The 106254-nt window shown below is 49.6% G+C and overlaps 10 protein-coding genes and 1 pseudogene across 18 annotated transcripts; 4 read left to right on the plus strand and 7 right to left on the minus strand.

The window, feature by feature from the left end:
- Nucleotides 1-18590: 18590 nt before the first annotated feature.
- Nucleotides 18591-37812, minus strand: VPS52 (VPS52 subunit of GARP complex; the record flags this gene model as incomplete). Of its 4 annotated transcripts, none has more annotated exons than XM_079713158.1 (20): nucleotides 18591-19299; nucleotides 19506-19624; nucleotides 19840-19951; nucleotides 31301-31366; nucleotides 31594-31701; nucleotides 31812-31907; nucleotides 32199-32322; nucleotides 32600-32718; nucleotides 33177-33332; nucleotides 33776-33909; nucleotides 34267-34324; nucleotides 34471-34603; nucleotides 34715-34815; nucleotides 35109-35259; nucleotides 35643-35818; nucleotides 36087-36154; nucleotides 36346-36421; nucleotides 36602-36654; nucleotides 36812-36896; nucleotides 37723-37812. In XM_079713158.1, the coding sequence occupies 20 exons, from the start codon at nucleotides 37810-37812 to the stop codon at nucleotides 19153-19155; spliced, it is 2172 nt and encodes a 723-aa protein (XP_079569284.1). In that variant the 3' UTR covers nucleotides 18591-19152. The 4 variants fall into 4 exon arrangements, with proteins under 4 accessions (XP_079569284.1, XP_079569285.1, XP_079569286.1 ...); XM_079713159.1 differs by having other exon boundaries at nucleotides 32184-32322; XM_079713160.1 differs by lacking the exons at nucleotides 36602-36654; nucleotides 37723-37812 and having other exon boundaries at nucleotides 36812-36838.
- A 366-nt stretch (nucleotides 37813-38178) lies between these two features.
- Nucleotides 38179-42697, plus strand: RPS18 (ribosomal protein S18). The gene is made up of 6 exons (XM_079713093.1): nucleotides 38179-38232; nucleotides 38701-38799; nucleotides 41983-42069; nucleotides 42154-42255; nucleotides 42363-42454; nucleotides 42582-42697. The coding sequence occupies exons 1-6, from the start codon at nucleotides 38230-38232 to the stop codon at nucleotides 42655-42657; spliced, it is 459 nt and encodes a 152-aa protein (XP_079569219.1). The 5' UTR covers nucleotides 38179-38229; the 3' UTR covers nucleotides 42658-42697.
- Nucleotides 42698-43649: 952 nt separating this feature from the next.
- On the plus strand, nucleotides 43650-45034 carry B3GALT4 (beta-1,3-galactosyltransferase 4; the record flags this gene model as incomplete). Its single annotated transcript, XM_079712883.1, has 1 exon — nucleotides 43650-45034. One exon carries the CDS (start codon nucleotides 43650-43652, stop codon nucleotides 44784-44786), a length of 1137 nt encoding a protein of 378 aa, XP_079569009.1. The 3' UTR covers nucleotides 44787-45034.
- A 319-nt stretch (nucleotides 45035-45353) lies between these two features.
- Nucleotides 45354-52323, minus strand: WDR46 (WD repeat domain 46; the record flags this gene model as incomplete). 2 transcript variants are annotated; one of them, XM_079713145.1, is made up of 15 exons in its annotated part: nucleotides 45354-45635; nucleotides 45749-45862; nucleotides 45991-46086; nucleotides 46226-46320; nucleotides 46466-46779; nucleotides 49820-49919; nucleotides 50235-50370; nucleotides 50500-50650; nucleotides 50756-50860; nucleotides 51082-51143; nucleotides 51271-51358; nucleotides 51483-51595; nucleotides 51739-51819; nucleotides 51928-52140; nucleotides 52240-52323. In XM_079713145.1, 15 exons carry the CDS (start codon nucleotides 52306-52308, stop codon nucleotides 45537-45539), a joined length of 1836 nt encoding a protein of 611 aa, XP_079569271.1. In that variant the 3' UTR covers nucleotides 45354-45536. The 2 variants fall into 2 exon arrangements, with proteins under 2 accessions (XP_079569271.1, XP_079569272.1); XM_079713146.1 differs by having other exon boundaries at nucleotides 51928-51975; nucleotides 52240-52308.
- Nucleotides 52324-52734: 411 nt separating this feature from the next.
- PFDN6 (prefoldin subunit 6) lies at nucleotides 52735-54291 on the plus strand. Its single transcript, XM_079713147.1, has 5 exons — nucleotides 52735-52753; nucleotides 52967-53045; nucleotides 53314-53384; nucleotides 53464-53588; nucleotides 54067-54291. The coding sequence occupies exons 2-5, from the start codon at nucleotides 52982-52984 to the stop codon at nucleotides 54194-54196; spliced, it is 390 nt and encodes a 129-aa protein (XP_079569273.1). The 5' UTR covers nucleotides 52735-52753; nucleotides 52967-52981; the 3' UTR covers nucleotides 54197-54291.
- Nucleotides 54292-54546: 255 nt separating this feature from the next.
- RGL2 (ral guanine nucleotide dissociation stimulator like 2) lies at nucleotides 54547-61796 on the minus strand (the record flags this gene model as incomplete). 3 transcript variants are annotated; one of them, XM_079712519.1, is made up of 17 exons in its annotated part: nucleotides 54547-55756; nucleotides 55865-55979; nucleotides 56399-56689; nucleotides 56798-56909; nucleotides 56992-57087; nucleotides 57184-57269; nucleotides 57426-57458; nucleotides 57997-58071; nucleotides 58239-58307; nucleotides 58393-58477; nucleotides 58571-58674; nucleotides 58757-59008; nucleotides 59279-59576; nucleotides 59666-59716; nucleotides 59847-60025; nucleotides 60281-60364; nucleotides 61635-61796. In XM_079712519.1, the coding sequence occupies 17 exons, from the start codon at nucleotides 61794-61796 to the stop codon at nucleotides 55545-55547; spliced, it is 2304 nt and encodes a 767-aa protein (XP_079568645.1). In that variant the 3' UTR covers nucleotides 54547-55544. The 3 variants fall into 3 exon arrangements, with proteins under 3 accessions (XP_079568645.1, XP_079568644.1, XP_079568643.1); XM_079712518.1 differs by having other exon boundaries at nucleotides 57184-57302; XM_079712517.1 differs by having other exon boundaries at nucleotides 57184-57305.
- Nucleotides 61797-65076: 3280 nt separating this feature from the next.
- On the minus strand, nucleotides 65077-73183 carry TAPBP (TAP binding protein; the record flags this gene model as incomplete). Its single annotated transcript, XM_079712336.1, has 6 exons — nucleotides 65077-65201; nucleotides 65291-65632; nucleotides 66035-66433; nucleotides 72348-72608; nucleotides 72842-73012; nucleotides 73147-73183. 6 exons carry the CDS (start codon nucleotides 73181-73183, stop codon nucleotides 65077-65079), a joined length of 1335 nt encoding a protein of 444 aa, XP_079568462.1.
- Nucleotides 73184-73560: 377 nt separating this feature from the next.
- On the minus strand, nucleotides 73561-76085 carry ZBTB22 (zinc finger and BTB domain containing 22). Its single transcript, XM_079712567.1, has one exon. It carries the CDS (start codon nucleotides 76068-76070, stop codon nucleotides 74163-74165), a length of 1908 nt encoding a protein of 635 aa, XP_079568693.1. The 5' UTR covers nucleotides 76071-76085; the 3' UTR covers nucleotides 73561-74162.
- Nucleotides 76086-77518: 1433 nt separating this feature from the next.
- On the minus strand, nucleotides 77519-82129 carry DAXX (death domain associated protein; the record flags this gene model as incomplete). 2 transcript variants are annotated; one of them, XM_079713645.1, is made up of 8 exons in its annotated part: nucleotides 77519-77761; nucleotides 78200-78422; nucleotides 78583-79057; nucleotides 79220-79439; nucleotides 79599-79813; nucleotides 79939-80770; nucleotides 80926-81115; nucleotides 82077-82129. In XM_079713645.1, the coding sequence occupies 8 exons, from the start codon at nucleotides 82127-82129 to the stop codon at nucleotides 77702-77704; spliced, it is 2268 nt and encodes a 755-aa protein (XP_079569771.1). In that variant the 3' UTR covers nucleotides 77519-77701. The 2 variants fall into 2 exon arrangements, with proteins under 2 accessions (XP_079569771.1, XP_079569772.1); XM_079713646.1 differs by lacking the exon at nucleotides 82077-82129 and having other exon boundaries at nucleotides 78200-78404; nucleotides 80926-81132.
- Nucleotides 82130-83118: 989 nt separating this feature from the next.
- On the minus strand, nucleotides 83119-84924 carry SMIM40 (small integral membrane protein 40; the record flags this gene model as incomplete). Its single annotated transcript, XM_079712192.1, has 2 exons — nucleotides 83119-83171; nucleotides 84643-84924. The coding sequence occupies one exon, from the start codon at nucleotides 84922-84924 to the stop codon at nucleotides 84682-84684; it is 243 nt and encodes an 80-aa protein (XP_079568318.1). The 3' UTR covers nucleotides 83119-83171; nucleotides 84643-84681.
- Nucleotides 84925-100776: 15852 nt separating this feature from the next.
- LOC307058793 (heat shock factor protein 1-like) lies at nucleotides 100777-102333 on the plus strand (annotated as a pseudogene). The gene has a single exon. The product of its transcript is annotated as a heat shock factor protein 1-like (transcript).
- Nucleotides 102334-106254: the final 3921 nt, after the last annotated feature.

Raw genomic sequence — 106254 nt, forward strand, 5'->3', positions numbered from 1 at the left:
TGCCTGCACATATCCCGCCCCCGGGTAGCCTCCCGAAGAAGATGGGCAGGGCCTGGGACTACAGTTCCCAGGAGCGAGCGAGCCGGTCGGTGCCCGCCGAGCCGCGGGGCCGAGCGGAGGGAGGGCTGCCCGGGAGTTGTAGTTCTGTGCCGGTCCCGGCGGCAGCGGAGAGCCCAGGTGGGGCATCCAGTAAAGCGCTCCCTGCTCCGCAACCCCCACGCCTCGAGTTCCGCGGGCGGGGCCCGGGGTCAGGGGCCCACGTAGCGCGCCGCGCCCCTGCGAGGTGGAGAGGATCGCCTCCCCAGGAGGGACTGACGCTGCCTCCCGCCACCCCCTTTGGCCTCTCTGCCCCTCACTTCCTGTTTCCGTTGCCCTTCGCGCCCCCACCCCGCTCCGCCCCAAATTCCCGTGGCTCGCTCAGTCTCGGCCCTCCCGGCTGAGGAGTCAGCCTCGGCGTCAGACTCGCCGGCCCGAGGGCACCTCACTCCACGCTTGGCGTTTCTCGTTTGCTGCCCCTCGTCCCTTTCACCCTCAATACGACGGACGCAGGGGGTACCCTCCAGCCCCGGTGACCGGGCGCCCACCCCCGAGACCTCTCGCCCTGTAGAAATAGACAACACCCACTTCACTCTCGTAGAAGCCCCTTTCTACCCCCGCCTCCCTGGAGCCCCGATCCTGGCTCCCCTTTTCTCCCACCCCAGGCATCCAGGGGGGCGACGCTCCCGGGACGTGAGGGCGGGAGGAAGGTGGGCGTCGCTCCCGGAGTTTCAAGGGAGAGAAACCGATGGGGAGGAGTCGCGGGAGGTACCGAGGTGGAAGCCGAAGAGTCTGGAATGAGCCCGCTTCTCTTCTGGTTCCAGGGGCTGCCCGGAGCGACACTTCCTCGCTCTCCTCGTTCTCGCCAGCCCTACCCGACCCGGCGGCCCTTCTGCCTGTTCCGCCGCCCTCTGGCTTCACTCTGGAGCCGCCTGCGGGCCTTGGTCCCCGGTCTCTCTCCTAGGGCCCCAGTCCACACCATGGCCCACACTCTCCGCCGTTCCGCTTCTCACGCTCCTCCTCGGACCCCTCTCTGCTGCCAGTGCTTTGTCGCCCTCCTCTGCCCCCGAGACGCTGAACTTCGCAGGCTGCCTGTTTCTTTAGATGGCACCGTGTGAGTGACATACAGAACTGTTGCTCCAGGTCCATCTCCCCTGCCCACAGCAAAGAAAAAATGACTACCTGACCTGACCAGGCGTTCCCCATCCCCAATGCTGGCAGAATGGGGGGTGGGTTTGCTCCAATTTTGTTCCACCCCCACTCCCTGGGATAGCTCCCCAAGTCTTTGAGCCTCTGTCAGTGAAGCCTGCACCTATGGGTGAGGCAAAGTGAGAGACACAAAGTATACAAAAGGGAACCTGATTATTTTGTTGAGAGACAAGATACAGAGGATAAAAGGAGAGTAACTACCCAGAGGAGCAAGGTGGAGAAAGAAAGACATTAGATTCAGCCTGACTGGGGTCCAAATCTCCACCTCGGCACTTACAAACCACACGACCTCGCATAGGAAAGGGACTTGCGAGGTGGGGCCCGCAGTTGTGTATTAACAAGCCCTCCATGTGAATCTGATGTGCTCAGGGCCCAGAACCCCTGCAGTAGATGCTCTGGTCCTTACAGTGTGAAGGACAAGTGTCCCCTGGAGGGATGCCAGGCCTTAGGGCAGGGACATCACTGGGAGCCGCAGGGTGGTCAGGAAGAGCTTCTCAGAGGAGGTGCCACCAGGCTGGATGGACAGGAGGGGAAGAAGGAAGTAGGTGGGGGGCCTGGGGGGAGGGGAGCCTCTCTCTCTGTTAGTCTCCCCCTCATTTTATCTCTTTCAGGCTTCTTGGTCCCCTAACCGTAGCAGATTATGTGTCTAAGTGCAGAAGCTGAGCCCCAGAGCCCAGAGCCTCAGGAGACCCCTGCCCAGGTGAGGCCTAACCCTGAGGGCTTGGTTGTCACCCTGCTGCCCTCAAAACCCTGGCAAACTGCTCACGGGAAAGTTGTGCCCTGGGTTCCTCAGGGCGGGGCTCAGCCTGCCTGTGCCACCTTGGTCTCTCTGCCTCCCCCTCCTCCTGGCTGCTCTCACCTTCATCCCCCTCCCCTACAGGCTGGGAGCCAAGGCAGAGGAGGAGGAGAAGGCAGGACAGACCTCCAGCTCCCCATCTACCCCTTGACCCCTCTGCTGTCACAGCTGACCCTGTCCCACATCCCTCCCAGCAGCCCCTGCCCCCACCCCAAAGCCCTTTTCTGGCCTGGACAGTGGAGCCTCCTTTTGTCATGCTCCCACCCCTCCCAGCACCGCCTGGTCCATTTGAGTGAGAGGCGCTTTCCCTGCCCCCAGTGTGGGAAGTGTTGCAGCCACGGGGCCACCTGCCCCTGCCCCTGCACTCCCACACAGGTGACAGGCCCTATGGCTCTGGCCTCCATGGTTGTGGCTTCACTCAGAGCCCCCTTCTGCTTTGACAACTGTCCACACCCAGTGGGAAGGACAAGGATGAACAGAGCGGGGAGGGAGGGGGGTTGAAGCAAAGTCAGGGCCCCTGTGGCAGTGCCACCCGCCAACCCCGCAGCACTCCAGGAGGGCAGCCCTGGGGACAGACTCCCTCCACAGTCAGAGTGACTGCCTCTTCTGTGGGAGGCATAATGGGGCACAGCTCCCTGCCCCACCCCATCCCGGCGAGAGCCACCACATTAGGTGATCAGAGTGTCTCACCGGGACCTACTCAGAGCTGGAATGGCCAGGTCCACCTCACTTCTAGTCCACAATCTAGTGCCCCAGGAAAAGAGCTTTTCCTGTTTCTTAGAAAGGAATCGGTACTTCCAGTCGCCTGTCCTCCATCTGAGAAGTTTAACCATGTGCCTGAGACCTACTGCCATCACGGACGGATCAGATTTCCTGGGATTTTCTTGAAAGGATTTTTTAAAGAGATAACTGAACCCCCAGAGATCTCCATGACAACCCCCACCATCAAATTCTAGTTGCCCACAAATCCCACCCAACCCCATCACTTCCCCCAGAGGCCGCTGGGTGCTTCTTGCCTCCGGTGCTAAAGCTACACCCAGCACCCCATCGGATGAGGCCATCTCCCTGTGCCCACTCCTGGACCCTGTTTCAGGGCTTTCTGTGACCTTCACTGCGTTTCATGCTAAGAATAAAGCCCAGACGGAGGCTGCTCTTTCCAGCAGCACCGTGGGCCTCTTATTGAAAGGTGAAAATAGGCAGAGACATGTATCCAAGGGGAAGGCAGGGAAATGGAGGAGATGGAGACCAGCGAAAGAAGACAAGGGAGGTTGGAGGAGAAAGTGGGAGGTTCTGGGTGTGGAAAAAGTAGAACAGGGCTGTGTGGGAGAAAACAGACAAGAAACACCTGGCCAGTACAAGCACTTCCTGGCATTTGCACTTCTTCCGCAAGATTCCTCATTTACTGTCTTCTTCATGGGCTGGGAAACTGGTTTTGAACAAGAGTCAGCAGGGAGTCCCATGGAGCATCCCCTCTAGATTGGCCCCCTGGGGCCCAGCGTGGCCCCGAGGATGGCACCATCATCATTCACTCTTGTAGGAGGTTCTGCTGGGGGAGTTTCCCCCTTGGGCGGCACCTGCAGTAAATTTATTGTTACCGTTCATGTTCAAGGATAAGGTAGACCTTAGTTCTTGTATTAACTTCCCCCAAAGAAAACTCTTTAGAACTTGGCAGATTTCTCCCAATGATGTATCAGAGAGGCTGATTATTGCCACATGCAGGAAGGGATGAAAGAACTTCAAAGGTAAATGGATCACTTGGGAGACCGCTGGTCAGTTTCACCCTTTCAGAAACTATGTATTGAGTCCACCATGTGTCAGGACCGTTCTAGGACCTGGGTACCACAAACAGGTGTGTGATGTGGCCCCTGCCTTTGAAGAATGTGATCTCAGGTGTTCGTGGTGAGCATCTCAATATTGAATCCAGCATCTAGTCCTAACAAGTGTATCCACTATAATATCTCTCAAGTCTGTCCACTTTTCTCCATCCCTCCACCTCCCTGGGCCAGCCACCACTTGGATTGTCTGGCTCTTCTCTGAATCACTGAGGTCTCTGGAGAGGCTGGAAAGGCCTTCTCTGAAACAAGCGGCATGCCTGAGTAAGAGAGACCTTTCTGAAATGCAAATCGGATGGTTTCAGGCACCCTGCTGAAACACAGTCAATGGTTTCCCACCGACCTTAAGTTAAAGACCCAAGTCCTTAACCTGGACTCTAAGGCCCCTTGGGGTGTGGCCCCACGGCCTCTCCAGCCTCGCCTCCCACTACTCACCCCTGTCACTCCCTACCGCTCTACACCACCGCAGCGTGCTTCCTCCCGCAGGCTGGGCCCTCCACCCGAAAGGCTTCTTCTTCCATTTCTCTCTTTTTTTTTTTCTTTTTTTTCTTTGCGGTACACGGGTCTCTCACTGTTGTGGCCTCTCCCGTTGTGGAGCACAGGCTCCGGACACACAGGCTCAGCGGCCATGGCTCACGGGCCCAGCCGCTCCGCGGCATGTGGGATCTTCCCAGACTGGGGCACGAACCCGCGTCCCCTGCATCGGCAGGCGGACTCTCAACCACTGCGCCACCAGGGAAGCCCCATTTCTCTTTTGAGTTAGCTCCTGTGCATTCTTCATATCTCAGCTCCTTTACCACATCCTCAGGGAAGGTACTCAGACCTTCCTTTCGGGTCAAATTCCCCTCCTCTGAGCTCCCACACCAAGGCGCACTGTTTCCCCGAGGTACTGTGTGTGGTCGCAGATCTACGTTTTTTGGGGATTACTCGATTGGTGTCTGGCTCCCCATTGAATGTAAGCTCCCTGAGGGCAGGAGCCAGGACTGCAGATGCTCACTCTTGCCATTCCCTGGACCTGGAACTGGACACTCTATGAATATGGAGTTGAAATATTGGTTGAAAGGATGCATGCATGCCTGGATCTGGGGCAGGGGATGCATATTTCAGGATCTCAGGATGGATTGAGGCCACGATTCTCCCTCCAACAGCTGCAGCCCAGGAGTCCCATATGTCATTTCCTTAACACCATTCCTTCCTCCATGCTTCCTGGCATTGTCCATCCACGGTCGAGCCTCTCTCCCAGACTCCTCCACCTTGCCCATGAGACCCCTTCTCCCTTTGACTTCCTAATGCCCCTTCCTGGTTTTGCCTCCTTGGCTTCAGAAGGCAGCATGGAATAATATGGCAACAGCGGATGATTCAGAACCAGAAATCTGGGTTCAATAACTAGGTAAAAGTATTAGCGGTGTGACCTTCAGCTGGTTTTTAAACCACTCTGAACCCTAGCCTTCTTATCTGTAAAATGGGAACAACTTCAGAATCAAGATGGAGGATGTGGAAAATCTAAAAGCACCATCACCTAGAAATACTGATAAAAAGGAAAAAAATTAAACATATAACTGAGTTCTCAAAAGGAAAGTAAAATCCCAGGTGCTAGCAACAAAGAGGAAACTGAAAGCCAGAGGGTGAGCTCACTGTGGCTACGGTTACTAGGAGGGGCCTGGGAAGGAACAGGTTCTGTCAACCTGTTCTGTTTCACCAGCCACCCAGAGACAGATGAGGTCTCAGTCCTGAACAGGTGGGGAAATTAGATGAAAGACAGCCAAAGCTGACTCAAGAAGAAATAGAAAGCCCGACAGCTCTATAAATTCTAATAAATTGAATGAGAAATTTAAAGTACACACACACACACACACACACACACACACACACACACACTACCCAAATGGCTTTATAGGTATATTATTCTGCTAACTCTTCAAGGAACTGTTTATTTATTTATACAGACTGCCCCAGACAATGGAAAAAGAGGACCAATTGAACTTATAAGATTGAAAATCCTAAATGAAATATTAGCAAACTGAATCCAATGGAGTTTGTGCAAGTGCATGTATATATGCACGTGTGTATGTGTGACCAAGCAGAGTTTATTCCAGGAATACAAGGATGGTCTACTTTAAAAAATCTATTAATGATATTTACAGCATTGACATATTAAAAGGAAAAAATATGATTGTCCCAATAGGTAGATATGCACCTGGATAAAATTTAACATTAATGATTTAAAAAACAAATCTAGCTAACTAGGAATAGAAAATAACTTCCAACATTAATACAAAGATACTAGTTTTTACTGTTTCTATTCAACTTGTGCTGGGGGTGGTGGTGGTCTGAACTAGCACAATAAGAAAAAGTAGAAGTAAAGCCATAATTATACATAGATGATTGATTATTTACAAAGAAAATTTATGAGAACCTACAAACAATTAAAACTAACACCCTTTTGGGGGGCAAGATGAATATTCAAACATCAATATGGCTATACAACAGCAATAAACAAATTTTGTTTTAAGAAAATACCATTTGTAATTGCAACAAAAACTATAAGATACTTAGGAATCAATATAGCAAAATATGTGCATGAGCTTTATGGAGAAGATTATAAAACTCTATTGGAGAACATGAAGAGAAGACAAAAAAGAATGGAGAGATATTCCATGCTCATGAAGAGGAAAATTCAATATACAGCAGATTAGTTTTTCTCAAATCTATACATTTAGTACAATTCTAATCAAAATCTATACATTTAGCACAATTCTAATCAAAAGTACTAGAATTTAGTACAATTCTAATCTAAATTCTATTTAACAAGCTGCTCTTAAAATTCTTGTGGAAGAGTAAATGGCCAAAAAACGTCAAAACAAGTTTGAAGTGGAAGAATACCAGAGTGTTTGCCTCACCGTATATCACAGCTTTAAAGCTGGAGTGATTAAAGCAGTGTAGGTCTGACACATGGACAAATAGATAGACCACGGGTCCAGAATCAGACCCGCAGAGATATGAGAACTTTGTATATGACAAAAGGAACATAAGTCAGTGGAAAAGGATGGACTATTTCTTAACTTGTCTGGGGTTAACTGGCTATCCAAATGAAAAACAAAATGGATCCGTGCATTATAACAGATCCAAAAATAAATTTCAGATACCTTAAATATGTGAAAAAGAAAACTTTAAATTCTTCAAAGAAAATACAAGAGAATACATTGATGATATCAGAATAGGGAAGGATTTCTTAAACAAGATACAAAAACACAGGCAATAAAAGATTGACACATACAACTACATTAAAAAAATTTTTTAACTTCTATGAGACAAGAAACAACAAAACAAAAAGACAAGCCACAGACTTTGAGACTGTTTACAACCTATGTGACCAATGAAGGATGGGTATTCAGGATTTATAAAAACTCTTGCAGATCAATTTTAAAAAAAGGACGAGGCAGGGGGAAATGAGCAAAACCTCTGAACAGGTGAGTCATCAAAGAGGAAGCCAAATAGCTAATAAACATAGGAAAAGATGCTCAACTTCCCTAATAATGCAGAAATGCAAACTCAAACCATGCGATATTACTTTACTAAATCAGCAAAATTAAAATAACTCTGATAACACCAAGTGTTGACAAAAATGTGGGATATTAGGAACTCATCCATTTTGGCTTGAAGTGTGAACAGCTATAACAAATTTGAAGGGAAATTTGGCAACACTTAATGCTGAAAATACACATACCCTAAAACCCAGCGCTCCGGCTTCTAGATGTATTCCTTAGAAAAACATTTCTAGGGGCTCCCCTGGTGGTGCAGTGGTTAGGAATCCGCCTGCCAATGCAGGGGACACGGGTTCGAGCCCTGGTCCAGGAAGATCCCACATGCCATGGAGCAGCTAGGCCCGTGCACCACAACTACTGAGCCTGCACTCTAGAGCCCACGAGCCACAACTACTGAAGCCCGCACGCCTAGAGCCCTTGCTCTGCAACAAGAGAAGCCACCACAGTGAGAAGCCCACGCACCACAACGAAGAGTAGCCCCTGCTCGCCACAACTAGAGAAAGCCCATGCGCAGCAACAAAGACCCAACATAGCCAAAAATAAATAAAATAAATAAATAAACCCTGATCATGCATAACTCTTAAAAAAAACATTTCTACCTATGTACAAGGAGGCAAGGATAAGAATGGGCATTGCAGTATCATGTGATTGTTAAGAAAACGTGGAAACATCCTAATCTGTCCTTAAGATAAAGGAACGGATAAATAAAGTATGGTTTATTCTTACAGTGGACTGCTACACAACAGTTAAAATAAATGACTTATTTACCAACATATAAGTAAAAGAAAGTTGCAAAAGTGGATGTTGTATGATATTTACGTGTTTTAAAATACACAAACAATGATACATGTTTTTAAAAAAAACCTATTTGTTGGGACTTCCCTGGTGGCGCAGTGGTTAAGAATTTGCCTGCCAATGCAGGGGACAAGGGTTTGATCCCTGGTCCGGGAAGCTCCCACATGCCGTGGAGCAACTAAGCCCATGTGTCACAACTACTGAGCCCGCGCTCTAGAGCCAGCGAGCCACAACTACTGAGCCTGCATGCTGCAACTATTGAAGCCCACGCGCCTAGAGCCCTTGCTCCGCAACAAAAGAAGCCACCACAATGAGAAGCCAGCGCACCGCAATGAAGAGTAGCCCCCGCTCGCTGCAACTAGAGAAAGCCCGCACACAGCCATAAAGACCCAATGCAGCCAAAAATAAATAAATACACTTATATTTTAAAAAGCCTGTTTGTTAAAGTAGAAAATATGCATGGGAATAATTCCCAGTGACTTCAGAATGATAATTACCACCTAGAAAGGAGAGGAATGAGATGAGCTTTAGCTATAACTGTAATGCTTTTTTAAATTACTATTTTTAAAGAAAAAGATACAAAGCAACAGAGGCGATGCAGCCATGAAGATTTGCTCATTTGGGTTGTTGTGATGAGCTTCTACTGCTTAACTTCTCCCCACCCCCCCAAAAGTGTGTGCTTTGGAATCTGGCAGAGACACAACTTCAAACTTTCTCAGGATTCGGTTGTAGTCATCTTTTGCTCCCAGGATATAGGGTAAGAGACTGCAGAAGCATTTCCCTGGGGCCAGAAGGATGTTAATTATGAGAGCAGACGTTCAGGGTTTCAGATTGTGCTGTGCCAGATCCCAAGTGACAAAGGTGCCCAGGTGTGGTTTCATAAATGTTGCACATGATAGGTGAGGTCCCCTAAAGTCTGTGGTCCAGAGCAGGGCCCCTGTGGTCCAGATCTAAGCATGACACTGTTTGTGATCATATTCATATTCACTTTGAATTCACTTTTACATATTCACTTTTGAATATGCTAAGTCTGTGGTACCTTTGAGACATCCAAGTAGGGATGCCAGGTAGGCAGTCAGATCCACAAGTCTGGAGATCAGAGGAAAGACATAAATTTGCGAGTGATCAGCTGATAGCAACTGAAGCCGTAGGTTAGGAGTGATGGATCTCCTGGAGGCAGAGTGTAGCATGAGAAGAGGAGGGGTCTAGGGCTCAGGACCCTTGAGGATCTCCAATACGACCAAAGAGAGCAGGATGAGCCAACAAAGGAGCAGGGAGCAGCTAGAGTGAGAGGGGAAAACCCAGGAGAGTGCTCAGTCCTGGAAGCCAAATAAAGACTGTGTTTCAATGAAGAATTGGTCAACGGCTTCCCTGGTGGTGCAGTGGTTAAGAATCCGCCTGCCAGGTGGACAAAATGATGCTCTCTTGATGTCTGTAAGCCAATGTCCCCAGCCACCCTAGTGCTTTCTCAATGGACCCATGTGCAAAGTGGCCATGTGGCTGAAATTGAGGATGTGCATGGGCTCAGCAATATTATCTGCTCACCAAGGCTGACCTTGTAGCCTTGTTACATTGTCACTGCTGAGTGCCTAACTAATCAACAGCACAGACAAACACTGGGTCTTTTATTTGACACCCTTCATTGGAAGGACAAACCAGCTACCTGCTGATTGGTTAATTATATTGGACTACTTCCCTCATGGAAGATGACAGAGATCTTTTCACTGGAATATATATATATATATATATATATATATAATATAGATTTGCCCTCCCTGCCTATAATGCTTCTGCTGGCACCACCGTCCATGGACTCACAAAATGCCTTATTCATTTTCATTCTATCCTGTACAACACTGCTTCTGATTAAGGGCCTGGCCGGATAGAACACTGGAGTGGATTACTCAAGATTCAGTCAGTTTAAAGACAACATCCAGAAAGAATGTGGTTTCACATCTTACATCATCCACATCTTACATCTTAAAATGCAATATATGCTTTGAATCAGAGCCCAGTGTGTGGTGTTGTCTCTCCCATAGCCAGACTAAACACAGGAATAAAAAGATGAAAGTGGGAGTGGCTCTTCTCACTATTATTTGTAAAAACCTGATTGCAAAATTTTTGCTTTCCATCCTCCTAACATCAAACTACTGATCTGGAGATCTTGATTTCTGGGTTAAGAATGCTTCCAAAAAGGGCCACAATATGGTTCTTCTACTGGATTGGAAGATGAAACTGCCAGTTGGGCATTTAGTGCTCCTCATGCTACTGAGCCAGCAGATCAGCTTTTTTTGGATGGAGAGATTGATCTTGATTACAAAGGGAAAACTGGGTATCTGGTATACTGTGAGGGTAGGAAGGAGGACATGTCTTCAACCCAGAATATTCTTGAGAGCACCTCTTAGTAGTTCAATGTCCAAAAGTAAAAGTTAATGCAAATTTCAGCAACCAAATCAAGGCAGGACCACTGAACATTTAGGAATGAAATTTTGGGTCATCTTTTCAATCTAAATTCATCCTCAAATTCTTACAGATCCACAATCCTTTGTCCACAATTCTGTAATCTAAAAGCACTGAAAATTGAAAGCATTTTCACATTTTGCCTGATTTGTAATAATTTAGCAGTAAAACCTGAGTAGAACTGAAAAAAAAAAAAAAAAAAAAAGAATCCTCTTGCCAATGCAGGCGACATGGTTTCGAGCCCTGGTCCGGGAAGATCCCACATGCCGCAGAGCAACTAAGCCCGCGTGCCAGAACTACTGAAGCCCACGCACCTAGATCCTGTGCTCCGCAACAAGAGAAGCCACCGCAATGAGAAGCCCGTGCACCGCAACGAAGAGTAGCCCGGCTTGCTGCAGTTAGAGAAAGCCCGCGCGCAGCAACGAAGACCCAACGCAGCCAAAAATAAATAAATAAATAAAAGAATTGGTCAAAAGCATTGAATACTGGAGGGAGGTCAAGCAGAAGAAAACTAAATAATGGATTTAATGAAATGAGGGTCATAAAAATAGCACCTGTGTGGCCTGGGAGAGGTGGACACCAGCCCAAGAGGGTTGAGGAGTGAGTGGAAGTGAGTTACTAGAGAGAGAATTTTCCCCCAACTTTTTTTTTTTTTTTTTTTTTTTTTTTTTTTTTTTGCGGTACGCGGGCCTCTCACTGCTGTGGCCTCTCCCGTTGCGGAGCACAGGCTCCGGACACGCAGGCTCAGGCTCAGCGGCCATGGCTCACGGGCCCAGCCGTTCCGCGGCATGTGGAATCTTCCCGGACTGGGGCATGAACCCGTGTCCCCTGCATTGGCAGGCGGACTCTCAACCACTGCGCCACCAGGGAAGCCCTCCCCCAACTTTTTATTGTGAAAAGTTTCAAACATACAGAAAAGTTGAAACTATAGTATAATGATCACTTGTACATCCACCACTTAATTTAAAATCGTTATCATTTATACATACATACAAATATTTACATATTTAGATATAGTCCTTGAACCATGTGAAAATTTAGGAGATCGTGATGCTTCACACTTGAACACTTCAGCACACATTGCCTCAAAAAAGGACTTCCTCCAGCTAAGGAAATAACAATCAGCCCCTAATACCACCTGATATACAGAACATACTCAGATGAACCCCCAAATGTCTTTCATACATGTCTTTTCAAATTAGGATCCCATCAATGTACACGTGCTGGGTGTGAGAGAGTGAGGCTGGATGAGGGGATGGAGAGGTACAGGGAGTGGTCAGAGGAGGAGGTGAGGTGGAGGTGGGGGTTGGCTTTTCGTGTTTTATTTTGAGAGGGAGAGGCTGAAGATTCAGGAGGGGAAAAGGGGGCGGGTAATCGAGGACGTGGGATGCGGTCACAGGTAGTGAGACTGGCTTTGGGCAGGAGGAGGGCAGTGCCTCTGCTCCAGTGGTTCTCAAAGTGGGGTCCCCAGCCAGCAGCATCAAGCATCACCTGGAAACTAGTTACAACTGAAAATTCTAGCCCCCCACGCACCCACCCGCTGAATAGGAAACGTGTTGTAACACGCCCTCCAGGCAATTCTGATGCGCCAAGTTGGAAAACCATTGCTCTTTTCTGAAGGAACAGGGAGAGATGGGCACAGGTGCTATGTGGATTTGGTAACAGGTGGCTGAAGGAGTCCACCTCTAATGGCTTCAGTTTTCTCTGTGATGTAAGAGCAAGATCATCAACTGAATGTGAGGTGGAGACAGAGAGGCATCTCACAGGCTCCAGGATCAGGGAGTTTAATGTAGCCAATGACCAGCCTGATGTGACTGGTTAACAAAGCGATGCCTCTTAGGGACCACGAATGAGGAGTGGTGACCATTTCCTGGCTCGAGACTTCCTCCAACACTTCTTAGCTTGAAGAATAAACTCCTGAAGAAAAGAGATCATTAGGCTCACCAGGGTTGAGGTTCTGCCTGAGAGATACGAAGGATGGAAATATAGCGGGGCAAGGCAGTTCAGGATACTGTCGAGAGAGTTGATGAAATGAAGGACCACACAGGTGTAGCCACATAAGGTGGGGCTGATGGGCTGGAGGAAGGGAGGCATCACTGACCCGGAGGTCCCGGGAGACTGAGAAATGGTTGCGAGAGGAGCAGACTGAAGGGGGGAAGCTTAGGAGATGGGGGTTGAGTGATTCTGGAGGAGCCGCTGCAGATGACAAGGTCCAGGATGTGACAGTGAGGAAGGGTGGCCAAGTCGGAGTGGAGAAGGTCCAGGACATGAAGTCACCAAGGTGTTCAGATGTCAGGTGGGCAACAGGTCCCCTCCGTGGGCAATGAGACGGGAAGAGACAGACAGTTTGCCGAGTGCCAGAGTCCCCCTGAGCGAGGTGGAGAGGTCTGGGAGGGGACAGACAGTAGCAAAAAGGAAGACAGCAATTTAGCCCAATGGAGGCAGAGGGTTATTTTAAAGCAGAAACTGGGGGTGGGGGTGGGGGGTGGAGGAGGAGGGTCTGGAGGCAGCAATCTGGAGCAAGGAAAGCACCCTCACCTATAAGAAAATAAACAGCTGTCATTTCAGAAGCCTGCAGAGGAGGTAGTACCCTCCAGGGAGAGTTCAATTTCGATTAAAGCCAGGAAGTGGAGGAAGCACTCCAAGGAGAAGTGAAGGGTAGGAGGAGACTCCCAGCTTATTAGAGGGCACGAGGGTGGGTTCAGGAGGGGGCACGTGGGTCAGAGCCAGAAAGCACAGAGTGTGGTGGAGACAACAACGCGGTAGAGTAGGTGGGCCAGGGAGTTTACATTTTCACTCTTAAATATAAAAACAGGGATGGGAGGCAGGCTGGATATCATCTCATTAGTCTCTGGGAAGCTATAAGAAGTGATGGCTCAGGATGTGGCCTCTAGAGAAGACCTGCTGGATTCAAATCCCAGCGTTGTCATGCACGACCTTGGGCAAGGTCTCTGGGCCCCCATTTCCTCTTCTGTAAAATGGGGATAACAATAGTTCTGACCTCACAGGGTTGTTGTGCTGAGCCAGTGACTTTGTGTGTTAAATGTTGAGAACAGTGTCTGGACAGTCATTTCAGATAACTCGGTGGTGGCTCCCAAGCCCAGGGGAGCAGGCTCTTGGCTCACCTGGCCCCTGCCCTGTGCTAGGTAGGAAAGCCAAGTAGCCACCCCTTGGATGGGAATGAGGAGTTTGATGAGCAGCTGCAAATGCAAGAATGACTCCAAGATCAGAGGCACCCAAGAAGATCCTGGTAGAAAAATGGACTCTTTGTGGGCAGCAGCGTGGGGACACTGCCTACCTCTGGGAGGGAGGCTTGGTTCCCCAAGATCACAGAAGGTTTCATTGCTACATATCAGGCCAATTATGGCTTCTCTAATGATAGCATGTCTAGCTCTATCGCAAAAATACAAGACGTCAATGCTAGGGATGCAGAGGAACTTCTGCAAGAAAAACCTCAAACCCACTGATCCCAAAAAGAGGGGAGAGAAGAGGAAGAAGCAAGATGGTCTCATGTCCACAAAGATAGAAATGCAAATGTATTATATATCTAATTTGCCTCTAGACATTACAGTAGGTGAATTTACACAGCTGACATCCAAATTTTGTGTTATTATGAGAGACCGTCAGAAGAATTTAAGGTCAAGTTTTACAAAGATAATCAAAGAAATCTTAAAGGAGATGGGCTTTGCTGTTATTTGAAGTGGAAATCTTTGGATCTTGCATTACAGCTCTTCGATGAAGATGAAATTGGAAGCTATAGGGAGGAATGGACAGGGAGTTTGGGGTTAGTAGGTGCAAACTATTACATATAGAGCGGATAACAACAAGGTCCTACTCTATAGCACAGGGAGCTATATTCAATATCCTGAGATAAACCATGATGGAAAAGAATATTAAAAAAACTATATATGTATAACTGAATCACTTTGCTGTACAGCAGAAATTAACACAACATTAAGAAGCTACACATTACAGGTCAAAGTGGCAAAGTTTCAGCTGAAGGAGTGATATGATGCCTCAAAAAAGAATAAGTATAAAATCTACAAGAAGAAGCTGTCTCTGCAACAGAAGCAATTGGACTGGAGACCTGAGAGGCAAGATGGGCCAACCAGAATGTACCATGAGTGAGTTGTCATCATCAAAAACATATTTCATCCAGTGGATTCAAAGGATGATCCATTGGTTCCAAAGGAGATCAGAGAACACCTCTGAGTAGAGTGTTCCAAGCCTGGACAAATTAAGAAACCCCTTTTCTTTGATAGGCACGCAGCTGGTGTGGACTCCGTGTCCTTGAGGAATGCAGAGGAAGCTGGTTATTATATTCAAACCCTTGATGGAAGGTGGTTTGATGGCCATCAAATCATTGCCCACGCAGGGGATGGGATTACAGACTATCGGGTTGAGGAGGCCTCAGGAGAGAGGGAGAGTTGAGGGTAAAGGGGAATCTCCAAAGGCTAAGTGTGTGTATGTGAACTGAAAATAGTTAATTCTCCTGTGTGCGGTGATATACCAAGAGAGGTGGAGTGGGAGGGCGCTGCACCACAGGCAGCAGTGTTTTGTCACTATCATTGTAGAATTGCTGGTGCATGGTAACAATAAAAAGTCGATTTCAGTATTATTTTAAAATTCTCTACAGACACCTGAAGAAATACTGAATTTCACTTTGAGGCTAGTGAAAATAAAATGTACTTTTCCCCATCCTTATTCACAGATCCTTTGAGATGCTGATTAAGAGCCTTGCCTTAGAGCCAGCGATGTCTCAGAGTGGAAAGGCAGCCAGGTCAGGAGAACACATTGCTCCCCACCCACCAGTCTTCTGACCCTTGGTCCCTAAATCCTGGAATTGTCCTGGCTTCTGTCCTTTCTAAATCCTGCCTGTCCAGCTTTTCCCTCAGTTCTGTAAAGATCCTTCTAATAATTTACTCTTACTTCTCAGAGTTAATTTGTTATTTCTTTGCAGACAGCTGCTTCCTCAGCTCCATGACTCCCAGCCTGGAGTCATGGAACAGGTGAATTTGGGGCACAGAAGTTTCGAACCACTGAACGGCTGTGTGGTGTTGGGCTCATTACTTACTCCAGCGCATGAACCAGGAAGAACACCTCCAAGGACAGGTGTGTGAATTCGGTGAGATGACATATCTGCTCTGTGATTTCAGGGACCCTGATTTATTCTCTGCTGAATCTACAGTGCTTGTCACAGAACACAGAGAAGAGGATCAATACATATGGCTTGGTTTAATGAACTCTGTATCTGAAAACACTCTATATAAACTCAAATGCAACATGAATTGCTACATCCATTTTCCCCAGGATGGAGAGAGCTGATTCTATTCCTCCCTTCAAAGTTGTCTTGGTCTTGCTTTCTCCTTCTTTCCTTGAATCTTTACCCTAAATCTATGTTGGAACCCAGCCAATTTGCCTGCTTCCCCTCATGCCTGATTTCCTAAAATCTGAAAAGCCACCCTTCTTAAATGGAGGGTGGGTGGGTCCATATTGATAGGATGGGAAGAAAGGAGGAATCTCATTTCTTTTGTCCTCAGGGTACATGTCCACATTCAATAGCTCTGAAATTGACGCTGAGATGGGCACACCCATTTTACGCAGAAACAGAGCTGTTGAACACAGAGTAGATATTTCCCAGAGAGTCCAGTTAAGAAATAACTCAGGACAAGCTGCGGGCACAGAGGTGTAAAAATAGAGGGAAATGATATTTCTTTAAAGGACAGAGATCCCTTAGCATTGGGGCGCTATTACAATCCATAAGGACACCTCCAAGTCCTTCCTATATGACACTAGGTAAAGACAGGGACCGAGGTACCAGATACAGACACGAGTCTTACAGGTTAGCAAAGGGAAGGAGGATATTGACACAGTCCCGTCCTAAGGAGTGATCCCTGATGCTTCTGGGTCTGTGAGGCCAGCGTGTCTGTCATCAGCAAAAGGGAAAAAGTGAAGGAGAAGTTTGAGGGGCGGTGATGTTAGCCAGAAGTTATGAGTTTCAGTCTGGGGATCACAAGGACCCATCTCAGCCACAGGACTGAATGTTGTTAGACTGAAGGAAAAGTCCCTCAGTTGCTTCAGCTTGAAGGGAGCATGAAGGGGCGCTTCAGCAGTCTGCCAAGTTTGAGCGGATGAAGAACTCCATCCCCTGGTCGATGCTGCCCCCTGGAGGTCTATATAGGGATCGCGGCTCCCTTTCACGCGATTCTGTCGCCTTTTCATGCCCTCCTGAGACCGTTGGGTCAGAGGGCTCCTGTGGATTCCCGGAGTAGTTCAATGTCCCCGAAAACTGTGTGCTCCAATGTAACTTTGATGCCTCCAGGTTCCAGAATATGAGCCTCCTCATATTCCAGCAATGCTCCTCAGTGAGGCCTGCAAGAAACCGTGCTTATCAGTCCAGCGTATATACTTGGGTTCAGGGATGGACAGGAGAAGGGAAGGGCAGAACTTCGAAAACCAAGGTGCCAGCATGCACAGCCCTTCTCTTGACCTTCGATGAAGACACCTGTCTCGGGAATCTCCCTCGTGGGATATCCAGAGACCCCCTTCTCTGAGAAACCGCTCTGTCAAAGCAGCCTATGTCTCCCTAGTCCCAAGTCCCATATCCTGGGCCCTTCTGTGCTCCTCGAGCTGGGGCAGGAATCAGGTCAAATGTGAGAATATCTGGATCCCCCTGGTGGTGGTGGGATTGGGGGGTAGTAACGGGACAGGAAGGTGGAGGCGCCCGGCGGTGAGCTCGCGGTCCCCCAGAGCCCAGCACACCACCGCCCAGCACTGAGCAGGCCTCAGGGAATGTCTGGGGCGAAGAGTCAGGCAGGGTAAACCTGGAAGAACGCCGAGTGGAGGGGGAAAGTGGTGGTGACACCGGGTGAGGTCAGTTAAGGACACTATCCTGGTTCCGCCCCTGAGGCGTCTGAGCCAGTCAGGAGCCGCCCTCACTCCCCAACATCTCTGCACCCTCCCCGGCTCTTCAGTCCTTGAGACTGAAGCTCAGAGATATGGGTCCCAAAGCCAATCAGAGAGCTGCTCTCAGAGATGGGGCGGAACCCAAAAACGGCGGGAGCCGGAGAAAGCGACCCTGCCACGCCCCCTCCAGCGGCAGCCAATCGGCAGGGCCCGCCGGCAGAAACCGGTCCAGCTCTGCCTCGCTATGCGCGGTCCTCGCTTTCAGCCACCCGCGCTTGGGCCACACGCGGGACCCCTTTGTACTCTTATTCTCTCTGCCTCCGCGGGCGGGCTGGGCCTGCATCCAGAGTGCCCAAGCGGGGGCTGGGAAGGAATGATTAGGCCATAGGGGCGGAGGAAGCGTCGCCAAATTACCATTTTCCCCTGCCTGCCCAGGCCTTCCCCCTTAGGACTTAAGGCGCCCCCATGTCTCCCGAGTCTAGAGTCTGAGTTCAAACGAGCTGTACAGGCAGCGGCAGCAGGCAGGCGCCGAGTCGTAGAAATGGATGAGATGGTCACATTGCAAACCTGGCCTACTAATGCCCCAGTGGTGTGGGTACCGCAGCCCTCTAGCAAGTGGCTGTGACAACCACACCAGAGGAGCTAGGGAGCTGACACTGAAGGAGAGGAGGCAGGAGGCAAAGAGAGCTGGTGTCGGTGTCAGGGAGCCAAGGCACACCTTGGACAGTGCCCAAGGTGGCACAGCCCTTGATGCATCTGCTGTCTTAACCAGGGCCATTTCCTCCACCAGGCTGACAGTCTCCACCCTAAAAGCACTACAGCCACTCTTTTGGCCTGTGGTAGCTAGAGGTGAGAGGTAACCTTGTGCCCCTACTTTCTGGACACCCACCAGAAGGGATGTAGGCCCAGGAGGTAGTCAGAGAGCAAAGGTGACCCTGGAGCAGAGATGGGGCTACTTGAAGGCCCCAGGAGGAAGGAGAAAAGAAATGGGAAAACAGTGTTATGTCATGTTAAATATTTATTGTTTTCTGCAGACTGACCTTGGTGTAACTCTCAAGCCAGGAGGGGACTGGTTAGTGTTAAAGTTGCTGAGATCTTAAGTCAAAAAGCTACAGAAAAGAACTCACTTTGAGGGAAAAGAAAAAAAAATATCAACCATTATGAGGCAGTCTCCCCTTGCCACACCAATTCGAAAAGTCGAGGGTTCACACCTCATAACATGGTGACAAGAGCTCAGTGAACCAGAAGGTTTTACTGGAAGAAGAAAAAAAGCCCTGGGGGTGGGGCAGTGGAGGGAAAGAGAGGAATGACAAAACTGGAAAAATAATAAAGGTCATTTTGGAAGCCCAGGAGGAAGTGGTCCTGGGAAACCTGAAGACATGGGAGATTCTGAAAGCAAAAGGGATTCAGCTTATCCTGATGAGGCAGGGTCCTGGGAATGAAGGAAGGGTGAGGCATGTCAAGGACCTGGGAGGCAAGGGAAGAACTGGAAGGGGGCCCCCAGGTGAAGAAGGGTATGGGATGGGGCACAGAAGTCTATGGAGAGGGCTGGCGGCTCCCAGGGTCCGGCGCATCAGAAGTTGGGCTTGTGCTTCTTGAGCTCCACCATGAGGTGGTGGATGTTGATGAGCTCGGCCCGGGCAGGCAGGGCTCGGAGCTGCGGCTGAGACAGCACCCGGTGGAAGCGATGATAGAGCTGGATCAGTTGGGTCAGCGCTCCCTGCTCAGAGAAAGTCACAGAGGGATGAGAGGTGGGGTGGTGCTAAGGATGATGATTAGGAGTCAGGTTAGGGCTCATCCAGAAGTTTGGGCACAGCTGGTAGTTGAAGATCAAGGGTCATTTGTATGAATCTGAGCCCAGAGAAAAGAGGGGGGGAAATCAGTGATGGGGTGGGGTGGGAGTGGGGACTGGGAACTGCAGGTCACCTGGATGATACTGGTTCCATTTTTGAAGTTGGTGAAACTCCGCATTACATCCTGACTCAGAGACTCCACCGACGATTTCCAGGAACTACCAAAGCCACGGATTAGCTGAGTAACCCGGGCTGAGAGTAGGAGGAAAGAGATCATGGCTAAGTGATATTTGATCCCTCTAAGTCCTCCCCAAGGCATAGCCATCCTCACCATGCAAGCCCGCTTTCCTAGTGTTCTCCCAACACACTCTCCTGCTCGACACCCTCCCCATGTAATCTGCATCCTTGAATTTTTCTTTTTCGTTCACCTTTCCACTGACCCCATCACAACCACCCCATCCTCAGACCTTCTTCCCCTCGAAGTCGTTCAGCTTGTCCACGCTCAATCAAAGCCTCAGCTTCCTTCACAAATGCCACCAGACCCCCAAAGGGGGGAGACAGCAATTCTTCAATGAATTCCTGTAGAAACATACACACATACAGAGTTGAGTTTACTGGTGTCGGCAGATTTTCCCCAATTCTGGCATCATGCCCAACTTGGTCCTTAGAAAACTCCCATAACAGAACAGCTAAACTCTGCAAAGGTCATATACTTTAAGACACTGCCAGTCTCACAAGAAGTAGGGGAAATCTCCAAGGATTACCCTCCTCAAAAAAAATTTTTTTAATTACATTTGAAAAAAATTGAGCTGGGAGCAGAGGGCTGGAACCAGAGAAGTGGACAACTGGGAGAGGCAGGGCTACCAGAAGGCAAGTGGCCATGGCAACCCTGCTATCAGGAAGCTGAGCCTGATGCTAGCCTTGAGTGAGGATGCTGAGCCTGGTCTCTCACAAGAGCCTCAAAGAGGTGCCAATGTAGACCCAGGTGGACAGCATCTTTCAGCTATTGCAAAAGGAGAGGCAAATCTTCTCTGAAATCCCCTCGATCCCAATTTAGGCCCCTATGGCTGCTTAAGACCAAGAAAAAAACTCAAAGATCACCAGTCACAGAAGAAAGCAAGCTACCACGAGAGTCAGCACAGACAATAAGCAATGGACTTAGACCTCCAAAGACTGCCAATGTTATAACTGTCAGATACAGAGCAGCTGTACATTCTGTAAAAACTGTTCAAAGAAGTTAAAGGTACAGACACAAACATGAGCAATTAACAAGATTAGGAATGGAAAGACTTGAAGCAAAATGGAATTTTAAAGAAATGATTTTAAAAATTTTTTAGAGTCAACTGGCTAAATCACAGATTAGAAATATCTGGAAGCATGATAGAGCAAATTGGAATTTATAATTAAAGAACTGACTCAGAATGCAGCACAGACAGATAAGGAGATGGAAATTTTTGAGACACTGATAAGTATAGAAATCTAATGGTCTAGGCAGTGATCATTGATGCTACTGGCAAAAAGAGAGCCAAGAAGACATTATGTGCCCCTGATAGAAGTACACACCACTACCTCTCAAATAGCCTTGTAAAAAACATCTAAATGGAACCTGATCAAGCCTTTCCATCGAATTACACATTTATGGGAAAAGAGGAACAGTTTAGGCATGCCACAGAATGCAGTCAGCAAAATCCAGACTGTACATCATTCTACATGACAAATGACTCAATTTCTTCCACAAATAAATTGCAGAGTGGGGCAGGGGGGTAAGATGGAAGGGAAATCTGTAGATTAAAAAGAGACATGTGAAAAAAAAAAAAAGAGAGACATGTATGGACGCATATGGATCTTGACTTGAACCACTTTTATGAGATAACTGGGGATACCTGAATACTGGCTATTTTGAGAGTGGTTTTTTTCTTTTTTTGGCCGCACCACACGGCTGATCTCAGTTCCTCGACCAGGGATTGACCCTGGGCCACTGTAGTGAAAGCACCAAATCCTAACCACTAGACCGCCAGGGAACTCCCTGAAGTGATCATTTTTTTTAAGTGTGATAAAGTATTGTGGTCTTTAAAACACATCCTGATATAGATGAAGTGATAGGGATGTACAGAATTTAATTCAGGGACTTCCCTGGTAGCACAGTGGTTAAGAATCTGCCTGCCAATGCAGGGGACATGGGTTCGATCCCTGGTCTGGGAAGATTCCACATGCCGTGAAGCAACTAAGCGCGTGCGCCACAACTACTGAGCCTGAGCGCCACAACTACTGAAGCCCGTGTGCCTAGAGCCCATGCTCAGCAACGAGAAGCCATCACAATGAGAAGTCCACGCACCACAATGAAAAGTACCCCCGCTCGCCACAATTAGAGAAAGCCCATGCACAGCAACAAAGACCCAATGCAGACAAAAAAAAAAAAAAAAACTTTTAAAATTCAAAATCACTATGGGTGGGGGGGAAGGGTGGGAGGAGGATGAACAGTGAGTGTTGATACAGATGAAACAAAACTCTCTGTGAGTTGTTATTGGTTGAAGATCTGTGATGGCCCCTGGGAGTTCACCATGCTATCCTCTACATAGCATGTACATTTGAAATTTCCCAAAACACAGAGTTAAAATGAAAAAGCAAACAAACAAGTAAAAAACAATGGAAGGGAGGAATTAAAATACGAAAAGGAAAAAGAAAAAACACAAAAATAAAAAACCCAACCCAAATAGTAAAATCTGGTAAGGTGAAAATGAAACTTTTATTCCATTTAAAAATAAACTACTTCCACTTGAAAATAAAATCTTTTGTGGAATCTAATATGGCACAAATGAACCTGTCTACAAAACAGAAATAGAGTAGAAGCAAGAAGAACTACAATCCTGCAGCAGGAGGAACAAAAACCACATTCACAGAAAGATAGACAAGATGAAAAGGCACAGGGCTATGTACCAGATGAAACAACAAGATAAAACCCCAGGAAAACAACTAAATGAAATGGAGATAGGCAACCTTCCAGAAAAAGAATTCAGAATAATGACAGTGAAGATGATCCAGGACCTCGGAAAAGAATGGAGGCAAAGATCGAGAAGATGCAAGAAATGTTTAACAAAGACATAGAAGAATTAAAGAACAAACAAACAGAGATGAACAATACAGTAACTGAAACGAAAAATACACTAGAAGGAATCAATACCAGAATAACTGAGGCAGAAGAACGGATAAGTGACCTGGAAGACAGAAAGGTGGAATTCACTGCTGTGGAACAGAATAAAGAAAAAAGAATGAAAAGAAATGAAGACAGCCTAAGAGACCTCTGGGACAACATTAAACGCAACAACATTCACATTACAGGGGTCCCAGAAAGAGAAGAGAGACAGACAGGACCAGAGAAAATATTTGAAGAGATTATAATCAAAAAGTTCCCTAACATGGGAAAGGAAATAGCCACCCAAGTCCAGGAAGTGCAGAGAGTCCCATACAGGATAAACCCAAGGAGAAACATGCCAATACACATAGTAATCAAATTGGTAAAAATTAAAGACAAAGAAAAATTATTGAAAGCAGCAAGGGAAAAATGACAAATAACATATAATGGAACTCCCATAAGGTTAACAGCTGATTTCTCAGCAGAGACTCTACAAGCCAGAAGGGAGTGGCATGACATACTTAAAATGATGAAAGGGAAGAACCTACAAGCAAGATTACTCCACCCAGCAAGGATTTCATTCAGATTCGATGGAGAAATCAAAAGTTTTACAGACAAGCAAAAGCTAAGAGAATTCAGCACCACCAAACCAGCTCTACAACAAATGCTAAAGGAACTTCTCTAAATGGGAAACACAAAAAAAGAAAAGGATCTACAAAAACAAACCCAAAACAATTAAGAAAATGGTCATAGGAACATACATATCGATAATTACCTTAAACATGAATGGATTAAATGCTCCAACCAAAAGATATAGGCTTGCTGAATGGATACAAAAACAAGATCCATATATATGCTGTCTACAAGAGACCCACTTCAGACCTAGGGAAACATACAGACTGAAAGTGAGGGGATGGAAAAAGATATTCCATGCCAATGGAAATCAAAAGAAAGCTGGAGTAGCAATACTCATATCAGATAAAATAGACTTTAAATTAAAGATTGTTACAAGAGACAAGGAAGGACACTACATAATGATCAAGGGATCAATCCAAGAAGAAGATGTAACAATTATAAATATATATGCACACAACATAGGAGCACCTCAATACATAAGGCAACTAACTGCTAACAGCTATAAAAAAGGAAATCGACGGTAACACAACAATAGTGGGGGACTTTAACACCTCACTTACACCAATGGACAGATCATCCAAACAGAAAATTAATAAGGAAACACAAGCTTTAAATGACACAACAGACCAGATAGATTTAATTGATATTTATAGGACATTCCATCCAAAAACAGAGGATTACATTTTCTTTTCAAGTGCGCACAGAACATTCTCCAGGATAGATCACATCTTGGGTCACAAATCAAGACTCAGTAAATTTAAGAAAATTGAAATCATATCAAGCATCTTTTCTGACCACAACGCTGAGATTAGAAATCAATTACAGGGGAAAAAAACGTAAAAAACACAAACACATGGAGGCTAAACAATACGTTACAAAATAACCAAGAGATCATTGAAGAAATCAAAGAGGAAATCAAAAAATACCTAGAGACAAATGACAATGAAAACACGATGATCCAAAACCTATGGGATGCAGCAAAAGCAGCTCTAAGAGGGAAGTTTATAGCAATACAATCCTACCTCAAGAAACAACAAACATCTCAAGTAAACAATCTAACCTTACACCTAAAGGAACTAGAGAAAGAAGAACAAACAAAACCCAAAGATAGTAGAAGGAAAGAAATCATAAAGATCAGAGCAGAAATAAATGAAATAGAAACAAAGAAAATAATAGCAAAGATCAATAAAACTAAAAGCTGGTTCTTTGAGAAGATAAACAAAATTGATAAACCATTAGCCAGACTCATCAAAAAAATGAGGGAGAGGACTCAAATCAATAAAATTAGAAATGAAAAAGGAGAAGTTACAACAGACACCACAGAAATACAAAGCATCCTAAGAGACTACTACAAGCATCTCTATGCCAGTAAAATGGACAACGTGGAAGAAATGGACAAATTCTTAGAAAGGTATAACCTTCCACAACTGAACCAGGAAGAAATAGAAAACATGAACAGACCAATCACAAGTAATGACATTGAAACTGTGATTAAAAACCTTCCAACAAACAAAAGTCCAGGACCAGGTGCCTTCACAGGTGAATTCTATCAAACATTTAGAGAAGAGCTAACACCCATCTTTCTCAAACTCCTCCAAAAAATTGCAGAGGAAGGAAAACTCCCAAACTCATTCTATGAGGCCACCATCACCCTGATACCAAAACCAGACAAAGATACTACAAAAAAAGAAAATTACAGACCAATATCACTCATGAATATAGATGCAAAAACCGTCAACAAAATACTAGCAAACAGAATCCAACAACACATTAAAAGGATCATACACCATGATCAAATGGGATTTATCCCAGGGATGCAAGGATTCTTCAATATACGCAAATCAATCAATGTGATATACCATATTAAAAAACTGAAGAAAAACCATATGATCATCTCAATAGATGCAGAAAAAGCTTTTGACAAAATTCAACACCAATTTATGATAAAAACTCTCCAGAAAGTGGGCATAGAGGGAACCTACCTCAACATAATAAAGGCCATTTATGACAAACCCACAGCAAACATCATTCTCAATGGTGAAAAACTGAAAGCATTTCCTCTAAGATCAGGAACAAGACAAGGATGTCCACTCTCACCACTATTATTCAACGTAGTTTTGGAAGTCCTAGCCACGGTAATCAGAGAAGAAAAAGAAATAAAAGGAATACAAACTGGAAAAGAAGAAGTAAAACTGTCACTGTTTGCAGATGACATGATACTATACATAGAGAATCCTAAAGATGCCACCAGAAAACTACTAGAGCTAATCAATGAATTTGGTAAAGTTGCAGGAGGCAAAATTAATGCACAGAAATTTTTTGCATTCCTGTACACTAATGATGAAAAATCTGAAAGAGAAATTAAGGAAACACTCCCATTTACCATTGTAACAAAAAGAATAAAATATCTAGGAATAGGGCTTCCCTGGTGGCGCAGTGGTTGAGAGTCCGCCTGCCGATGCAGGGGACACGGGTTCGTGCCCCGGTCTGGGAAGATCCCACATGCCGCGGAGCGGCTGGGCCCGTGAGCCATGGCTGCTGGGCCTGCGCGTCTGGAGCCTGTGCTCCGCAACGGGAGAGGCCACAGCAGTGAGAAGCCCACGTAATGCAAAAAAAAAAAAAAAAAAAAAAAAAAAAAGATAAATTAAAAAACTACTTTTGGAAATTTTAAAACATTCCTCTAAAAAATCTCATGGATTGAAGAAGAAATGATTGAAATATAAAAATTCTTAGAACTGAATAATAAAAATGCTACATATTCAAATCTACAGAACTCAATAAAAGGAGTACTTAGTGGGAATTTCATAGTTGTTTTTTTTTTAAATGGCAGTGCCACAATTTTTTTTTAATTAATTAATTTATTTATTTATTTTTGGCTGCGTTGGGTCTTCATTGCTGTGCGCGGGCTTTCTCTAGTTGCGGCGAGCGGGGGCTGCTCTTCGTTGCGGTGCGCGGGCTTCTAATTGCGGTGGCTTCTCTTGTTGCGGGGCACAGGCTCTAGGACACGCACGGGCTTCAGGAGTTGTGGCGCGGGGGCTTAGTTGCTCCGCGGCATGTGGGATCTTCCCGGACCAGGGCTCGAACCCATGTCCCCTGCATTGGCAGGCGGACTCTTAACCACTGCGCCACCAGGGAAGCCCAGGAATTTCATAGTTTTAAATCTTCCTGGATGTTTGTGCTGGCAAGTTCTAAGATACTTCCAAGGAAGAGATCATTTCAATCTCAAACTCTTTCAGAATAAAAAGAATGAAGAAATACTTCCTTCCCACCTTCTTCTACAAATCCAGTATGACTTTGGTACCGACACCACACAAGTACAGTATAAGAAAAGAATATCACAGGCCAATCTCACTTCTGCACAGAGAAGCAAAAATTCCACATGAATTAGACCAAATCCAGAATGGTTTAACATTCTAAAATCTACAAATGGAATATACCACACAGTAGATTTTTTTTAATTGAAGTATAGTTGATTTACAACATTGTGATACTTTCAGGTGTATAGCAAAGTGATTCAGATATAGATATATATACAGATAGATATATACATTCTTTTTCAGATTCTTGTCCATTATAGGTTATTACAAGATATCGAATATAGTTCCCTGTTCTATACAGTAGGCCCTTGCTGTTTATTTTATATATAGTTGTGTGTATCTTAATCCCAAAATCCTAATTTATCCCACCCATGATATAATAGATTTTTTAAAACTTAAATATACGATTATCTCAATATATGCAGAAAAAGCACACATTCTTGATTAAAAATTCAATACCCATTCATGATTTTTTAAAAATTAATAACTTTTGGCATACTAGAGATTGAAAGGAATTTTCTTCACCTGATAAAGGATATCTATAAAAAACCTACAACAACAGTACTCTTAATGCGGAAATGATGAAAGCACTCCTTTTAAAATTAGGAAGAGATAAGCGTTCTCACTATCACCACTTCTATTCAACCATTCAGCTTTGTACTGGAGGTACTAGCCAATGCAGTAAGAGAATAAAGACATAGAGAAATTAAATACATAGGGATCAGAAAAGAAAAAATAAAACTGTCACAATTCAGAGATGATGAACGCCTACAAAGAAACACACACACACCTCCAAAAATATTATTATAAATAAATTAGGGGACTTTCCTGCTGGCGAAGTGGTTAAGAATCCGCCTGCCAATGTAGGGGACACGGGTTCGATCCCTCGTCCAGTAAGATCCCGCATGCCGCAGAGCAACTAAGCCCATGAGCCACAACTATGGAGCCCGAGTGCCACAACTACTGAAGCCCGCGCGACTAGAGACCGTGCTCCACAACAAGAGAAGCCACCGCAGTGAGAAGCCCGCGCACCGCAATAAAGAGTAGCCCCTGCTCGCCGCAACCAGAGAAAGACCGCAAAAGCCTCCACGCAGTGATGAAGACCCGGCACAGCCAAATATAAATAAATAAGTTTAAAAAAATAAAAATAAAGTTAAAATGATACTTAAAAAAAAGAAAGAATTTAGGAAAGTGGCTGGCTATATAATCCATGTACAAAAATCAACAGCATTTCTACACACCACTTCAAACAAGTAAATTTCTTTTTTAAAAGACAATATTTAAGGAACAACAGTTTATTTAAAGGACAAATCCTAAAAGAATAAAGTCCAAACAGTTAGAGAGAAAAAAAATGTAGTTATTATTTCTAGTAATTCCTAGTATTATTCTTAGTAATTATCCCTAAATAAATGTAGATTTATTTCTAGTAGGAAAAACTATGATAAAAACTCTTAGCGCAAGAGTGATTAAAAGGAATTTTCTTAACCTGAAAAAGGGCATCTACAAAAAAACCTACATCTACGTTACTCTTAATGAGAAAATGATAAAAGCATTTCTTTTAAACTCAGGAACAGGATATTATTCAACTATTAAACTGTCATAGAGGTCCTGGCCAGAAGAGTAAAAGATCAAAGACGTGAGAAATTAAAGGTAAAGAATTGGGAAGGATTTATGTATTCCTAGTAGGACTAAAGCTACATATTACACCTACCTAGGAGCAATTGTAACAAAAGATTTGCAATATCTTTGTGCTGAAAATTATAAAAGGTTATCAAAAGACATTAAAGAATATATTTTAAAATGTAGAGAGGGGGCTTCCCTGGTGGCGCAGTGGTTGAGAGTCCGCCTGCCGATGCAGGGGACACGGGTTCGTGCCCCGATCCGGGAAGATCCCACATGCCGCGGAGCGGCTGGGCCCGTGAGCCATGGCCGCTGAGCTTGCGCGTCCAGAGCCTGTGCTCCGCAACGGGAGAGGCCACAACAGTGAGAGGCCAGCGTACCGCAAAAAAAAAAAAAAAAAAAAAAAATGTAGAGAGGGGCCATGATCCTGGATGGGAAGTTTCAATATCAAAAAGTATCAATTCTTGTAAACTGATCAATGCAACTACATTCAAAATCATTAATGAGCTTTTTTGAAAATTTATAAGCTGATCATAAAATTTACATGAAAAATCAAAAGGCCAATAATACTCAAGATAATGATGAAAAAGAAGGTAGGAGAGGGAATTCCCTGGCAGTCCAGTGGTTACGACTCTGCACTTCCATTGCAGGGACATGGGTTCAATCCCTGGTTGCGGAACTAAGATCCCACAAGCTGCATGGCGCCACCAGAAACAAAACAAAACAAACAAAAAAGAAGGTAGGAGAATTTGTCCTAAAAGCATAATAATTAAAACTGTTTTGCAGGGTAGACAAATTGATCAATGGAATAGACTAGAGGCAAGAGGCACATGTTTGTGGAGTTTTCCTGTGTGACAGAGACAGGACTACAGATCAAATGGGGAAAGAAAGGGACTTCCTATAAATGGTTCTAGGCCAATCATTTTCCAAATAGAAAATAATTAGTTTCCTACCTCACATCATACACAAAAATCAATTCTAGATAAATTTAGGGCTTAAAAGTAAAAAGCAAAATTCTACAATATTAAGAAGAAAATGCAGTATAATTTTTTTCTGACTTTGGGGTAATTAGGGATTCCTTAAACAAGACACAAAAATAAGGATGATTAAATTCATCAAGTTACAATTAGAAATTTCTGTTCATCATAAGACAACATAGAAAAAGTAAAAAGGGGAATTCCCTGGCAGTCCAGAGGTTAGGACTCTGCACTTTCACTGCCGAGGGCCTGGGTCTGATCCCTGGTCAGGGAACTAAGATCCCACAAGCCTCGCAGAGCAGGCAAAAAAATTTCTTTAAATAAAATTAAATTTAAAAAAAAGTTAAAAGATAAAACACCTCCTGAAAGGTATCTGCAACCTATACAATCAACAAAAGATTAGTAGGTAAATGTATTAAAAACTCTTATAAATCAATAAGAAAAACACAAACAGCCCAAGTTTTAAAAGGTCAAATGCTATAACAGACATTTTACAGAAAAGAAAAGTTTGTATGGTTACTTAACATTTGAAATGATGCTCAAACTCATTAGTAATCAGGAAAATGCAAATCAAGCTCCCAGTGAGACACCTACCAGAAGGGCAAAGATAGTCTGATCTATTGTATGTTGGAGAAAATATGACTCATTGAAAATTCTTATACATTTCAGGTAAGGAATAAACTGGTCCCATCACTTAGGAAAACAATTTGGCATTGTCTCATAAAGTTGAATACTAGCATTCTCTAGATGCAGCAAGGCTACTCCTACTTCCAAGAGAGATTCTTGTTTTTTTTTTTTTTCTTTTTTGCAATACGCGGGCCTCTCACTGTTGTGGCCTTTCCCGTTGCGGAGCACAGGCTCTGGACGCACAGGCTCAGCAGCCATGGCTCACGGGCCCAGCCGCTCCGCGGCATGTGGGATCTTCCCGGACTGGGGCACGAACCCGTGTCCCCTGCATCGGCAGGCAGACTCTCAACCACTGCGCCACCAGGGAAGCCCCAAGAGAGATTCTTGATAAAATTTTTGATATATCTATGTGTGCTAAAAGACATAATTGTTCATAAAACAATGCTCACAGGAGCAAGAAACTGGAAATAATCCAAATGTCCTCTGTTATATTCACACAATGTAACATTATATTGCAGTGAAAAAGAATGAGCTACAGCCATATGTCATAACAGGACGATACTAGAAAAATTATGCATGAAATAATCCTGTGATTCTCGCTTTTATGGCACTCAAACCCAAAACCAAATAGTTACTGTTTTGGCATGCCTATAGCTCTATTTTTTTTTTGGCCACACCATGCGGTATGTGGAATCTTAGTTCCCCAACCAGGGATCAAACTCGTGCCCCCTGCAGTGGAAGCGCAGAGTCCTAACCACTGGACCACCAGGGAAGTCCCTATGGCTGTATTTTTTATTTTTTTTTTATTTTTTTTTTTATTTTTTTTTATTTTATTTATTTTTTTTTTGCGGTATGCGGGCCTCTCACGGTTGTGGCCTCTCCCGTTGCGGACCACAGGCTCCGGACACGCAGGCTCAGCGGCCATGGCTCACGGGCCCAGCCGCTCTGCAGCATGTGGGATCTTCCCGGACCGGGGCACGAACCCGTGTCCCCTGCATCGGCAGGCGGACTCTCAACCACTGCGCCACCAGGGAAGCCCTATGGCTGTATTTTTAAAAGCCAGGTCATGATAAAGACAACATTTAGGTCAAGAGGTGCCTCTATGTGAGACGCAGGGTGATGGGGTGGGGTTTATTGCCAAGGTGTGTGGTAGGTTCATGGATGTCTATATCATTAAAAAAATACAAAAGAAGGGCTTCCCTGGTAGCGCAGTGGTTGAGAGTCCGCCTGCCGACGCAGGGGACACGGGTTTGTGACCCGAACCGGGAAGATCCCACATGCCGCGGAGCGGCTGCGCCCGTGAGCCATGGCCGCTGAGCCTGCGCGTCCAGAGCCTGTGCTCCGCAACGGGAGAGGCCACAACAGTGAGAGGCCCGTGTACCGCAAAAAAAAAAAAAAAATACAAAAGAAAATAAAATAGACCAATAATGACAGCATGCTGTGAACCAAGAGTTATAACAATTCCAATTCTGTGTATCTGGAGTCTGCTAACGGCCTCTACACACACACACACACACACACACACACACACACTCTCTCTCTCTCTCTCTCTCTCTCTCTCTCTCTCTGAACTAAACAGCACATGGGACTACCCCTTTCCTCTTCCCCACACCCCTACCTGTGTCCGAGCATTGAGCAGCTGTTGGAAACTTTCAACCTCCTTGCTGTCATCCGCAGCCCGCTCCTAAGGGAAGACGAAGGGAAATCTCAAGTTTGGGGAGAAGCTGCCCTTCACGTCAGAATACCCCTTCTCCCCACATTTACTGTACGTAGCCAGACGCTGTGCCAGTCTGCAAGAATAAAACACCAAACAGAGCCAGCATAATCTTTGCCCTCGTGGAGGTAATGGAGCAGTGGGGGGGGAACCCGAATTCTCTGGGGAGGGAGACAAGGAGAAAGGGCTTCAGGTACCATCAGCACCCCCAGCATCATGTCGTAGTTGTTGATCAGAAACACAAGCTGCTCCTTCCTTGAGGAGAACTCGGCTGCCACTCGGAGGACAAAATTCTCCACCTCCACCTGAAAAAATGAGACGAGGAGGTGACAGGAGCAGGCAAGGGCCCCCACCTCACACTCCAGCCCCCTGCAGCAGCCCTGTGGCTCAGAAACCTCTCCCAGCCGCCCCTCACCTGTAGCTGGCCTAGCAGCTGCATCGTCCGTTCATTGGGAATCGTCTGATTGATGCTGACAAGAGCCGAGGAGAACTCTGCATAGCGGCGTGTGATCTGGGAGAAAGAAGGTAGGAAGAAAAATCAAGCCAACCCCCTGGCCCAACCCATGAAACCCCCAACTCCCTTGAAGCTGGCCAGCCGGTCTCCGGGTGACTCCCACCTCCAATCCCTCCCACCACATTGCCCAAACCCACCCTGAGTCTGACCACACTCCCAGACTGCCCCTCACACAGCGTGGCTAGCTGTCCAGCCAGGCCCATGGACACAACCGTGAACCTGGGTGACCCCTGCAGCGAGGCTTCGAGCCCTGCGTTTCAACAGCCCATTACCCCTGCCCGCCCTCACATAGTGAGGCCGAGTGTCCAGCCCCCCGAGGCGCTGAGGGTCAGTGCTGCGGACACTCTGGACGTTCATCTCCAGGATCCGTTCAAACCGTGGCCACAGCAAGGCAAGCACTTGTTCCCAGTACCTGTGGGCTTGATCAGAATCAGAGATCCGGCAAGGAATGCCAGGGGTGGGGGCCAGGGGGAGGGTGTGTGTGTGGGAACCCTGATCGACAGGTGATAGCTGGTGGAGGCTGGAGTGGGTGTGAAAGGTGAGTCTGGAAGCAGCAGTACTGCCTCTAGACAGACAAATGGGAACAGGGTCAATGGTTCAGGTCAGGAGGAGCCCACGGGTCAGGGCAGGCTGGTGCAAGACCAAAGATTTCAAGGCCAGTGGGACATCAAGGACCAGAACTCAGCGACCTGTCCAGGGCAGGAACATCCCTCTTGGCTGCAATGTTGCGGAATCGGAGGACAATATGGATACAGAGAAAAACAGCAATGGCATCGTAGCAGTCAGTGAGGTAAGACTCCAGGTGTTTCTGTGATTTAGGAACAGGCAGGGGATTGGAAGAGAGTATCTGTTACTTTGCTTTTCCCAGTGGCCATGGACAGATGCCTGTGCTCCCCTGGGGACGTGGCACTGGGGAGGGGATCTAAATGGGAAATGCTCCCTCCTTCCCTGCCCACTGGCCACTCGGGTGGTCCTGCAGCCTTGCTCCCCAGATCTAAGATCACAAGCCCATCATAGCAGAATTCAGGGCTGAGCACCAAGGTTTAGGGGCCCCTGAGTTTTCAGGTGCTGTCACCTGTGTGTCCCCAGGAGCCTCCGGGACCCCAAGCTTTGATGGTTTCATGGGGAATCACACAGCAAGGACGTGGCTCATGCATTTTAAAACGAAGGGATCCTGGTTTCAGTAACCCCAGGGCTGTGACCTCACTGTGGTGCTGATGAGAACTAGGGACAGAGGTCTAAGAGCCCGGGAGCGAGGGAGCCTACCAGGGTCATGCTGAGCGTGCGGCCCATGACTGCGTGGAAGAGGTCATGTGCAGCCGAGCCAGACACCACAAAGAATTCACAGATGAAAAGGTATTCACGGCAAGAGTTGTCGAGGAGGGCATAGTGCTGGCTGCGGAAGAGGGCCTCGAAAGGATACTAGGATGGAAGGGGTAAGAAAAAAGAGAAGGGATGGACCCCAGTACCAGCAGTCCATGGACACAGCTGGGAAATCAGCAAACCTGGGTAACGGGAACCCAGGAGACCCTCCCCATCTACCCCTAGTCCAGGCTGCGAAAGAGCATCCTGAACTGGTACTGAAGAGGTAGGGGGAGGGGGGGCATGAGAAGAGGCCGCCCCCACCTGCTGTTGCTGCTCCCATATCCTCCTCCACACCTGCCTCATGACATATCACCCACCTCTCCCCTCTGTACACCCTAAGTCAATGGTCCCAACCCTCTTATCACAGAACACTGGGGTGACTGGAGAAGGGGACTCCCACGGGGGCCTGCAGTGGGGGAAGCTTTGCCCTGAGGTCTGTACTCGGAGTTCTCCCGCCCCCCACCCCCACCCCATCGGCTAAGGCTTGCTCCGCCTCCTACCCTCTGTTCTCCCCGCTGGGCGGTGTGGGGCACAAGGATGGGGGCTTCCAGTTCAGTGGGGGAGATGACGGAGCCCCGGGTCCCCAGGGTGAAGATGGTGTTCCTGCTGCGGAGGGATGGCTTTGAGAAGAATCGTGGAGAGTCAGAGTCAAGGAAAACAGTCACATCACAACTGTGATGGAAGGTCAAAGACTCAGGACCTCCAGGGGCTCCCAGCAGCCAGACACAGCCCCAGGGTCCCTCTTTCCCAGTTCTGGGGCCCCACATCGGTGAATGGGCCCTAAGGAGCCTCGGCACCCCCTGACATCATATGCAAAACTCTGTGTCAAGATGATTTGTGCATTTTTCTGGGAAGGGAGGACACAGCCTTGATCACATTCTCAAAGGTTCTGGTCCCACAGAAAAAGGTAAGCAGCAGTGCCTTGGAGGCTGGAGCCAGAAGCCCCCTCACTCTCCAGACCAAGCATGAGGGCCCCTCAGCTCCAGGATATCTTTCTTGGCTGTATCTTCCACGCCCATTAGATCATCCTTCTCAGCGACTTCCTCATACTAGAGAAAAGAGCAGAGAGGACTGGGAACCATTGCTTCCCAAAGTGCAACAAAAAAATGTCTTTTTATACTGTCCCCCATTGCCCCGTAGCTGCCCCTCCCCCCAGCCCAGGGGCCCAGGACTGCCTCTCCCCCCATGGCCTCACCTGCACCTTCATGAGCCGCCCCAGGTAAGAGCGGTAGTAGGACAGGTAGATCTTGCTCAGTGTCTCCACGTACTCGTCCCTGATCTCCTTTGCGGTGGCCCGTTCGTTGCCCAGCAGGAACTGATAGAAAAACCTGGAGGGGCCAGGGACCAGTCAGTCTCCCTGACGGCCCAAGATGCCCAGCATCATGCTGGGCTGCTCAAGAGCTCCGAGGCCACCCCCAGCCCTTCCTTTGGGCGACAACCTGTACTTCAGCAGGGCCGTCTGGGGGATCTGATAATTGGTCATTGGTTTTCTGAAGGAATAGATCTTCTGAAGGATGAACTCTCGGATCTTCGTCACCGCCTAGACATGGGGGACCAAACACAGGGCATGAAGCTGCAACCTCCTCACTGTTTGGGAATTACTGAGGGAAGGAACAAATGTTGGATATGGGAGGAGGAAGAGTAGAGAATACCTCTTTGATATTTCTTAAGACTTTCAGGGGAATCGAGAGATGTGAGAATGAGCTCTGCCAGGTAAAGGCAAGGTGAAGTTCTTGGGCACAGGCTACAATGAGCTTTGCCAGGGCAATTCAGGGTGGGCTTCTCAGGGAGGCAGGTTTGAGTAGTCTCTAGGGTATCCACCCCCCTCCCCACCTTGATCCGGAGCCGGTCGAGCACGCCTCGGACGTCTGCACAGGCTGCTGTGCCCCTAGCCTCCTGCTCTCGGACTGCAGCTGCCTTGGCATCCAGCTCCTGCAGCTGCTCCAGGAACCGGGGCTCTGTGACTGGTGCCTCCAGAATTGCCCTGGGGAGCAAGGAGGGGTGGGATGGGTGAAGAGGGAGACCCAGACACCCCTAGACTCTAAACCATACCCCTGGCATCCAGCCTCTGTCTCTTCTCCCTTCTTACACTGCATCATAGAGTCAGGACACACGTACAAAGCTTTCTGTTCCTAGACACACACACCTCCACCACCCACATAAGCCTTGGACCCCCTTCTCTATGCCCGACCCTGGATGATTCCTAATCTTTGATGCCTAAAGCCTGCATCAAGGTTAGGAAGAGCTGTCAACCCACTCATCAGTTTCTGGAAGTGACGTGGTGGAGACCCATGTGGTAAGTAGGGTAGGTCGCTCCAGCCCATCTACTTGGTACAGACATTATGCCCCTTCCAACTGATGACTCACGTGACCAGAGCAGAGGGCACCACCAGACCATCGACAAGCTCCCCGAGTTTCCCCCGGACAGCCTGGCGGTTTCGAAGCCGAATGTTCATGGCTCCTGACTGTTCCTGCAGTGTCCGGATCTCAGAGCTGATGGAGCTGAGATCACTCTGAAAAGCTCCCAACATCTGCTCCATGCGCTGGGGGAAGGTGGAAGTGTTACTGAATGGCCATCGGGTTGGTAGGGGACGAGTGGGCCACCCAAGTTTCTTGGTAAAATCTCCAGCATCTATCAGTCCGAGGATACTGAAAGGTCACTGGCAAATAACATTAGTCATAGCGGCAACAACAAAAAAGGCTGCTGAGGTCATCCTGAAAGTGACTCTAACTGTCCCCGCCTGAGGCTGATGATGTAAAGAAAGGTCCCAGAGACCATGATCTGGGCTCAGGATTATGAGGGTTACTAACCTCAAGGACAGCATCACAGGCTGTGATCTGGTTGTGCAGAGATGCTATGTTCTCACTCTCTTGGATATCTGACTCACAAAAAGTCAAGGGGCCTCACTGTGGAGATGGAGATCCTGAGACCCGCAGGACCCCTCCAATTTCTCCCTGAGGTGACATAAACCTCAGAGAGAAGATGGCAGCCCCAGCTGGGCTGTCAGCACCATGCCCCCCCAAAATGCCCATTTTAATAACACCACCCTTTTTCTCTGCTGGAGGATACAATCCCGAATGGATTTCTGCTCAATCTGCTGTAGCTCCAGCTCAACCTGCTTTGAATAGTGACGGAGATCCACACCCTGGGAGGACAGAAACGTGACAGGTCAGGAGGGAGTCAGTGAAGGGATGCTGGAACAGAGTCAATGAAGGACTAGAGAGTAAGACACCAAGGTGGTATTAGAAGAGCAAGAGATTGTTTTCTTCTTTTCTCTGAGGGGAGGGTAAGTGGAGGGACAGATTAGTAGAGTGGAAAACCTCACCGTTTTAAGAGCTTCCTTTACTAACTCATCCTCCAGATTCGCCTGAATGTGAACTGCAAATAGAAGTTCATCGTAAGGGTCCATCCAGCTCCTCCACAGCTCCATCCCCACACTGAACATCCACACACTAACCCCTGCCCTAGTACTTCCAGCCCCCATGCCTCTCAGGTTATAGGAACTGCATCCCCCCGCCCCCGTGCCATCACTTACCATCCACTTCATCCAGGATGAATTCATCAGAGGTGATGTCCAACTCTCCAAGCTGCAATGGCTCCTGAAGACCCGGACCACCCTCCTGGAGAGGGACAGGTTAATGGGAAAGCAAGGGGGAGAACAAAATACAATGGGATAATCACCAACCCTTCAAGTGGGGGAGAAGGACTTTTACTGGTGAGCCATAGGTAAATACTGAGTCCAAAAATTCCAAAAGTCTCATATTGTCTCAGTCTTACTGATTGGGGCTGATGGGTAGGGAATATGACCAGCAGACAGGCAACCCAGAAAGGGCGGAGGTGACCAAATGAGGAAAATTAGGAGATGCAGAGGACAGAGCAGAACCTGCAGTTGAATTTAGGATCTCTAGACTCCTGCTATCTCAGGTGTTCCATCACCATCCCTCTGGGGAGCCCCAGCCTTTCTAGAAATGTCAGCTAACCTACAGTGTTTACCTACATGCCAGGTGCCATCTTATTTGTATTCATTTGCCTAATCCTAACCGACAACCTATACAGTAGGTCTTATTTTCTTCATCTCATAGGTGTGGAAAGTGATGGCACAGAGGGACTAGTTAACTTGCCCAAAGACACACAGAGTGTAAGTGGCAGAGATGGAATCAGAACCCAAGCAATCCAACTCCAGAGGCCATGTTCCTAGCTGTTACTCTACACTGCTTCTCTATTCTGCCCAAACATCTGGAGATTAACTGAAATTGTGGCCCCAGAACCTGAGTCTCGGCCATTCTGGTCCCCGCTCTGGTTCAGGTCCGATTCCAGGAAGGTGTATGGAGAGCCAAACCGGGTAGCATCACCGGTAGCAGCCGAGCAGCCTACACCCAGCCCAGGCCTTTCTGACGTGAGGAGATCGGACGAGACTCTGGAGGAGAAACAACCCTGCGTTCTCACCAGCGGCCCCTCCTCCTCCTCCATATCTGAGGCTCCGGCCCGCAACACCAGCTCCCGGGCGGCTGCAGCCATGGTCGCAGCGGCTGCCATTCCGCGCAGCCTCACTTCCGGCAGCTGTCAGGCGAGTCTGTTCCCCGGAGTGGAACTACAAGTCCTGGAGTGTCTTGCACGGCGCGAAATCGCTCCCAGATATTTGAGTTAAATTGTTTGCCTCCAGCCTTTCCCTTTCAGCTCTAACCGCTTCACCCAAGTGCAAATGGGAATCGGAAGTCTTAAGCACGATCTCAATCCGGAACCTTCGTTGCTCTCACATACAAGAACTTGACGAACTCGTAAAGAAAAACCGCACCGGAAGTCTTGGCTCCCAACTCAGACTCTTGCACAGTTTCCGGAAGCTCCTCATCAAGATCGCTCCGCCCCTTCCGACGGGTAGTGATATAGTGCTGGTACGTCACTTCCGTTCTCTCTTCCACTGGAGGCCTACACGCCGCGGCTGGGGCCGCCGCCATGGTAAGACTGGAGTCGGTTCGGGGATCTGGCGACATCGGAACCGGGGCAAGGAAGGTCTGCTGTCAGGGGGCCGAAAATGTCCTACCCTGGGGGCCTGCAACTTTCTGTGTGGAGCCTTGGATCGCACCCCTGGAAAAGGACGACTAAAGACATCCAGTTCTGGGGAGTGGGGCCGGAGGAAGTCATTCCCCGGGCGCTGGAAAGGCTTGGATGTGAGTGGGGACCTCGGCCTCCGCCACTCAAGAGTGTACTTTGGGAACAGGCAGGAGACGTGCTTCCTCCCGGAGGTTGCATCTTTCCAAGCCTGAACACTTGATGCTCCTGCTGTCTGCAGGACTGAGGATTTGTTGTGTCGTGAAAACCTGACGGGGGCTTCTTGCTCTCTGTGTGACAAGCTTAACGCTCGTGTTTGAGGTTACGGTTTAATGGTAGTTCACGGTGTCTAATTTCTCCCCGAATCTCTGTCAGTCTCTAGTAATCCCCGAGAAGTTCCAGCACATTTTGCGAGTACTCAACACCAACATCGATGGGCGGCGGAAAATTGCCTTTGCCATCACTGCAATTAAGGTAAAGTAGGGTAAGGACTACTTGGGTTGTAAGTGAAACTTGGGTTGTTAACAATTGAGCTGTCGTTAAGGCAGGGTGGAGGAAGTCCCAACCAGATCACCACGTCTGCTGGGTAAAAAAAGAATAGCTAAGAGCGCAACTAGTCCCCTTAACCATATTTGCCCTAAAAGGTAAGTGATAAAAGCCAAAGAACAGTCTCAGGTCAAGCCAGTGTATTTCACCTAGGGGATGGGGAATGGGTTTGGTTGTCTACCTGAATACACTAAAAACTTCCTGGACCATGAGCCATCAATCAGCTTGTAAGGTCCGTGCTACATTTGGTTTCTGCCCCGCTCCCCCAGTGCATCATAACATCAACTCTTCCTGGGAAATGTGTATATCCTAGGAATTGGATAATTGTACATTTCGAAGGGTGAGTAGAAATGCCAGGAGATCCTAAGTTGGGAGATGGGAGGTGTCACTATGTCATGACAGGACACCATTATAAGTATTTTATAGATAGGTTGTTAATTTAAAACAGTATATCATAAACTTTTCTTTATAAGATCCATCGCATTTACTTTTTCATTCTGTAATTCAAGGAGCACAGCTTTCATACTTAAAAGGTACATATGAAGACTGCTTCCTTCTGTGAAACTAGTAAGGCAGTGTGAAATACAGTACAGGCTTACCTCATTCTATCGTGCTTAGCAATAATGTGTTTTTTGTGGCAACCCTGTCTCAGGGAAGTCAGTTTTCAATAGCATTTGCTCACTTGGTGTCCCTGTCACATTTTGGTAATTCTTGCAATATTTCAAACGTTTTCATTGCTGTATTTGTTAATGGTGATCTGCGATCAGTGGTCTTTGGTGTTAAGGTATGTATGGGTTTTTTTTGAGACATAAGGCTATTGCTCCCGTAATAGGTTACATAACTTTTACATGTGTTGGGAAACCAAAATATATTGTGTAGCTCCCTTTATTGCAATATTCACTGTTTGGCATGGTGTGGAACTGAGCCCACTGTATCTGTGAGGTTGCCTGTTCCCTTTTTAAAGGCTGTAGATGAGATAGTGAAAATAAAAGATGAGCATGGTTAGTAGGATACTTCTGTTAAACCCTTCCTTTGCCTCTTTGAAATGAATTAGTTTGTTATTTGTTACCTTAAGTATGTGTCAACCTTTGTAGTCAGCTTAAAACAGTTTAACCAAAGCAGTTTCCGATACTTAATGAGTATTTTGATAAATCTTTTTATTAACTTGATGCCCTACTTATCACTGGGAGAGATTAGATATAGACAGGTACTAGGGCCGTTGCTAATTGTGTGGAAAGTCAGCCTTTGCTGGCTCTTCCTCTGGTGAGACAACTGAAGCTTGCAGGTGGTCTTTTGGGGGGGGCAGTTTTTAGCTATTACATACAGTGCTGTTACAAATGTTCTAGTACATGTACATATACATTCTTAAAGAACATCCATCTACATTTCTGGTAGGTATATAGGACATGTATATGTTTAGCTTTAGTAATACTGCTAAACAGTTTTCCAAAGTGGTTGTATCAATGTACACTTTCTACCAGAAATGAATGGGAGCCCTGTTGCTCCACCACCTTTGCAGGTGGTCTTTTGTTAATGATCTGGAATGTAGGGTGGGGTAATACTTAGAAATTGGAAGAAAGTTGCCGGGGGAGGTTGCGTATAAGGAGGGGTTCCTCAAAAAAATGTAGTTAGAGGAGCAAGGTTAATTGGCCATGGAAAGGTGAAGTATTGAAGTTGGCACAAGCAGAAGAGGGTATTTGCTGAGAGGTAATACACACCTGCAAGGTTATTCTGTGCCATGATCCCTTTGTTGTTTTGTTTCCATTTGTACACTTTTGCTATGAGTATTCCTTAAGGCTGGTTGTTCTGCTCTTTCTCTAAATCAGGATGATAACTGTTGTCTGTGGATTGTTTGGAAACATGGAGGGGGTTGGAATTGGTCACAATGACTGGGTTTCAGAGACCAGTATGAAGTTAGTATCAACTCTTCTGTTAGATGGTCCAGGCCGTTGAGCTACAAAGATGAGAAAGTGATGATTTCCTGTAGTGTACTCTTCTGGATGGAGAGAATAAGGGTGGTCTGCTTGGGGCAGAGTAAAGGGGATCTGGGGGTCTAACTTGGGAGGTTGGCAAGCCAGTATCTAAATAGGGCTTTCAAAAATCTTAGCTTGATAGCAACTTTTTTAAAAACTTGTTTATGGAAAGTTTTAAACACTTAAAAGTAGAAGGAAAAGAATTAAAGTTTGAGAGAGACTTAAGATCCTAGTCTCTTCCAAATCAATCTGGTAATTTGACTTCCTGGTCACTTTCTTACAGAGAGGAAATACCATCTATTTCAGTTTCCTGGGGCCCTTGTAACACAGACTTGTTGGCTTCAAACAACAGAAACTTAATCTCTCAGTTCTGGATGCCAAACATCCTTGGTTTCTTTGTGTTACAGCTGCATCACTCTAGTGTCTCGCCTCTTATCACATGCTTGCTTCCCTCTGTGTCTGTGTCCTCTCCTTTGATAAGAACGCCAGTCATTGGATTTAATCCAGTATGACCTCATTTTAACAAACTATATTTCAAAATAAAGTAACATTTTGAGGTTCTGGATGGACATACATTTGGTGGGACACTACTCAACCCAGCACACAGTCCTTCACTATCCAAGTCTCTTTGGCTTTGAATTCAGGTGGCAAGGAGTACCAGTGGTGGTGGTGATACAATGTCACTGATGTAAGTGTTCGTTTAGTTTGATCGTGCAGTGACCTGCCCAAAGGATCATGGCCCGTGGCCCTTAGACATTAGCAACTGACATTCCTACCCCTTAATCAACCCTATTCAAAATACCCTAATCTTGCTGCCACATCAGCTTCATCCTCCACGATGCAGAAATGAGGAGGTGCCATTCTTGGGTGCTGCTGTGTTGTCTTAACAGCAGCATTTACAACTACGTCCGTATGCTGGGCAATGTGGGGAAAAATCTGCTTTCAAGGGGTGTATGCCCCAAGTCCTCTGGTCCAGCCCTGCCTCTGAACAAAACTTTTTTAATGATTAGGCTTTGTATCTGGAAAAGTATAAGACACTAGTTTATTTTAGGACCTACCTTTCTGTGCTTTTTGAATCATGAGTCTATAAAGGAAACCAAAAAAATCAGACTCATCCGACTCTGAAACCTTTCCTCAGGGTGTGGGGCGAAGATATGCTCATGTGGTGTTGAGGAAAGCAGACATCGACCTCACCAAGAGGGCAGGAGAGCTCACTGAGGATGAGGTGAGGACAAGGGGGGCTGGGGCTTGGGCCTATGGGGAGGGGGCGGGGAGACCATCTGGACCTGACCCTTGTCCTGCCTGCCAGGTGGAACGTGTGATCACCATTATGCAGAATCCACGCCAATACAAGATCCCAGACTGGTTCTTAAACAGACAGAAGGATGTGAAGGATGGAAAATACAGCCAGGTGTGTATTAAGATGGGAGAGATTAGAGAAAAGCAGGATATCCATTTAGAATTGGTCATAGGCCAGGGGGTAGAACAAGCATACCTCACCCTCTCCTCTGTATCCAGGTCCTGGCCAACGGTCTGGACAACAAGCTCCGTGAAGACCTGGAGCGACTGAAGAAGATTAGGGCCCACCGAGGGCTACGCCACTTCTGGGGGTGAGTGGGGCGGGGGTTCATCTCTGCCTGTCCCTAGACTCCCAGGGAATTTTCATGCTCTGTCTTTTTCCAGACGTTTGTTTTGTATGGTGTAAGACCTGTAACCCTTCTCTTTTCTCACCTGCAGACTTCGTGTACGAGGCCAGCACACCAAGACCACAGGCCGCCGTGGCCGCACCGTGGGTGTGTCCAAGAAGAAATAAATTTGTGGGCGTTGTCTGTTAATAAATAGTTTATACAGTTGTGGCTTCCTTCTTTATGGTTCTTTGCATTTTTCTGGAGACACTAATAGGGAACATGTTCTCACACTGGGCCCTGTTGGTCATTTTCCCTCCTGCTTGATTTCCCCACTCAGCTGCCCAGACAGTGTCCTTGGTCTTGGTTAAAGCTGTGCTGTTGCCACTCCCCACTGCGGGAAGCAACATTTTACTTAGTGGTGCCCCGCTCTCCAGGTGGGTGGGAGAAGGGGCAACCGACATGCTCATCCGCAGGAGAAGCCCTCATGATTTTCAAGACTAGGCTCCCTATTGTTGGCTTGCAGGGTGTTGAGGCTTGTGTAGGTAGTTGAGCCTAGCCGGTTGCCGCTTAGGTATTTCCAGCTCTTTACCACCCTAGGTTTCTGAGAGTTGGGGGGGAGATGCTGATATTGGTGACCCGGAAGAGCTGAGCGGCAGGGAGGGGTGGGGCGCGTTGTTGCCAGGGAGCCGCTGCCGTTCCGGCTGCACAGCGTTCGCCCGCTGTGCCAGAGGCCCGCAGGTCCAATTCCATTCTTGCCCAGTTTCGGGGAAGACCCCACTTCTACACCACCCGCTCCCTCCCCTCTGCATTGTGGTTGCCGCGCGGCTGCGAAGGTTCTCAGAGGGTTGCTGGGGACGCGCACGCCACGCCCTCCCAGCGAGAGGGGCGGGACTAGGCCGCTTCCGCGGACGGGGGAGGTGACTGGTGAAGCGGAAACCCGCCGGCCATGGAGGCAGGCCTCGGCGGCCGAGCCGACAAGGTAACCTCCCCCCAGCTGCAGCCATGGGCTCCGCCGCGCCTCCTCCCGCGCCGGCACCTTAGGGCGCTGGTACAGGCCGTACCCTCCGCCCGCCCCAGCCCTGGCGTGGCCGGTTAGGGATCCAAGTGTCCTAGATCTGCACTCTCCGCCCTCTAACCGCGTTCCATCTTTCCCTCCAGGTCCCCTCTGCGCCGCACCATGCGCCTCAGCCTCTTCCGGCGCCTTCTCCTGGCCGCCCTGCTGCTCGTGATTATCTGGACACTCTTTGGGCCCTCGGGCATCGGGGAGGAGCTGCTGAGCCTCTCGCTAGCCTCCCTGCTCCCAGGCCCGGCCTCGCCCGGGCCGCCCCTGACCCTGCCCCGCCTCCTGATCCCCAACGAGGAGGCGTGCGGCGGTCCCGGTCTCCCGCCCTTTCTGCTAATCCTGGTGTGCACGGCCCCGGAGAACCTGAACCGGAGAAACGCCATTCGGGCCTCGTGGGGCCGGCTGCGCGAGGCCCGAGGGCTCAGGGTGCAGACTGTCTTTCTGCTGGGAGAACCCAGCTGGGGCTCGCGCGGGAACGACCTGGCGCGGGAGTCAGCGGCCCAGGGGGACATAATGCAGGCGGCCTTCCAGGATTCCTACCGCAACCTCACTCTCAAGACCCTCAGCGGGCTGAACTGGGCCGACAAACACTGCCCCGTGGCCCGCTACATCCTCAAGACCGACGATGATGTGTTCGTCAATGTCCCCGAACTGGTATCAGAGTTGGTCCGGCGAGGAGGCCGCTGGGAGCAATGGGAAAGGGGCATGGGGCCCCCGAGAAAGGCGAAAGTTGGAGATGAAAAGTGGGAAGGAGGCCCCACCTTGGCGAGGCAGCCCGTGCCTCTGTTGTACCTGGGCCGTGTGCATTGGTGGGTGTACCCCTCTCGGACACCAGGGGGCAAGCACCAGGTATCAGAGAAACAGTGGCCTCCCACCTGGGGCCCCTTTCCCCCCTACGCCTCAGGCACGGGGTATGTGCTATCGGCTTCTGCTGTGCAGCTCATACTGAAGGTAGCCAGCCGGGCACCCCCTCTGCCACTGGAGGATGTCTTTGTGGGGTTAAGTGCCCGACGAGGAGGCCTCGCCCCAACCCACTGTGTCAAGCTGGCTGGTGCCACCCACTACCCGCTGGATCGGTGCTGCTATGGGAAATTCCTGCTGACATCTCACAAGTTGGACCCCTGGGAGATGCAGGAAGCCTGGAAGCTGGTGGGTGGCTCTGATGGGGAAAGAACTGTACCGTTCTGCTCCTGGCTCCAGGGAGTCCTCGGCATCCTCCGATGCCGGATAATAGCCTGGCTTCACAGCTGAGAGGGCCTGGGCGCCCAGGAGAGGGGTGAGGAGCTGAGAGTCCAGCCAGCACCCTCACCACCTTCTCTCTCCTGGGCCCAAGGCAGGGGCTCTAGCCGGCTGCAACTGATTGGTTGCCCTACACCAGATGCTCAGTCTGTCACTGAAGACTGAGGGATACAGGAGACACCTAGGGGGCTGCTTGGCCTGCCAGCCCCAAAGATGGTCAAGAGCAGCTGCACATGCTGGGTTGTTCTCTCCAGCCACGGCAGGGGAGGGGCACAAGCCCCTCAATAAACTTGTCTCTTTTCCTCTTCGAGTACAGTGTGGTCCTCACCAGGAGTCTCAGATCACAAACCTGGGGAGCCTGAAGGCTACCAGAGGCTGCTGGATGGAAAGGACATCTCCAGGGATGTGGGAGAGGGAGGACAGCCTCTCCCTGGAGGAGGGCCCTAGAGAGCCAGACTAAAGCCACAGCGACCACAAGATAGGGGTGAGGGCAGAAGCAAGACACCACGACCTCTCGCGTCCGAGAGCAGCCCCAGGCCGGACATGGGAAGGGAACAGGTCCACGGGATGATCCAGACATGTTATCCAAAAACCCACCTTCCTGTTTAATACCAAGCCCTCTCCCCCCACCCCCGGTAGTCAGCTTTCCACCCCCTGTGGCGGGGGGGGCTCACTGCTCCCTCCTCATTCCAGGGAACAGGTCATTCCCCACAGGTGCTCTTGGGGAGAGAATGTCATTCCCAGGAACCCCTGGAGCCTGGCTCAGCGCACAAATCTGTCCAGGGCAGATGGCCGGGCCTCCATGGGCTTGGCCTTCACTTGCTTCTGCGGCTGCTGCTCCAGGCTCTGCCGGACTTTGTCCTGGGGTGGGGAGGAAGGGGCGAGGTGAGAAGTGGCAGGCTGGCAAGGCCAAAGATACAAGCAGGAGGGCACAGCCCACAGGCCGCCCGGCCCATCCCCCAGTGCTCGCTTACCCTGTGTTCCTCATCCATGACCTTCCTCTTCCTCTTCACCCGACTTGCTGTGGAGCTGCGGCCCTTCTGCTTTGGCTTTGGCTGGAAGGGAGGCTTGGTGTCGGGATCGTAGCCCTGAGGGAGGGGACAGGAGTGAAACCTGAAACAGACTTCCAAGGCAGGGAACTGCACTTCTGAGGACATGGCGGGGACAGGATGTGGGGGTGAGGAAGGCCCCGGGCCCTCGGGGCCCTGCTCCGTACCAGCCTCTCAAGCCGTTCCTTCTTTTCCTGCTCCAGAGAGATGACATCAACCTCTGCCAGGGCTCGTGGGTCCAGACAAATGAGCTCTGCAGGTACCTGGGTGTGTCACAGAGGGACAGGAATGCGTAAGGAGCCACAGGAGGGTGACACCAAAGAGGGCTGGAAACCAGAGACGCCGCTGAAGCCCACTCTTCCCAAGACCCCGGCCCCAAACCACACGCAGACACTTCCTCACCTTCTCCAGTAGGGCCTTCACCTCCCACTCCTGGCGCTGCTTCCGGCTCCTGTATGGGTTACTCTCCAGGCCGTCGAAGTTGGGCTCAGCAGCCCCTGGAGGGAGGAGGGAACACGGAACTGTAAACAGGAACCTGCTCCAGCCTGAGGAAGCCTCTGGCCCCCAGCTGTCTCAGGGTCAGGCCCACTCCAGCTTCCATCCCGAGGTCATCCACTTAGAGCCCCAGCCCTGCCCACTCACCAGGGACCAGCATGCTGGTGATGCCCCCGCTGTGCCCCACTCCCAGCACATCTTCAAAGGGGCAGAACTGAAGGCCATGCACGTGGCCTGAGAGCCGGTGGGTGAGGTAGGGCTGCTCCAGGGACGGGGGGCTGGCCTTGCCCTGTCCTGCCCATATGTTGACCACATCGCCCGTTCCTGCAGCCAGCAGTCCCCGCTGGGAGAAGGCCAGGTGCCCCGCTCCCTGGGGCAGGGTCCGAGTGCTCAGAGGCTGGAATGTCCCTCGCAAGTCAAAGATCTTCAGCTGGTGGTCCAGGCCAGAGGTGGCCATGTGCCTGGGGGCAAGGGGGTGGTGATTAACCCATAGTCTGAGCTCACTGGGCAGGCCTGTGGCGAAGGCCAGGCATCAGGTCTGGCTGAGGAGAAGAAGACCAATAACGACAGTAATCACTACCATCACACCACACACTCCGCGCACCTCTTCTCAGTGAGGTGTCGCGCAGCTGTACTATTTTCATTTCCCTTTTACGGAGAAGAAACTGAAGCTAGCTCAGAGAAAGGAAATCAGGGTGAGTGGTAGAGCTAGAATTCAAGTCAGCCCTGGGTCTTTAGTGTCTGTGCTCTTACCCACTCACGACATGTGAATGAAAGGGAGGACACACACGACAATCTACACCCAGGTGTGAGGTCCCACCGCATAGACAGGCAGCCCGTCGGTAAGCAGCGGGAAGGGCTCATGGCAGTGGTCAGGGAGGGCTTCGTGGGATTTGAGCCATTCTAGGTAATTCTCAAGAAAGCACAAAAAACAGAGATGCATGTATAAGCAGGTACAAATGAATGAACATCAGAGCGTGGAGACAGGGAGATGGAAGCAGGGGTTTGTTTTCCAGGCTGGTGGGAAATATGGCCAGGAGGGCCAGGAGGGGACAAATTGCAGGGGCTCCTGAAGGTCGGACGGGAGATAGTTCCCAAAGCTGCTCTCCGGCAATGACAGGCCACAAGGTGGAGACTGCATGGACCTGAAGAAACCTCCTTAGGAAGCAAGGAAGTGATGCGCTCGAGGGCCCTGCCCCGCCCCCTTCCCTGGAAGGAGGGTGGGCAAGGTTGGTGACCAAATCCTCTCAAGGAAGCATGTACCATGCAAGTCATTTACTTGCAGAGGTTGGAGTTTCTACTGATGTTCAAGTTGCTCCTCAGGGAGGCTGAAGGGGGACCAGCCAGGCCAGGGGATGTATGTTTGCCAGAAGCCAAAGACCCTCCTCTTAGCCTTGGCTGTGAACCCAGGAGGAGGACACTAAGGAGTTCCTACTTGAGCAGAGACTTGGCCTGTGATGGGGCCGAAGAGAGGCCCAGCTGGATACTTGTCCTGACAAGACAATCAGGGCCCAGCTCCACCCGAGGGAGAGGCCATCAGCACAAACCAGGACTTATGGAGGGCTCCTGGGACATAGGGTCACACCCTTCACTGAGCCAACAACTCAGGAGCACACGCTGGCTCCTGCCCCAAACACACCCAGCTCTGGGATCCCCTGTGCAAATGCCCACCCAGTGGCCAGATGGGTATCCCAGGCCACACTACCACGCTACTGAACTTGCAAGAAACACTTCAGCTTTGCAAGTCCAATCCAATCCTAATGCAAGCTTCCAGAAAGCCAGCTGAGGACAATAGTCAGCCTCATCTCTGGAGCCCCTGTGGCTGGTCTGAGGCACCCCTGGGGAGGACCAGAGCTAAGCCGGAGTGGGCCTAAGACCAAGGACCAGAGCCGTCTGGTGTCAGGCTGTTGACCAAACTTCCGTGAACGAACTGATGGAGCCCTGAGCGCAGGAGTAGCTGACCCAGGCAGCCCGGGGAAGGCCAAGTCCAGCTCAGGTCCAATGGCCCACAGAAGGCAGAAAACCTCAGGACAGGCCCCCCGACAGTCCTAGCACCAGACTGGCACAGACATGGAGTAAAGGGGGCAGAAGCAAACCACTTGTCCACAGAGACACAACTATGGGGGGCCCAGGAGGCCTGAGCATCTGGCAGGCCATAAGTTGGTAGCCACTGGGATTTTCTTCTTCCTGATTTTCTATCAAACAACTTAAAAGTAAGGTTATGGAGTTAATACTTAATGTAGAAGATTCCTGAGCAATGGCGTAAAAGGAGAAAAGCCATGTGGGAAAGAGTATTCTGACATCAACACCCAGGACACACAAGGAGGAGGAAGAACCGGAGGCTAGAAACTGAGACAGCGAGAATGGCGAGAAACAGACCTTGGAGGGACCCTGGAGGGGAAAAGCAGTCAGGACTTCACAGCGGTCGTGAGGCGGAAATTCAAAGCAGACCTGCCACCCTCAACCCTTCACATCACCAGCCAGACCTAAAGAGGACGATCGTCTTTGACAAAGATGATGAAACACAGCGCTCCCTACCCACCAGGCACCATGATCAACTCTATAGGCCTTAACTCGTGTTCATACCTACAACAGTTTTCTAAGCTAAGCCCCAGGCTTGGCAAACTACGGCCCATGAGCCAACAAAGCCAGCGCACCACCTATTTCTGTACAGCCCACAAGCTGTAGGGAATGGTTTTTACATTTTTAAGTAGTTGGGAAAAAAAAATCAAAAGAAATATATTTTGAAACATGAAAATTATTTGAAAACTCCAAGGTCAGCATCTACAAATAAAAATTTATTGGGACACAGTCACACTCATTCAGTTACTTATTCTGTGGCTGCTTTTTGTGCTAAGACAGCACGGTATTGTGGTCAAGACCGACACCACGTAAAGCATCTCACTTGAGAGCATTTCAAGTACCACCCATCTCATCATCTATCTGTGCGAAAAGATGTTTGCAAAGATAACATACGGAAAACCTCTCCACAGATAGGCATCTGTAGATAAACACTTGCAATTGGGTTGGATGATTTGGGACACTAACTTTCAACCTCAATTAAGCCAAATGTTATTCTCAAAAACAGGAATCCAATTCTCATGAGTAGACCTGTATTACAAAAATATTGTGTTCAATTATTTTTCTAAGTTCATTGCTTAAAAATTTGTAATCCTTTGTTTCCTCTTGTTATTTAAAGACCTACATAAATCACTCAGTTATGCCCCATTGCCAACAAAGCCTAAAATACTTACTATCAGGCTCTTTACAGAAAGTCTTCTGGCCCTTGAGCGAGACACTCATATCCCCAGTCTCAGGGTGAGGCCGATGTGTGGTACACCGAGGTCACCATGCTCGCTGACATGGCTGGTCGGGGAGAACACCAGGATTTAAACCCAAGCAGCTTGGCTGCAGCGTCTGTGCTCCTCTCCTTTCTGCCCAGCTGTGACACACACACCGCCCCTCACCCCCCAACACCTCAGGCCCAAACAAGTAACTTACGTGCCTGTAGAATCTACTGCCACAGCCCGGACCCCACCACGGTGACAGAGAATCTTTGCCAGTGGCTCCTTCATGGCTGGGCTCCATAAAGACACAGTCCCTGGGCATCAGAGGAGAACTTTAGTTACTAAAAGGGCGCTGAGGTGATTAAACCTGGGAAAGATGGAGACTCAAGGCCGAAGTAACAAGAGAGGGAAGCAGAGGGGCAACCTGAAGGGACCCGTTAAAAGCAAATATAGAAGAAAAGCAGGGGCATTCCCTGGCAGTCCAGTGGTTAGTACTCAGAGCTTTCAATGCCGAGGGCCCAAGTTCGATCCCTGGTCGGAGAACTAAGATCCCTCAAGCCGCAAAAAAAAAAAAAAGAAAAGAAAAGTAGAACAGGATGGTCAGGGTCAAAGTTCACCCAGGGACCGACCATTGCTGTGTCCCAGATGGATGACGGCATTGTAAGGGTTCTGAGTCATGACATCGAGCCGTCCAGCCCGGGCATTCAGAGCTGCCACAATCTTTCCCACTGACACGTCCAGGTAGGTCAGAAACCCTGTCTCTGACTAAGAGAGAGAGAGAGAGAAAAAATGAGTCCTGATTGCCCTCTGTCCTTCCTCTACTGGGGCCCCAGGGGAGGATGGTCAGTCTTCTCAGGGGCTGCCACCCGGTCCCTGTGCTCTGCAGCCACTCACAGCTGTGGCCAGGAGAAAGTGGAAAGGCAGGAACTCAAGCCGCGTGATGCGGTCACAGCGTCGGATGCAATGGAGCTCGATGCCCTGGTTGTCGTAAATGTGAAGCCAGCGGTTCTGGGCGACAGCAAGCAGTGCCTCCGAATGCAGAAACCTGGGAGGAGCGGAGTAACAGTACAACGTGAAAGGGAGTCACCGGCTGTCATTCGATCAGGGATGGGCTGTCTCAGCCCCACCGCTGCTGCCCGAGGCCACTGACCGGATGTCCCGCACTGCCTCCATGACGTTGATCTCGCACATGAGCTTCTTTGTCACCCAGTCAAGGGCGGCCACATGACCCCGGCGCCCTCCCAAAGCCAGGTGTCTGTTGGAGTTGGAGGACAGGCAGGGTGTCAGTTCAGGGGGGCACCTGGGCTCAGAGGTCTGCCCTACGCCAGCTCCTCCTCTCCAGGTGAGAGCAGAGATGCTGCCATACACGCTCACCCTCACATGCAAGCAAATCACAAGACCCTCCCCACATCAACAACCCAGACACACACCGGTATGGCTGAGATGGGCAAGACTGAAGTAACTGGAATCCCTTACCTCCCAGTTCGAGAGTAATTAAGCCTGTAGGGTCCAAACTGCCTCAAGTTCAAGTCAAAATGCTAGAAAAAAAAGAAAAGAAAAAAAAGAAAGAATTGGCTCCCTTTGGTAATTTCCTCTTCTAGTCCCCACTCCCATCTTACTCTGCATCCATCAACCCATTGGCCCCTTTTCCATCCTCAGGCTCACTTTGGCTGCACTTGCAATGTCCACAGCCTCCACGATGTCAGCCTGGCGTATCTTTGCCGTGTCCTCCCCATCCTCTCCTTCCAGAAACCTGCAAGTGAGCATCAGGGGTGCATTAAGGCTTCCTAATATGAAGTGGGTGTACCAACATAAAAATGAGAAATGAGAGCCCCATAAAGCAGGGGCTGGGGAGGCCCATATTAGGGTCCACTCACCCAGGTTCCTCAGCAAGCAGCAGCTCAGAACGAGCAGCTTTGACACTTATTGCCTCTTCTTGAGCTTCAGCCGCCTCAAGTCGGCTCCGGATTTTGGTCTCAGAACGTGGCAGCTACAACATCGTTGGTGGAGAAGGAGTGGGAGGAGAACCAAGGGATATGGGAGTCACAGGAGAGCCACCTGGCCCCGCCTCCATCCAACTCACCCAGATACTCCCTGCCTGCAACCCCTCCCCACTCTCCGACTGGTCCTCACCTTTTTGGATTTGTCAATGCGACAGAACTTCTGAACCACCTCCACAGGGACGGGGGCGGGGCCTGCAAATGGGTCCTGGGCCTGGGGCAGGGAGGAGGCAATTAGGAAACAGGCTCAGGTTGACCCCAACCCTCGTACCCTCAAGCACAAGGCGACTTGCCTTGCCACCCTATCAGGTCCCAGGCTCACCCCAGACAAGCTCCGCTGAGGCCCTGGACTCCTCCGTTCCCGGGGTTTCTTCGGGACCTGGGGCTTCTTGGAGATCCGTGACTTCTTTGTGCTGTGAGTGTTCTTTGGCTTCTGGGGGCGGAGCTCTCGATTCCTCTTCCGTTTACGAGGGGGACCTGCAGAGGCTCCGGCAGCGGTCGGAGTCGTCTCTTCCTCCCAGTATCGCCGCGGTTTCTGCCGGCAGATCAGGATCCCCGATAGTCCGTTGCCCCTCGCCCCGCCCCTCCAACCCCGCAGGTAAAAACTTCCCTTCCACCCCAAGGAGGTCTCTACCTTCTTCTTGCGCTGAAGTTTGTCTTTCTTGGGCGGGACATTACTGCCCAGCTTGGGGACCGTCTCCATCTAGTCCACTCGAACCACGATACACGTGGAAACTCCTCTCAGCTGTCCCACAGTCGGATGGAGAACTCCCGGAAGTTCTCCGACCCTCATCCAATCAGCGCCGCCCCAGGTCTGAAGCCTTCTGGGCGCCATCTTGACTGAGGGCGCGCTCGCCACTGAGGGCCTCCGCGGGCCTTAGCCCCGCCCTCCCGTGCAGCTGCTTATGCCCGAGTAATGAAAGAGAGGCTGTCCGGGGCCAGGACCCAAGCAACCGTGCAGTTTCTTTTTCCAGCTTGGTTTCCCCATCTTGCCTAAAACCTTCCAAATCCAGTCTTTTCGGCGGAACGCCGCTCATTAAACATGTTAGAACTACATTTCCCGGCATGCGTCAGACGAAAGCTTCCGGCGCCGTCTTCTCCCGGCATTCGTTGTTTACTTCCGGGTTTACCAGTACTGAAGGGAGAACGTGAGTGGGTCAGGGTTTCGGTTGAGGTGTTTGGGGTCTTGTTTCGCCCGCCACCCCCTGGGGCCGGGGTGGAGCAGATATTCCGGATCCGGAGAGACTGCGGTGTCCCGAGAGGCTGCCTGTCAGGAGGGCTGTCATTTCCGCAGGCCAGAAAAGGGAGCTCGGGTACCTTACAGAGTGTGAGACCCAGCGCCCCGCTCCCGCTCCCCGCAGGCTTTCGTCCCCGCCATGGCTGAGCTAATCCAGAAGAAGCTACAGGGAGAAGTGGAGAAATATCAACAGCTACAGAAGGGTAAGGGAGGAGGGTCGGTGTGGCCTCGCCCCAATTCCCTCACAACCCGAAGCCATACCCAGACCATGTGTTCTGCACTGCCTCCACCCCACCCCCTACTCCCGGCCCCAGCGTGCGGTTCCATCCCCACCTCTATACTCTTCCCATCCACTGACTCGCCGCCCCGTCCTTGGCCTACTTCCTCAACTACATCTTTTTCTCATCAGGATTTTGGGGGTCGGGTGGCGCATGTGATGTCTCTAATAAAGTCTTTCCTCCCACCCACCAGACTTGAGTAAATCCATGTCAGGGAGGCAGAAACTAGAGGCACAACTAACAGAAAATAATATCGTGAAGGAGGTGAGAGACGGATTTGTGGAGTGAGGAGGGATCTGTCCTGGCAGTAATTCTGATCATGTATGTCCCACTCCTCCATCAGGAACTGGCCCTGCTGGATGGATCCAATGTGGTCTTTAAACTTCTGGGTCCCGTGCTGGTCAAACAGGAGCTGGGGGAAGCTCGGGCCACAGTGGGGAAAAGGCTGGACTACATCACGGCTGAGATGTGAGTCTTTATTCCACCCCCCTGTGAGGTACCTGACGCGTTGGGATAAAGGTGTTGAGGAACCATTGTAGAGTCGCTCTCCAGAGTAGCCCCCAATTGTCCAGTTCCTCCAACCCTTCCATTGTAACTCCTCTCCTCCATCCTCCCCTTATTTTTTATTTATTTATATTTTTTTGGCGGTACGCGGGCCTCTCACTGTTGTGGCCTCTCCTGTTGCGGAGCACAGGCTCCGGACGCACAGGCTCAGCGGCCATGGCTCACGGGCCTAGCCGCTCCGCGGCATGTGGGATCCTCCCGGACCGGGGCACGAACCCGTGTCCCCTGCATCGGCAGGCGGACTCTCAACCACTGCGCCACCAGGGAAGCCCCCATCCTCCCCTTAGATCTCAAGTTTTTCACCAATCTCCTTCTTGCCTTCAGCACCCTCAGCAGTCAGTCTCACTAATTTCTCCTTACTTGCTTTTTTGCCTTTCCTCAGTAAGCGATACGAATCCCAGCTCCGGGACCTAGAGCGGCAGTCAGAGCAACAGAGAGAGACCCTTGCTCAGCTGCAGCAGGAGTTCCAGCGGGCCCAGGCAGCAAAAGCAGGGGCTCCTGGGAAGGTCTGACCCTGTCCTGGGGGCGGGGGAGGGGAGGAAATGAGGCAGCTCTAGGGTCTATACTGTAGCTAATAAAATGTGAAAACACCTGGCCGTTTTCTGACCAGCCGCTTCTGTCATAATTGTCTCCATCCATTCTCCTGGTCCCTTCCACCTTGTATGTTTATCACCTGCATTACCCTCTCAGGTCCAGACCCTTGCACTGGAATCTCTGTGTGGCAGAGTAACTCTTCTTTCTTGAGACTAAAATCCGAAATGTCTCAAACCTAATTCTTGCCTGTATGTGGAACCCTTAACTCTTCCTTATTTTGGTTGGAAACAAGAAAAGGGCGTTTACAATGCAATAATTTCAGGGAAAGTGAGTTTATTGAAGAACTCACAATTCTCTAACCCCAGAATGAAACATGGTGACCCTCCTTTGCTATGATTTCTTGTCATCCTCAAAATAGCCCTGGCATATTATTTTTAGTCTCTTTCTTCCTAGAATTTGAGTGTGGCTTAAACTGATTTCAAGCCCCAGCACATAATGCATTGTAATATTGTAAGGTCTCCCAGTTTGTACATTGTCCACAAAGTTGTTCTTCCATTTCTTTGTCCTAAAATTGTTTCTTACAAATTCAGAGTCAGGGGTGTTCTTCGTGCTGATCACTTTAATTGGGATGGCTAGTACTTGACATGGGTTTGTAGCAACTGAGGAGGAACATGTAAGAGCAAATAAAGGGACCAGGGATGGCGAGGTTGTTGGGGTGGAACAAACCATTCTGAGGAAACCGTTTCCACCAAGTCCTTGCTTCCAGCTCTTCATGGATAGAGAACATTGGGCCCCTCTTTTTCCATGGTGTCTACCTTCAGCCAACTCCCCACCCCCACTCCAAGCAGCTAGTTGGTACACACTGCAAGGACGGGAGTAGAGTTCAGGTAGTGTTCTGGTTTATTAGTGTCACAGTGACAGGAACCCCCAGACTAGGAAGAGGAACTCCTACGAGAACCTTTTTCTTACCATTCCCTTCCCCTGGGGCTCAGAGCCTCTAGGCTTTTCCTTTCCCCCTACTTCCAGGCCTTTCCTTGGCCCTTAGCATGCTAGGATGTGGCCAGGAATCAGAAACGGATCCTTTTCCCAGCACTAGCTGTGTGCTGCATTCATGGAAAGTGGGAAGCTATACACAGGTATCCGTCTTGGGTACCAAGATTACCAGTTCCCGTAGGGCTGGATCTCGGCTGTCTGTTAAACCAGTGGCGCTTCACTGCCCCAGGTCCTTCTGGACTTTTTCCCAGTGCGGCAACTGCCACCATTCAGGATGGCTCCCCACATCTGGCACGGCCACCATGAGTTCTAGGAGCCAACAGGGCTTCCTCCTCAGAACAGTGCTCGGGCAATCTTCCTCCCTTTGGCCTTGATCCTGGGAAAAGAACCCCCTCCTCCCTCACTTGGGGGAGTTCCCGAGGCAGAAGGGCCACTGGCGTGGCCCAGTGTAGCAGTGGAGGGCCGTCGCCGCTGTCGCAGGAGGAAATCGAGTGAAGCTCCATCCATAGCGTAGAAGACGTTAGCCGAGGGGGGGATGGTCAGCTCTGTAGGTTCAGAAAGGGTGTCAAACACAAACACGGTCATTCCCCGCACAACCCCCCGGATGTGGACGCACTCTCTTCCAGAGTCTGTCTGCCCTCCCGGCCTCTGACCTCGCTCGCCTGGGAGCAGCTGCACTAGCTCATACTCTGAAGCCACCGCAGAATCACGATTGTTTTTCTTAAGGACACGACTGATGACGCTTGGAGCCTTGTCCTGGCTTGTCACCTGGCAGGACAGCAGACCAAAAGAGCAATCAGTTGGCCATGATGACCTGTGCTTTCCATTTTTCCAACCCTAGCCAGTGATCCCAACCAGAAAAGGTTACCCGCGCCCAAACTTTCGAGCGAAGAGGGAAACCCAACATGGTGGCTCCCTGTACTCCATCCGCCAGCCCGCATAGTTGCTGGGCTGCTTCCTGTGGGGAAACCGCTGTTGGTTCTGAAAATCTAATACGGCCACCCAAAGTTCAAGGTGCACCAGCTAATGCAAAGTAACCTTCAAAAGAAAACATGGTTGCTAAAACCAAAGGTCAATTAAAAGTAAAATCATCCTCCCATTTGGCTGTCGACATCTAAGACATCATCCATCTCTAGTCCCTCGGGGCACCATCCTTCACCCCACCTCCCAGCCCGCAGCTCCCTCACCAAGATGCTCTTGTAGACACTGCCGTCTTCCCCCAGCTCCATCTGGACTCGGATGATGTGGCAATCAGAGGCCCCTGGCCCAGACCCCCCTCCCCCATATCCAGCCCCCCTGGAGGCCCCTTCTGCACCCCCACTGAGCGGGGAGCCACAGGAGGCTGAGCGGCGGTGACCTCGAGAAGGCCTCGGGGAGGAAGCTGGGGGAGAGAGGTGGCTGGGGTCAGCGGGACTCTGCAGGGCTGGAGTGCTTTCCAGGGCGGAGTCCAGAGATGAGACAGACGGCCACTTCATGTGCTGGGGACAAACGACACAGGGAACTGGCACGAAGGCAGGGAGGTCAAGGGAGAAAGATTCACGAAGTCAGGGTCAGTGTTGAGGTCAGAGGTCAGGAGCGGAGCTCACCTGGGCCAGCCGGGTCAGCAGTGGAGCGGGGGTTGTAGGCACCTCCTCTGCCCCCACACTGGGCCAGTCCCAGGAGACAAGGGGTGTGGGACCTCCAACAGAACCCAGCACCCTGGAGTGGCAGGACATTGGGAAGGTCAGAGGGAGAAGGACAAGTCCCCAAGAGACCACCCGCCCACCACTGACTCCCTCACTCTGTCCACTGCGAGATGACCAGCGTTGGCCGAAGCACCCGCGGGGCAGGAGGGTCACTGGTACTGGATGGCTCCACCTCACAGGACACTTGATGGCTGGGGATGAGGGCAATGGGCAGAGGTCAGTGTGTGACACACTGACCCCCACGCCCAGCCTGAGCCCTGGAGTCCCAACCGCACCCAGCCAGTCACCTCTGGGCCTCTGTCAGTGGCCGGAGCCCCTGTAGCCACCGCTGGATATCGGGGTCAGGTCGGAGGTCATAGCCACGACATTTGTTCTGGAGCTGCCTCAGCTCAGAAAGGACAGCAAACTCCTAGGAAGGAGCCCACAGACTGCAGGCGCCAAAATTCAGGAACCCCTGACTCTGCCCTCCTCTCCCCTTCCTGGGATGTGGCTAGGGACAGCCAGCATCCAGCCCAAGTGCTCCCCTCACCTTCCTCCGCTTGTCAAAATTGATGTATCCGTTCTGCAAGGATAAAGGGGATGGGGTGAGGGTCCCAACCCTGCCACAGAGAGGACGTTCCCTCTCCCAAATGCACTTCACTCGGCCTCTCTGACTCCTCCGGCCCTCCCCCGCCTCCCCCTCTCATCCATCATGTCCTAAGCCCCCTACCTTACCCTTTCAATAGAACATCAGGGGTCAAAATTGTGTCCACTTTACAGTTGAGAAAATTAGAGCTCAGAAAAGATAAGGAACTTGCCCAAGATCCCAGTATTGGTTTATTTAGCAAACTGTCTATATATGCTTACATCTCAGGCATGTTCTGAGCACTCGCCAAACATTAATTCATTTAACTCTCATAATAAAAGGTTGATGTAGATGCATCACTAGTTTCCCATTTACAGATCACTAAGGCACAAGGAGGTTAAGCAAACTTGCCGAAGTAACAGAGTCCTGGCAGTGCTTCTGCCTTGCAGCCCCTTCTGGAAGGAGGTCTGTCTGACCCTGAGGCCTACTCATTCCATTATCGCGATGCACACACACACACACACACCCCACTGACCTCCAGCTCATCCTTGGAGGCTGCGTCCAGCATCACAAGGTCCTTCAAGAAGGTGCCAAGGTATGGGACCACACCCTGAGATCAGAGGGAAGAGTCGGTCACCCCTGCCATTGATCCAAGGGCGCTCCATCTCTCCACACTTTCCTATCCCATTGCCTCAGAGAACAAGTTGAATTCTGCTCACCCTGCTGTGCCTCCTCTTCCATCCCTCAGACTGCTTCCACCCCCAACTAGTCACTCACCCCACCCCGGGAGCCAGACCTCGGGGACTTCTTAGAATTTGGCTCCAGAGAAGGCTGCAGCTTCACCTCCTGGTGGTGACAGAACAAGGAGACATGGGGGTGGGGGTGGGGGTGGGGGTGGGGGATGTCTGGGAATGCCGGGAACAGGCCTCACCTGCAGGAGGAGCTCCCGGCTCTGGGAATAATTATCCTCCTCGGAGAAAATCTGGCAGAGGCTGGAAAAGACTCTGAGGCTGTCCCTGGGGAGCAGGGGGCAGTGGCCTTGAGGAGGGGCCTGGCTCAGTTGCCCCCCTCCCAGCCCTTACCCGACTCCAGTGCCCCATCCTCCCCACCTGGCTGCTTCCCCCCAGGCTGCCCGAAGCCTGTGGATGGGGCTGGATTGCAGGGCCGACACCACAGCATACACTGAAGAGAAGTTTCGGAGCAGACGGCACTCCTGTGGGGATCACAAGAGGGGACCGCAGCTGTGGGCCTCTTTCCACACCACAGTCCCCAGTAGGGCCGAGCTTCTCTCTTACCTCTGCCACACGGATCCACTTCTCCAGCAGCCGGGCCCTCTGGGGGGGACGGAGTGGACGTATGGTCACCTCCCCAGGCCCCTCTCCGGTCGAGGTAGCCCCCAGGACAGAGCTGACCACTGCCCCTGCCACCTTGTTGAACTGTATGACAGTAGCCCGGACAGACGGGCAGAGGTGGGAATGTCCTGGCCGGTCTCTGTGACCCCACAGGCCCCCCAGGCACTGAGAGGGGACCAGATTGAGAAACAGCTCCTGTGGGGCGGAGGTTAGAGGTTAAAGTTTGTAGTCAAGTGAGGTCAGCCTTCCAATATCGGGGGTGTGAGGATCTCAGGTGGCCAAGGAACCAGAGGGGCACAGGGTTTGAAGGGCAACAATCAAGAGGAAAGGGGGCAAGGTCAAAACTGGGTGGATGGAGGAGATTGGGAGCTGGATCAGGAAGGGTTGGAAGCACGGTAAGGATCTGGAGTCAGGGACAGGTTAGTAGGGGGCAGGGGGCATGGGGGTCAGAGGTCAAGGTCTCACCGCATCTAGCAGGGTCAGCTGTTCGGCCAAGTGGTCAGCGAGGAACACCAGGACATCCGTGGGGTCAGCAGGGGGATCGCCGGGGAGGGCCAGGGGCTTAGGAAGTTCGGGGGTCTGGGGGTCCACCCGGGACCGGAGGTTGCGGATGAGGTCAGCGCCGCCCCCCCCAACACCCTCCCCTGCTGCATACCCTGTCCGAAGCAAGAAGCTCTCAAGCCGGTCAATCTGACCCTTGACCTCAGAGCCAAAATCCTCAGGGTGAGAGGCCAGCCAGGTTGACAGTACAGAGATGGCTACCCTGAGAGAAGTGGAATCCGCCAGGGGTCAGATGTCAGGCTGCAGCCTGGGCGGAGGGAACTGTGAGGTTAAGAATCAGGGGTCACTCACCCTTTTGTCCTCTCTAGCTCATCAGTAGGATGAGATTCAAGGGCTTCCAGCCTGGGGAGTGGAAGAGAATCTATCTGTCCATTTTTTCCAAAACGCTAGTGGCTTTGACTATTTGGGCGGGATATTCTGGCTTTAGAAAGTCCAGACATGTCAATGACCCTTGGTCCCTTATGACCCTGACCTGTCAGCCATAAGCCCTAGCAGGGCAGGCGTGGAGGTGAAGGCCCGGTGAGTAGCCAGGAAGGCTGCCGTGAAGGTCACGTCAGTCCCTGATGTCCGGGCGTCCAGCAGGTGTCTGACCAGGGCCTCCAGAGTGCCAGCTCGGAGCCTCCGGGAGGAACGCGGGGGAGGCCTCGGGGCCTGGGGGAGACAGAGGGCCAGTCACTGACCCTTTTTTCAACTCTGCCCCTAGATATCTGGGGGAAATCCCAGACCTAGGAGATGATCCAGGCTCACTGTATTAAGATTCAGAGAGGGCAAAAGACTTGACCTAAGTCACACAGCAGAGTCCGGTCTGCAAACTTCCAACCTGGCACTCTGGCCAGAAAGTTGGCCGGAGGAAGGGGAACTGGGAGGTGGAGGGTCAGAGGTGTGAAGTCAAAGTTATGATCTCACCAAGGGATCAACAGGCTGATACTGGCGACTTGTGACGGTAAAGGTGGCACCATCCTCCTCCTCGTCCCAGACAGACACAGGGGCCTGGAGGAGCAAGGAAGGGGAGGTCAGACAGTTCCCCACCATACCCCACTGCCCAACCCTCAGCCCCAGGCCCTACTCCTCCCTCTGTACCCCTCACCTGTTGCGGCGGGGGACAGTACCAGCGAGTACGAGGGGTGGGGGGGACTGGTGACCCCAGGTCTCCCCCACTGGGGCCCAGACAGCCCCCCGCAAGCCGCCTCAGGGCCCGGTGGAGTCTAGGGGGTTGCCGTGGGGGGCTGGATGGAATGCAGGAACCCTGGTCCTGGAGACCGCTGTAGCCCCTTCCCCCCAGAGCTGAACCCCAGAACAGCGGAGAATCAAGGTGCAAAGGGTAGGAGACGGGAAGCGAGAGAGGCAGAAAGCTTGAGGCAGAGACCTTGAGAAGCTGAAACCTCAGTCACAGGCACAGCTGCATGCTCCGCCCTCCCCCGCAGGAACTGACCAAGCCCAAAGAGTTAGTCCTTCCCCTTAGCCCCCTTTCCCCGGGTCCCTCAGCCCTGGAGACCCCCCTCGAGGTGGCGGCTCTGATCCCAGTACAGGAAGGAGAAGGGGAAGTGGGGATGATATGGGGGAAAGACTCAGAATGTCATGTGACCCAGCCCCTCCCCCAACCGATCCCGAAAAACCAGCCCTGCTAGTCACCCAGCCCTCACCCAGACTCTGGACCCAGGAGTCCAAAGCCTCGGGGCCTCAAATCCAACTTTTGGCGCCTCCCGAGGCCCCAGTCATACTCCTGGCCACCACCATTAGTCCCGGAGAAAAGCAGGTGACCACCCGCCACTCAGCCCGGGATGGTCCCTCCAAGGTCCGAGAACCTTGGCTTCGCGCCTCCATCCAGAGCCCGGCAGGAGAGGGGGGAGGGGTCACGAAATCAAAGGGTTCCCTCCCCAATCCCGGAATCAGAGGAGCGGGTTACTGTGGAAACAAACCCCTCCCCGCCAAACAAAACCAGGGAGGGAGACAGGGACCTAGACACCAAGCCCAGAGAGACGGGCACACTCGGGCACAGGCGGAGAGGGCCAGAGACCCGCAGGACAGCCAGCCAGACGCTCCTGGCAGGAACAGGGCAGGTTCCTGCGGGCAGGTCCTGAGTCACACTGCGGCACAGAACCACAGAAACGCCGGGACTCCCCGCAGCGGGGAGACAGGCAGACACCACCGAGAGGCGCGGAAGTAGCTGAGGCAGGAAGAGATGAAGGGACACAGACACCGAAAGGTGGAGAGTCTCTGAAATATACACGCCCCCTACCTCCCACCTCCCGCGTCTCACCTCGTCGTCTTCCTCCTCCTCCTCCTCCTCCTCCTGCCCCCCGCCCACGCCCCGGCCACCTGGGCCCCCACCCTCTTCGGGGTCTCGACTCCGGAAGCTGCTCAGCACGACTCCCCCGGGGGGGCTCGTGTCCAAAAACAGCCGCAGGGGCCGCGGGAGCATGGCCGAGTGAAGGAATCAGCGGGGTCGGGCCATGGGGGCGCCTGGGGAGAGACAGGAGGGGGGCAGGTGGAGAGTCAGGTGGGCGCAGGGGATCCGGAGGCGAGGTAAGCGGGTGGGTTCTAGGTAACCGGATGGGAGTCCTGCAGGAAGGCTGGGCGGGGGGGAAGGAGGGATACAGGGGTGGAATATGGGGGGCCTTGCATTTTAGGGATGAGGGGGTCACGAGTACGGGAACGGGCAGGGTCACAGGGTGCTCTGGCTCTGACCTGCTCAGTAGGGGTGGGGGCAGCGCAGGTCCCGGGCCGCTGTTCCCGTAGGTCTCCGGTCCCTGATCAAGTTCCCAGACCGAGTCCCTTCCCTGGCTTTTCCGCACCCCCTTGTACCCCACCCCCTCGCCAGACTCCCGGGCCCTCCCGCCCTTTCCGCTCCCCCCGACGTCCGCCCGCTCCGAGAGCAGGAGCCAAAAAGGGAAGGAAGTGAGGACAGGAGCCAGGGCCGCGAACGAGAGGAGCGCTGGACACTCAGGGGCCGGGACCCAGGAGCCCGGGTCTCCAGCTCCGCTGTCCTCGGGCCCCCCGGACTCGGGGATCCTGGAACCCAAGTCGTCCCGCACTGAACTGGTATAAAGATTTCAGTCTCCAGTCCCCGGGGAAGGGCAGGAGCCAAATTTGACATTCCTCTCCCCCAACACAACCACTAGGCCAAAACTTCCGCGGGAAGCGTTTTAGGCGGGGACGGACACAGTTACTCCAGTCTGCGGGGTTCCACTCCCACCCCTATCCACGCGTGTAGCGGGCTGAAATCCACTCCGATTTTTCCTGAGAGCCCTGGGTTCCCGCCCCCTCGGAAGGGGGCGGAGCAGGAAGCCGCCATGTCCGGTTAGGGACTCGGCGCTCGGGGGTTTCCGACGCCAAGGCCTGGATCTCGGTTCACGTACGGTCACCCCGCGAGGGCCGGCTGCTTGAGGGCGTCCCGTCCGTCATTAGTGGCGCCCGACCCCAATCAGTTCCGAAGGGGGATTGGGTGCAGCCGAGGCATTTGAGAGGCGGGGTCGTTGGAAGGAACCACACGTGATTGGAAGTGTTCTCGCGCTTGGAAAGGGGATCCCTGTGGAAGAACTGAGGCACCCGTTGGAAGCACTGAACAAGTTTATTCCCATACGATTAGACCCGCTCCCCGCGTCGGTCTGGCCGACCGTCCTGACCTTCGGAGGTCCCTAAGCCGAGCCGCTGCTTCCTTCCTCCAATAGTTATTTGATCCAACACCTGCTTTTGAATACTTAGGACGCAAAAAGACTAACTTCTTATATTGAGCGCACTCCAGCGGGCGCCAGGCCCTGTGCCGGCGCGGGGGATACACCAAGGGACGGACAGGCTCATCCTCGCCTTCGAGGAGCCGACAGTCCGGGCAGGGAGACAAGCATTTAACAACGACTCGCACAATCACTTAAACACAACCGTGGTGAACCGCACAAGAGGGATACGCGGCGATCTGAGGGAATGACAAGGCTGACCTGGTCTGGAGCCCAGGAAGGCCGAGGGTGGACCAGGCAGAGGGAACAGCGCTCTGGGACCCAGGGAGGGTGGGAGGCTATTGAAGAAAAGGATCAGCCATAGGTGTGATGAGCATTGAGAAGAGGGCCGGAGAGAACACGAGGCGGGATTGAAGAGGTAAGCAGTGCCTGGAGCGCAGGGATACACAAGCCAGGACAAGAAGAATGGATTTTGCCTCTAGAGCACCCGTTTCTGTCCCAGAGGTCCCTGAGACTATTTCAGGGGGTATGCGAAGTTTAGGCTATTTTCATAACAATCCCAAACTGTTATTGGCCTTTTCATTCTCATTCTCTAAAAAACGTACAGTGGGGCTTCCCTGGTGGCGCAGTGGTTGAGGGTCTGCCTGCCGATGCAGGGGACACGGGTTCGTGCCCCGGTCCGGGAGGATCCCGCGTGCCGCGGAGTGGCTGGGCTCGTGAGCCATGGCAGCTGGGGGCCTGCGCGTCCGGAGCCTGTGCTCCGCAGCGGGAGAGGCCACAGCAGTGAGAGGCCCGCGTACGGGGGAAAAAAAAAAAAAGTACAGTGTTTTCCTGAAGCTACATGACGTGTATTGACATCGTCCCCACAGCTAATGGAACGTGTGCTTGTGTCTTCCTGTGTATTAAATTGTTCTCAGTTTTAAGTTCTATAAATATCTATAGTTTACAACCCACATAAGCAAAAGCGCTGTAGGGTCCTTGATAATTTTTAAGAAGTCCTGAGAACAAAAATTTTGAGAACCGCTGCTCTAGAGCCCTAAGAAGGTGAATGTCTTGTATCTTTTCAGAAAGCAGCTGCTCACTGGAGAGAGACTGGAGGGGGCAGGAACCAAGGGTATACAATTTGGGGGAGTTACTACAGTGGCTCAGACCAGAGATGATGGTGGCTTCCCCAGGATGGTGGTGAGTTGGCCTCACTGTGTTTTCTGGAAGAGAAGTAAAAAGGAGGTGAGGAATTCGGGGCAGGGTGAAGTGCTCATGGTCAATCCAGAGACAAATGAACATCATGGGCACAGAGGATGGCAGATGAAAGAGGCTAACATTCTCTGTTTTAAGCCTGGCACTGTGCCAAGTGCTTTTGCTCCTGCATCTTCCAGAGGAGATGCCCTTTCTCTTTTAATCATTCCAAGAGCCCTCTGAGGCTCTGCTGGCCGGTAGGGTAGCCACCACCCACTTGTGTCTGTTGAGCATTTGAAATGTGGCTAGTCCAAATTCAGGTGTGCTGCCAGTTTAAAATAAACTCCTGTTTTTGAGGACTTAGAATGGAAAAAACACTATAATTTCTTATACTGATTACATGTTGCCACGATAACATTTTGGATATATTAGATATCTCTTTACCTTTTTAATGCAGTCCCTAGATTATGTATTTAAATTTACATATGTGGTTTGCATTATAATTCTATTGGACAGCACTGCCTAAGCAGTTTTTTCCCCCTACACCCAAGGAAACGGAGGTGTAGCATGTTTGAGATGGCAGAATTTAATGCAGGTCTGTGTGAATTCCAAGTCTGGGTTCTGCCCACCAAGCCAGCAGCCTCCCTCCTGGGTGAGGAGTTGGGCAGAGGGGATAAAATGAGAAGGGAAAAATAAGGAAGGTAGAGTGTCGTTACCTTTTCCACTGAATCCTTGGAAGTTGCCAGGTAGGCAGCTGTGGAGAGAAATTTAGAAGGGATGGGATGGGGCAGTAGAAGGGCAGAGGGATGGGTGTCAGACTTCTTCTGGGAGGAGGAAGAGAATGTCTGCCAGTCAAGGGTCCCAGTCTGGGTGGGGCTTACACTCACCGGCCCAGCCCAGCACGTTGATGAGCCCAAGGAGGAGAAAGGCAGACAGGAAGAGGCCTACGCCATCCTCCAGAGAGGGGCCAGAGAGACCTGGCAGGCAGAAGGGGCAAGAATGAGTCTGAAATTACCAGGCATCTCTCCCCACCCCCTCCCCATTTCTCCATATTCCAGGCTCTTACCAGCTACCTGCAGGGTGACCTTGGCGCTGCGTCCCAAGGCAGGCAGGCTGGGGTGGTGGACACGACAGGCATAGCGTGCCCCATGCTGCCCGGTGGTGACCGGGGGTGGCTGCAGGTGTGCAGAGAGGCTCACGGAGCCATCTGAGTGATGGCTCAGGGCGGAGAGCCACCTCTGCCCCTTGGCCTTCTGAAAGCGACCCTCTGGGCCACCCCAGAGCTCCCACTCCACCTCCAGGCCCTCGGAGGGGTAGAAGTGGGACACGAGGCAGAGCAGCTCCGGGGGTGCCTCCCTGGGGGCAGCCCATATAAGAGGTGCTGGTGTCAGGGTCACCTTGGGGGGCTCTGGGGAGAGAGTAGGAAAGCAGCATGGGGGAATCAATCTACACTGTCCTCTCTCAGAGGCCCTCAGTGTGCCCTCTGGCTTCCCCAATACTGAGGGGTTTGGGTTTTTTCCTCCCAGGATGGGGAACCCGCCATCTCCCCATTGGTGTTTCACAGGAATCTCCATGCCAAAGCCTCCATTTTCAGGGACCCCTACTCCCTCAGATTTGGAAACCTTCATCCCAAAGCCGCTCAGATTCCCAGGGACCCTCTACCCATTGCCCCCCTGACTCTCAGGGACCCCCAATCTATCTCCCTCTACTCACCCAGCACCCTTTTCTCCACCATCCTTCCCCCATCACGGTGTCCCCATAATCCCAGTGATCACCCTCTACCCACAGAGACCCCTGTCCCCTCACTCACTCTGTACAGCAAGCTGCAGGGTGGTCTGTCCTTGTAGGTATGGCAGGTGTACAGTAGCCAGATAGGTGCCCTCCTGGAACGGCTGCACTGCAGGCAGCCAGAAGGTCCCATTTCCAGTCCATGGCCCCAGGGGCTCATCACCATCCCAAGCAGCAAATGCCACCGCCCCCTCTCGGGCAACTGGCATTTGCCCACTCAGCCCAGGAGTCGCAGCCAGCATCAGGTGCCCCTTACCCAGGTGCTGGCGTCGCCATTCCAGCCCAAAGGGAGGGGGACCTGGGGCCAGAGAGGTAGCAGCCTCGGGGGAGGGGGGCGTGTAGGCAAAGCTCAAGTCCAGCAAGGCATCTTGTCCCATTCGGATGCGAGGGGTGGGGGTGTGAGTGAGGACAGTCAGCACAGCTGGGGAAGATGGGGAGAGGAAGGTGGGGAGGGGGAGAGGAAGAAAGAGAAAAAAATAGAGAAATGGAGTTACGGGGGGGGGACTCGACTCTAATTTACCCACCCCTCTGAGGACACCTCCCTTCTGACACTCACCATCTCCCAGCCCTCCCTGCAAATCCCCTTTGCCCTGGGACTGGGTGGGACCCAGTGAGACTCAGAGTGAGCAGAGAGGTCTCACGGTGAATAGAGGCAGTGAGTGGGTACAGCCCTTGAAGGCTGCTCGGAACACACAGCCTGTGCTGCACCAGCTCTGGGGTCAGCGGGATCTGAGCATGCTCTGACACAACCTGAACCAGCCCACCAGCCTCCACGCCCACCTTTGAAGAGCCAGGCCCTTCTTAGTTTGCTGGTGAAGAAGTGATGACTCATGACTGTCAACCCTATGGTGCTATGCAGAGTATTTACTGACTCTGGAAGGTTCTGGCTCTAGACTAGACCTGAACACAGACATCTATGCTCTACTGAGGCAGTATGTGCTGGTTGAGTGCCTGGAGCCTGGCTGCCCTGGTTAATCCCCACTCTGCAGCTATTTATATGGCCTTGGAACAGTTACTTTACTCTTCAGTTTCCGAATCTCCTAAATAGGGATAATAATGATGAGAGTACCTATCCCATGGGGTTGTAGTGAAGGTTAAATCATTTAACACCTGCTACTCAGATGTATGCAGTTCCTGATTCTGGATAACAAAGACATCTATATATGAAAGCTGCTTAGAACAGTGCCTGGAACACAGTATGACTACAAAAGTGTTTGCTGTGATTACAGTCAACCATCTGCCAGACAAACGTAACGTGCCCCAACTCAATAGCATCTCTAGAACATTTCCCCACTCGGCTCCAATGCCCATCTTCCCTGCCTTGACCAATGATCACCACCAGCCCCCAAGCACTAAAGGCAAGCATTTGGAGTCCCTAAGACTCCTGCTTCTAACTAATTCATTCAACTAATATTTATTGAGCACCTAGGATGTTCACGGTTGACGAGAGTGGTAAACAAGACAGGCAGCCCCCGCCCTCACATTGTGTAGGAGACAGATTGCCAAATATAATGTGCTATGTGCTATCCCCACCAGGCCCTAATTCTGTCTCCCAAATAGATCTTACATGTTTCCTACTCAAGTTCTTATCAATATACATTTGGACAATTACAACAGCCTCCTCTCAGGTCTCCCTATCCTCTATCAGTATCTCTCTCCCTTTCATTTCATCCTCCACACTAAAACCAAATAGCGTGGCTACAAGTCTGATCTGGGCACTTGCCTGTTTAAAACTCCCAGCTACCTAGGAAGCCAGCAACTAAAGGCACACACTGGAGCTAGATGGCCTGGGGTTCAACTCCTAGCCCTGCTTCTTACAAGTTGTGTGTCCCTGGGCAAATTACCTAACTGCTCTGTGTCTCTTATTTCTTCATCTGTGACATGGGAATAACATCAGTACCTAGTTCTTACGGTTGTTGAGAGGAATAAATAAGATTATGCCTATAAAGTGCTTAGAACAGGAGCTGGCATATAGAAAATGCTTAGCTGTTACTATTTTCATTACTGTCATCATCATCATGATGGACTTGCTGGGCATCTTGGGAAAAGGACTTAATCTCTATTTTCCCCATTAGTCCAATGATCTAATCCTTGCCTACCTTTTGTAGGAATCAAGTAAAATAACAGGCTTTTGGAAAAATGGTACACACACACACACACACACACATACAAAACTTATGATGGTTCACTATCATTTATAAACTCCAGCTTTCAGGGTACTTGGTAATCCAGCCCCCAACCCATCCTTCCAGACTTCTCTTGCACCCTAAGAACCAGCCACATAGAATCCCTTTCTTGTGACCAGTAGAAACTCTAGTCACTGGGCTTTTCTTTGCTTTGGTTCCTTCAGTTTCCAATGTCCCTCCCTCATTTTCTCCAACATCTAACTACTTCATGTCCTTCAGATCTGTTCCACTGCCAGAAGTGTCTGGGTCTTCCAGGTAGAAGTAATTTTTTTCTCTTGTGGTTATTTTTATGTAATTTTTTTTTTTTTTTGGCCATGCCACGGGGCTTATGGGATCTTAGCTCCCCAACCAGGGATTGAACCCCAGGCCCTCGACAGTGAAAGTGCAGAGTCCTAACCACTAGACTGACAAGGAATTCCCTTTTTTTTTTTTTTTTTGTGGTACGCGGGCCTCTTACCATTGCGGCCTCTCCTGCTGCGGAGCACAGGCTCCGGACGCGCAGGCTCAGCGGCCATGGCCCACGGGCCCAGCCGCTCTGCGGCATGTGGGATCCTCCCGGACCGGAGCACGAACCCGTGTCCCCTGCATCGGCAGGCAGACTCTCAACCACTGCGCCACCAGGGAAGCCCGGAATTCCCTATTTTTGTGTAATTTTTAATCCTAGCTTCTAAGGCCTACAAGGTTAAACTTCTCTGAACTTCATGGGATTGTTTTTGTTCAATAGAGTAAAAAAAAGTAAGCAATTTCATTTAGTTTATTAAAATCCAAAAATACAGTTTTGAATTGTAAGAATCAATCCGTAGGATTAATAAACAAAACCTAAAGGTTTTACAGTTCAACCTTAAGCTAACAGTGCTCTTTAATATGGGTTTATGAAGCAATTTTAGACCTGCATCCCACAACCTGGACTCTGTAAAAATACAAATGTAAACACAACAAAGCCAGAACCTGTTGGTAAGGAAATTTCTACCTGTTTTTCAGCTTGTATTATATAGGCTTATGCTTTTCTGTTAAAAAGTGAATGGTAAAAACTATTATAAAATATTACTGAAAAAATTTAAACCCAAATCTAATCAAGCCTCTAGCTCTAACTACCAATTTATAGGAAATATGGAGGGAAAAGGAACAAGGGAAATGACAGGATGAGGAAACAATTGGTCAAATATAGAATGTGGGAACTTCTACAGAACAAATGACAAATCAATAGCATTTAAAGGGGTGGGGCAATTACAAATAAGAGACTTAAGAGACAAAACTGGGACCTCCCTGGTGGCGCAGTGGTTAAGAATCCGCCTGCCAATTCAGGGGACAAGGGTTCGATCCCTGGCCCAGGAAGATCCCACATGCCGCATAGCAACTAAGCCCGTGCGCCACAACTACTGAGCCTGCACTCTAGAGACCGCGAGCCACAACTACTGAAGCCCGTGCGCCACAACTACTGAAGCCCGTGCGCCTAGAGCTCATGCTCCACAAGAGAAGCCACCGCAACGAGAAGCCCGCGCACCGCAATGAAGAGTAGCCCCCACTCGCCGCAACTAGAGAAAGCCGGCATGCAGCAACGAAGACCCAAGGCAACCAAAAATAAATAAATTTAAAAAGAGAGACAAAACTGTTATAGACTGAATGTCTGTGGTTCTCCCTCCCCCAACCCCCCCCCCAATTCAAATGTTGAAGGCTTAACCCACAATGTGACTGTATTTGGAGGTAGGGACTAGGAGGAGGTGATAAAGTTAATGAGGTCATAAAGGTAGGCCCTAACCTGATAGAGCCGGTGCCCTTATAAGAAGAGGAAGAAACACCGCAGCTCTCTCTCTCCCCTCCACGTGGTGACGCAGCCAGAAGGCAGCCATCTGTAACCACAAGGGGAGAGTTCTCACCAGACAACAGCCCTGCTAGCACCTTGATCTTGGACGTGATCTTGGACTTCTAGCCTCCAGAACTGTGAGAAAATAAATTCCTATTGTTTAAGCCCCCTGGTTTATGGTATTTTGTTATGGCAGCCCAAGCAGCTGCAACAACCAAATAGAATATATAGACCTCTTTTTGATCCTGATTCAAGCAAATAGACTGTAAAATAACATCATTGAGACAATCGGGAAAAATTTAATATGAGCCAAGAGTTAAATGATACTAAGGAATTATTGTTTGTTTTGTTAGGTATGATAATGCTATTGTGTGGGGGGGGTTGTTAGAGTCCTTATATAATAGAGATGCTTACTGAAGTACTTATGAGTAAAATAATACAATGGGATATACTTAAAAATACTTCCAAAAAACAATAGAAGTTTGGGGGAGGATAGGTAAAACAATTTGGTAAAATGTAATAACTATACAAGTAGATAATTGGTATATGGGGGGTTCATTTTACTGTTCTCTAGTGTGTCACTGAAACTTTCTATAACAATTTTAAAAGAATGATGAGAATTAAATACTATACACACAAGTATATTACGAAAGTATATTTCTCAAGAAACATTTTAGAGTATTTGACAACTAATTTGGTAAGAAATAAAGTATAAATGCATACTAGCAAAATTACTGATGATCTGTGACCCTGGAAAGAGTTCATTTTTAATTTTACATTGAAACAACAACTTTCATATTCTTAAATCCCTAATCAAGTAGGAATGCTTGAAAAGGAGGACTGAGCACAGCAACTAGTTTTCACCCCTGGTGATGGGTGAGATGCAATAATTTTCTCTCCTGGGCACACGCCCATGGCTCCCTATCTGCACTTCTTTTATGGTACAAGTCACTTTCTACTCTACAACTACCCATGACAAATCTGATGGGAACCTTCCTGAGAGTAGACTCTACATCCGATCACCTTTGTGACCCTTAAAAGTACCCAAGGCCACCCCAGAGGTTCTGATTTAATTCATCTGGAGTAAAACTCGGATTTCAGTATAACCTCCAAAAGGATTCTTATTTGCAGCCTGGACTGAGAACTACTGGGCCCTAATTTATTCTTGGTAATAATAAATATTTAATCAGTGAATAAATTAACAAAGTGTCTCGCTTGATTGTTACAACAATGGGAAGGCAGATGGGAAATAACCGTCCACATTTTACAGTTGGAAAAGCAGATTCAGAGAGAAAAGGACATTCTCACCCCACCTTGTGAAGCCAACAGCCTGGGAAATATTCCTGCCCACTAGAGAGAGCTACTGTCCCCACAAGGAGCAGTTTGCCTCTGCCCCTGCCCACAGCGAGGTCTGGGGACTAAGAATGGAGGTGTAGGCAGATGTGAGGGTTTCAGGGTGGGTGCTGAGCCCTGTGGGTGATTCTCTCTCAGTGATGAGGGTGGCAGGGAGAAGGTACTGGGGAAGGGAGGGTGTAGGGCTCGGCTGGGGTTGACCAGCCGGTCAGGCTGTATTGTTTCCATAAAATCGCACAAGACTGAAGGAAGCCGAGGACTCTGTTAATATCCTACCCACCCTCCCGAGAGGACCTCCGAGAAATCCCAAATCCCGGTCAGATCTTCCCCGTTCTTGCTTTATCGGCCCACTCCCTCCCTGCGCCCCAGCCCAGCAAGGTGCCCGACCCCTGGGCCTCAAACCGCGTCACACAATGCAGTAAGTGGTCCTTGCAGCGGGAACCATTAGATCTCCTGCCGCTTCCCTTCCACGCACTCAAGCCCACCATTCGGTGACCACAGAGTCAGGGCATCATCACGCGCCATAGGGAAGGGGCTGTCAGGGGAGGTCGACGCGCTTGAGCTCAAGAGCCTGTGCTTTGCTGGTTGCCGCAGTGCCGGATGTGGGCGCGGGTGGGGCGCGAAGCCTGTTTTTTTAAACTGGGTGAACCGCAAATGTGGGGGAGCCTAGCAAGATCTAGGAGGAAAGGTGCAAAAGTTCCTGCTTCTGAGACCCTCCCAACTCCGTCGCCTAGCGAGTTTCTTAAGGTCGGGTGTCAGGAACCCCAGCCTGGCTCCAAAGCCCCGCCCCAAACCGCACTTTTGTTTAAACTAGGCTGGGACTAGAAGAAGCGGTAGAGACATCTTAACTTTAGCTGAACTGCCTCGATTTATAAATAAAGAAACTGAGACCCGACTAGGGAAATGACTCGCTCAAGTCCACATAGCGAGTTAACGGCTGATCTGGACCCTTAGAATCTACCCGTTTATCTCTACTTCCCCTCGGTAGCTACCTGTTGCCATGGTGATGAGAGCCGGCTCCGGCTGAGGCTCGGACTGTGGTCGAAGGAGGCTGGAAAGGCTGAGGACCGGGCTGGACATGCTGACCATGAGCCAACTCCCATCCAGGGCCCGCGGGCAGCTCTGCTCCGGGGTCAAGCCGCTGACCCAGTTCTCCGAGGCAGGAAACGGGACGTAGTGGCTCATTTCGCAGCGCGGCGCGGGGGCGTCCCGCGGGTACCGCCTGAAGGCGGCCAGGAGGGTGCCCGCGGGGTCTGTGAGCGCAGAGAGAGAAGTTGCTGCCGTAGAATCTCCGCCAGGAAAGGGGCGGGGAGGGCAGCGTCCAGGGAATTTTAAAGGTACGGACTACCCGGTAGCGAGAGATTTAGAAGTGATCCAGTTTCATTTTACAGAGGGGGAAACTGAGGCCCGAGGTCACTGTGAGACCTAAAGAGCAGGGGGTTTCGGTGGAGGCGACAGAGTTGGGAGCGAGTCCGGCATGACTCACCATGCACTTTGAGGTAGCGCTCTGGGTCGAGGTCCGGCCGGGGAGGTGGGCTCTCCGGGCTCTGGCGCAGCAGCAGTGCAGCGGGTTTCTTGGACAACCGGCCCCCGCCCACATCCTCCACGAACCAGCACTCTATCACTGCGGGTCCCGCCGAGACGGCGGTCGCCGTGCCTGGGGGGGAGGGGCGCGAGTGAGGGGACGGCCCCAACGTCAGGTGACCCGACCTCCCCCACCCCACCCCCAGACCCACGGTGGCAGACACCTCCCACCGCTTCCCTGGGCTTAGAGTCGCGGGGTTCGCTCACCCAGAGCCACAGCGAGGAGCAGGGACAGGGGCTTCATGGCGCCGCGATCTTCTCAGCTCCGAAGCCGCCTCTTCCCCCTTTCACTTTCACTTTCCTCCAAAGGCCGGCAGGAGGGGCGGAGGAAATCTCCGCTCCGGTTAGGGGAAGGCTCGGGGGAGGCAGGTGCTTCCTCCGCGAGCTGGGCAGGGATCCCGGAACATCCTCTCCAGTTCTGATCTGGGGAACTCAGCCCCGCCCAGCCCTCCTGAACCACCCAGCACCACAGAGTCCGGGAGCCTTCCCACACCAGAGGCACCCCCTCCTGTCCACCCCAACCCCGAATCCACTTCCCTGAGAACCCTTACTCCACCTTCCCCGACCTGGGCCAGGTCCCCAGCAAACACATAGGGGTTGTCGGGAAGGCAAATGAAATGACCAATAAATATTTTAATCACCGTTTAAAAAAAAATAAGATTTAAAATAAAACCCTTGTACTCCTACGACTTACTCCCTCCTTGTCTCCACTCCCCCACTCCCCAGTGAGAATGGAGTTGGGGGACCCCCAAGGTGGAGGAAGAGGGATTAGGGTAGAAATAAGGGGCACATCCTTTTGGGGGGCAGGGTATGTTCTAGGACAAGGGTGGGGCTCAAAGACCTGGTCCCCACAACTACGCAAACACAGACTTCAGGTACAGACTACAACCACCTGACCCTCGACCCAGCGACTCCAGGATGCTCAGCAAACCTCCTCTCCCTCCCCCCCGCCACCACTTGCGCCCTACTCGGGAGCTGGGGCTTCAGTGTACCCATCTGAAGGGGAGGAAGGGCTGAGTTCCGGTGACACTTTAGGGAGGAGGGGCTGAGGAGTAGAAAGGGGTGGCCCATGGTGCGAGGCGGTTCCCTCTCCAGAATATATACAAGTCCATAGAGATAGGAAGACAGTAAGTGTGTTGGGAGATCACCTACGGGCCACAGCGCCCCTGGCTAGTGATCCCTAATCCCTCTTCCCGGAAAGCTACCCCCAGTAGCTCGCCTCTTCAGTTTGCTCCTCCGCCCCCACTGAAGCCCATCTCCACCTTGTGGACGCTGGGCGGGGACCAGACCCGTCGACTGGACGGGGGCGTGGCCCCACTCGCCTCGTCGCCGCTGCCCCCGCCGCCGGGGGACTCTCTCTTGGGCTGCAAGGCTGGCCCGGTGGTCCCCCCGGGTCCGGGTCCGGCCCCGCCCCCGCCGCCTAGGCGGTGCCGTCGCTCACAATGTCCCCGGTGGCGCATGAAACTGTCTCGCCACATGAACTTCTTGGCGCAGACGCCGCACTCGTAGGGCTTGAGGCCTGTGTGTGTCTTCATGTGCTCTGTCAGGTGATGCTTCATCTTGAACTTTTTGTTGCACACGGGGCAATCAAAGGGCCGCAGGTTGAGGTGCATGTTCACATGGCGATCTCGCATGCTCTTGTGGGAGAAGGCCTTTCCGCAGTGGCACAGAAAGATCTTATTTCCATCCCCACTGCCTGTCCCTCCAGGAGTCCCGCCGGTGCCACCCGGCATGCCCAGGGCCCCTGCCGATGTGCTCCCCAGGGTCACTGCCCCATGTTCAGCTTGGTTCCCTGGTGGCTGGCCTGGAGCCTGTGAGGAGGAGGAGGAGGATGAAGAGGATGGGAAGACTAGGATCTGGTTGCCCTGCATGTCCAGTGGAAGCAGGGGCCTCGAAGGATGGGAGGGAGCATAGGAGGAAGGGGTTGGTCCCCCTGAATCAAGCCCTGCCCCAGGACCCCCACCTTCATAGGGGCCAAAGTCATTGGAGGACTCACAGAAATTGACCTGCTCCTCTCCCTTGTCTGGAGGCTCAGAGAGGGTCCGGACGTCACTTATGCTAAGGGTAGCCTCAGGTCCTCCCCCTGCTGGCACCCCGGAGCCACCCCCCAGCTGTTCATCTTCATCATCCTCACAGGTCAACACCAAGTCTTCCTCCTCCTCATCCTCTTCCAGGTCTGGGTCTTGGGGAACGAGGGGCACTGGTGCTGGGCAGTTTCCACCCCGTTTCACATATACCCAGTGTTTCTGCGGCACAATGCTGGGGGGTGCATAGGTGGGCCGGCGGAGCCCAGCCCCAGGGACCACTGCACCCCTCCCATCCCCACCGTCATCACACAGCTCATCTGCCTCCAGCAGCAGCTTCCCAGAGGTAGCCCCCCCACTGCCAACCACAGGGGCGGGGAATACAGGGCCACCTCCTCGACGCTCCCCACTGCCCACTGCAGAAGCTGCAAAAGCCTCCTGGGAGGAAGATGAGAAATCAGTGGACTCCCGAGGGCTGAAATAGTTGCTGCTGCTGGGGGACTGATTCTCACTGGCCCGGCTGGAGGCATGGAAGCGTACGGATCCCACAGTGGCAGGGGCCACGGTGCCCCCACTCCCTGAGGGGACCCCAGCACCAGGGACAGTGACCGATGTGGCTGCAGCAGTGGTGATGGTGGTGGTGGTGGCTGAGGCCCGGCCCTCTCGGAGGAGTTCAGTGCACTTATCCACGATGTGCCACATTTGGAGCACAGACCCCACTGTGAGGAAGTTGACAATGTCAGCAGCAGCCATGCTCAGGCGGCCAGTATAAGCTGAAGCCAAGACAGTCTCGAAGGCGCCTGGGTCCATGACGCTGGGCAGCGAGATGGAGGTCATGCCCTTGAGTAGGACCTGGTCGTGGAAGTAAGGGGAAGAGGCAGCCAGGACAGCACGATGAGCCCTGAACTCCCGTCCCTGCACTCGGATGGACACATCACAGAGCTGGCCCTGCAGCCGCTGCTGATTGAGAGACTCCAAGAGGGCACTGGTCACCTCGGGGAAGGACACGTGCACCACTGCCGCTGCAGGCAGGGGCAGTGGTGGTGGGGCCAGCGATAGAGGCAGGGGGAGTGCTGACCCGCTGGGAGACAGAGGAGATGGCTCCATGGTATGGAAGGAAGGGGTACCCCCCCAGCCACAGGAACAAGGGAAGGAGGAGGGCGGCCGGGGGGGTCTCTGGAAAGAAAGAGAGAAGAATGATAACATCCCATAATGACACAGCCCTTTACAGTTTAAAAACATGTTCACACATTATCTGAGTAACTCCCCACAGAGACACTATAAGGTAGGTATTCCTTTCAACCCCACTTGACAGATGAGGAAACTGAGGCTCAGAAAGATTAAGAGATTATCCAAGGTTACACCATTAAGTGGCAGCACCCACAAACGCAGGTGTCCTAACTCCAAATCTAGTGCTCTTTCCTTGGACATTACACAAATAAGGTGCTCTTGGGGAGTCGGGTGCCTCCCCTCAGAAATTCCCATTTGCCTGAGAGCCTGACTTTCCAAAATTTACCTTCTGGGGTTTTGTACCCTTTTCTTGGGAGGGGGGCAGGTTGGCTCTAGTGTTGAAAACCACCCCTCTCTCCACTTCCCTTTAGGCCATGGCCCCCGGCTCTCTCGCTGGCCACGCCCCTTGCCCCCAGTTATCCCTAACCCCGCCCATTTCGGCCCCGCCCATAGCTTTTGGGCTCCGCCCCTTATCTGCCCCCGCCCACATCGGGCCCCGCCCCCTTCTGCTCCGCCCCAAGCGTTACTTCGACCTCCTCTCCCACCCGGAAGGCGCCCCCCAACCCCGCGCGTCCCCGCTTACCGGGCCGCGCGCCCCCGGGCCCCCCCCGCCCCTCACTCGGCGGCCAGAGCCGCAGCCTGGGCCCCTCCCGCCGCCATCTTGCGCCGACTCCCTCCGCCCTCCGCCTCCGCTCCGCCTCCCGCCCCTCAGGCTTTAAAGGCACAGGCGGGAACCCCGCCCGACCCGCTGGGCAATACTCGGCCGACTCGGCCACTTCTCCTTTAAAGAACAGCTTCTTCCTTCCACCTTAAGGGTACCAGGTCTCTTCCGCCGCTGAGGACGCAGGACTCGGTTCGGCCGAAGCTCTCATTCCCCTTTAATTCGGTAAGCCTGCCTCTTCCCATTGGCGATGGGTCTAGGCCGTCGCTACCTGGGCCCCGCCCCTGAGCTGTGGCCATTAGCGGGTTTGCGGGATCTAATCGCCCCGGTCTCCCAGCTTCTGACAGTCCCCCTGAAACCCCGCCCCCTACCTCCGGGCCTGGATTGGCTAAATAACCTTGAGTCGGCCCGTGATTGGCCTTTTTACTGCTACCGCTCAAAGTGAGAAAGTAAAGCGCGTTCAGGAGGCTGAAGTACATTTTTTCAGCGCGTGGCAGAGGGCAAGGAGAAGGCCTGAGGGCGAGAAAAACTCCGCGAGAGGCGTACCGAAGGCAGCTGGAAAGGACAGATCTAGGGCTATCCCGGGGGCACGGCTAACCCTGAGCCAGAGAACAGCTCGTGCCAATCACCAGCTGATGAGAGCGGGACAAGGAAAAGACAGGGATACAATAAGAAAAGAACTTTATTGTTTATTAACGTTTCTGTGTAAAACTTAAGCTTTTTATTTTTTTAAAGAAACCACCAAAAGGCAATTAGCTCAGTCCATCCCTTCCTCAGTCGTCTGCTTCCCACCGTCCTCCAAATACTATCCCAAAACATTTTGGAGGCAGGGAGGAGGGGGAGGCAGTTAATCAGAGTCTGAGAGCACGATGATCTCCTCTGGATCGCACTGTGTGGCCACACTCATCTGCAGGGGAGTGAGAGACAGAGAGTCAGAGAGGTCTGGAACACAGCGGACGAGAAGCCAAGGGAAGGACTTATCAGAGATCAAAAACTGGGGTGGGGCTTCCCTGGTGGCGCAGTGGTTGAGAGTCCGCCTGCCGATGCAGGGGACACGGGTTCGTGCCCCAGTCCGGGAAGATCCCACATGCCGTGGAGCGGCTGGGCCCGTGAGCCATGGCCACTGGGCCTGCACGTCCAGAGCCTGTGCTCCGCAACGGGAGAGGCCACAACAGTGAGAGGCCCGCAAACCGCAAAAAAAAAAAAAAAAAAAAAAAAAAAAAAAAAAAAAAAAAAACTGGGGGTGGGAAAAGAGAGAGAGGAGGTGATGAGTGCAGCAGACAGAGAACCCCAAACTGAACAATGAAAGAGAATGAAGTCAGGAAACACAGCCTCCCTCTCTTACCTTAAAAGTACCAGGCCTGGAGGGTTGTGATTGTGGGGTGTGGGACAACCGGGCTGGAAATGGGCTACAGAGGGAGCTGGTCACCAGGCCGTGGCTAGGAGAATCCACCCTCGTGGAGGAATCGGCAACTGGAGCCATGGAAGCCAAGGGGGAAGGCGGGCTGGGCAGGGTATATGTCTTCTTCTCATTCTTCTCATGCACTGCCCTTTGCCTTTCCACATAGCTAGAGACAGAAACATATGTGGGTGGAAGGGTATGTGGAGACTGAGGCTGGAGGGGGAGCATCCAGTTTCTCCCCGCAGACTCCGTTCCACAGTATTCCTCTGAGAAAGCCCCCCCAGTCCCTCCTTGGCTTCCCTCTTTCTCCTCCTTATTGCTGTTACCTCTTTCCTAATGGCCCGGCTTCCGTTTGCTTCTCCTTCCGAGATTTCTTGTGGGGAGGACTGGAATCTCCCCAGGTGTGAGGAGAGACGCCTCCGTTGAAGGAAGTGGAGGTGACCATGGCTGCTCCATTCTCCAAGACAGTGGTGAGGGGGTCTTCTGATTGCTTCCTGGAAGAGGAAACGTCCCTCTCCTCAGGGGAAGGAGTAGTATCCAGGGGCAAGGCTTCAATCTCTAGCTCAAAGAGCTGAGACATAGGGCTCTCTTCCTCCAGGGGCAACTCCTCAAGGTGCTCTTCACTGCTTTCAGCAACTACGCTGGAGTGGGCCGGGGGCTCTTCTGCCAGTGAAGATGGTGACACTGTGAGGCCTTTGTTTTGCTGCTCCCCCAACGACCCGCTGATCCCTTTGCGAGGTTCCAGGTTCTTTTCAGTGGAGATCTGTAGTGGGGACATGGGGCTCTTATCTCCATCCTTCCCTGGAAAAGAAGAAAAGAGGGGAGGGGTACCAAAAGAGCTAGGGGAAAGAAAACTGCTGAGAGGACACTAAGAGTAAGAGGAAGAAGGGAAGGATCTCAAACTGGGGGCTCATGCCCAACAGAGTAGAGGGAACCGATGAGAAGACTGTTTCCTTGACATACCTGCTTCCTCCTCCTCCTCCTCCTCTTCATCGTCCCCCTGACCTTCCTGCATCTGTTCCAAATCCTCCTCTTCTTCAGAATCTGTGGCCTCCTCGTCTTCCTCCTCCTCATCTTCCTCTTCCTCCTCCTCATCCTCCTCCTCATCACTTTCCTCATCTTCATCATTGGTCTCAGCCTTGGAGGTGGTAGGGCACTCCTGGGATGCCATCCCACTAGGGCCCTGCAGGGGACAAAGGAGTTTCTCTAAGGAATCCCTTGCCCCAGAGGGGCTGCTTCTTGCGTTCCTTCTGCACACGCCATGATCAGTCACCACGTACTCCCTCCTGGCCAGTGCAGTGGAAGGACAAGGTCTCTCTGAAGGGTGTATTCCCTTCGATACCTCACCAGAATCCAAGGAGGCTTTGGAGGGGTCTGCAGAGTGGGAAGAGGTGGCTTGGGGGAGCCGCGCTCTTCTCTTCTGTCTCTCGCTCTCCTCGCTCTTGTCTTGCATCATTGCATACTTGGAGATGACCTCATCCAGCCGGCTCATAGCCAAGCTCCGGTTCTCCCGCAGGCGCCGAGCCAGGGCAGGATCTGACAGTGCGGGATCAATGCCTATGTGGGAAGATATAAAGTCAGTGTACTCACCCAGAACCCTAGAAGCAGGGACTAGAGAGACACCCCCTCCACCACACACCTGACGAATGAGGGTTACCAAGGAGCATCTCACTAATGCCTACCTGGCCTATAGTCATCTGTGAGGTGACAGCCAAAGTTGAAGATGAGATCAAGGTGGCGACGCTCCTGTAACCTGATGCCCACATCTCGGAAGGCATCCTGAGCCATAAGCTGGAGCTGCTGCCGGGGGAGGCCAAGGCTGTGCCGAGCAGCTGCCTTCTCTACGGCCCGCAGTACGTCTCCATAGTCAGGGAAGGTATCAGGCCCTGGCTTGTTGATGAGCCGCTCAATGCGCCTGTTGACCTCTGGGTAGCGGGTACCACGGTAGGGTATGCGCTGCTCTATGACCCGGCCTGTCAGTGAAGAGCAGTCTTTCAGCTCACACAGCCGCCCAAAGAGGCGGATCAGCTTACGCTTCAACCTCGCCTCCTGCAGGTAAGTGGAGTCTGGGTCATCCAATTCTGAGAGATCCAACTCCTTTTCCTGCAGCCGCCGGATCTCTGCCACGTAGAGTGCCAGCAGCTGCTCCAAGTGCTGGATCTGCCGCCGGGAACCATGGGTCCTTGGGGCCTCAGAGGCAGTGGTCTCAGCACTTGTGGGGTCCGAGGAGGGGTCTGCGGGAGGGTTATTCCCAGAGAGCTCACTAGAGGTGGTGGCAGCTGGGGCCACGTTCAGCTTCTTCTTGGCTGAGTGGGCCTTGAGAACAGTGCAGAGCTCATTAATGTAGACATAGAGCTTAGCTGGCCGGCTCTGGGCCCGAGAGAGGACCCGAGAGAGGATGTTGCAGAACTCCGCCGAGGCCAAAAACAGAGAGTGGGCCCGCTGCTGCCGGTTATAGAGGAACGGGACCACCTCAGGGTGGTCCGCCGTCTGCGTCTTACACAGTTCAAGGAACTGGAAGGTTCAGGAGAAAAAGGGAGGGGGGAAAGAGACAAGGGATGGGATTGAGAGAAAGAAGGCGAGGTGGGGTTAGTGGGGAAGAAAGGACAGGAGAGCCAGTCAGCCATCCCCCTCCCTGGGGTACAAGAATCTTCTCCCCTAAAGCTCACCTCTTCAAACAGCTTCTCATTCTCCAACTTGTAGCATTTCTTGCCGCCCGAACTACTGCTTCCTCCAGCCCCATGGGGCTGGGAGGAGCCAGGGGCTTCTGCCCTGGGTGAGGCCGGATTGGGGGGTGGGTGGGAGGGCCCTGGCAGAGCAGCTGCTTCATCTTCGTCATCATCATCCAGCACGATGATGCTGTTAGCGGTGGCCATGGGGGATCAAATCCCCCGGAGGGAGGAAGTGTTGGGGATTTCGTAATTCCTGCTGGAAGGGGATGGGGCCTCAGACAGAGCCCCTCCAGCATAGCCCCATCCCTTCATCTCACACATTTTCCAGTCTTCTTGGGTTTCAAAACACCCAGCCATGCCCAACAGTGTCCTCACTGCCTATCTTCAGCAACCATTAGTACCATATGTTTTGGGGGCCCTTTACTGTGGGAGCCCCAAACCATCTGAAAACCTTAAGTCCCACCCCCAGCTCCACCCCTCACGTCGATATCCGGTCTTTCAGTTGCATTTCCCCACTATTTCTCATAGTTGGCAAGTTGATTCTTCCTCTCAACCCCTGGACGACCTCTCACATTGCACTCCAGATTTCCTTGACATCCCCTCGAACAGATACCACACCCCCGCTGGCACCACCTCAGGTGTTTTCCCCTTTCGCTCTCACATCAAATCCACACCCTCACTCCATCCTGAAGGATCACCCCAACTCCGAGACTCTCTGAGGCGAAGAAGGTTCCCTCACAACAATCCATTTCCCTTTCTCCTACTTAAATTATCTCCATATTCTACCCTCTGATGGCTCTCCTCAAACCGGGGCGTTAGGTTGGAGATATTTCACCTCAAGCCCCCTACCTCTCACCCCACCCTAATTTTCCCCATTCTCTTTCTGGGACCTGAAACTGACCGTGAGCCCCACACTGGGCTCTCCTGCTTCCACTCAGATTCCAGCCCTGAGTCCGGTCCTTCCCCTAGATGAGCTTCCCGCCAAGTACCCCTCCCCCAGTTCAGCCCCCCGGCCGCCCCACTCCCCTTCAGGGATAGGAAGGAAGGTACCACAGCTTGCCCCTCAGACTCAGCGCCCGGAACCCCCCAGTACCTCTCCCTCGACATTCTCGCCCCCGCCTTCGCTCCCCGCACCGTCCGGCCCCCACCTCAGAAACGGTCGCTCGAGAAGACCCTCGCCGTTGATCTCAAAACCTCGCATGGTTCCCTCCGTCTTCCTTCCCCCTCCCACCGCAGGCCCTACTCCGGACCGGAAGCCGCGGAGTTTCCGCCCACAGGCACCTGGGTGCGGCCATATTGTCGTACGGAATCCAGTCCCCCCCCGCCCCCCCGTGGCCGGAAGTGACGGTAGACCCGCCCCGCGAGGGCTTCCAATGCCGCCCACATTGTCTGCGGCTCCCTTCCCCCTGACCTGCAGGGGGCGGAATTGTCCCATCCGGGCGTCCCAAATACCTGGAGGCCACCATTTTGCCGTACGGCGCTGGCTACGCCCGGATTGGGGCGCGCCGCCAGTGGAGCTCTTTTCACCCGGTGCTTCTGCCACTCCGCCAATCAGAAACTTCCCGCATCCTGGCCCAACTGCCGGCGAGTCGCTTGCCGGGAGGACTGAGCCACCTTTCTAAGTAGGGGAGGGGGGAACGGAACAGGGCAGCTGAGGAATTGGCCTTACAAGGCTGCACAAGGATGCACGGAAGGGCGGGAATCTCTTAAGAGGGAGATAAAACCTTTCCATCCACTGGGCTATTGACAAGCCTTCTGGTGCTGCTTTCCTACCTGCCAGGTACCAGTTTCCACGGCTTAATCGACTGCGCCTGTCATTCCTTTCTGTGGGCTGTGCGCTCCCTTGTCGCTGTCCAGAAGCTATTTCTACATCCAGTTGCCTACATCTCCCAATCGTGAAGTCATAACACATGCACACAAATGAGCACAACACGCTGTACAAATGTGTTATTATTACTGCTATTGTTGTTGGTTTGCTTTTCAAGCTTCACCATAGAACTAATGACCAACCAAGTAGGTGGGACCTGGGTGGTTCTCCTTCCTTCTCTGGAGGGGATTCCCGAGGCGCAGGCGCTGATGACCAGGAGGCTGTGCTTTGTCCAGGGGCTCCAGGGCCTGAGGACGGGCGATGTGGGGAGGGGGTTCTGAGAAGAATCTGTGCAAATTGCCGCTGTGAGGGCTGTGAGACGAAATGAGGCTCGTAAAATACCTCGAGTCTCTCTCGTCCTCTTCCTCTGAGAGAGCTGATGAAAGAAGGAAGAGAGAAGAAACCGACTTGGACGCCCGCCTCGCCCACCCAACACCCCCCCCAACCCAGCTTTAGGGAAGCTGGAGGGACTCGTGGAGGCAGAGCTGGGTCCAAAGGTGAGCTTCTGGGGAAACTGGAAATGTTAACACGGTTCCAACTGCTGAGTTTCCCACTTCCTGCATCCTTGCGAATTCCACAGATGGTGAGCATCTTGCCACTTTCTGGGACCACAGACCCTTACATCCCCAAGCCCTCAGAGTCCCAGAACCTCAAACTCTCCCTTCCATTAAAGAATCCCACACCACTTCTCTTCAGTCGTCTAAGCCTATAGTCTTCAAATTGGGGGACATGAAGACTTGCCCAAGGGTACTCGGATTTGGGAGATATAAGGGACTTAATTTCCAGATTCTCAATTTTCCCAAAATTTATTTTCCTCAGTAAATTCCTGCAGTAGAGCTTCTCCTTCTTCCTTTCCTCTTTTACAATAGACTTTCTCCCTCTTAAAAAAAAAAAAAAAAAAAAAAGGCTACTGTAGTTCTCAATCATGAAATCTCCTGGGGATAATGTTACCTTGTTTGTTTGTTTTTTGGTTTTGTTTGTTTGTGTTTGTTTTTGTTTTGACCACTGGACTGCCAGGGAATTCCCTTACCTTGTCTTAAATAAAGAGACATGTAACCTATTTCTTTCAAGGCACCGTAAGCACCACCTCGTCTATCTCATTTAAAATGTACTTTTAGGTAGTTTCCTGGCAGTCCAGTGGTTAGGCCTCTGTGCTGCCAAGCAGGGTGCCGGGGTTTGATCCCTGGTCAGGGAACTAAGATCCTGCAAGCTGAAACATAGAAAAAAAAAATGTACCTTCAATATTAACAATTATGAAAATGTGTACAATCTTTATGCTATTTAATCAGTTCTGCTCGTGTAATAATTGTAATGATAACCCAGAAGAAATTTTTCTAAAAAACTAGAGTCTTATGGTCACAAGAAAGAAAAATATTTTTCATCTCAATTAATATATATGCTTATGTAGGAAAGAGTGATAGATTGGTCAATAAAAGACTTTCAAGTATAAAAGCATAAAATTGTCTGTGGAGAAGTAGAATGGTAATAGGAGTTCTAGGAGAAAAGAGAATGATGGAAGAAGAAAAGGAAGGATTCCCAATTATATTTTTAAACGAGTGGTGGTGAATATCAAGTCACTCTGATATTTCTACTCCCCTGGACACACAAAAGATTGATTTAATTGTTTTATTTTAAAATGTGAATATTTTTTGTATGCCAGGAATTACATCCTTGAAACAATGTTAATGTATGATGAAAAGTTTTAGGTGCTTACTTAAAAATACTTGAGGAGTATAAACTTTTTCAAAATTAATTCCCGGAGTATAGGTGCAGAAATTTTAAGATAGCTGCTCTCAGCTCTCCAAGTGTCCCTCCAAAGCCCCATTTCCCCCTTTCTCCCCTCTCACCTCTGTGGCAGGGAAAGAGGACGTTTATAGGAAAGGCGGTCACAGTTCCAGCTCCTCCTCCATCTGAGGTGTTCTCAGGAGCCAGTCCCCAAACTTTGCCCATGGTAACAGCCACAGCAGCTTATAAACAGCCTCCAGCGTCAGTAGTGTCAGGATGAGGACCAGGAAGATAAAGAAGGCCTTGTCCATGGCCTGCCGCAGGGGACCCCTGGGAGGAGAGGGCCTCCGGGCAAACGCCAGGAACACATCCTCCTCGTCCACATCACCCTCCTCCTCAGCCATCCTAACCCACGGTGTGACAGCTGGCTGGAGCACGGAGGCTGGGATGGAAGCCCTTACTCAGCCTTGCCAGGATTAAGGGGCGTGGTGTCAGCAAGTCCTGCACCTGCCGAGCTTGACCCTAATTCCCCCAACCAAGAGAAAGAAAGGAGAGGAAGGCCTCTGAGCCTTTGGAACAGTCAATGCAATGTGAATGGTCTGGATTAAACAATTCCTAAAGTCTGTCCAGCTTTACTGTTTTATAATTCTGTGTTTCGGAAGCTGAAGGCCCAACAGAGACATGCCAGCTGGAGCTGCCCAAGTCATTCTGGGCCTCTAAGCTTAAGGCTCAAGGTCTTGGGCCCCTACGGACAGAGTGAGCAAGTGGACCTAGTATGCTACTGTGAGCCGCTGTCAGTCAAGCACCTAAGGCCCTTTTCTGCTTTACATTGGGTGGTCGGGGGTGGGTGGGTGGGACACGCCTAACCTAGGTGGCTGGTGGCGGGGGAGCGAGCAGCGGTGGCTACAGTCCGCGAAGGCGCGTAGTTCTTCCCCAGGTCTGCGGGGCCCCGAGGTTGCGGCGCTGAAACCCCGCACGCTCACTTCGTGACTTCGAAGACGATTATATCAATCATTGGACTGCAGGAGCCAGGGCGGAGGTTTATAAAAAGAGAAAGAACACGATTAGCCAGCGGTGCGAAGGAGAATGATTGGGACTTAACTATTGGGGCAATAATAAGGAAGAGCGAGCTTGTGCGTGAGGGGCGTGGTCTGAGAGTTGCTGGTGGGAAATGTCCAAGAGGTTATCTTGTGGCACGGGTTGAAGGCCTTTTCTTGACCCTGTTCCCCAGGCACTGGCCTGAAAGTTCGTGAGGGAAATCGAAGTCCATATGGGGACAGGCCCGCACCCGCCCCGTAGGTGGTGGTTTGGGGGTGGAGTGTGGACAGTGGAGGAAAGGGTCCATAGTGAACCTCATATCTGGAGCCTCTATGGTCTCGTACCTAAACTCCAGTTTGATCTTAATAAGAAGACATTGTTTTCTTGGGAAGAACTTGTTTACCCCAAAATGGTACAAAGGATGTCACAGGTTTTTTTTTGTTGTTGTTGTTTAAGTATTTGTTTATTTATTTTGGCTGCGCTGGGTCGTAGTTGTGGCATGCTGACTTCGTTGAGGCATACATGTGGGATCTAGTTCCCGACCAGGGATCGTACAGTGCCCCCTGCATTGGGAGCGTGGAGTCTTACCCACTGGACCACCAGGGAAGTGACAGTTTTGTTTAGAGTCAACTCGTATTATCGTTTGCTACCGCCACAGGAGGTCATTACGAGTCAAAAAAAAAAAAAACTGGATCAGGGCCAAACTAATCATTTATTAGTTGTGTTAATTAAACAAGGAGGCCATCAGACTGAGTGGCTCTAATGTCATGGCGGCCTACTTAAGCAAGCCAAAATCTAAACCTGTAAATGCCTCAAGGTCATGTAATCAAGATGCCAAGGGAGGGAATTCCCTGGCAGTCCAGTGGTTAGGACTCAGCACTTCCACTCCAGGGGGCACAGGTTCGATCCCTGTTTGGGGAACTAAGATCCTGCATGCTGGGAGGCAAAGGCAAAACAAAAACAAAAACAAAACATCAAAACAAAACAAAAAAACACTAAAGGACAACCAATCACACACAGCCAACTAGGCTAAGCTATAGCCAATCAAATAATTTCCTTTCTCTGTTTCCACACTTTCTGCATTTAAGTTTTTCCTCTGGTTGAGGTCTGAGGAGCGCTCATAACCACTTCTGGTTTGGCGCGGCCCCATTTGAATGCATTTTTTGCTCAAATAAACTTAAAAATTTAACATGCCTCAGTTTACCTTTAACAGTTGTATGATGGGGACCTTGGGCCAGTTACCTGAACTTTCTTTAGTTTTTTTATAGAATTGAAAAAGTCTTGCCTCACAAAGTTGTCAGGAGGGACAAACGAAATAAGATTTTTTTTTTTTGTAAATTATGAAGTGCTGTGTAAACATAATGTATTAATTTCTGATACCCTCACTATGTCTCAGGCAAGTTTGCAATAAGGCCACCCAAACACCTTTATCATTTCCTTATAGTTCCTTCCCCATGGTAGGTTCAGCACTAAGATCTTGTGTAATACATAAACTCAGCACTTTATTGAATTTTTAAAAATTTTTGAAGTAATTTCAAACTTACAGAAAACACTTAAGAACAGTATTGGGAACTCTGGTATCCTTTTCACCCTGCTTCCCCATTTGTCAACATTTGGTTATATTTGCTTATTTCTCTCAACCCCAATATAACCATCTATTATGGGTTGAATTGTGTCCCATCAAAATTCAAATAGTGAAGCCCTAACTCCCAGTACCTCAGAATATGAACTTATTTGGAAATAGGGTTGTTGCAGATGTAATTGGTTAAAATAAAATGAGGTCATACTGCAGTAGGGTGGACCCTTAATCCAATATGACTGATGTCCTTATAAAAAGGAGAAATTTGGACACAGACCAGCATACGTCATGTCCAGACCAGAACATCACGTCCAGACCAGCATACGTCAAGACCAGAATGTCATGTGAATGTGAAGGCAGAGATAGGGTTGATGTGTCTACAAGCCAAGGAATGCCAAAGATTGCCAGCAAACCACCAGAGCCTAGGGGAGAGGCATGGAAGAGACTTCTGTCACAGCCCTCAGAGAGAACCAACCCTGCTGACTCTTTGATTTCTGACTTCTAGCCTTCAGAACTGTAAGAAAGTAAATTTCTACTGTTTAAGCCACCCCGTTTGTGGTACTTTGTTATGGCAGCCCTAACAAACAAATACACCATCTTAATCAGGAAGTCAACACCACTATCCAATTATAGGTACAATTCAGATTTCCTCAGCTGTCCCACTAATGTCTCTGTCCTTTTTGGTCTAGGATCGCAAATCGCATTTGGTAGTCACATATCTGCAGACTCCTTCAATGTGGGCAGTTCTTATGTCTTTCTCTTTCATGAATTAGTTTTAAAGAGTACAGGCTTTTCATTTCTGTACAATCTCTCCAACCTAAGTGCATGTTGGGGCAAGAGAGAAATGATGTGGCCTTTGTGTATCACATCAGAAGTTGCTGGAGGCAAAACCATCTCACTCCTGATGCTGCCAAACCAGTCTGGCAGGTTCTCCACCTTAAAGTCCCAACTGTCCCTTTGTAATTCCTAAGTATCTGACACGTCACCAAATCTCCACCTACCTGCCTTAGCATCCCTTTAATGACTCTCATCGGAATAAGCATGATGATGTTTATTTTTAAATTTTATTTATTTATTTATTTATTTATTTTTGGCTGTGTTGGGTCTTCGTTGCTGTGCGCAGGCTTTCTCTAGTTGCGGTGAGCGGGGGCTACTCTTCGTTGTGGCTTCTCATTGTCGTGGCTTCTCTTGTAGTGGGGCACGGGCTCTAGGTGTGCAGGCTTCAGTAGTTGTGTCTCGTCGGCTCAGTAGCTGTGGCTTGTGGGCTCTAGAGCTCAGACTCAGTAGTTGGGGCGCACAGGCTTAGTTGCTCCGCAGCATGTGGGATCTTCCTGGGCCAGGGCTCGAACACGTCTCTTGCATTGGCAGGCAGATTCTTAACCACTGCGCCACCAGGGAAGCCCGATGATGTTTTTTTTTTACTCCATCATTTCTTTTTCAGTTTTCAGTCAACAATCGACTATAAAAGAACATTTCTTTCTCCCTCATTTATTCATTTATTTATTTATATCATATGGACTCATGGATTCCAATTTTACTCAATAACTTGTAATCCATTACTACCATATTTATTTATATTGCCTGGACCCATGCATTTCTATTTTATTTAATTAATGGTAGTCAGTTACTATCATCATTAATTTCATGCACAAATTATCCCAAATTTCGGTGGCGCCAGACTCTGGGATCCACGCCACCTGGCGCCCACCATTCCCGCGGGAGAAGATGGGAAGCCCGTGGGCTTGGTGGTGCAAGTGGAGTTCATAGGCCGCATCCGCAGCAGCTGCAGCATCGGAGCTAGAGGTTGCTACAGCCCCAAGGGCCCCCAGCTGGTGGGGGGCGGGGAGGGGGGTGAGGGCTTCCCTGATACTGGCTCGGACCACTCTACTTGTCGTCAGGCACCTTGGAGGAGGAGCTCCTGCAAGCTGGACGAGCAGCTGGACATCCTGGCGCTGATGGAGGTGAAGATGAAGGAGATGAAGGGTAGCATCCTCACCTGTATCTCACCGAGGCCAAGCTCCGTGAAGAACTCCTCGAGAGGGATCAGCTGCTGGCTATGGCTGTCATCCGCAAAAAGCACAGGATGTGAACGAGTCCCATTTCGGCCTTCGGGACTCCCAGACACCTAGCAGCTTAGTGGGGACCTTAGGCCACCGCTGTTGAACTCCCTCATACTCCTGGGGCACTGGTTGACAGTACTGAGGCTTCAGAACCATTGAACTTGAAACTTATCCCCTATGGATGCAGGCAGGATGCCCAAGGACTATGGGTTTGGGAAGACAACACCTTGAGTTTGGCCAGCAATCAGAACTCTTCCACGTGTAGTGATAAGAGATCCAAGTAACATCAGTTCTACCTTTTGTGCTTTTGCTTCCCACGTGCAGCCTGTGCTTCTGATAGGGACTGGCAGATCTGTGCCTCTCCCTCCTAGGACCTCCCTCCCAGGAGGCCATCTACAAGGCAATCTATGGGATCTCGTGGAGATCCAGCTTGCCAGGGACTTAAGTCTATCCTGTTATGTTTGCTACAGATTCTATTTTCTGTACAATTAGTCAGATTAAAGTTTTCACTATGTTTGTTTGGCAAAATGAATTAAACAGAAAGTAAGGTTAAAAAAAATTATCCCAAATTTGGCAAATGAGAAAGTGCTCCAAGCTGGTTCCTTTTGCAATGTCTACAACATTATTTGATCATTCCCTTACTTTCTGGTACAAGAGGTAATTCAGACTCAATTTGTACTTTTCCTGACTTAGCCCAGGAATCAACCATTTCTTCAAGAGCCTCTGGCTTCTTTTTTTTTTTTTTAAATAAATTTATTTATTTTATTTATGGCTGCATTGGGTCTTCGTTGCTGTCTATGGGCTTTCTCTAGTTGCAGTGAGCGGGGGCTACTCTTCATTGCAGTGCGTGGGCTTCTCATTACGGTGGCTTCTCTTGTTGCGGAGCACAGGCTCTAGGCTTCAGTAGTTGTGGCTCGAGGGTTCTAGAGCGCAGGCTCAGTAGTTGTGGCTCACGGGCTTAGTTGCTCCACGCATGTGGGATCTTCCCGGATCAGGGCTCAAACCGGTGTCCCCTGCATTGGCAGGCAGATTCTTAACCACGGTGTCACCAGGGAAGCCCTCTCTGGCTTCTTTTAACAAAGGGTAGTATTTGGAAACCAAGATCTGGGTGCCAGATATCTTCATTGCTACTATGATGCCATTGTTCCTAGGCCTTCTCAGCAAATAGAGCTAGGAAATATATGAATGTATACATGTATGCACATACACACATACATACATACATACATACATACACACACACACACACACACACACTGTTGCAGTTACTATAGCCACCTAACATACCACTCCAAAACTTGGTGTAAAACAGCCATTTTATTATGCTCGTGGAATACTGTGTCAGAAAGGACACTGTAAGGATGGCTTGTCTTTGCTCAGTGATGTCTGAGTCCTTATCTGGGGAGACTTAGAGGCTGAGGGTGACTTAACCACTGAGAGCAGGGATCATCTGGAGGCGTCTTCTGTCACATTTCTGGTAGTTGATGCTAGCTGACAGCTGGCTCTCTGCTGGGGATGTTGGCCAGAACACCTGCACTTGTCCTCTCCATGTAGCATGAGCTTTTTCACAGCATGGCAAACTTGAGATAGTTAAAATTCTTACATGGCACTCATGGCTCCAAAAGCATGTTGAAATGAGTAAGGCAGAAGCTGTATAATCTTTTCTGAGCTAGCCTCAGAAATCATGCAGTATGACTTCTGCTGCATTCTGTTGGTTATAAGACAGTTACAAACATGTTTAGATTTAAGGGGAGGAGGTATGGACCTCATAACCCACTTTTTTTAAAAATTACTTTATTGAAGTATAGTTGATTTACAAAGTTGTGTTAATTTCTGCTGTATAACAAATTGATTCAGTTATACATATATATATATATTCTTTTTCATATTCTTTTCCATTATGGTTTATCACAGGATATTGAATATAGTTCCCTGTGCTATACAGTAGGACCTTGTTGTTTATCCATCCTATATATAATAGTTTGCATCTGCTCATCCCAAACTCCCAATCCTCCCCTCCCCCACCCCCCATCCTTGGCAACCACAAGTCTGTTCTCTATGTCTGTGGGTCTATAAACCAACCTCTTGACAGAAGAAATGGAAAGAGTTCAAGATAAAGTAGTAGATGAGAAAGACAACAAGAGTACAGCCAGTCCTTTCAAAGAATTTTGCCATAAAGGGAAGGAAAGAAATGCAGCATAATGTAGAAAGAAATGTGGGCTCAGAGGAAGGATATTTAAAATGGGCATATTTTGGTATTTTTATATGCTGATAGGAATGACAAAGTAGACAGGGACAGGGACCAGGGAGTGCGATTGTAGGAGTGATGCTCTTGACTGAGAAGGACTGGGATTCAGTGCACAAGTGGAGGGGGTGACCCTAGATAGACACATTTGTGATGCCTGGAGGAGACAGAGTCTAAGGGCAGAAATGTAGGAGAAGGTGGGAAGTGGAAAAAGAAGTTCTTTTCTGTTGTCCCTGGTTTTCAGTGAACTAGGAAGTAATGTCATCAGCTGGGCATGAGGGAGTTGATTTGAGGAGAGAAAAGAAGGTGCCCCAGGGCAAGAATAAAAATGGAGGCTCACATATCATAGGTCTAAATTTTTTAAGGTTAATTATCAAGCTAATAAACTGTTAGGTATGTTCTTTACTCTCACTTTGCCAAGTCTACTTTCATAACAACAAAAGAATGTGTGTAAAGAAACACAGCTGAAAAAAAAATCAAAATGACTACATTTGATTATTATCTCATGTATCTAGGTATTCTTTTGGTGGACCAGATATGGCTGGATGAGTAACAAAATAAAGATGTGCATTACTGGAGAAAGAATAGTCTCTTCAATAAATGATGCTGGGAAAACTGGACAGCCAACATGCAAAAAAAAAGAGAGAGAGAGAGAGAGACTAGACCACTACCTCACACCATTTACAAAAATCAACTCAAAATGGATTAAAGACTTGAATGTAAGACCTGAAACCATACAACTCCTGGAAAAAAACATACACAGTATGCTCTTTGACATCGATTGTAGCAATATCTTTCCGGATATGTCTCCATAGGCAAGGGAAACAAAAGCAAAAATAAACAAAAGAGACTATATCAAGTTAAAAAGCTTCTGCACAGCAAAGGAAACCATCAACAAAATGAAAAGACAACTTACCGAATGGGAGAAGATATTTACAAATCATATATCTGATAAGGGCTTAAAATCTAAAATATATAAAGAACTCATACAACTCAAAAACTACTTGATTTTTTTACATGGGCAGAGGAGCCAAATAGACATTTTTCAAAGGAAGACACACTGATGGCCAATAGGCGCATGAAAAAGATGTTCTACATCACTAATTATTAGGGGAATGCAAATCAAATCACAAGATATCATCTCATGCCTGTCAGAATGGCTATTATCAAAAAGGCAAGAAATAACAAGTGTTGATGAGGATGTGGAGGGAGAAAAGGAACTCTTGTACATTGTTGGTGGGAATGTAAACTGCTACAGCCACTGTGGAAAACAGTATGGAGATTCCTCAAAAAATTAAGAATAGAATTACCATATGACTCAGCCATTCCACTTTTGGGTATTTATCCCCAAAATATGAAAACACTAATTAAAAGAAATATGCACCCCTGAGTTATTGCAGCATCATTTACAACAGCTACTCTATGGAAACAACCTAAGTGCCCACTGGCAGATGAAAGGATAAATAAGATGTGGTGTATGTATATTAAATGGAACACTATGCAGCCATAAAAAAGATGAAATCTTGCCATTTGAGACAATATGGACGGATCTTGAGAGTATTCCACTAAGTGATATAAGTCAGATGGAGAAAGACAAATACCATATGATTTCACTCATGTGTGGAATAAAAGAAAGAAAGAAAGAAAGAAAGAAAGAAAGAAAGAAAGAAACAAAACAAAACAAACAAAAACAAACACGTAGATACAGAGGAGAGAGCAGTGGCTACCAGAGGTGAAGGGATGAGGGGAGGGTGAAGTGGGTAAAGGAGGTCAACTTTATGGTGATGGATGGAAACAAAGTTTTTGGTGGTGAGCACACTATAGTGTATACAGAAGTAAAAGTATAATGTTGTACACATGAAACTTATGTTATAAACCAATGTTACCTCAATTTAAAAGAGACATGCATTATTTACAAGTTAATAAATATATATTTCAAACCATTTATTTTTCTTATCTTCATTTTTGCAGTCATTAATTATGTTGTTATAATTGAGATTTTTATATAATCTATGTTCTATTAACGGTAATGGGCTAAAGAATTTAAAAGTTAAATGCAGGACTTCCCTGGTGGCACAGTGGATAAGAATCCACCTGCCAATGCAGGAGACACGGGTTCAAGCCCTAGTCAGGGAAGATCCCACATGGCATGGAACAACTAAGCCCACGAGCCACAACTACCGAGCCCACGTGCCACAACTACTGAAGCTCACATAACTAGAGCCCATGCTCCACAACAAGAGAAGCCACCACAATGAGAAGCCTGTGCACTGCAATGAAGAGTAGTTCCTGCTCACCACAACTAGAGAAAGCCTGCACACAACAATGAAGACCCAACGCAGCCAAAAATTAGTTAATTAAAAATAAAATAAAACTTAAATGCAACTGAGTTCAAACTTTACATAATTTGAATATATTTTCATGAAGACATATAATGAAGTTAATGTAAAATTAAAATTATTATCATGCTTTCAAATGTTATTTTTCTAATATTTAAATCATCTATTAAAATTGAAGTGTAAATTGCAAATTATACTGAATAAATATTAAAAGTTATTTATAGAAAGCTGCCATTTGAAGGGAGGGCTTCCCTGGTGGCACAGTGGTTAAGAATCTGCCTGCTAATGTAGGGGACACAGGTTTGAGCCCTGGTCCAGGGAGATCCCACATGCCACAGAGCAACTAAGCCCATGCGCCACAACGACTGAGGCTGCACTCTAGAGCTCGTGAGCCACAACTACTGAGGCCACGTGCCACAACTACTGAAGCCTGCATGCCTAGAGCCCGTGCTCGCAACAAGAGAAGCCACTGCAATGAGAAGCCTGCGCACCACAAGTAAGAGTAGCCCCCACTCGCCACAACTAGAGATAGCCCACGAGCAGCAACGAAGACCCAACACAGCCAAAAATAAAATAAAATTAATTAATTAATTAAGAAAAAAGAAAGCTGCCATTTGAAAATTTAACTTTGAAATTTTAATTAAATCCTATGAAATATATATATATATATATATATATATATATATATATATATATATATATATATATATATTTTGTGGTACACAGGCCTCTCACTGTTGTGGCCTCCCCCACCGCAGAGCACAGGCTCCGGACGCGCAGGCCCAGCGGCCATGGCTCACAGGCCCAGCTGCTCCGCGGCATGTGGGATCTTCCCAGACTGGGGCACGAACCCGTGTCCCCTGAATTGGCAGGCAGATTCTTAACCACTGCGCCACCAGGGAAGTCCCCTAGTGACTTGCTTCTAATGAGCAGAATTTGGTAAAGAGTGACGGGATGTCAATTCTGAGATTAAAAGTCATGACTTTTGTCTTGTAGGCACTCTATTGCTGGCTTTGAAGAAGCAAGCTGCCACTTTGGAGAGGCCCACATGGCAAGAAACTGAGGGTGGCCTCTGGGAAATAACCAAAAAGAGACTGATACCTTCAGTCCAACAACCTTAAAGGAACTGAATCCTGCCAGCAATTTATGGAGCAAGATTAGAAGCAGGTCTTTCCCCAACTGAGCCTTCAGATGAGATCACTGGCAACACCCTGATTGCAGCTTCATGGGAGACCCTGAAGCAGAGGATCCAGCTAAGCTTCTCCCAGGTTTCTGACTGACAGAAATCATGAAATAATGTGTGTTGTTTTGAGCTACTAGTTTGGGGGTAATTTTATATAGTGAGAGATAATTAATACACTGTGCCAGAATTAAGTGTCAGATCCTTAGTAACAGAGATACCTCTATGTCCCTTCAAAATCATTTGTGTGTGTTGACATGAGGTGTCCTCTTAAATGTGGGCTCAAGGCAGAGTCCCTTCTTGCCTGGGTGTACTAATAGTACCAGGACTAGTTCATCAGTCTTCAATTTTTTTGCTTGCATGTTCCCTAAAAACATTTTGGAAAACTATGTGACCTTCTGCATATCTTTTACTTCATATCTAATTTCTTTCCTTGTAAATTTAAATAACTACAAACAGTGTAAAAATTTTAGTATCTTATAAATATCAACATTTAAAAATAAGACTGTTTATATTACTGTTTTAAATGTAACCAATAGAACCTAAATGCCATAGCTTTTTTTTTTTTTTGACTGTACTGCGAGGCATGTGGGATCTTAGTTCCCCAACCAGAGATTGAACCCGCGCCCTCTGCAGTGGAAGAGCAGAGTGTTAACCACTGGACCGCCAGTGAAGTCCCAATGCCATAGCTTTTTGTTATTCAACATCATCCTTTTGAAAAACATATGAATAGGGACTTCTCAGGGGGTCTAGTGGTTGAGACTTCGCCTTCCAATGCAGGATTACAGGTTCAATCCCTGATCGGAGAGCTAGGATCTCACATGCCTCAGGCCAAAACCCAAAAAACATAAAACAGAAGCAATACTGTAACAAATTCAATAAAGACTTTTAAAAAATGGTTCACATCCAAAAAACAAATCTTTAAAAAAAAACAGATAGAACATATGAATAAAGTCTTCTTCAACAGCTGGACATTTTACATTATTTACTTTTTCCTTGAATTCATATTTCATTCACTTCCACTACATAATTTTTTCTTAATGTATTTTATATGTGAAAGTCTTGTATTGATCTTTCTATATTTCTCTTAACAAAATATATTTTTAAAAATTAGTTCTTTTTAATTTCTTTTAACCATAATACTCTAAATGTTTAAACTTTTCTTTTGGATTGAAGTATTAGCAACAAAGCAAATTGATCAAAATCACATAAATATATTATACATCTTGATAGATATCAATAAACATAAATATAAAATTTTATTCACAATGCATATTTTAATGGGTTTTTAGCTAGTTCTGTATTAAGGAAGAACAAATCTGACTCCATATTAGATCTGTTCCTTTTACTTTTTTCTTTTATTTTAAAAAATTTATTTATTTATTTATTTATTTTTGGCTGTGGTGGGTCTTTGTTGCTGTGTGCAGGCTTTCTCTAATTGTGGTGAGCGGTGGCTTCTCTTTGTTGCGGAGCACAAGCTCTAGGCGTGTGGGCTTCAGTAGTTGCAGCATGCAGGCTCAGTAGTTGTGGCTCTTGGGCTCTAGAGCACAGGCCCAGTAGTTGTGGTGCATGGGCTTAGTTGCTCCACAGAATGTGGAATCTTCCAGGAGCAGGGTTCGAATCTGTGTCCCCTGCATTGGCAGGCGGTTTCCTAACCAGTGTGCCACCAGGTAAGTCCTCCTTTTACTTTAATCTTTATGCTCTGTTGCCTGTGCTTAGTCATGCTGGCTCTGCACCTGTTGTTGCCTATAGCTTCAAGTATACAGGATAGCCTGACCTTGACCTGACCTGAACACAGAATAACATTTGTCTTGTTGGAGGTTTAGAGGAACATCATGACCTGTGAACTGACCTACCTGGACAGCTGCAAGAACAAACGATCCCACACCAAGAAGTTTGCGACAACTAACCACGCCACTCCCTCATCTTGCCTTTAGAAGGGTTTTGCTGGACCTCCCTGGCGGTCCAGTGGTAAAGACTCCACATTTGCTTCCACTGTATGGGGCACGGGTTCAATACCTGGTCAGTGAACTAAGATCCTGCATGCCCTACAGTGTGGCCAAAAAAAAAAAAAAAGAAAGAAAAAGAAAAAGGCTTTGCTTGAAAGCCTTTGGGGAGTTTGGGCTTTTTAAGGCATGAGCCACCTGTCTCTTTGCCTGGCCCTGCAGTAAACCTTTCTCTGCTCCAGACTCTGACAACAACAACGTTCCGGTATTGTTTGGCCTCACTGTGCCTCAGGCACATGGGCTTGCTTTAGGTAACAATTCATGTATCACTGAATCATAAGAATAGCATAGCTGGAATAAGACAACCTTCAGTAACAATTCTCTATCTATTTTTTTTCATCAGAATAAAAGCTGAGAGTTCTTGTTCACATAAATAAGTAAATGGGAATGGAAATACTTTTATTATAGCAATGACACTCACTTCTTTGAACTCCTTCTGAATTATATGCCAAAAATCACATAATGAGCCATCATTAAATGTATTTTAATGATATTCAAGCTGAAAACTCAATTAGATTCTCTTTTAATTTTGTTGAAAGCAACGAATTGAAAACCACCTGACTTGCTAAAGGATTCATTACTCAATCATTAGAGTCATTTACTTTCAAAAACAATATTTCAAATATTTCAAATTGTACTTTAGTTTAGCAACTCAGATGTTTTTATATTTCCTCATCTTGGGAGAATGGCAAATGGGCAATGGCAAAAGAGGAGGAGAGAAATGAAAATATGCACAAAAGTTCACAGGTAAATCAGTTTTAGGAAAAGGATATACAGAAATAGAGAATGTGAAAATGGATACATTCATAACTGGCCATGTCCTCCTGTCCCTTGTAGGACTTTGTGTATTCCTTGGAGTCTGCACACTCCAGGGTGAAGACCACTGGACTAGGGACATGTAGTATGATTGTCAGCCAGCACAAGGTCTACTTGAGACTTAACCAAAAATTCAAAGTGAGACCAGTCAGCATGGTATGTGTTTTCCTTTCCCTCCAGATATGTTCAGCCACATGCATGCAATGGCAGAGTTGGCAGAGAGTTAGGACTTTGCCAAGAGTGCTGGGAAGGAGCAAAGGAGTCAAGGCTGTATGTAAGGTAACATCAGGATTATTGGTGAAGTCCAGACAGGAAGGTGAGTCCTAAAATTTCCAGTTCTTAAGGATGAACTCTCCCAGGGTAGCAAAATGAGAAAAGAAGGGGGTTCAAGCTTTGGACAGCTCCAATATTTAATGTCAGTGGGGCAGGTGGTAGATGGGCTCCAGGCTAGGCATTTACAACAGGCCTCCTGTTTGCATTTCCTGAAACAGGAGATAGGTGGGCTCCAGGATAGATATTTAAAACCAGCCTCCTGTTTGCACTTCGAAATAGGAATAACAACAGAAACAGGGTAAGTAGTCAGGCTTTGTGTCCTGCGTACACTTTAAGATAACAGTCATGGCAGGAACAGAGAGGGGCTAAACCCTGTTTGAGTAAAAGATCAAGAGGTCCTATATTTCCCATCTTTGGGGCAAAGGAGACACTGCACATGCGCAGAAAGACTCCTTGGGTGTCAAAAAGGAGGGGTCACCACCCCAGAAGAGGTGATGCCAAGGGCCCCCATAGGCCTCTGAGCTGGAATCCATCTTGGAAAAAAGTTGTGCAGGCAAGTTGAGGAGGGTCCTAGGACAGGTCAGGTGTGGAAAAAGAAACCAGATAATTGGCCAAAGGTAAACAAAGACTGGGAAGAGCCACGCTGTATAAATGATTTAACCACCTCTTTACTCCTCCTCCTTAAGGAGAACGCCCACACCCTTTCTCTCTGGGTGTGTTATCTCTGCCTTGCTTCTGTCTTAACTAAACAAACTTTCTCTGTGTGCTCTCCCACTTGTTGTGCTGTGTCTCTAATAATAAACTTCATACCTGTTTTTACAGTTTTTGTCTCCCTGAGAAATGCATTTTTCAGTGGAGGCAAGAGCCAGAGAAAATTTACTTCTAGCCTCCAGCCCTTGCTGGTCTAGTGGCTAGGATTCCTGGTTTTCATCCAGGCTACCCAGGTTCAATTCCTGGGCAGGGAACTAAGATCTTGCTTCAAGCCACCACTCACTGCTGCTGCGTCTCCAAGATCATCAGGATCAAGAAGGCAATGGAGGTCAAGAGTGATCACAGAGGTGGATATTAGAAAGTGTTGGGTCTTGGAGACAAAGGAAAGTGTCCCAAGAAAGTGGAAGTCCACTCATCTGGTGCTGGGGAAATCAAGTAAGAGGAGGTCTAGAAATTTATTGTATTTAGTTACATCCAAGTCATTGGGGGATTTAGGAGAGTAAGAGGCAGAAGCCCAACTGGAGTGGGTTGTGAAAAATGAGTGGGAGGTGGGGGATGGGAAAAGCCAATACTAACAATTCTTATTTGGAGGAGGACAATAGGATTATTCTTTATCCCTTTTATTTGTTTTCATTATAATGTTTACTGCAGTTTATAATATATATATATATATATACATATTGTCTTCTCTTCTTTATCTGTGGGTCTCCTTTCTCAAAACTGGAATCAAAGCTCTATGAGGCTGGCAACCAACACTGTCTTGTCCAGTCTGTGCAGTATACTGGACACTTGGAAATATTTTTGAATCAACTGATGAAAAAACCAATGCTAAACAAAAGGTTTACAGAAGTAGTCCATCCCCAAACAAAGGTGTATCTTGATCCAAGGACAAATTTGTGCTTCATTTCTTTGAACTTGAAAGCAATTTTAAGCTCTTTTGGTTAAATCTTGAGAATTGGACATTCAAGTTCCTCTCGCCTCATGCCGCAAACCTCCCTGAAATGGGATAAGAAAGGCACAAAGAGAACAGGGGAAGAGACAATATCAGACAGGAGAAGACAACATCTTAATTGGAAAGCTGGTGGAGCTGAGAGAAGAGTGATTACTGACCTTGTCAACCTGAAAAAGCAAAACCTAAGGGTGAGAGCAGGAGCTGTGGGCAACAAGAAGCAATTCCTGAGGCAGAACTTCGGGAAGATGTAGGAATTTCACAGCTCTAGCTTCCCGTGAAAGCAGAGGTGCAAGGGGAGGATGGATTAAAAGTTTTTGAAGAAGCTGAGATACCTGCAGTTAATTCCCCCCACAGTTGGTAACCAGGCAACTCCCAGGCCAGCCCATCATGCTGGGAGAAGACTGGGGAAAGGCCAAACCAAACAGATTCTGGCCTTGGGGACACCAAGCCCAAATGAGAGCAGAGAGCAGGCTCCATACAGAACACAGGGGCCTTTAGTGAAGATCTATATCCCAAGCAGTGAACCACCAGCCAGCCCCCTTTCCCCATTTGGTTCCCAGAAGACTGACAATCCACTCTCACCCCCCAGGGGCAACTGACTCCTTCAAGAAAAAATACCCACAGATATTGACGTTTGAATGTGATTCAAAAAATTTGCCATTCTGCGTGCAGGAAAGCGCGGAGTCCTAACCACTGTCCTGCCAGGCAATTCCCATGATTCAAAAATTTAAAAGTCTGGATTCCCACTCAATTACTCAAGGCCACTAGTTCCCACCTAGGTTCCAGAGTGGCCCACCAGCTTGTGGGTGTCTCGCTTTTAAACAGGAGTGCTCAGGTCAGGACCACCATATACTGTATTTGAGGGAGACTTTGGACATGAACAAAATATCAAAATAAAAAGCTAAAAAGAGGCCGGTGGGCGGCGCCGGCGGGAGCTCGCCCGTCGCAAGATGGCGGCGTTCATGGCCTTAGGCCCGCATCCGGGCGGCCCGCAGTGGCGGCCGGCCCGTGGTCTCTCCTCGTGGTCACTCCTTCCGCCTCTCCCACCTTGCCCGGGATGGATCTGCCCGCGGGCCTGGGCACGGTAGAGCCCAGCAACGTCCAGGTCTTCCTGACCAAATTGTGGACCTTCGTGAGCAGCCAAGACACGGACGTTCTGGATCCCGAGCAGGAGCAGCGTCCACGTGCTCAACCAGGGCCCGTTTGCCAAGGAGGTGCCACCTAAGTCCTCCAAGCACAGCAGCACGGCCAGCTTCGTGGGGCAGCTCAACATGTGTGGCTTCCGGAAGGTGGTCGGCATTGAGCAGGGCAGCCTGGTCAAGCCAGAGGGGGACGACACAGAGTTCCAGCACCCGTGCTTCCTGTGCGGCCAGGAGCAGCCCCTGGTCAAGAGGAAAGTGACCAGCGTGTCCACTCTGCGGAGCGAGGACATAAAGATTCCCCAGGACAGTGTCACCAAGCTTCTGACCGACGTGCAGCGGATGAAGGGGAAGCAGGAGAGCATGGATTCCAAACTGCTGACCGTGAAGCAAGAGAACGAGGCCCTGTGGCGGAAGGTGGCTGGCCTGCGGCAGAAGCATGCCCGGCAGCAGAAAGTCGTCAACAAGCTCATCCAGTTCCTCATCTCGCTGGTGCAGCGGAACCAGATCCTGGGGGTGAAGAGAAAGATCCCCCTGATGCTGTACGACAGCTATTCCATGCCCAGTACTCCCTGGAGCACATCCACGGCCCGGGCCCCTACTCGGCTCCGGCCTGGCCTACAGCGGCCGCAGCCTCTGTTCCCCAGATGCTGTCGCCGGCTCGGGACCCATCATCTTTGACATCACTGAGCTGCCCCAGTAGCCCCTTGGCCTCTCCAGGCAGGAGCATAGTCGACGAGAGGCCCCTGTCCAGTAGGCCCTTGGTTCGAGTCAAGAAGGAGCCCCCGGGCAGAGGATGCCGGTCCCAGGCACCCGTCCACCATGGTGGATACGCCCCTGTCCCCAGCCACCCTCATTGACTCCATCCTGTGGGAGAGCCTGCGCCGGCTGCCTCGGCCACACCCTTCACAGACGCGGGGGCGGGGCTCCTGCCCGCCTCAGCCCCACCCCCATCCCTCCCAGAAGTGCCTCAGTGTAGCCCGCCTGGACAGTTTGACTCGCGCTCCACAGATGGCTGGGGTCGCCCGCTTCTTCCCCTGCCCCTCCTCCTCTCTGCGTGTTTGAGTCCAGCCAGGGGACCGAGCTCAGGGACCACTTGGACGCCATGGACTCCAACCTGGGCGACCTGCAGACCAAGCCAACTAGCCACGGCTTCAGTGTGGACACCAGTGCCCTGCCGGAACTGTTCGGCCCCTCGGTGACAGTGCCCGACAGGACTCTGCCCGACCTTGACAGCAGCCTGGCCCGCGAGACCCCCAGGCCTCTCGAGGCAGAGAGCAGCAGCCCTGACTTGGGGAAGCAGCTCTTGCTGGACCCGGGCTCCGTGGACGTGCGGGGCAGCGGTCTGCCGATGCTCTTAGAGCTGGGGGAGGGCTCCTACTTCTCGCAGGAGGCCGACCACGCCGACGACCCTACCATCTCCCTGCTGATGGGCTCTGAGCCCCCCCAAAGCCAGGGACCCCACTGTCTCCTAGAGGCCTGGGTCTGGGCGTGGCCCCCCAGACCAAGGGTCCGGCCCCGTGTGCCAAGGCTTGCTTGGGGCTTCACAGCCACACTCGGACTGACTAGTACACGGTGTTCATAAAACTATATTTTGGATTTTTACATGAGAAACCCCCTTTCCCCTTCCGTAGACATATACAGATACATACGAGAACGGACGGATGGATGGACAGACGGACAAGACAGGCAGAGATCTATGAACAATGGGCTCTGTCTGTGGCAAAGAACAAACAAACAACAACAACAAAATACAGAGCAAACAGAGGCAGAGAGAAGAGGGGAATGTCACATAAACTATAATAAACTTCCTCATAGATAAGCTAGAGTATCTCTGAAAGAAGAACAGGATGCTGTAAAAAATCAGCAAGGAGGTGCTGTAAGATGATCAACAGTATATGAGAAATAAAACCTTAAGGCCGATTTTAAGATCCAGATTTTTCTTCTGATGAGGGAAAGAAGCTACTGGTATTTAAAAAGCAACAGTTGTCAGTATTATCCTTAGCTCAACCAACCAAAAACGGTATGTATCTTCTTTTTCTGTCTTGAAAATGAAGGGAGTCTCTAAAGAAAGAAATGTATCTTTCTCTGAGAAATTACTGTTTGTTCTGGTTATTTAGAAATTGTATTGGTTTGATACTGCAGTTAATTTACAAAGGAATTCTTCCTATTGAATAGATAACATATGTGCAAAATCCCAAAGGAAGAAAGATGCATCGCTTGTTTTCTCGTGTCCTGCAGCCACCCAGTTCACCTCTCAGGAGCCAAACTCTTTTACTGGTTTCTCCTGCATCTTTCCAGATAGAGGCAATTTACTGTGAAGCCAACTATGCTTCTGCATCAGCGTCCCTTGCTTGCTTAGGCCCCTTCCCAGGCCTTATACCGAATTTTGTATTTGTACTTTTTGTATTCTTTTTCTTAAAAAGGGCCACCAGAATTGTACAAGTTTCAGAGCCCCTCAAACCTGAATCTGCTAGCTTCCAGAGACAGTGTCTTCATATACAAGCGTGTATTTGCATATATTCTATAAAAATACATAAACAGTAGTATATCATATTCATTGTTCTCTGCCTTGCTTTTTTACACTTCATATCTTGAAATCAGTATTTACAAGAGTTGCCTCCTTTTTAACCATTGTGTTACATTCTATTGTAGGGATAATGGTACTTTTATGTAAACATTCATCTATTGATGAATAATTGAGTTATTTCCACTATTCTACCCATACACACGGTGCTGCAATGAATAACCTTGTATGTAATTCACAGTCAGGGTGACCATACCTGCAGGTGTCTGGGGTAGTCCTTGCTTGTAACAGTGCTCCCTTAGATTCTCAAAAATGTCCAGTGTAGATGTATATTCTTTGAAGGAGAATCACTAGATTAAAGAATATGTAAATATTTAACTTCAGTAGATATTATAAAATTGCCGTCTGTAGAGGTTGCACCCTCCCATCAATGTGTGGACAGTATTAATTTCATTCCCTGGCCCCTGCCAACTGAGAGTGTTATCAAACTTCTATATCTGTGTCTATATGATGGGCAAGAAATAGGGTGTCATTGTTATTTTAATTTACTTTTAAAAGTTAGGAGTGAAATTAAGTGTATTTCTATTTCAGTCAAGTGGTTGAAAAACTATTTGAATTTCCTTTCCTATAAATAATCTATGTCTTTGTTCATTTTCCATTGGTTGTCAATATTTTTCTTATTGATTTGAAAGAGATTTTTATATGTTGGGGAGTGCTGCCTGTTATTTAGAAATAACTTTGGGAAAGTAAGGGCTGGAGGTAAATATATACATACTTTATTTTAAACCATGCTTTTCAAACTGGTTTACACACATCCCAGGAAATACTTGTCAGTGTGGCAGGGAACAGAGTAGATGGTGTTTAATAGCATCAGCTCTGGAGCCAGACTGCTGGGTTCGTGTTCCAGTTCTGCCTCTTGCTAACTAAGTAACTTTGGACAAATCTTTTAAATTTCATTGACTCAATTAACTATCCATAAAGTAGATAATAATCTCTACTTCAGAAAGTTGGAGTTAAAGAGCCTATGCCAAGAAAAGATAGCTTGGAAAACCAAAATAAACAATAATTCTGGTCCTGTTATTTGGCTTTTTAAAAAGAATCATAAGGGGCTTCCCTGGTGGCGCAGTGGTTGAGAATCTGCCTGCTAATGCAGGGGACACGGGTTCAAGACCTGGTCTGGGAAGATCCCACGTGCCACGGAGCAACTAGGCCTGTGAGCCACAACTACTGAGCCTGCACGTCCGGAGCCCGTACTCCGCAACCAGAGAGGCTCCGCAACAAGAGAGGCCACGACAGTGAGAGGCCTGTGCACCGCGATGAAGAGTGGCCCCCGCTTGCCACAACTAGAGAAAGCCCTTGCACAGAAACGAAGACCCAACACAGCCAAAAATAAATTAATTAATTAATTAATTAAGGTACCCTTAATTAAAAAAAAAATCATAAGGACACACAAAAAATTAAGGCAAAGTGATAAGAGTATGCCATGCAAATTTTGAACAAGAATCCAGCTGGCACAGATAACTTCTTAACAGACTGTATCAGTTAGCTAATTGCTGTTTTTATTTATTCATTTATTTTTGGTATTTATTTATTTATTTATTTATTTATTTATGTCTGCGTTGGGTCTTCGTTGCCGCGGGCTTTCTCTAGTTGTGGCGAGCAGGGGCTACTTTTCGTTGGGGTGCGGGCTTCTCATTGCGGTGACTCCTCTTGTTGCAGAGCACGGGATCTAGGCACACAGGCTTCGGTAGTTGTGGCATGTGGATTCAGGAGTTGTGGCACACAGGCTTAGTTGCTCCGTGGCATGTGGGATCTTCCTGGACCAGGGCTTTAACCCGTGTCCCCTACATTGGCAGGCGGATTCTTAACCACTGCGCCACAAGGGAAGTCCTAATTGCTGTTTTTAAAAAGGAACACCAGACCCCAAATGGAGTCATTTATGCTAAGCTCCACCAAGACTTAGTACCTAACTTAATTGTACTTTCAACTTCTCCCAGGAGTGGAATTTTAAACCAATTAGTCTGAAAGTACCTGATCAACCCTAGTGAAGTAATCAGCTTGATAAGACCCCCTGCCTTCCCCTAACGCAAGGGGATCTTCCCTGGAAAATTCACTTAACTTCCTTGTCTCATCCTCCTTCTGCTTTTAAAATCTTTCCATCTTGAACATCTCCTCAGAGCACAGTTCTCTTTGTTTTTTGGTGGGTTTTGTTTGTTTGTTTGTTTTTAAATAAATTTATTTGTTTTATTTATTTATTTTTGGCTGCGTTGAGTCTTCGCTACTGTGCGCTGGCTTTCTCTAGTTGCGGCGAGCAGGGGCTACTCTTCATTGCGGTGGGCAGGCTTCTTATTGCGGTGGCTACTCTTGCTGCAGAGCACGGGCTCTAGAGCACAGGCTCAGTAGTTGTGGCGCACGGGCTTAGTTGTTCCACGGCATGTGGGATCTTCCAGGACCAGGGATCGAACCTGTGTTCCCTGTATTGGCAGGCGGGTTCCTAACCAGTGCACCAACAGGGAAGCCCTAGTTTCTTGGCAGTGTTTTTTGGCCCTGCTGCATGGCTTGTGGGATCCTAGTACCCCGACCGGGGATTGTACCCAGGCCCACATCAGTGAAAGTGCTGAGTCTTAACCACTGGACCACCAGGGAATTCCTGAGCACACTCCTCTTTGTTAGATAGGATGCTGCTCAATTCATGAATCATTGAATAAAGCCAATTAGATCTTCAAATTCTCTCTGTTCAGTTTGTTTTCTAACACTGTGTATCTCACTATCCCAATATTTTGTGTCTTAACCATTTAATTAACTCGCCCTTCTGTGGGTTGGCAGCATGGGCTGGGCTCCTGTATGGAATTCTTGTAATCTCAGCAAA

The sequence above is a fragment of the Hyperoodon ampullatus genome (genome assembly GCF_949752795.1).
Source record: "Hyperoodon ampullatus genome assembly, chromosome: 10".
Taxonomy (NCBI): Eukaryota; Metazoa; Chordata; class Mammalia; order Artiodactyla; family Ziphiidae; genus Hyperoodon; species Hyperoodon ampullatus.

Bases quoted from the DNA above. Each gene is read 5' to 3' on its own strand.
- RPS18 (XM_079713093.1), top strand. The intron at 38,800-41,982 runs GTAAAGTAGGGT...ACCTTTCCTCAG, and splicing joins TTGCCATCACTGCAATTAAG to GGTGTGGGGCGAAGATATGC. The intron at 42,070-42,153 runs GTGAGGACAAGG...CCTGCCTGCCAG, and splicing joins GAGAGCTCACTGAGGATGAG to GTGGAACGTGTGATCACCAT.
- PFDN6 (XM_079713147.1), top strand. From the start codon at position 52,982: ATGGCTGAGCTAATCCAGAAGAAGCTACAGGGAGAAGTGGAGAAATAT. The intron at 53,385-53,463 runs GTGAGAGACGGA...CTCCTCCATCAG, and splicing joins AAAATAATATCGTGAAGGAG to GAACTGGCCCTGCTGGATGG. The intron at 53,589-54,066 runs GTGAGTCTTTAT...GCCTTTCCTCAG, and splicing joins GACTACATCACGGCTGAGAT to TAAGCGATACGAATCCCAGC.
- ZBTB22 (XM_079712567.1), bottom strand. From the start codon at position 76,070: ATGGAGCCATCTCCTCTGTCTCCCAGCGGGTCAGCACTCCCCCTGCCT.